Source organism: Podarcis vaucheri (genome assembly GCF_965113315.1).
Source record: "Podarcis vaucheri genome assembly, chromosome: 2".
Lineage (NCBI taxonomy): Eukaryota > Metazoa > Chordata > Lepidosauria > Squamata > Lacertidae > Podarcis > Podarcis vaucheri.
The window spans coordinates 6,703,242-6,846,115 of record NC_138760.1 but is presented as its reverse complement, the minus strand read 5'-3'; the positions used below and the strand labels follow the sequence as shown (position 1 = coordinate 6,846,115).

Genomic DNA, 142,874 nt, shown 5'->3' with positions numbered 1-142,874 from the left:
TTCTGTATTTTGTACTGGTTAAAATTGTGGAGCTGTCTTTAGAAGGCACCAGGAGTGCTGACTTGACCTCGCAACACCAGGCGGCTGTGGTGTGCACGAGTGGAATCTAGGGGCAACAGCCCATTCATTTAAAATTTGTGGGTGCTGGGGTACTCAGGGCCCCACATAGTCAGTGCCCCTGGAAGGCATTATTAGTAGCCCAGTCTAGAAATTACGAAAGCATAGATGACAGAGGCAAGGTGCCAATCATCAAGGAAAGTTTGCAGCTCTGCTATCACTGTACAGTTGTGGAGTGATAACAGAGCTTGTTTTCAAGTAAGAAGGCATCACAATAAAGAATTAGACATCCACAGCCCTCAAGCTTTGACAGTGTTTTTTTTTAAAAAGGTGACACATGAGGACTGCTAAGAAGAAACAGAATTGAAAACAGGCGATGAGGCATTGAACTTAAATATGAGGAAGGGTGGAAGAGAAAAATGTCACAAAAGGATTCCTATTGTAATCATGTATAGGGGGAAAGGGGGTGTGCCCCTACCTGCCAGGAATGGGAGTCAGGAGCAGGGTGGCAATAAATCACATGGCATCAGTGAAGTTAACTCACTCTTTAAGGAAACAAGGTCAACACAGAGGAGGCCAGGCCTAGTGAGCATAGCAACTCACCCGAAGGAGGCAGCTTTGGGGACTGAAGGTCCCCACCTTCCCACTGTTGTCTAAGTTCCCTGCCCTGGGTCCTTCCCAAGTGATCTGAGATTGTGTCGCCATGCCTGTCTTTGCTGCTCCCTCTTCATACCTCTTCTGGGTCTGGGAGACCAGGTTGGAGGGTATTGGATTACTCAGCTGGAGGGGGAGACCCCCTGGCTTCTTCACCAGCCTGATTCATCTCTGCCTCTCGCGCCACCTCCTCTCCAGCCTCTACTTCTGCCTTTGATCCTAGACTGTTCTCTGCCCCAGCCTCTTCCTGCTCACTAAACCCTGTTGCCTCTTCAGCTTCCGACGCCTCCTCCTCCCAGTCTGCTCCCTCTTCTCCCTCACTCCATCGGCTGGGTGAGGACTGCAGGGCCTGCTCCCTTCCAGGGCCTTTTCCAACTGGCCCAGGGGGCGTGGCCCAGGCCCTTTCTCCCGGCTATAAAGGGACTCCTGCTGCAGGGAAGCCTCGGACCATCGGCTGGGTGAGGACTGCAGGGCCTGCTCCCTTCCAGGGCCTTTTCCAACTGGCCCAGGGGGCGTGGCCCAGGCCCTTTCTCCCGGCTATAAAGGGACTCCTGCTGCAGGGAAGCCTCGGACCATCGGCTGGGTGAGGACTGCAGGGCCTGCTCCCTTCCAGGGCCTTTTCCAACTGGCCCAGGGGGCGTGGCCCAGGCCCTTTCTCCCGGCTATAAAGGGACTCCTGCTGCAGGGAAGCCTCGGACCATCGGCTGGGTGAGGACTGCAGGGCCTGCTCCCTTCCAGGGCCTTCTCCAACTGGCCCAGGGGGCGTGGCCCAGGCCCTTTCTCCCGGCTATAAAGGGACTCCTGCTGCAGGGAAGCCTCGGACCATCGGCTGGGTGAGGACTGCAGGGCCTGCTCCCTTCCAGGGCCTTTTCCAACTGGCCCAGGGGGCGTGGCCCAGGCCCTTTCTCCCGGCTATAAAGGGACTCCTGCTGCAGGGAAGCCTCGGACCATCGGCTGGGTGAGGACTGCAGGGCCTGCTCCCTTCCAGGGCCTTTTCCAACTGGCCCAGGGGGCGTGGCCCAGGCCCTTTCTCCCGGCTATAAAGGGACTCCTGCTGCAGGGAAGCCTCGGACCATCGGCTGGGTGAGGACTGCAGGGCCTGCTCCCTTCCAGGGCCTTCTCCAACTGGCCCAGGGGGTGTGGCCCAGGCCCTTTCTCCCGGCTATAAAGGGACTCCTGCTGCAGGGAAGCCTCGGACCATCGGCTGGGTGAGGACTGCACGGCCTGCTCCCTTCCAGGGCCTTCTCCAACTGGCCCAGGGGGCGTGGCCCAGGCCCTTTCTCCCGGCTATAAAGGGACTCCTGCTGCAGGGAAGCCTCGGACCATCGGCTGGGTGAGGACTGCAGGGCCTGTTCCCTTCCAGGGCCTTCTCCAACTGGCCCAGGGGGCGTGGCCCAGGCCCTTTCTCCCGGCTATAAAGGGACTCCTGCTGCAGGGAAGCCTCGGACCATCGGCTGGGTGAGGACTGCACGGCCTGCTCCCTTCCAGGGCCTTCTCCAACTGGCCCAGGGGGCGTGGCCCAGGCCCTTTCTCCCGGCTATAAAGGGACTCCTGCTGCAGGGAAGCCTCGGACCATCGGCTGGGTGAGGACTGCAGGGCCTGTTCCCTTCCAGGGCCTTCTCCAACTGGCCCAGGGGGTGTGGCCCAGGCCCTTATTTGGAACAAACTTTTGGGGAAGCTGGGAAGTGTTCTGCAATTGCTTCCCTGTTCTAATGTGTTTTAAAATGTCCTCAAGCAGTCGGTGGCAATTTAAATTTGTATTTCTTTTTTTCCTTTTTTCTCTTGCTGGGGGTGGGTGGGTGTAATGGATATTTGGTTGGGGATTAATTTTAGTGTAATTGTTCTGTTTTTGTTTTCTGTTGTTTTATTGGTTCTGTATAGTTTGTGTTTTGTTTTTAAGGGGTGGGATCAGGGCTGCCTGGGAGTGAGGCCCCAGCCAACACGATGGCTGGGACAAGTTCCACAGGGGGGGAAGCACTGGGACATCCGATCTCGGTGATCATGGGCAGGAGGCGGAGTTACGCTAAGACCAGACCATGTCATTACCGAGGAGGCAGGTTTAGTCGTTGTTTGAAGACTATCCCTGCCTCCGGGTCTGGCCTTGACCAGATGGATACTGGAATCAACAGGGGAAACCCACATAACCTGAAGGTGTTGCTGTGTAATGCCAGGTCAATGGTGAATAAAACCACTGCCATCCACGACCTGATTGTGGATGGAGGATTTGACCTGGCTTGTGTGACAGAGACCTGGTTGAATGAGACAGATGGGCCCGTCCTTGCTGCCGCCTGCCCGCCAGGTTTCTCTTACGCACAGCAACCCAGGTCATGTGGGCGGGGAGGGGGGGTTGCAGTGATTTTTAGGAAGTCATTAGTCTGCACCAGGCGTCCTACTGGGAAGACCCAGTTTTCTGAGTGCATGTTCTGGAAGTTGGGCAATAGGGGCAGTACAGGATTCCTTTTGGTGTACCGACCTCCCCGCTGCACCAAGGATTCCCTGTCCGAGCTGCTTCAGGTCGTGGCGGATGTTCTCCTGGAGACACCTAGTTTGGTTGTCCTAGGGGATTTTAACATCCACGCCGACACGACCTTACAAGGGGCCGCTCGGGACTTCGTGGAAAGCATGGCCTCCATGGGGCTGTCCCTGAATAAGTTGGGCCCAACTCATAGTCATGGACATGCCTTAGACCTGGTATTCACCTCTAGCGACGTGGGTGATCTGACACTAAGTAAAAATGAAACCAAAGAAGTGCCATGGTCAGATCACTTCCTGGTGCAACTGGACTTCTCCGCGACCCTTCCCCTCTGCAGGGAGGTGGGACCAATTCGGATGGTCCGCCCCCGCCACTTAATGGATCCAAATGGTTTCCAGAGAGTGGTAGGGGATGCTTTATCCCATGTTGATGGCCTTTCAGCTGACTCCCTGGTGGCCCGCTGGAATGCGGAGTTAACCAGGGCTATCGACTGTCTGGCTCCGAAGCGCCCTCTCCGATTGCATGGAGCCAGGACAGCCCCGTGGTTTTCTTCGGAGCTGAGGGCGATGAAACAATCGCTGAGACGGCTAGAGCGTCGGTGGCAGAAAACTCACTCCGAATCTGACCGGACACAGGTTAGAGCTCAACGTCGAGCCTACCAAGTGGCGATAGCGACGGCGAAGAAGACTTTCTTCACCGCCTCTATTGCATCTGCAGAAAATAGTAGCAGGAGACTCTTTCAGGTGGTCCGCAATTTAACGGAACCACCTTTACCATCGGGGCCTTGTAAAGACCCCAAGATCTCCTGCAACGATTTTGCAAAGTTTTTTGCAGATAAAATCACTCATATTCGGAAGGAGCTAGACACCACCGTGGGAGCAGGGCCGGGGCGGGAGAGTGCTAGAGCCCTGTCTGGTCAAGTTGCATGGAATCAATTTCAATCCGTTACCCCCGAGGATGTGGACAGGCTGCTTGGACGAGTGAAACCAACCACCTGTCTCCTTGATCCTTGCCCATCCTGGCTTATAAAAGCTAGCCGGGAAGGGCTGGGCGATGGGCTCTGCGGGGTGGTGAATGCTTCCCTCTGTGAGGGAACATTCCCAGATCCGCTGAAAGAGGCGGTCATTAAACCGCTTCTTAAAAAACCATCTTTAGACCCGGCCAGTATGGCCAACTATCGCCCAGTCTCAAATCTTCCATTCTTGGGCAAGGTGATTGAGCGTGTGGTTGCTGAACAACTCCAGGCACGCCTGGAGGATGCGGACCATTTGGATCCCTTCCAATCAGGGTTCAGGCCTCACCATGGGACTGAAACTGCCTTGGTTGCGCTGGTTGATGATCTCCGGCGGGCTAGGGACAAAGGTGAGAGCTGTTTCCTAGTTCTGCTGGATCTCTCAGCGGCCTTTGATACAATCGACCATAACATCCTTCTGGACCGTCTAGAGGGGTTGGGAGCTGGGGGCACTGTTATACAGTGGTTTCGCTCCTTTCTCCTGGGCCGTGTTCAGAAAGTGGTGGTGGGGGATGAGTGTTCAGACCCTTGGGCCCTCACTTGTGGGGTGCCTCAGGGTTCCGTCCTCTCCCCCATGCTTTTTAACATCTATATGAAGCCGCTGGGAGAGATCATCAGGGGGTTTGGACTGGGTGTCCATCAATATGCAGATGATACCCAGCTCTACCTTTCTTTCAAATCAGAACCAGTGAAGGCGGTGAAGGTCCTGTGTGAGTGCCTGGAGGCGGTTGGAGGATGGATGGCGGCTAATGGATTGAAGTTGAATCCTGACAAGACAGAAGTACTGTTTTTGGGGGACAGGGGGCGGGCTGGTGTGGAGGACTCCCTGGTCCTGAATGGGGTAACTGTGCCCCTGAAGGACCAGGTGCGTAGCCTGGGAGTCATTTTGGACTCACAGCTGTCCATGGAGGCACAGGTCAATTCTGTATCCAGGGCAGCTGTCTACCAACTCCACCTGGTACGCAGGCTGAGACCCTACTTGCCCGCTGACTGTCTGGCCAGAGTGGTGCATGCTCTAGTTATCTCCCGCTTGGACTACTGCAATGCGCTCTACGTGGGGCTACCTTTGAAGGTGACTCGGAAACTACAACTAATCCAGAATGCGGCAGCTAGACTGGTGACTGGGGGCGGCCGCCGAGACCACATAACACCGGTCTTGAAAGACCTACATTGGCTCCCAGTACGTTTCCGAGCACAATTCAAAGTGTTGGTGTTGACCTTTAAAGCCCTAAACGGCTTCGGCCCAGTATACCTGAAGGAGCGTCTCCACCCCCATCGTTCTGCCCGGACACTGAGGTCCAGCGCCGAGGGCCTTCTGGCGGTTCCCTCATTGCGAGAAGCGAAGCTACAGGGAACCAGGCAGAGGGCCTTTTCGGTGGTGGCGCCCGCCCTGTGGAATGCCCTCCCATCGGATGTCAAGGTGATGGAAAACTACCTGACATTCAGAAAACATCTTAAGGCGGCCCTATTCAGGGAAGCTTTTAATGTATGATATTTTAGTGTTTTTTGGTTTCTGTGGAAGCCGCCCAGAGTGGCTGGGGAAACCCAGCCAGATGGGCGGGGTATAAATAATAAATTATTATTATTATTATTATTATTATTGGACCACTCATCGCCGTTCCACCACTAATCCCCGGGCTCTGAGCCTTGTGGGTTCCCCCACCACCCATCGGCAGCCAACCAGCCCATGACACTACCCCCACACACACACACCTGCTGTCAACATGTGGGTTTTTTGGGTGGGAAGACATTTGTTATATGTGCATGCTCTTTCTATGACTGGGAACCATGGCTGCACAGATGGAGACTGAATGCATACAGCAGCCTCCCTTCTAGAGATGCTGCTGCCCTCAACATGCGGATGGCAAAGAGTCGATGTGGAGGCAGGGCCAACAGGGCACAGCCCCACTTTCCACATGATAAAAAACCACGTGGCAGAGAAAGCCTGAATAAGGCTTATTATCTTGTTTCAAAATAATCTGAAAGGAAGGTCTGTACCACCCAGTGATACCTGTTTTATACCAGTTTAAGTGCCACATCTTCCTCCAAAAGAGTCTTGGGAATTGTAGTTTGAGGACAGTGCTGGCTATTCTGTTAGAAATCCCTAGCACCCGTTCACAGTTTTATAGTTCCCAGGGTTCCCTGGGCCATGCTGCACCACTTTAAATCTTCAGGTCTGCATAGGTGAGACAGCACGGCTGTTGGGCAATAAGCAACTGCAAAAAGCAAGAACAGAAAGCCGAAATGTATGATGAAAAAAATAAAAACAGGGAAGAAGTTGTAGGGTGTGTGTGTGTGTGTGGATCAGAAGAATAGATGAAGGAATGTGGTTTGACTGAGAAGGGCAGGGAGGAATTCCACATAACAGTATGACAATTGTTTCATCAGTGCAAGCTCTTCAGTTTGCCAGGCTGAACAATCCCAACCAAGTGATTGCAAAGGACAGAATGGAGAGAGAAAGCAGTGATCTAATTTTGATGCCATCTTCCTTCCCAAAGTATAACAGTAAACCCCACATCTGGGGTGTCAGAACACAGCAGCCTGCTCTCCAGACCCCAGTGGCAAAAGGCCAGTGGAAGCTGACAATATTGGAAGCAAGAGAATGAAAAGGAGATCAAGACACAAGGAGGAGGTGATGAGCAGAAGGGAGAGAAACATTACTGATATATTTCAAATCCAGCCAGCCATTGTGTTCCCCCTCTGTCATTACAGGGAATTGAATCTGGTGGCTGTGAAGTGCCCATAACAAGCTCATAGTACAGTAATGGGGGGGGGGAGAGACTGTATGACCCACAAACAGAAAGGCTAATGAACAGAAAGGCCATTTGCAGGATTCTGTAGGACTCACACAAGACCTTTCCCATCCAGTCCCAGATTTCAGCATAAGGACATAAGAACAGCCCTGCAGGGACAGACCAGACAGACCCTATATTGTTGTTGTTTAGTTGTTTAGTCGTGTCCGCCTCTTTGTGACCCCCTGGACCAGAGCACGCCAGGCACTTCTGTCTTCCACTGCCTCCCGCAGTTTGGTCAAACTCATGCTGGTAGCTTCGAGAACATCCAACCATCTCGTCCTCTGTCGTCCCCTTCTCCTTGTGCCCTCCATCTTTCCCAACATCAGGGTCTTTTCCAGGGAGTCTTCTCTTCTCATGAGGTGGCCAAAGTATTGGAGCCTCAGCTTCACGATCTGTCCTTCCAGGGAGCACTCAGGGCTGATTTCCTTCAGAATGAAGAGGTTGGATCTTCTTGCAGTCCATGGGACTCTCAAGAGTCTCCTCCAGCACCATAATTCAAAAGCATCAATTCTTCGGCGATCAGCCTTCTTTATGGTTCTTCTTTATGGTCTGATGCAGTAGCTTTCTATAATCAAACCAAGGTTAGTAAAACAGCAGCAAACCATGGATACAGATTGTGGCTTGCTGGCAGTAACCAAACTATAGTTAAGCTCCTGGATTGGGTTCGCACATAATGCTAAGTCATGGTTTAATAAACCATATTTTAATAAATTATAATTTAGTATTATGGTTACATGCAAACCCTTTCTTTCTTTCTTTCTTTCTTTCTTTCTTTCTTTCTTTCTTTCTTTCTTTCTTTTTCTATCTCTCTGTGCATTCATTCCAACACTTCTTCACTTCTATTTATTCTTTGTGTTCCAAGTGTGCATGTCTGAGAATCTATTAACAAAAGCCTATTTAGTAAAGATTACTCCCCTCTCAAGGGTGTTCCTTAGAACAGACGAAAGAGAGAAGAAATACAAAACATAAAAACATTACAAATATTCAGGCAGATGAGATGCTTCCCCTCAATTGCTTTTGTTCCAATTATAATCTTGTTCATCAGCACACAGGGCACAAAAAGCACACAGACACATTCAGCTTGCAAGCACAGCACTTCAACAGTGCTCCTTTTCCTACTTCATAAAAACTGACAGAAAAAGAGTTTCTCTTTTATCTAAGGAGTGGGCCAGTTTTGTCCTATTAATATGGAAGATGCCACAAATTCAGTAAATGCTGATTTGTACCAGTAATTCTTAAGGTTTATAGAAAACTGGTAGGCAAATCAAATCAAATATCTTTAATACGGTCAATGACCAATAAGCAATTTATAAAATAAAATTGGCAATATAAGTACTATTGTACTACAGATACAGATAACAGTGGAGATGTGGCCAAATCACAAAATTGGTACTTATGTTTATGACCAGGTTTCGACTTTTAAGGTTTTGAGGATTCAATTCAAATGTCATTACTGTTTATTATCGTTCCTTCGATGTTTGCAATTTGAACTCCGTTGCTGTCATCATTGCTCGTCTTATTCTTGTTGCAATGTAACAGTACTTCGCCACAGGCCTGTTGATTTTGGGGTCTTTGTCAGCTAAGAGGTGTCTGATATAGGTGTCATCTGTACTACGAGGTATTTTCCTCAGAATCGGCTCGATCAGCTCTTTTCTTGAGTCTCGATATAATGGGCAGTATAAGATGACATGCCCGATGGTTTCTATTTCGTTGCTGTTACAGGGACATAATCTTTGTTCGATCGGTATTTTGTTGCATCTTCCCTCTAGAAGAGCTGAAGGGAGAGCGTTAAAGCGGGCCCTGGTAAATGCCCAACGGTGTTTGGCATTGTGTAGAACTTTAAGATAGTTTGCTAGATGGGGGCTTTGGGAATTGAATAGGAGTTTATGAGTTATCAGAAGTTGACTAAAGTCATTTTGGGTTTCAATGTCCCTGAGTCTTTCTTTGATTATATTCTTGGCCCTTCCCCTTTCTAAACTTAATAAATACTCTGGGGAGAGACCATATGTGGCCAATTTTCTGAGAGTGCCCTTCAACCAACTAGATTGGAATTTGTCAAGAAGCATCAGGGAAAGTAGTCCAACCGGCGAGTTGTTAAGTCTTAGCCAAGTGCATAAGGTTCTTATCCATACTTTGGTTTTGATGCTGTATAAGCCCGCTTCCAGTCGTAGGACGGCGTTTGGGACGCATTTAGGTGTTTGTAGGAGTGATCTAAGGAAACCTGATTGTATCTTTTCGTATGGGTCTAGATTGGAGAGGGACTGGTAGGCAATGACAGAAAAGGTTGGCATCCGCCAGTAAAATCTCAAATACAATTAAGTGCCAAGCTGATGTGGTAAATGTCAGGATTTTTTTTTTGTCAGGCAACACAAAGTTCAAATTGAGAAATTGGCCGTGGCTCTGTGCTCCCTGGGGCTTTTGGTTGAAGGAAAGTACTGCAGGCAGTTGTAGCTAAGACATTTGACCAACAGCCCACACTTCTCCTGCCCCAAGGAATCACATGACAGCAGAAGGCCAATATGGTGTCTTAAATATCCATTTCCCAAATCTGCTGTCTTCTCTTAAACCTGTTTCTTGAGGAGGCCACCAGACTCTGTTTTTGTGCAGGTGGAATACCAGTCCTTGGCTGGGCTGCCTGCTTAATGTCCTGTGGGGAATATGTGGGAATCCCAAGAGACTCCACTTTGGTAGGGAAGCCACTCATGTACGAATTTTCTCTGAAGCAAATGAATCTGGATTCCTTATGTACAGTAGGTAGGGCTCCTTCCAGACCAACTACCCAGGCCTTGGTAGGGACCTAGAGAGTACAGTGGTACCTCGGGTTAAGAACGTACAGTCATTCATTCTGGAGGTCTGTTCTTAACCTGAAACTGTTCTTAACCTGAGGTAGCACTTTAGCTAATGGGGCCTCCCACTGCCACCGCGCGATTTCTGTTCTCATCCTGAAGCAAAGTTCTTAATCCGAGTACTATTTCTAGGTTAGCGGAGTCTGTAATCTGAAGCGTCTGTAACCTGAAGCATTTGTAACCCGAGGTACCACTGTACCCCTAATTGTTTTATATGGTACCGTGATAGGAATTTTGAGGTCTTAGATATATGGTAATGTTCATACGCGTACCAACCAAGCACGTACATAGATCAACACAGGAAGACCAACCTGGAACCATTTTGATTCCTAAATTGAGCCAATGTTTTCTCTGCAAGGTCAAAGTGGGAAACCTTCCATTGTCTCTTTCCTCACAAATCTTGTCTTAAGGGCACATTTAAGATATGAATAAGGTGTGAGCCTGTGACATGGCCCAGGAACTAAGTATTTATCATTACAAAAGACTAGCCAGGCTCCCCAGGCAATCCAATCAAGTAACCTGCCAGACAGGAGATAAACAACGACAGGAGAAAAACAACATTAAAATTTCTGTTTTAGACTGCCTTTTTTGTGATGTATGATGTATCTGAGGGGTGGTCTTAGGTTACACCCCTTCTGTGATGTATGTATGATGCTTCTGGGGGTGGTCTTGATCTACAGGGTGGCAATTTCAAAAGTCTTTACAGTATAAGGTCTTGCGTGCCATTGTTCCGGGTTCCTCCTCTCTCCTGCGGGTGAGGGGAGCACCCTGTTGCAACAGATCGATAAAGATCAAGCTTACTAGCTGCTTTGCTTCTCAATATTCTCTGGTTGGCCTCTGTTATCTTCTCCTACCAATAGGGAACCTATGTAAGGACTCTATATGAGCTGTTGGATACCCCATAAGGGAAAAGGGCAATTTTTGTTTACAACAGAACATAAGATCATCCATCTCAACAGTGTTGGCTTCTTTGCTTGTAAATTTCCACCTACAAAAGTGCATGGACTCTGAGAAATGAGGGCTCTGGATTTGCTGCTGCTGTACTGATGTCAAAGGGGTTAAGATAGGCGTCACTGATTTGCCAGGCAGCCAAATAAGCAGGCAACAGGGAGCAAATACACAGTTTTATTTATAGAGTTCACTTTCCTGATCATCACCTGCAATGAAAATAAGCTTATTTTTAAACAGACTCTTCTTGTGCTTGTCAAAACAGCAGCGCATGAACTGGAAATAAACTACATACCACCCCATCTCAAAGGGGGACAGCAATAGGTGAACTGGCTGATGGGGAAATGAGCTCAGCTTGCTGGGCAACTATTGTTCAAGGCATCATAGCAGCAGAGACCCATCTCTTTAAATGTGGGTCTGCTTCCAGATTGTGTTTTAATAATAATAATAAATTTTATTTATATCCCGCCCTCCCCAGCCGAAGCCGGGCTCAGGGCAGCTAACAACAATAAAATAGTGCAACATTCTAAAAACATTTCATTATAAAAATTAATTAAAATCCAATTGATGGTAACCATTAAGCTTAAGTTCTGTAAAGATTGCCAAAGGAGGGAGTCAGGCTGCGCCCTGACCAAAGGCCTGGTAGAACAGCTCTGTCTTGCAGGCCCTGCGGAAAGATGTCAAATCTCGCAGGGCCCTTGTCTCTTGTGACAGAGCGTTCCACCAGGTTGGAGCCGCAGCCGAAAAAGCCCTGGCTCTAGTTGAGGCCTGGGACCTTCAGGATGTTTTTATTTGAAGACCGTAAGTTCCTCTGTGGGACATACCAGGAGAGGCGGTCCCGTAGGTACAAGGGTCCTAAGCCGTATAGGGCTTTAAAGGTTAAAACCAGCACCTTAAACCTGGTCCTATACTCCACCAGGAGCCAGTGCAGCTGGTATAGCACCGGGTGAATGTGATCCCACAGTGAGCACCCCGTAAGGAGTATCGCCGTGGCATTCTGCACCCGCTGGAGTTTCTGGGTCAGTCTCAAGGGCAGCCCCACGTAGAGTGAGTTACAATAATCCATTCTGGAGGTGACGGTTGTGTGGATCACGCTGAAGGGTCAAGAGATGCTGACCCCTCCTCTTTCCTGTAACTTACCTCCCTGCAGTCTCTCCTCTCCAAGCACTTTGCTCCAACTAGAGTTCATTTCTAGTAATGGACTACAGTAGGGAGATGAGGGAAGTATTTGGGGGAAGAGGTTGGAGGGAAGTAAGCTGCAGGCAGGGAGGTACATTCTTTCACCTTTGGTGGACGTGCCCAAAGATTAAGGCTTTCTGGGAAATGATATATAATGAACTGAAAAAGGTATTTAAATATACCTTCCTGAAAAAACCAGAGGCCTTTCTCTTGGGCATTGTTGGCCAATCGGTGTTAAAGAAGGATAGAACTTTCTTTTTGTATGCAACGACAGCAGCAAGAATACTTATATAATAATAATAATAATAATTTATTATTTGTACCCCGCCCATCTGGCTGGGTTTCCCCAGCCACTCTGGGCGGCTTCCACAGAAACCAAAAAAACATTAAAATATCATACATTAAAAGCTTCCCTGAATAGGGCCGCCTTAAGATGTTTTCTGAATGTCAGGTAGTTTTCCATCACCTTGACATCCGATGGGAGGGCATTCCACAGGGCGGGCGCCACCACCGAAAAGGCCCTCTGCCTGGTTCCCTGTAGCTTCGCTTCTCGCAATGAGGGAACCGCCAGAAGGCCCTCGGCGCTGGACCTCAGTGTCCGGGCAGAACGATGGGGGTGGAGACGCTCCTTCAGGTATACTGGGCCGAAGCCGTTTAGGGCTTTAAAGGTCAACACCAACACTTTGAATTGTGCTCGGAAACGTACTGGGAGCCAATGTAGGTCTTTCAAGACCGGTGTTATGTGGTCTCGGCGGCCGCCCCCAGTCACCAGTCTAGCTGCCGCATTCTGGATTAGTTGTAGTTTCCGAGTCACCTTCAGAGGTAGCCCCACGTAGAGCGCATTGCAGTAGTCCAAGCGGGAGATAACTAGAGCATGCACCACTCTGACCAGACAGTCAGCGGGCAGGTAGGGTCTCAGCCTGCGTACCAGGTGGAGTTGGTAGACAGCTGCCCTGGATACAGAATTGACCTGTGCCTCCATGGACAGCTGTGAGTCCAAAATGACTCCCAGGCTACGCACCTGGTCCTTCAGGGGCACAGTTACCCCATTCAGGACCAGGGAGTCCTCCACACCAGCCCGCCCCCTGTCCCCCAAAAACAGTACTTCTGTCTTGTCAGGATTCAACTTCAATCCATTAGCCGCCATCCATCCTCCAACCGCCTCCAGGCACTCACACAGGACCTTCACCGCCTTCACTGGTTCTGATTTGAAAGAAAGGTAGAGCTGGGTATCATCTGCATATTGATGGACACCCAGTCCAAACCCCCTGATGATCTCTCCCAGCGGCTTCATATAGATGTTAAAAAGCATGGGGGAGAGGACGGAACCCTGAGGCACCCCACAAGTGAGGGCCCAAGGGTCTGAACACTCATCCCCCACCACCACTTTCTGAACACGGCCCAGGAGAAAGGAGCGAAACCACTGTATAACAGTGCCCCCAGCTCCCAACCCCTCTAGACGGTCCAGAAGGATGTTATGGTCGATTGTATCAAAGGCCGCTGAGAGATCCAGCAGAACTAGGAAACAACTCTCACCTTTGTCCCTAGCTCGCCGGAGATCATCAACCAGTGCGACCAAGGCAGTTTCAGTCCCATGATGAGGCCTGAACCCTGATTGGAAGGGATCCAAATGGTCCGCATCCTCCAGGCGTGCCTGGAGTTGTTCAGCAACCACACGCTCAATCACCTTGCCCAAGAATGGAAGATTTGAGACTGGGCGATAGTTGGCCATACTGGCCGGGTCTAAAGATGGTTTTTTAAGAAGCGGTTTAATGACCGCCTCTTTCAGCGGATCTGGGAATGTTCCCTCACAGAGGGAAGCATTCACCACCCCGCAGAGCCCATCGCCCAGCCCTTCCCGGCTAGCTTTTATAAGCCAGGATGGGCAAGGATCAAGGAGACAGGTGGTTGGTTTCACTCGTCCAAGCAGCCTGTCCACATCCTCGGGGGTAACGGATTGAAATTGATTCCATGCAACTTGACCAGACAGGGCTCTAGCACTCTCCCGCCCCAGCCCTGCTCCCACGGTGGTGTCTAGCTCCTTCCGAATATGAGTGATTTTATCTGCAAAAAACGTTGCAAAATCGTTGCAGGAGATCTTGGGGTCTTTACAAGGCCCCGATGGTAAAGGTGGTTCCGTTAAGTTGCGGACCACCTGAAAGAGTCTCCTGCTACTATTTTCTGCAGATGCAATAGAGGCGGTGAAGAAAGTCTTCTTCGCCGTCGCTATCGCCACTTGGTAGGCTCGACGTTGAGCTCTAACCTGTGTCCGGTCAGATTCGGAGTGAGTTTTCTGCCACCGACGCTCTAGCCGTCTCAGCGATTGTTTCATCGCCCTCAGCTCCGAAGAAAACCACGGGGCTGTCCGGGCTCCATGCAATCGGAGAGGGCGCTTCGGAGCCAGACAGTCGATAGCCCTGGTTAACTCCGCATTCCAGCGGGCCACCAGGGAGTCAGCTGAAAGGCCATCAACATGGGATAAAGCATCCCCTAACACTCTCTGGAAACCATTTGGATCCATTAAGTGGCGGGGGCGGACCATCCGAATTGGTCCCACCTCCCTGCAGAGGGGAAGGGTCGCGGAGAAGTCCAGTTGCACCAGGAAGTGATCTGACCATGGCACTTCTTTGGTTTCATTTTTACTTAGTGTCAGATCACCCACGTCGCTAGAGGTGAATACCAGGTCTAAGGCATGTCCATGACTATGAGTTGGGCCCAACTTATTCAGGGACAGCCCCATGGAGGCCATGCTTTCCACGAAGTCCCGAGCGGCCCCTTTTAAGGTCGTGTCGGCGTGGATGTTAAAATCCCCCAGGACAACCAAACTAGGTGTCTCCAGGAGAACATCCGCCACGACCTGAAGCAGCTCGGACAGGGAATCCTTGGTGCAGCGGGGAGGTCGGTACACCAAAAGGAATCCTGTACTGCCCCTATTGCCCAAAGTATTGCAAAGTATTGGAAGATGCAAGTTTTGCCCACTTTGGAAGAATGGCAGATGAAGCTGATTGACTGTATGGGACTGGCAGAAATGACTGACAGAATCCGTGACCAGGGAGAAGAGTCGGCAGAAGAAGATTGGAAAAAATTTAAGGACTATCTACAAAAATACTGTAAAATTAAGGAATGTTGAATGATGTTGGATTGAAATTAAGCGGTTTCTAGCTGTAATGGTAAAGGGAATTTGATCTTTGAGATAAGGATTTTCTGTATAATAATTTGAACTGGGTATACAAGAAGGGAAGGTATGAGGAGGTCGGGGAAATATGTTATGAGAAAATAAGTTGTGAAATTTATGTGTTTTTTGTTTTTTATGTTTGCTTTTTTCTTTTTGTTTGTAAAAATTGGAAACTCTAATAATTTTAAAAAAAAAAAAGCTGCAGGCAGGGAGAGGGTTCAGTGCCACTCATCTATGCATTCCTTTTGATCTTAAAATTGGACTGATTAACCCAACCCCGGCCTCCATTTCTCCTGAAGCAAACTCATTACTTAAGGAGAAGGGTTTGCTGCTGTCATGTTTCATTTGGCCTCGTTCTGCCTAAAGAAAAAGTTCGGTCACATTTCCGGATTATGAATTGCCATTAAGTCCAACAATATTGTTACTCTGGGGGATATTAAGGGACTGGGGAAAAGAGGAGCCCATGAGCTTGGGGTTGAAATTGGTAGGAAATGGGAAAGCACTGAACATGTGTCAGATCTGGATTGGATTAGAAAGCTTTGTCACACATTACATAAGTGAAGGAGGAAAGACTATATACACTCCAAGCTTATTCGATGTGAAATTGATTAGGATCTGCACTGGCTTCAGAATTGAGTTTAGTGAGTCTTTAAATCATTCATGGACTTCAGAAAGCTGTCCAACGTTATCAGATGCTCAAAAGGAATCTGAATGTTTCCTAAACTGCCTCGGTCAATCTGGAAGACCTCATGTGACAGATCTGGTGGATTGACCAACTTCTTCTTTGTATAACTTTTTCTAACAACAACAACAATTTAAAAAACAATGGTCTGCAAAAACTAGGTAGGGTGAATCTTTGGCCACAACCTAGTCTGTCCAGCTAATTTGGGAGTTTCTTAGCCCTTACACCTGATCTGGACCTTGTGCATAGTAGAAATGAATTTGCTCTCCACCACAAGAGTTTCAAAGCTTTACTAGAAACAATCTTGAAACAGTTACAGATAAACTTTACAAAATACAAAAAAAACACATTGCTCTTAAACAAGCAAGCAATGTGGCCTAGTCTTTTTTTTAAAAAAAGTCCTTAATGCAATTCAATAAACATTCCTCTCCCTTGTCCCAGAGAAGGAGATCCTAAGCAACTTGCTTGTTAATAATCACCTTTCTGAAAAGAGATATCATCTCGGGTTTCTGTTGATGCGTCATCAATTAACCTGAACACACCAACAGAAAAACTCCAGTCTCTTCTTATTTCTTATTTCTTACTTAATTAATTTATACACCGCCTTATACCCAAAGATCTCTGGGCGGTTCACAAAACTGAGACTTCAGCGGCTTTTGGACTACAACTTCCATCATCCAGAGGTAGCACAGGGATGATGGGAATTATAGTCCAAAAACAGCTGGAGACCCAAGTTTGGGAAACCCTGTGCTAGAGACAATTCTCTCCTGGCTAATGCAAATCTCTCTGCATAGCATTTTAAAAACAGTGCATGCAAACCAAATCATTTTATGCATATTCAAATTATATCTTTAACACTAGGACCCTCCCTTGTCTAGATGACCTGTTCGTTGCACATTAGAAGCATAGAAAACAACCTTTTACTGAGCCAGACTCTTGGTCCCTCTAGTTTTGTATTGTTTACATTGACTGACTTAAAATTGTAGTTATTTTTTTAAAAAAAGAGGTGCCTGTACCTTGTTGCTGTTTTTGAGAAGAGGTAGCATCCAGATTTCAACCAAGGATCCCTTGGTCTACAATCAGATCCCCGAAAAGCTTTCCTTTTCGTCGGTTCATACAAACAGGTTTCCTAACGGCAGCACTTGTTGCATTTCCTGTCACGCACAAACCATAATTACACTTAATTTTACTTAATTAAAATGTTCTGTTTCTTTGCTACTAAATGCTACTACCTATCCCAAGCCTCTGGGGACAGAATAGGCTAGAAGCCCCAATAAAGATAGAAACTGAAAGCCAACTGGTGAGAACCAGAAATAGCAGGAATGTGCCTGGAATCTGATCAGCGGGCTGCATCCCAGCGTTTGGATACTGGCTGGAGCAGAAGGGTTTCTGGAGAGGACAAACTGAATTTTCTGCTCCACTCTCCACGAGACCTTGCACATTAGGAAGCATATTTCACTGACCCCTCCACTGACCCCTGATCTCTCTGATCGCTTGGAGACAAAGCAGTGTGTTACATGACATTTCTTGACTTTGGCACCATTTACCAACTTCTTCTTGATTTCCACTATGCCTCAGGGCCACCACAACTCTTTCCTGAGCGTGAACAGTTCTGTCACCCTGGGCGCCGAGCCTAGGGGGTGTGCAAGGTGTTGCAACTGTGACATAGTAAATTGAGCAGAATGGAAAACAAGCAGTGGGGGGGGGGTTGCCGAATTTTGGCCTCGCACAAGGTGCAGCTGAAATTTGAAAGACCAAAGTCTTCCCAGCTACTACTGATTCTCTCATCTCCTTTCCCTCTTTCTCACATGGTAGCAACAACATCCCTTAGCTTTAATAAACATGTTTAATGGGTCAAAGATGTTTCCTTCCCTTCACTTTGATATGACCCCTCCTCAGGCAAAGGAAGGCTGCCCCTCTCCTTCATTCCTTTTTAATGGCTATTTGACATATTGAAGCAACACAAAATGGCTGCCATTTCTTAAAGAGCAGAAAGAGACAGGTCACAAAATGAAATAAAAAAATTCCTTCCAGTAGCACCTTAGAGACCAACTAAGATTGTTATTGGTATGAGCTTTTGTGTGCATGCACACTTCTTCAGATACTTTCTTGGTGAGGTTGATGGACTTCCATTTCATGCGGCAGACGAACACGGCTACCTACCTGTAACTAGGTCACAAAATGGTTCAGGCAAGAAAAAGGCATCTTTACACTCACTCACAGAAAGCAGTCCTTGTGTCTCTGTTCAGGACAATTTTGGCATGCAATGAATTGTAGACAAGCTTAAGGTGATGTGTTCAGTGTAGGAGAAGCTGAACCAGTGCAAACAGGAGCTGAGTATGTTTGAGGGGATATTTACCGAGACCTTTCGTGAGCACCATAGGATGTACTGGAAAGCATGCTGACATTCATCTGCATCACACTGGTGACCCCTGAGCTAGAGCCGCTATAACCCGGACATTGCCCCCACAGTTCCTCAAAGGTGGATGTCTCTACACAACCTCATTTGGCTATCAGGCTAGTCAGGTAGCTGGAGAGGCAATAAAAGAGAGCACTACTGGAGATTGTGACCATTAGTTGAGAGCCTCTGAAAAGATGAGCAGAGGGAACCCAAAAAATATTAACTTTCAAAGTATGCACCAAAGGTCATGAGTTAAACCTCAAGGAGATACACAGAAAGACAACCATACAGGGAAATTTGCAGTCGAAGTAGCTTTCTGTCGCAAGCAAGGACGTTGATGGATGGCATCTATTTAAAGCATTCTAAAACAAGCATTCAGCATTCAGTATTATAGAAAATGATTCATCCAAACCAGGTAAGCAGCTTTGATCTTCAAGTCTTTAAATAGGTGGTCCCAAGATATATAGAACTGGAGAGGGTGGAGGTGGAGAGAAAAAGGTAACAGGCCAAGGTGAAAAGTAGGAGCATTTTCTTAACTACAGTCTTCCAGACAGGCATAGTGTTATGGGAAGTGCTAACTCAGTTTGGCAAAGTGAACATCTGCATAGATATTTTTGTATAGTTTGGGAGGTTAAAGGTACTTCCAATAGGTCTGGGGTGGAGAACCTTTTCGGCACCCTGCCCTGGTCAACCAAGTTTGATTATAAGATGGCATCCTGGCTCCCACCCAACACACACAGACACACAGAGGCTTTTACAGTGGTGCCTCAAAAGACGAAAAGAACCCGTCTCTTCGTCTTGCGGTTTCTTCGTCTTGTGAAGCAAGCCCATTGACGGATTAGCGGGCTTAGCAGATCAGCTGATAAGCAGTTTAGCGGCTTAGCGGATCAGCTGTTAAGCGGCTTAGCAGATCAGCTGTTAAGCGGCTTAGCGGATCAGCTGATAAGCGGCTTAGCGGATCAGCTGATAAGCGGCTTAGTGGCTTGGGGAAAAGGGGGGGAGGCGAAAAAACCCGCAGGAACTCGCAAGACATTTTCGTCTTGCGAAGCAAGCCCATAGGAAATTCGTTTTGCGAAGCACCTCCAAAACGGAAAACCCTTTCGTCTAGCGGGTTTTCCGTCTTGTGAGGCATTTGTCTTGCGGGGCACCACTGTACTTATAAGAAAGGGAGCAGACCTTATTCACACAAGTAATGTTATAGGCACAGCAACAGAGTGCTCAGAAGTCATGAGCCAGGAATTCGGGAACAGGACAAGTTCAAAATTAGTTGGAAGTGCTGAAGATGTTCCAACAAGTTTTCCTGCCCCTCCCACAAAGCTTTTAAAGACAATGCATTATCATTATCATTATCATCATCATCATCATTATTATTAATTGAATTTATATACCGCCCTATACCCGGAGGTCTCAGGGCAGTTCTCATAAAAAGGCATGGCACAGTCACTTGCAAGACTCTCTCATTGTAAAATTTCTGGGTCCAACAACAGGCACCAATAATGAAGAGCAGTTTTATAAAAGACCTTCTGCTAGGACTGAAACTCAAAGCCTAAGGAACTGCCCAGGTCATGAGGCTCCAAGGCAAGTCCTTAAATTGCCAAGCCTTTAACATTGAGAGTGTGTAAACAAATTATAAGCTCTATCACTGCCTTCCGAGAATATTGAGATTGCACGTGCATGCTCTGTTGGGGCAGTGCAGTCTGCTCCCATCTGCAAAAGTTGACCTGATTTTGGATGACAAGATTGCAGTCCCTGCTGTGCTGATCAAAGCCCTTCCCAGCCTCCACTAAGGCTCTCCACTCTGCAGAAAGGCTGGAGGGGAAAGTGGGGTGGGAAGTGGAAGTCCCCCCCTCCTCCAAACAGGATCTCACAATCTGTCCTCCGTTTCTTCTTCCTCCTCTTCTATCAGAGTCTGCTAGCCCGAGCCCAGTAGCACTCCAGGGTTCATGACAGGTGTTCCCACTCACTTGTCAAGGTAAGAAATGCTGCACAAAGCAGAACTGAACTCCCCACACATCAGCTGATATATACCATATTTTTTGCTCTATAAGACTCACTTTTCCCCTCCTAAAAAGTAAGGGGAAATGTGTGTGCGTCTTATGGAGTGAATGCAGGCTGCGCAGCTATCCCAGAAGCCAGAACAGCAAGAGGGATTGCTGCTTTCACTTCACTGCGCAGCAATCCCTCTTGCTGTTCTGGCTTCTGAGATTCCGAATATTTTTTTTCTTGTTTTCCTCCTCCAAAAACTAGTTGCGTCTTGTGGTCTGGTGCGTCTTATAGAGTGAAAAATACGGTAAGTTCAATCCTGCCTTGTGCATGGCTTGTGCTTGGATGAGCCAGCCACTTCCCAGTGAGAACTCACTGGCATGCCTGAACTGAGCAGGATTCAACTTATGCAGAGGTTCAAACCCTATAGGCATCTGGTTGGCTACTGTGGGAAGCAGCATGCTGACCAGATGGGCTCTTAGTGTGATCCAGCAGGGCTCTTCCAGTCTTGGGTAGGGTTTGGGTGTTTCAGTCAGTTCCCAGCAAGTACACCCAAACTGGGCAGGATTGAATTCTCCATGCATTATGTGAGACACAAGGAGTTCAGGCTTCCTTTCTGCAGTCATACCTACCCCACACCTGAGATCACATATATCACAGCAGAAGTGGGGCAAGTGGGCATGGTTTCAGAAACACTGGTCTTGCAAACCAAATGTGGAAGCCTGGCAGACCAGGTTTAGTCCATGGGCTTCAGGTTCCCCACCCTTGCAATGACCGTTAAACTTCTAATAGGAGACTTCAGGCTGACCTTCATCTAAAAGTCCTGCCTGGAATGCAGGTCATGTTGGCATCCTTCGGGGGTCGAGATGCCAGCTGGCTAGCCCCCAGCTGGATCATGCCCTTCCAGCCATGACAAACCCCCGACCTCTGGTGCGACGTAAATCAGCGACTCAGAATTCAAAGCCTGAGCACACTATATCAGCAGAGCATACTGCGCAAACAGAAGTGACGTGAGGCTTGTGGAAACATACTAACAAGCTACGGATTTATTAAGCATAAATCAGGACAAAGAAAACATGTCGTCTCTCTTTTGTCTGAGAGAGAGAGTCAAAAGCAAATGCTATACACAATGGAAGTTCCCAGCAGTCTGTGCTGGAATGTAAACAGACATGTGACATGTAACAATCTCACACGACTGCAACTTAAGGTGGAATGGAATTTTCCAACAGGTCATACCTACCCAAGACTGGAAGAGCCCAGCTGGATCACACTAAGAGCCCATTCTGGTCCAGTATCCTGCTTCCCACAGTAGCCAATCAGATGCCTATAGGAAGCCCAGAAGCAAGACATGACGTAGAACAGCAATCCTCTCTTGCTCTTTGCCCACAGCATCAGAGATATGGTCTTTCTGAAACTGGAGCTCACAGCCTGCCAGGGCTGGGTCTGCCAGGGCCAAATATTATGTGATGATAAATGCATAGAATCATAGAATTTTAGAGTTGGAAGTGACCATGAGGGACATCTAGTCCAACCGCTGCAATGCAGAAATCTTTTGCCCAACTTGGGTCTTGAACCCAGAACCCTGAGATTAAGAGTCTCCTGCTCTATGGACTGAGCTATCACAGGTCATCTTCACATTTAACAGGCATGTTTGGGGGTGTTTTTTAAAAATGCAGATTGCACCAGCATCTTACCTCCAGGAGAAAGAAGAGGACTGGGAGAGAACTACTAATACTTTTTTAAATTACATTAGAAAAAAGCCTCTGAGGAAAGGGGAGGAAGACAAATTTGGGGCCCTTCTCCATCAAAGTGGAGACAAAATTGCTGCAGCCAGCAGCAATCAGGCAGCAGGAAATGAGAAAAAGATGGGGTCAGTAGGAGAGGTCATGGTCTCACAGCTACAGAGCCACCTTCTCTTCCTGCTTTGTATGTGAAGGGCAGGATGTTCGTCACCATTCATCATGCCAATCAACTTATGCCAGCGACACTTTCCATTGTCACTGTTACCTCCTCCCCCGCACCACGTGTAACAGATTGCTAGTCTCATCAATGACCGTATTAACTGGGAGCTACGTAGGAGAGAGGACCTGCTTTTGCACCCTGGAGAAGAGCAGCAGCTTCCAAATCAACCAGGGCATGAGTGTTTTCTACAAACAAGATGTCAAGTCAGGATGAGGACAGGGTAACATGGGAGATCATGACTCCTCTTCTTCAGCACAGGGCAAGGAGACCTGCAGTAAATAAGAGAGTTTCCTGTGAATTTCCCCAGCGCCTTCTGTGAACTAGACAGGCAAGAGTGGTAGAAGCAGATCTGTCAACTTCCAGAGGACACAACTTCCAAAACAAACAGATAAGGACTAAAATACACACACTTCCCGTACTCAGGATGCACTGCTTTTCAGCATGCCAATATCTCCACCCCCATCGTCTCCACCCCCATTGTTCTGCCCGGACGCTGAGGTCCAGCGCTGAGGGCCTTCTGGCGGTCCCCTCACTGTGAGAAGCAAAGCTACAGGGAACCAGGCAGAGGGCCTTCTCGGTAGTGGCGCCCACCCTGAGGAACGCCCTCCCATCAGATGTCAAGCGATAAACAACTACCTGACATTCAGAAGACATCTTAAGGCAGCCCTGTTCAGGGAAGTTTTTAATGTGTGATATTTTAGTGTATTTTTGGTTTCTGTGGAAGCCACCCAGAGTGGCTGGGGAAACCTAGCCAGATGGGCGGGGTACAAATAAATTATTATTATTATTATTATTATTATTATTATTATTATTATTATCTGCATGCAAACAGATATTGTCCATTTGTAGTCTGAAATGGTACAGGGCTGTGTTCTGAGCATATAGATTGGTTCTTAGTCTGCAGGAGTCATAATCACTCATTGACTAAAACTGAACAAACATCACAAATGTCCCAAGCAAAAACCATTAGATTTTCTTCTGTTGATTTCTAAGCACTGGATTACTCAAGCAACTCATCACATAGTGAGATCATTCTTACGCTTTGTTTCAGGTGGGGATGAAGGCTAAACAGTTAAATCAAAGTTTCACCATAAAGGTGGCATTAAGAAGAGGGTGAAAAGAAGAGGGTGTGTAATATTTATGATTATAATTATAATTACCATTAATTATTATCATCATTGGGACGCGGGTGGCGCTGTGGGTAAAACCTCAGTGCCTAGGACTTGCCGATCGCATGGTTGGCGGTTCGAATCCCCGCGGCGGGGTGAGCTCCCGTCTTTCGGTCCCAGCTCCTGCCCACCTAGCAGTTCGAAAGCACCGCGAAGTGCAAGTAGATAAATAGGTACCGCTTTCTAGCGGGAAGGTAAACGGTGTTTCTGTGTGCTGCACTGGTGCCGGCTCGCCAGAGCAGCTTCGTCACGCTGGCTACGTGACCCGGAAGTGTCTCTGGACAGCGCTGGCCCCCGGCCTCTTAAGCGAGATGGACGCGCAACCCCAGAGTCGGACACGACTAGCCCGTACGGGCTGGGGTACCTTTACCTATTATCATTATTATTTATCACTTTTTAAAAAATGACTTAAATGACTTACAGAATATTTAGAAATAGAGAACAGCTTATCAAACATTTAAAATCTAAAATGCTATGGAATAAACAGGAAATATAACATAAGTTTACTCAAAGTGTTTACCATCAAGAATAGAAAGAACAGATCCTCCCCCATCCAAGTGAAAAATGAATGCCACAAACCAGGCCATATTAAGACTGAAAAACCTGAGTAAACACATATATCTTTGCCACTTAGAGCAAGCTTGAGGGGCTCATCCTGGCCTTAAGGGAGTAGACCATTCTCTAATATTGTCACCCCACGCCCATTTTTAGGCTCTTTTAACTGTGAGTGTTAATAAACAGTGATTTAGTCTGGCATGGTATGCTAATTCTTTTCTCAAAGTTTTAAAAAATTCATATTTGGAGCATAACTTCCATCCCAATCAATAGATATGCAGAATTAAGGTAGTGGGGACATGGGGAGCATGCACACAGGATTGAGGTTTTCTTTCCACCTGCATGGAATCCTCACATCAACAACAGCCGACTCTGAGGAGATGGACATACCAAAGAGATCAGCCTCTAGTTAGGAGAAGATGGTTGAGAGTTGCCATATGTCCTCTTTTTCCAGGGCGCGTCCTCATTTCATGGTTATGCAAATTGAGATTCATCATAATGATCCACAGTTAAAAGCAGAAGTCAGAAAATGTGTCCTCTTTTTCGCTCTTCAAAATATGGCAACCCTACAACTTCTACAACAGCCGAGAACTAATGAGCAGATACCAAAATTACATGTTGTTTTCCTACTGTGTCCCTCCCTATCTTTTGTAAGGTATCAGCCATACGTCTCGAAAATACTAGAGGGGCACTTCAAAGTGAATGTCCTCTTCAATGCACACTTGCGTAGGCAGACACTTCACTCTCTGCCACCCTTTTTGCCAAATCCCCCAGTTGGAACTAGTTCTGGTGTTCAAAGTTCAATCACGCCTTCTCACACCTGTTGAATTTTGTTCTCAACAGACCCAGTTTCTGCTTGAAAACCAGCAAGCCAAATTAGCTCTCAACATCATAATGAGGTTGCCGGGTTTTTCCCTTCTTTGAATAGAAAGGGTAAACAGAAATGGCTAATTATCTGCTGTGTCGTGTCCTACATGAATAAGTTTCTTCATAGGCCAGATAAACCCTACCTCAAGCTCAACTGATTGCCTCAGACCTGTTTTGTAATATTATGGCATCTGAACTGAAACACTTGTGTTCCTTCCCCTTCAACATATCAGGATGATGCCCTACAGGCCATCCACTTGCCAGAGAACATGCATACAGGCGACTGGTTCCATATTTGCATACATTGCCTATTCTGCTTTCTTTAAGAATGGATGTTGATGACCAATGGAGAAAGATGTGTCCTCACCACAAAGTACCTACTGTATTTTTCACTGTATAGGATGCACTTTTTCCCCTCCAAAAATGAAGGGGAAATGTGTGTGCGTCCTATGGAGCGAATGCAGGCTCCTTGGCTTCAGTGATAGCAACGCGAAGTCTCTGAAGCGCAGAGGGAGAGATCCCCTTGTGCTCCGGAGGCTTCGTGTTGCTTTTGTTGAAGCCACCTGAAGCTCCCGGAGCGCAGCGGGAACTCCCGCTGCGCTCCGGGGGCTTCAGGCTTCAGGCAGCTATCCGCAATCCCAACATCCTTTATTTTAATTTCTTTTTAAGGAGACACACAGCTTCAGGAGGGGGTGATTTGGGGGAGGGGTGCTGAACTCTTCCCACCTACTGCTTCTCCCCTTCAGCTACCTTGCCACAAAACTTCCCCCCTAGTTTCAGTTGCATATCAAAACCCTAAAATGCATTTTATATAATTGGCTTTCTATTTCTATTCTTTGTATATCATATTGTTTTTTATTGCTATGGCCAATGGCTGACACAAATAAAGATTCATTCATTCATTCATTCATTCATTCAGTTGAATACTTGCAAGAGAATCACCTCCTCTCTTCTCTTCTCTTCCCTTCTCTTCTCTTCTCTTCTGCACATATTTTTGCATGTGATGTGCAGTTCAACCTTAAGCAGTATAGGCAGAATACAAATTTTGCATCCCTAGGTTCAGTTTCCAGCATTTGCTGAGGCTCCATGCCCAGTGCTGCCAAACTGGTCATGCTCCCCTAAATCTGACTGCACTCCAGATATTGCTGGACTAAAACTGCCATAAAACCCAACTGTTGTCCATATTGATTGGGGCTGGTGGGAAGTGGAGTCCAATGTTTAGAAGGGCTACAACTTCCTCAGCTTTGGGCTAGGGGACCACATTTGTTCGTTTACAACAATCAAGTACCTTTCAAGACCCCGCAAGGTCTTTATTTTAAACTAGATTGCAGAGTCAGGGACACAGTAGAATAGGATCTGTTACATTTCAGCTGTCTTTTCTCATCGTAATCTGCATGTTTAATATATTTGGGCCACAATCCTGCTGCAGTTAAGCACTTCTAGTTCCCCCTGAACTTAGCAGAGTGTACAGCTGCAGTCCTGTGTTCATTTACCTTAGAGTAAGTCCCAAGGAACTCAGCAGGAATTATTTCTCTGGAAACAGGTTTAGGATTGTGCTGTGAGGCTATAGTGCCAACCTTAGATGTACTCAGTGGGACTTAAGTCCAAGTAAACATGCATAAGAGCGTACTGTTTAGCATGAGTTTAACTCTCCCACTGAAATCAGTGGGGTTTAACTATCGCTAGACCATGTTATTGTTCATCTGTAGTTATCACACTTTCAACTCCCAAACCTTAGCAATGGGCGTAGACTATATACTCCATTTTTAAAAAGGGGGGGACCTCAGTTTGCTGGGGGGAGTTAAACAAAACTAGTCAGTATAAATAAATATAATTATTTTTAAGAACTAATATAATGAACCCCTTGCCTTTTCCTGTAAGACCTATTGCAGTCGTTAAGAGTCGTCAACAGGCTCATCTCAGCTATCTGCCAATCTCCCATTCCCACCACCCTTCTGAGTAATACCCCTCCCCACCTTCTCACTATATAGAAGGATCTGGCAACTTCTGTTTCAGTGTATCTGAAGAAGTGTGCATGCACACGAAAGCTCATACCAAGAACTAACTTAGTTGGTCTTTAAGGTGCTACTGGAAGGAATTTTTTTATTTTAATATAATGAAGAAATAAAAAAGGAAAAAGAGGGAAGAATAAAATGAAAGAACCCCCCTCAATCACATTAAAAATACAATAACACCCAAACATTCATCTTAATTTAAACATATAAACTGATATCCAAATGTCCAGATAGGTATTTATCTATGAAATAAAAATGTATAAGAAATGTATTCAAATATAGCAAGGGCAGTGAGGTGTTCAGACCATTATATAATAGATGGTGGATGTTTATCTTTCCAGGATTGAAGTACAAGTCTCTTAGCGACAGTAAGGGCTCACAAAATCCACTCTCATTATCTGCTAAATCTTGATAGCAAGGTGGGGCAGAGCAGCGTGTGGAGATCCTGAGAAAATGCATCCCATAAGCGAAGACAAGAAGCTGGAAAAGTCGTGCTCGAACTGAATGCTTCTCTAAGCACAAGAAGGGTTGATGGGATCAGGCAGGTATTTTGCAAAGCAGGAGAGGAGTTATAATTCTTCTCTAAAAGCAGTCATTTTTGCAATCATTTTTAATGGCACGTAGCAGCCGGAGGGGTTACTAATGTGCCATTAGAGCTATTTGCATATTCAGAGGGATCTGGTGCGCTCTCCCACTCAGGCTCTCAGCACACTATATAAATGCGTCTGCTGTACACCATTTCCTCTTGACCTCAGGGAGGGAGTAGGAGACTCTTGCACCTGGATTGAAAGAACTCTTTAGAAACCACCCTGCCACTGGCACGACAGAGACACCAAACATTGCCTCCCAAGAGGGACCATAGATAGATAGATAGATAGATAGTTTATTATGGCCATAGGCCCATATTCAATACATCATACAGCAACACAGGTATAACAAGATAAAATTAATCAATTAAATTACGTTTAAATCAAGTACATCTCAGACCGTAAGTTTCTAAATTCCATTAAAATAAGAACAATATAGCACTTAAAATATCAAATTATCAGTATAAATCAATATTATTTAGGCAAAATCAATAATCATAGAGTAACCCATTTTTCCTTTTATAGGCTAATACTGTTATCAGAAATCTGGCAACAGAAAGGGACCTACTCGGATCAGAATCTTGCAATAAATGAATTAGCTGTGTTTCCAAGGAGTCACCTGAGATTTCCAATAATAAAGGGGACAAAAATCTGATCCAAGAAACTGAATGTAGTGAACAACAGAATAGTATATGTTGTAAAGATTCTATAGATCTATTATCGCATACACACACCGCTGAGATCCGACCATTGGAAAATCTATTATTCAAGACATTGGAAGGAAAGGCATTAAATCTTGCCTTAATAAAGGCATATCTGTGGGCCGCTACAGACAAAGAGGTCAAATAAGATGGTATCTGCCTTGAGGGCACTATGCCAAGATTTAATGGTGAGCAAGTGCCACTACCCGAAATGGTGTTTTGTTGTAGGTCAATCTCCTCAAGTTTTTGAGTGAGGATTTTTTTTGCTGTGGCTAGGTCCAATTCCCATAATTCTGATGGAGACAATCCATAGGTCACTACTTTAGAATGGATCTCTTTTGCCCCTAGGACAGGAAAATTATCTCTCCAGAGGCATTGGATCAAATACAGATTCGGGAGCCTATGCCTTAAGGACAACCAGTAACAAAAGGACCATAAAACTATAAAATGGTGAGAGCAGCTGCCTCACCCTGCCTCACAGATCGGTGGCCATCTTGGAATCCAAGAGGGACCTTGAGAAATACAGTGGTACCTCGGGTTACAGACGCTTCAGGTTACAGACTCCGCTACCCCAGAAATAGTACCTCGTGTTAAGAACTTTGCTTCAAGATGAGAACAGAAATCGTGCTCTGGCGGTGTAGCATCAGCAGGAGGCCCCATTAGCTAAAGTGCTACCTCAGGTTAAGAACAGTTTCAGGTTAAGAACAGACCTCCAGAACGAATTAAGTTCTTAACCTGAGGTACCACTGCAAAAATAAAAAATCTTGTGCAAGAGAGGTCAGTCTCCATGGCCCTGAGACATGCCAGATCTCTCATCCTCTGTTTTCCAATTGAGAAATAGGAATAATAATCATGTTAAGAAAAGAGTTTTGCATGTGTGGATAATAACAGCTGGTTGCCTGCCAATTTCCCTTAAACTAAGACCAAGATCTGCAGGGGTGACAAAGGCTGGTATCAGTTTCTATTATAATCATGCACAGGATATATATATATATATATATATGCTTTCGTAGATTTTCACGGGTACAGGAATGCAGGTTTTGGTGTCTTCGGGTGTCTTCCCGTGTAAGAGTCGGGGTGTCTGGGCGACGTTTCGACGAGGTCTCACTCGTCATCTTCAGGCTGGTGCTTTCGGCTTCTTGTTACTGGAACAGAGCAGAATCTGGTGTTTGAGTTCCTATAAATACTGTTGAGGGGTGTGGTGTATAGCCTCCAACGTTCTGGGCAGAGAGGAAGTTCCTAGATTAGTGTGCCTTTTCTCCTTTTGTTCCTTAATTACTTGAGGGATATCTTGAGTGATTTCATGAGTGATATTCTGAATACCACTGGGTGGGTCATTAAGTGTAGATTAGTTGCTAAAGCTTTCGTGTCTTGACCTCTTGAGCTTGTGAAGAGTTTTTCTGAGAAGATGGCTGTGCTGCATTTAGTTGTGCTCTGGCTTGGCTTCGTGTATAGGGGCGAGCTGTGGTTTTGTGCCTTGTGCCAGCCAGATCTGTGTAGGGATTGCAGGGGGGTGCAGCATCCGGAGGTGCCACTATAGTTTGGCTACTGGATGGAGTCTGTGATATGTCTGTGGAGAGGGTCTGGGTTTGGGTCTGGTGTGGTTGATTGGTGACGGCGTTCTGTGTGCCTCTGGTTCTGGTGTCGGTTTTTGTGGGGAGGGCTAATTTCCAGATGTCTGGCAGGCGGGACGTGTCGTCACGCTTGTTCATGTTGTGAGGGTGTTTCTCTATCTCGATGGCTTCCATGATTATTCTCTTGTGGTGATGTTCCATGTTAAAGAGCAATTTGGAATCTGCAAAATTAATTTCGTGTCCTGTTTCTTTCATGTGTTGGAAAAGAGAGGAAGTTTTTTCTTCTTTTTTGACGGCATTCTTGTGTTCTGCGATACGTGCATTTATTCGTCTGTTTGTTTGTCCAATGTACGTGGCTGGGCAGACTTTGCAGGGTATTTCATAGACCCCTTGGTTTTCCAGCTGGATTTTGTCTTTTGGGTTTCTGAGGATATTGGCTATTTTTTGGTTGGTGCAGAAGGCTGTTTTGATATTGTGTTTATGGAGGATTTTGCTGATTTTGTCTGTAGTGCCCTTGATATAAGGAAGGAGGGCCATGCCATTGTTTTCTTCTGTGTCTTGGTTTTTGGGGGGTGTTTCTTTTTGGATTAGCTTCGTAAGCTAATCCAAAAAGAAACACCCCCCAAAAACCAAGACACAGAAGAAAACAATGGCATGGCCCTCCTTCCTTATATCAAGGGCACTACAGACAAAATCAGCAAAATCCTCCATAAACACAATATCAAAACAGCCTTCTGCACCAACCAAAAAATAGCCAATATCCTCAGAAACCCAAAAGACAAAATCCAGCTGGAAAACCAAGGGGTCTATGAAATACCCTGCAAAGTCTGCCCAGCCACGTACATTGGACAAACAAACAGACGAATAAATGCACGTATCGCAGAACACAAGAATGCCGTCAAAAAAGAAGAAAAAACTTCCTCTCTTTTCCAACACATGAAAGAAACAGGACACGAAATTAATTTTGCAGATTCCAAATTGCTCTTTAACATGGAACATCACCACAAGAGAATAATCATGGAAGCCATCGAGATAGAGAAACACCCTCACAACATGAACAAGCGTGACGACACGTCCCGCCTGCCAGACATCTGGAAATTAGCCCTCCCCACAAAAACCGACACCAGAACCAGAGGCACACAGAACGGCGTCACCAATCAACCACACCAGACCCAAACCCAGACCCTCTCCACAGACATATCACAGACTCCATCCAGTAGCCAAACTATAGTGGCACCTCCGGATGCTGCACCCCCCTGCAATCCCTACACAGATCTGGCTGGCACAAGGCACAAAACCACAGCTCGCCCCTATACACGAAGCCAAGCCAGAGCACAACTAAATGCAGCACAGCCATCTTCTCAGAAAAACTCTTCACAAGCTCAAGAGGTCAAGACACGAAAGCTTTAGCAACTAATCTACACTTAATGACCCACCCAGTGGTATTCAGAATATCACTCATGAAATCACTCAAGATATCCCTCAAGTAATTAAGGAACAAAAGGAGAAAAGGCACACTAATCTAGGAACTTCCTCTCTGCCCAGAACGTTGGAGGCTATACACCACACCCCTCAACAGTATTTATAGGAACTCAAACACCAGATTCTGCTCTGTTCCAGTAACAAGAAGCCGAAAGCACCAGCCTGAAGATGACGAGTGAGACCTCGTCGAAACGTCGCACAGACACCCCGACTCTTACACGGGAAGACACCCGAAGACACCAAAACCTGCATTCCTGTACCCGTGAAAATCTACGAAAGCATATATATATATATATATATATATATATATATATATATATATGATCCAAGGCAGATAGTTGTTAGGAGGCCCATGTTCCCCTCCAGGAACTACAATTCCCAGAGTTGCCAGAAAAGGTTATTTGTGTATGCCACTACTGCAGCCTGTGTTTCGTTAGCCCCAAAATGGAAATCAAGTGAGGTCCCAACTAAAGAAGAATGGCAACTTAAGTTGACAGAATATGCACAACTCACAGACTTCGCATATAGAATAAGAGAACAAGAAGAACAGGGTGCCACTAGGGGGCGCATCGGAAGATGGCTGACAATAACATCTCTCCGACCCACACGAGGTAATTTGGAGGCTATGATGGGGGTAATTAGCCTCCCTACCCCCCCCCCAGGATGGTGGGGGGGACTGCCCTTGCCTGCTGTGCCCTATACCAGCCCCGAATTTGTGGGGATGGGGGCACTAGGCACAAAGCCTTCCTGTGGGATTCCGGCACTCCTGGACGCCGTCCCTGATCTGCGCCACTAGCTGCAAGAACTTCAAAAGAAACAATTTGGATGAAGGAATGCACATATTTCAAGGAAGGAGGGGGACTAAAGACTGCTAACAGAAGAGATCTCTGATAAAACAAGACAAGAATAAATCATGAGAAGATACGCCAAGATACGGTATGGATAATGACTGATGGGGGAGGGGGGAACTTTCCTTTCTTTCCTTCTGTGATTAAACAAGAATCCCCTCCCCTCACGAGTCAGAAATGTCGTTTTAAGGACTTAAGCTGTGGATTTAAGGCTGTGTGGAGATAAACTTTCGAACCAAAGCATGTTTTAAGAAGAGTGTGGAATGTATAAGAGCTTTGGAATGACGCAGTTAAAAATGCCGTTGCCATATTGGGAAGTTCTGTCGGAGGTCTTGAGTCTGGGAGGAGAAATAGAGAAATAGAGCTGCTTTTATAACTCCTCAGAGGGACTTAAGAGCGACAGTTTTGCAAGATTAATGATGGAAAGAGCGATGTTATCTATGAAGGCGATGATATATGGAAACCATCTCGATTTGAGGATTGGAAGAACGGAAAAATTCACACAGGATTAATATTGGTGTTTATCGGCTTAAGGAGACTATCAGAAGAGATCATAAAGAAAAAAGAGAAAATGAACAAGATGTGATGTGGAAACAGCAAGATACGACTGGATAGAATTATGAACTCTGTTTGGACTGATTTGGTCTGATTTGGACATTAATGCAGTAGCAAGAAGATGACCAGAATCCCCCTTCGGATCTTGAAATATGGGTCCCCCCAACAAAATTTAAAATTTGGCTTTGTAATTCGGAATTTATGTGATGTGATTTAATTTGATTTGATTGGCCGGTTAATAAAAAATATTTTTTTAAAAAAAGAGAACAAGAAGAACATACGTTTAAAGAAGATTGGAAAATGTTTATTGAATATATGGGGGGAAACTGTACGGCTGAAAACACTGGAAGCATTAAAGGCAAATGACTCATCAACCACAAATATTCTCTTTAGTGATGGGTGATGGCCCTTGTTCTCATGAACATTTTGTGCCGAGGTAAGCCATTCCTCTTAGGACCTCTTTTCAGAATCCTTCCCATCTTGAATTGTGCCGCTCAAAACAGAAAGCAGTAGAGCAAAGGATGTTTTTGCCAATTGGCCGGCACGGCTTCTTTCCCAAATCTTTGAAACAATGCTACTGTTGAAAAACTGAAATTAGCAAGAAGTGCAAAAACCGACAGAGGAAAGCAGGTCCCGAGGAATAAACTGTGCTAGTAGTCAACCCATAGTCAGGGCTGGAACCCAACTACCTGACAAATGTGTAGCTTGCTGGGTTGCTTCTCTTCTGACCAAGAAGGAAGGAAGCTCAATATGTTATCACTGGATGCAGAGATCTGGCTACCAAGAGAGTCACAGCTGTTCCCCAGCTTCTAGTTGGCATCACAGGAATGAACACAGCTGGCTGGTAGCACCACACCAGCACTGAGCCTCTTATTGGTTGGGTGACAATGGGCTCCAGCTGTGGAGTAGTAATTGCAGAGGATAATTAGGTTAGGATCCACATGGGGCTTCACTGTGCTGAACAGAGTGTTACGGGAAGCCTAGATCTGGATTGGAGACAGGCAGAGGGCAGATCCCACCTTACGCACACATGTGTAAACCTGAAGAGAAGAGTGTGTTCTACCATCACACAGAACAGATGAAGAGGAGAATCCACAAGTATATCTTCCAGGCCGTGTCTGCACTAGAAAACAGAATTTTGTCCTTAGAGAATCTATAGAGTTGAAAAGGACATCCAATGTCATCTAGTCCAGGGCCTGGGGCCTGGTGTGGCCTTCCAGATGTTCATGGACTCCAGTTCCAGTACCTTTCATACTGGCTTGACAGGCAGAACTTCAACTGGTGAAGACTTGGGCTTCGTTGGGTAAGCAGAACAAACAGGTGAAGTTGAATAAGCCAGATACTGTTGGACTACAACTCCCATTATACCTAACCATTGGCCTTGCTGTTGGGAGATGGAGTCCAACAATATCTGGAAGGGCCTTGTTTCCTCACCTCTGCTCTACTGCCATCCTATATAAAATGGTCAGGAAAGGATGGTACCCTGTTGGCTGCCCCTGATTTATACCATAAAAAGTTGAGCACAGCGTTTGCAGTCACAGGACTGCCTAGTTGGGAAATAAGCTGGCATTATTCCTAGCGTGCATCCCAATCATTTTGCTGCCTTTGTGCAGAAAGAGAACTCGGTTTACCACCTTAATCATCCCTCTCTCCGATCTATGTAAGCTTAATTATCCAGCAATTAAAGCAGTCCAGAGTGTGGAGGATCATTATTGGGAAAACAAACAAAGAAACCGCCTTCCCATTCAGAAAAACAATGGACCTAAAAACAATTGCCCTATCTCATTATATGCCCAATACTCCCCTAGAGCTTTCAAAAGGAGACCATCAGTCAACTGGAAGTCGAGAGGAGAAACTGAATGGTAAAATGTTTATTCCCTTGGGACATGCGCTTCCCACTGCATAAACCAACCTATTAAGAGTGTCAGGCAACCAGGTCGATTTGCATGAGGTCCATCTAATTGGCCCTGTGTGGGTTTGTAGGACGCAAAATTGATGCAGGTGGTTGAGGTGACTGTCAGAATCCAGGCTCCCTGGAAAGAAACTGGCAGAATTCATTCTGTACTGAGCACCCCAAAGGCCTGGGAGCAGGGAGAGTCAGAATGATCTCTTGCTAACAGGGGTCTTGGGAAAAACACTTGAGGCTTTCCTCCTTGGAATTTTTTGGCCAGAAAGTGGGTCTTTCCAGCCACGCAAAACATACCTTAAGGAAAGTTATAGAATCATAGAATAGAATCATAGAATCATAGAGTTGGAAGAGACCACAAGGGCCATCGAGTCCAACCCCCTGCCAAGCAGGAAACACCATCAGAGCACTCCTGACATATGGTTGTCAAGCCTCCGCTTAAAGACCTCCAAAGTAGGAGACTCCACCATACTCCTTGGCAGCAAATTCCACTGTCGAACAGCTCTTACTGTCAGGAAGTTCTTCCTAATGTTTAGGTGGAATCTTCTTTCTTGTAGTTTGGATCCATTGCTCCGTGTCCGCTTCTTTGGAGCAGCAGAAAACAACCTTTCTCCCTCCTCTATGTGACATCCTTAAAGTCATAGAACTATAGAGCTGGAAGGGATGATAGGAGTCATCTAGTCCAACCCCCTGCAATGCAGGAATCTTTTCACCCAACGTGGGACTCAAACCCACAACCCTGAGATTAAGAATCTCATGCTCTACTGGGTGAACAATCCCAGACAGCTGGAAAACCTCTGGAATTTTGTCAGACATGCAGGAATGGCAGGGACAAGGGAGAAGGAATACATTGTTGAGGCAATCTGTCCCAGGCACCAGAATATATTGAACTGTCTTAATGCCGCATAGCTGGACAGAGGCATTAAAATCAACACAGTTGCTAAGATCTTCCTATCATGGTGGCCAAAGCATTGGCCTTAGACCAGAGATGTATGTGGCTGCAAATCCCAGCCCTCAGCTATGAATCTTATCGGGTGACTTTAGACCGGTCATGTCCCCCAGTGGTGCAACGGGTCTGGCTATTAACCAGAAGGTTGGTGGTTCGAGCTCACCCAGGGTTGGCTGTGGGCAGGATTCCTGCACTGCGTGGGGTTGGACTAGATCTGTCGCTTCCAGCCAGTGTGCTGTGGCACCCTGGGGTGCCTTGAATGATGGGCAGGGATGCCGCGGGCAACACTGGCCTCCGTCCCCCTTTCCTTCCCTCCCTCCTCTGATGCCCTCTTGTGTCTCTGCCTGCCAAAGGCTTGCATGGCTGTTTGTTGCAGCAGTCCTGGCTACAAGCTCCCCAGGCGAATAGGGCTGGCCGGGGGGGTGCTGGTTGCCAGGAGCTGAGGTGGCCTCGGAGTAAGCTAGCAAGCGGGTGAGGGAGCCCAGTCAGCCAATCCACCAGCCCTCGCTGTTGGGAATGGACAGACTAGCTGGAGGCCAGGCAGGCAGGCAGGCGCAGTGCTAACCTTTCTTTTGCTTGCTGTGTGCAAGGCCTGCCTGGGAGCTGCTGCCTCCTGAGGTAAGTTGCTGGTCTCCCATTCACCTATGGCCAGTCTCCACTGAGCCACCAAGGCTGGGGGTATCCTCTTCCCAGGCCCCTGTGGGGCAGTGTGAAGAGGCACCTCTTTTTGGAGTGGGGGGCGCAGCTTAAAAACCAGGGGCAGCAGCAGGGCCTGCTCTGAGGACTCCCAAGGAGAGGAGGCTGAGGGAGAACGCCACAAGGGAGGGTATGTGAAAAAGGACGAGAAGCAGCCAGCTCCTGAGCCCCACAGGTGAGCCTTAGAAAGAATGTAGTTGGTCAAGGAAGCCCTTCCAACTTTACAATTCTATGATTCTAAAATGGGAGGTAAAGGTAAAGGGACCCCTGACCATTAGGTCTAGTCGCGGACAACTCTGGGATTGTGGTGCTCATCTCACTTTACTGGCCGAGGAAGCCAGCGTACAGCTTCCGGGTCATGTGGCCAGCATGACTAAGCTGCTTCTGGCAAACCAGAGCAGCGCACAGAAACACTGTTTACCTTCCCGCTGGAGCGGTACCTATTTATCTACTTGCACTTTGTGCTTTTGAACTGCTAGGTTGGCGGGAGCTGGGACCGAGCAACGGGAGATCACCCCATTGCGGGGATTCGAACCACCGACCTTCTGATCGGCAAGCCCTAGGCTAGGGGTCTGCAACCCGCGGCTCCGGAGCCACATGTGGCTCTTTTACATCTTTGCTGTGGCTCCGGGGCGGATACTAGCGAGGGGAGGAGGCGCATTGTGCGCCCCAACACTCATCACTGTGGCGGGCGCTGTACTGGCTGTGACGTCGCATGGGGGCGGTGCATGCGTTAGTCACGCACCGTCCCGACGTCACCTTCCCGCCCGCTGTCAGATCGTGGCTCCGGAGATATATTTGTTTTAAATGTCGCAATGGTTTTGCGGCTCCCAGTTGTTGTTTTTTCTTCGGAAACGGGTCCAAGTGGCTCTTTTTGTCTTAAAGGTTGCAGACCCATGCACTAGGCTCTGTGGTTTTTTAAACCCTCACACTGGGATACAATGAAGAGTGGGATACAATGAAATGAACATATGGAAACATTGAAACAAGATAAAAAAAATTCCTTCCAGTAGCACCTTAGAGACCAACTAAGTTTGTTATTGGTATGAGCTTTCGTGTGCATGCACACTTCTTCAGAGCACTGATATGGAAATGTTGCCAATCCTAGCCATGGAAAGCAATGAGGTTTAACCTGCAACCTTCTGCAAGCTACTTCCCAGGGAGTTGGCACCACTGGACATACCTCCGAGTAAATATGCAACCAATTCATGGTTTGTCACGTACAACAAACCTTTGCTGGATCAGGGCTCAAGGTTTTCTAGGCAGCCTTTAGGCTTCATCCTCCTTTCTTGAGAGAGAGAGAGTTTAAAAAAGAGGCAGAACATTTGCCTCTCAGTTACATCTTCCTGAGCACTTTGGTACAGATGAAATTGAAAGTGGTCATTTAATTTTTTTTTATCATCACCGCTGACGGTTTCATTGGCCTGGTGGAAAAAGCAAGAGGCTGATTGAAACCCAAATTACCACATTCATCCCACAGGAGAACATCAACCATCTATTTAAGCTAACCTGAGTCATGCTCAGCTTGAGGACTCCATTGCTATGCTTTCGCCTGCAGGTATGTATAATTCTTGTGAGCAAGAGGCCGAGCATTATGCCTGCCAGAGAGATGATGAAAGAGCTCATATGGGGCTGGGCAAGTGTGGGGTAGAGTGTGTCTCTAGGCCTTCATGTTTGAGTCCCTCTGTTCATGCTTGGAGAATGATCTGGGCAAGGAATCGTCATACTTCCTACCAGAGCCAGTGTGGTGTAGTGGTTAAGAGCGGTAGTCTCGTAATCTGGGGAACCGGGTTCGCGTCTCCGCTCCTCCACCTGCAGCTGCTGGGTGACCTTGGGCCAGTCACACTTCTCTGAAGTCTCTCAGCCCCACTCACCTCACAGAGTGTTTGTTGTGGGGGAGGAAGGGAAAGGAGAATGTTAGCCGCTTTGAGACTCCTTAAAGGGAGTGAAAGGCGGGCTATCAAATCCAAACTCTTCTTCTTCTTCTTCTTCTTCTTCTTCTTCTTCTTCTTCTTCTTCTTCTTCTTCTTCTTCTGGTCCTTCCAGACCAGAAGATACAGATTTACTAGACTACTCAAAGACCCAAGCACAGGACAGCCAACGTCAACCACACACTGCAAAGGTCAGAGGGAGCTTCGGCCACCAGCGTGGATTGCTTTAAGAGAGGGTGAGATAAAATCATGAGGGAGAAGGCTATCAAGGGCTGCTGGCCAGAATGGCTGGGTTCTGCTGCCATGGGTGATCCTGGGAATCACAGCTGGGGGCTGCTGTGTGTAGGTCCTCCTTGGGGGCTTCCTATGGGCATCTGGTGGGCCACTGTGAGAACCGGAGGCTGAAATAGATGGGCCTGATCCAGATGGGCTCGTCTTATGCTCTTAAGGGCACCTGCAAGCTCATCAGAGTGGATGCAGCCAACAGCTGGGCTTGGCAATGCTAAGAGTCGGCACACACACCACATGCTCCATTCTACAGCATTGCAGTGTGGCACCCAGGGTGACTGCATTGGTCGCACTACCCTAAAATCGCCTCTGCACACCATACATATGCCTTCCATAGAAATGATCACATTCTCTTTCCTGGTGCTTTCCTTTGCCTGTTGAAGCTTGTCAACAATGTCTGCCAGTTATATAGGTAAAGGGACCCCTGACCATTAGGTCCAGTCGTGGCCGACTCTGGGGGTGCGGTGCTCATCTCGCTTTATTGGCCGAGGGAGCCGCGGTACAGCTTCCGGGTCATGTGGCCAGCATGACTAAGCCACTTCTGGCGAACCAGAGCAGCGCATGGAAACGCTGTTTACCTTCCCGCCGGAGCGGTACCTATTTATCTACTTGCACTTTGACGTGCTTTCAAACTGCTAGGTTGGCAGGAGCAGGGACCAAGCAATGGGAGCTCACCCCATCGCGGGGATTTGAACCGCCGACCTTCTGATCGGGAAGTCCTAGGCTCTGTGGTTTAACCCACAGCGCCACCTGCGTCCCATGCACAGAGTAATTAAGCTGAAATCAGAGATTTCCTTTTAAAAATCTGTTCCTTGCCTGCCACACCGGGGCATTTTTAACCTGGATTTCTCCCTCAGGCCAGCGGATGTAAGCCCAGATATCAATTTAGCTTGGAAATACATAACTGCTGTTAAGAGTGCATAATAACAAATTGTGGAAGAGTCGCCGATTCATTAGCACAGAGTACTTGTGAATTAGGACTTACAAACGAGAACCTGCACATGCATGAGCTGCTGCTGCCCCCTAGTGGGGAAGAGTTAAAACAACTGGCTTCTCTCTGAGTATTCCTTCCCTGACTGAGGAAGCTTTCCAGATAGCTCAGTCTTTAACAACAAAACAACAACAACATGTGTTTATAAATAGTACAAATAGATTGTTCTTATCAATACTGGCAGGACTGACCATGGCAACCTTAACTGATAAGGAACAGGAATTTATGGACAGTCCTATCACCCCAGAGTGATACGGTCCTCAAAAACCTAAAACCACACAAAGCCCCAGGCCCAGACGGCTTTACAGCAAAATTCTATAAGAAATTCAAAGAACCCCTGATGCCCTCAATGACCTGCCTATTCAATGACATCATAAAAAGGGACCCCATTCTTAAAACCTGGACCTCCTCCAAGATAGTCTCTGTCCCAAAATCACTCAAAGGCAGGGTCAAAGAAGAATCATACCGCCCAATCTCATTAATAAACCAAGACTACAAGATATTCAAGCCTTTGGCTTTCCCAGCAGACTTCTACAAATATAACAAACCCACGTTGACATAAGAAATACAAGACAAACTAGGGGACACCCAAATGCCCTGGCTAACACACCACCAATTACATGCCTCCTTAAACAATCCAGTAGTAAAATCAGCAGCAACTAGGCCCTTGACAACCTTTGAAAACCTCCTCCTAACAACAAAGGGACATGGCAAGGGGATGGTATCCACAAAATACTGCTCCAAAATCCCACGAACCCCCTCAATGTAATCCAAAAACAATGGGAGGACAACATAGGCTATGAGATTAACCCCACCCAGTGGACTATAAAGTGGTCTAAACCCCCCTTTAAATCCATCTCAGCTATATGTAAAAAAGAACTCACCCTGAAACTCACTTACAGATGGTACCTAACACCACGGAAACTAGCGCTGATATGCCCAGGAGCCTCACCAAAATGCTGGAGAGGATGCACCTCCAAAGGCACGTACCTCCACATGTGGTGGAAATGTCCCAAATTACAACTCTTCTGGACATTTTGCATAAAAGAAATATGCAAACTAACTAAGCAAGTATTAGAAATCTTCCCAGAACAGGTCCTACTCAACATCTTCCAAGACAATAATGCCCACACAATATAAAGAACTCATAACCCACCTGCTCTCAGCAGCCAGAAGCATCATAGCCAGACACTGGAGAGACCTGTCAGGAATAAGCATGGACCAATGGTATCAAATTGTATGGGAAACAGCCTTACTAGAAAAGCTAACCAATAAACTGAAACTGACATGGGGACAAATAGAAGAAGATGCCTTCACCCCAGTATGGTTTCCCTTTATCACTTACCGTATTTTTTGCACCATAACACTTACTTTTTTCCTCCTAGAAAGTAAGGAGAAATGTCTGTGCATGTTATGGAGGAAATGCTATGGGTGGCATGCCTACAGATTTTCCTCCTCTAAAAACTACGTGCGTGTTATGGTCGGGTGCGTGTTATAGAACGAAAAATACGGTACTTAGCCCAACAAGACAACAACAAGAATCCACCAACAGCATATGAATCAATCTGGCTAACCTGATCCAAAACACCCACCCCCACACACTCACACACATAAACAAATCTCACAACAGCCAACCAAAGACAACCAACCCCACTCTAGGCCACCTCTCTCACCACCAAGGAAATATAACAAGTGAATAGTAAGAGAACCCACACAAGTGACGCTGACACAAAACCCGACACACACACTAAGTAGAATGGAAGCATAACCACCCCACCCCACTCCACTCACCACCACCCTCCCCCTTTCCCCCTTTCCTTCCCAACCTGCATGCAACACTAATGCCTCACAACAAATGAAACTGATCTGTGGAAAACACCACTTGAAAAAAGAGACAATGCACGTCTTTTTGTAAACTAAGAAATCTTTAATAAAAATATATTGATTTAAAACAACAGTAATCATGCATATTCAATAGGTTCTTAATGTGGACATTTTACCCATTTAAAATATTTTAGGCTGTTTACTGACTAACGCAGCATACCCCAAAAAGTGTGTGTTTTCTGTTTAGCTTTTAGGAAAACGTATCATCCATTCCTGTGCTCATTCATCTGGTGTGCTGAAGGAAAGGCACTCTGAACATGTTCAGTGATACTTCACATAGAATCACAGAATTATAGGAGTCTCAACTAGATCATATAAGGCAGATGGCCATTGCACCTCTGCTTAAAAACCTCCAAGGAAGGAGAGTCCATCACCTCCCAAGGGAGACCATTCCACTGTCAAACAGCTCTTATTGTCAGAAAAGTTCTTCCTGATGACTGAAGTATTGGTTCAGGTCCAAGCCTCCAGAGCAGGAGATAGCAAGCTTGTTCCACCTTCCATGTGACAGCCTTTTAGATATTTGAATACAGTGGTACCTCTGGTTATGAACTTAATTCGTTCCGGAGGTCCGTTCTTAACCTGAAACCATTCTTGACCTGAGGTACCACTTTAGCTAATCACCCAGCGATTTCTGTTCCCATCCTGAGGTAAAGTTCTTAACCCGAGGTACTACTTCCGGAGTCTGTAACCCGAAGTGTTTGTAACCCGAGGTACCACTGTATGGCTATCATATCTCCTCTCAGTCTCCTCTTACCCAGTTTAAACATACCCAATTCCCTCAACCATTCCTCATAAGACTTGGCTTCCAGACCCTTTATCACCTTGGTTGCCCTCCTCTACACACATTTCTGCTTGTCAATGTCCTTCTTAAATAGTGGTGCCCAGGACTCCAGGTGTGGTCTGACCAAAGCAGACTAGATCAGGAGTCCTACTTCTCTTGATCAGGACACCAGACTTCTGTTGATGCAGGATCAAATAATATGAGCTTTTTTTGCTGCTGCATACTACTGTTGACTCATATTAAGCTTGTGGTCTACTAAGAACCCTAAATCCTTTTGGCATGTCCTTCTAGCAACCTAGGCATCCCCCATCTTATTATGTTGGTGCATCAAATTTGCAGAGGACACCAAACTGGGAGGGGTAGCACAGGGCCAAAACTAACATGTGTCCCTACTGAAATTCATTTTGTTAGTCTTGGCCCTGTGCTCCAATCTCTTAAGGTCGTCTTGAATTCTGTCTTCTGCGGTATTAGCTACCCATCCCAGTTTAGCGTCATCTGCAAATTTGATTAGCATCACCTCAATCCCGTCTTCCAAGTCATTTATAAAGACACTGAACAATGGGCCCAGGACAGAACCCTGTGGCATGTTTTTCCATGAAGATGAGGAACCATTAATGAGTACTCTTTGGGTTTGGTCAGTCAACCAGATACAAATCCACCTAACAGTTATCTCATCCAGCCCACATTTTACCAGTGTCTTTGCAAGAATATATACAGTATGAGATTACTTCTGTTTATTTAAAGAAAAGGTGTGGCATGGCCAAAAATGGGAGTAAAGTAGTGCTAAACCAGTGTGGTTGAAGAAAAAGGGGTAGAGGCTGGGGCTACAGGTTCCCCCCCCCCCATTATCATTAAGGTAAAGGTAAAGGTGCTTTTTCCAACTATTTAAAGGTTAAATGCACCCCTGACTATTAGGTCCAGTCATGGCCGACTCTGGAGTTGTGGCACTCATCTTGCTTTATTGGCCAAGGGAGCTGGTGTACAGCTTCCAGGACATGTAGCCAACATGACTAAGCCGCTTCTGGCAAACCAGAGCAGCACACGGAAATGCTGTTTTCCTTCCCGCCGGAGCAGTACCTATTTATCTACTTGCACTTTGACGTGCTTTCGAACTGCTAGGTTGGCAGGAGCAGGGACTGAGCAACAGCAGCTCACCCCACCACGGGGATTCGAACCGCCAACCTTCTGATCGGCAAGTCCTAGGCTCAGTGGTTTACCCACAGTGCCACCCACGTCCCTATTATCATTGCTAGATCCTAAAGCAATGGCCCATTTATGTGACACAGTGCATACCATATCATTCTTTCTTATAGATTCAATTCATGCATCTGCAGCCAAAACCACAACACCAATACCAGAGTGGGGTGAAGGTTATTGTGGTAACTCGGAGCTTTCCAAGGTACCAAAAAAAAAATAAATAGAATAGCATCCTAAGAGGGAATATCATGGAATGGATTTATCATCCATTATCTATGAGTTAGGAACAGGTGCAAGTTCACCCCTGAACACTTCATAGCTAAGTATTTGTGATACTGTGTTTCATTAACTTACTGTTATTTATGGTTTGTAAACCTCTTTGAGATTCATTTGAATGAAAGGAGGCACAGAAGTACAACAAAGCAAGGCAAATCAGGTGGAGGAGCCAAGGCCAGGTCTTTCCACCTCAGATCCATCCACTATTCCAGCTACTCAAAATACAAAAATTCCTTCCAGTAGCACCTTAAAGACCAACTAAGTTAGTTCTTGGTATGAGCTTTCGTGTGCATGCACACTTCTTCAGATACACTGAAACAGAAGTTTTGTGATTCTTGATGTCAGATTTATGTCCATTTATTCTTTGGCGTAAGGTTTGGCCTGTTTGTCCAATATAGAGAGCTGAAGGACACTTGGCGTAAGGTTTGGCCTGTTTGTCCAATATAGAGAGCTGAAGTGTCCTTCAGCTCTCTATATTGGACAAACAGGCCAAACCTTACGCCAAAGAATAAACGGACATAAATCTGACATCAAGAATCACAAAACAGAGAAACCAGTAGAACACTTCAATCTCCCAGGACATTCTATACAAGATCTCAAAGTGGCTGTTTTACTACAAAGGAATTTCAGAAATAGACTGGAAAGAGAAGCTGCTGAATTGCAACTCATTACCAAACTTAAAACCATGGAGAGACCTGGTCTGAACAGAGACATTGGATTCTTCTCTCATTATACATGACTAAGCCATTTCTCACCTTCTCACCCCTTGCCTTTTCCTGTAAGACCTATTACAGTCGTTAAGAGTCGTCAACAGGCTCATCTCAGCTATCTGCCAATCTCCCATTCCCACCACCCTTCTGAGTAATACCCCTTCCCACCTTCTCACTATATAGAAGGATCTGGCAACTTCTGTCTCAGTGTATCTGTAGAAGTGTGCATGCACACGAAAGCTCATACCAAGAACTAACTTAGTTGGTCTTTAAGGTGCTACTGGAAGGAATTTTTTTATTTTGACTATGGCAGACTAACACGGCTACCTATCTGTAACTATTCCAGCTACTGTACCAGAAGAGCTCCCAAGCCGACAATATGTGGTAACTCCAGAAATATATTATTATTGTGTTTTGTGTCAAGTAACAAAAGGCAGACAGCACACAAGCTAGTCTACAATCCTCCTGCGCCTGCAAAAATGTAATGAGCATTCTGTTTCGGATGAGGCAAAAGTAGCTAGAAAGTGGTTTCATCTATTTATGTGTCTGGTTTCCCTATTTTCTTTCCCTGCAATTTTATATATTTGTGCATGCTTCCATTTTCTTATGCAATGTTTTACAGTGATTGCAGATGGAAATAATAGATATGAATGCTCCCCCTCTTGCTAGATCTGGAAAGATTCATTAGAAACATAATGCGCTTCTTAAAACCTGAATGCCCGTCTACGGCAGTTCAAAATTGTGTCCCCGTTTTTTTTACGACTTTCATTCTGCTTCCAATCAGCTGATCCAGTAAGTTACATAAAGCACTTCCATTTATTTAGGTTAGCTTGGCTGTCATTACAGCCCAAAGCTGTAATTCTCCCAAAAGTTGTAATTGCACATATTAATCCTATCAGCCACTCTTTCTAAGACTTCTTCCTGGACTGAATGGCCCAACACTAAATGAGTCATTTACTGGCAGTAAGCTGAAAGAACTGGTGTGCTGCCGGGGTCTTGTGCAAAATGATAAATAGAATCTGCTGGGGTCTCAGCAGAGCAAGCATTTCTAAAGGCCATTGTGGGGATGGGAAATTTTGGTGCCCTAGGCCTCAGGCCTCCGAGTAAAGGTAAGGCGACCGGAGGCAAAGGAAAGCCAGGCATCCATACCTGTACCAGAATGTTGGTTCTACCTCAGGGGACAAGAAGCAAATGGGCCATCATGATGAAGTCTAACGAACAAAACAATTGTTCTAACGAACAAAACACTACGTCTAACAAACAAAACACTACGTTACAGCCCCATCTGTTCCAATTCTACAGACAGAGACTCTCACCTAAGAGATCTACAGCAAACCTTTTCAGAACTAAAATACCCAGCAGATGAAGTTAGACAACAGATCAACAGAGCCAGACTGATACCCAGAGAGAACTTGCTGCAAGACAGACCCAAAAAAGAAAATAACAGAACACCTCTAGTCATCACATACAGCTCCCAAGTTAAAACAGTACAACGCATCATCAGAGATCTACAACCTCTCCTGGACAATGACAGTTCTCTTTCTCAAGCTCTGGGAGGAAGACCTTTCGTTGCCTACAGACAGCCACCCAATCTTAAACAACTCCTAACCCACAATAATACTACAACCAGACTTAACACGGACACTGGCACCAAAGCCTGCAATAAACCCAGATGCCAACTTTGCTGCCACATACACCCGGACAACACCATTACTGGCCCCAACAACATCACACATACCATCTCGGGACTATTTAATTGCTCATCGTCTAACATTGTGTATGCCATCAAATGCCAACAGTGTCCTTCAGCTCTCTATATTGGACAAACAGGCCAAACCTTACGCCAAAGAATAAACGGACATAAATCTGACATCAGGAATCACAAAACAGAGAAACCAGTAGGAGAACACTTCAATCTCCCAGGACATTCTATATAAGATCTCAAAGTAGCTGTTTTACTACAAAGGAATTTCAGAAATAGACTGGAAAGAGAAGCTGCTGAATTGCAACTCATTACCAAACTTAAAACCATGGAGAGACCTGGTCTGAACAGAGACATTGGATTCTTATCTCATTATACATGACTAAGCCATTTTTCACCCTTGCCTTTTCCTGTAAGACCTATTGCAGTCATTAAGAGTCGTCAACAGGCTCACCTCAGCTATCTGCCAATCTCCCATTCCCATCACCCTTCTGAGTAATACCCCTCCCCACCTTCTCACTATATAGAAGGGTCTGGCAACTTCTGTTTCAGTGTATCTGAAGAAGTGTGAATGCACACGAAAGCTCATACCAAGAACTAACTTAGTTGGTCTTTAAGGTGCTACTGGAAGGAATTTTTTTATTTTGAACAAAACAATTATTCTTTATCCTATAACAGCAATAATAATATTATAAGCCCATTAACATACATTACACCCACAGAATACATTTAGGGCCCTCTAAATAGCCATGGCTTCTGGGGTTTGCTAAGAGAGCTGGCTTCACAGAACCACCATTTCCAGCACCCTTAAACTACACTTCCCAGGCTGCCTTTCAAACACACAGTGTGGGTGTCAATTAATGGACAGTGGAATTGCTGCCCAATGGAGTGCTGAAACCATTCAGAACTGAAAGGAGTGGTGAAGATCACTGTTCTTCCTGCTTAGTACAGATCTAGGTACGTTTCAAGGATGGAGGAAGGATAACCAGAAGATTCATGTTGAGGGGGGAACAGCGGGGGGTGAAGGGATGTATAGGCCCCATGGAAAGACCACCAGGTTGATAAACGGATGACACCAGTGCCTATGCAACACCCATCCTTCAATTTTTATAAGCTCACATTGTGCTGCTTAGCCCTGTAGCTTTGGGTCTAAGGTTGCCTGAGTTTGTGTACTGAAGACATGTCCCGGCAATTGCTGAAACAGAGGAATGTTGGGACTGCCTGTTGGCCTACAGATGACCTACTTTTCCTGCACAGATCTTACACGTAGTTTAGATTATAACCAGCTTTACATAATAATAATAATAATAATAATAATAATAATAATAATAATAATAATAATAATTTATTATTTATACCCCATCCATCTGGCTGAGTTTCCCCAGCCACTCTGGGCGGCTTCCAAAAGAATATTAAAATACTATGATACATCAAACATTAAAAGCTTCCCTAAACAGGGCTGCCTTCAGATGTCTTCTAAAAGTCTGGTAGTTGTTGTTCTCTTTGACATCTGGTGGGAGGGCGTTCCACAGGGAGGGCGCCACTACCGAGAAGGCCCTCTGCCTGGTTTCCTGTAACTTGGCTTCTCGCAGTGAGGGAACCGCCAGATGGCCCTCGGAGCTGGACCTCAGTGTCCGGGTAGAACGATGGGGGTGGAGATGCTCTTTCAGGTATACTGGACCAAGGCCGTTTAGGGCTTTAAAGGTCAGCACCAACACTTTGAATTGTGCTCGGAAACGTACTGGGAGCCAATGTAGGTCTTTTAAGACCGGTGTTATATGGTCTCGGCGGCCGCTCCCAGTCACCAGTCTAGCTGCTGCATTCTGGATTACTTGGGCATTCATTCCAGTAGGTTTGTGGGGAGCACATCTTTCCCTCACTCCAAGGAACTACAGTGGTACCTCGGGTTACATACACTTCAGGTTACATGCGCTTCAGGTTACAGACTCCGCTAACCCAGAAATAGTACCTCAGGCTAAGAACTTTGCTTCAGGATGAGAACAGAAATCATGCTCCGGCGGCGCAGCGGCAGCGGGAGGCCCCATTAGCTAAAGTGGTGCTTCAGGTTAAGAACAGTTTCAGGTTAAGAACGGACCTCAGGAACGAATTAAGTACTTAACCTGAGGTACCACTGTATAAGGATACAATGCATGTCCACTCAGACTTACAGTAAGTTGCACTGCGTTCAATGGGGCTTATTCCTAGATCAGCCAATAGTAGAGAATCAAAGAAAAATAAAACCACTTCTCTTTACAGCTCCTGATTACTATGCCTGCATCTCAATAAGATCCTAAAAGATTCAATGTTCCATCCATAGATTGTTTGGCCACCTGCAATGTTGTTCTTCACAATCATCTACACAGCTTGTGCTGGTTTGGGCCCAGAGCGGGTCAACACATAGTCTGCAATGGTGGTTGGCAAGTAAGAGAGAGGAAGGTAGAAGAGCTTTGCATCCCATCCTGGAGAGTAGCGAGTGCGAGGGGAGCAGGATGTCAGGGCATGTTCTATGCAGTCGGTGACCAGGTGAAGCTTGTCGCTGCAACCATCAAGGAGTTCTTGGAACACTTTGCAACCTGTGTGAGAGAAACAAACAAATGAACAATTGGATCTGCAGCAGCACAGGAGGCAAATTTAATCTTCTGAGCATTCTCCCTATGATAGCTAAATCAAAGGAGGAACATCTGGAACTATTTTGGATGCCAAAGAAAAGAACCTTCAGGTGCTTCCAGACTGCATTGCGAAATTTTGGCGAGTGCAAATTCAAAAGGAAAGCTGTGTGTCAGTTCGCTTATTGTTTCTTGAAGTGTAAATGAGATACATCTGCATTAAAATGCAAATCGAACTGATTTTCTCCCCCATCTCTACTCACATTGCTCAAAGTACTGCTGCCCATAAGTGTCTCTGATGTCAGAAGGTACCCGGCTCCATACAGTCTGAAAATAGTCTACTAGTTTTGTGCAAATAGGTGTTTTGAAACCACCAGGTTCAATTATGCTGACTCGGACTCCAAAAGGATGGAGCTCTCTCCTGAATTGGGGAAGAAAAGTAAAGAGTTATCATTTGTTACTGAGCCACAGTAATATTGCAGGTCATGTTTTTGGATCCGTGGAAAGTGTCAGTATCTCTCAGCACGCAGTCAGAGGTAACTGGCCTCACACTCCAGGCAATCGGCTGAGATACTTGTTGACCTTCCCGTCTGCGTCTCCCGGCAGGGCACAGGCAAGGCCATAAATCGGCGATCCTCCTCAAACGTGAGAAGAACACACCCTCCTCCTTCTCTCCCTCCCTGCATTCTCCAGGGAGGGGAAAAGAGACGGACAGGAGTCCTATTTACATGTCTTTTATTCCTGTCATTCAGCAGTACAGAGAAACGTGTCTGTACCCTCCAGACTCTGGCAGTAGAGTCACAACTCCGCCCCTGTACTTCCAGTACAGGTCAGATGACACTCTGAGCTAACATCCGGTGCTCAGTACAGAGAATAGCCTGCCCCTTTTTCCCAAAAGTACAGTTCCAGACAACAACATCCTGTTTTGCATTCCAGCCACCTGCAGCTGGCTTTTGCATTGCTGCTTTTTCCTGACACCTTTCTTTTTGAAAAGAAGGGGGGAAAGGAGAGAGAAAAGAAGAGAAATGTAGTCCCCTATCTTTTGCCCTCTTGCGTGAGCCTAGCCTTGCTCTGCCCATGCAGACTTTTGATCTTAATGCCATCAATTCAGCAAGTCGACACTTTGATAATTAAGTGGTATATAAATAGTTGAAATACGCACATTTTAAACACCATAATCAACTTTTCTACAAATCACGTTGGGCTCTTCTATTCTCAAAGGCCTTTGCTGAGAATTCTCCGGAAAAACAATCTCCCTGTTGATGGCACTTTATCATTGTACTGTGGAGAGTGTATTAACTTATGGTCCGTGTGTGTGGTTTGGGAGCTGCACGGCCAGGGGAAAAACAATGCTGTCCAGGGTTGTAAAGACTGCAGAGAGAATACTTGGGTACACTCTTCCCACCTTAGACCAAATCTATGCTGTCAGGTACCATAAGAAAGCTGCAGAGATAGCGCAGGATAGTACGAACCCCGGAAATGATCTCTTTCAGCTTCTGCCTTCTGGAAGAAGGTATTGGGTTATAAAGACCAGACTAACCACCTGAGAAACAGTTTCTACCCAAATGCAATTCTGGTTTTAAACGCAGTATAAGGAGTCTTTATAGGAGTATATTGTATTTTAAAATGGGGTTTCAGAGTTTTTGGGGGGTTTTGAATGTAGATTTTCAATTGCATTGTTCTGTATGGGGCAATGACAATAAAGGTATTGTATCGTATTCTCCTAAGTGACACCAGCAACGCGGCCAAGCAGGTTGGTCTAGGACCTAGACAAAACCATCTAGAGCAAGCGGCCCACAGGGGTCGTTTAACCAGCCCACGAGCCACCCACGAACTGAGCCACGAACTGAGCCACCCACTCCCGCGGCACCAGAAATCACGTCTGCGCAGATGCTGGAAATCACTGGCACGCAATCACACACTCGTGACCCAGCCCACGGAGGGATCTCTGCTTGAGTGATCCGACCAAGGTGGGGTAAACCTTGCCGACCCCTGATCTAGAGCATGGACAGCAAAAGTGGACTGGGAGCCACACATCCTATCTCAGGCTTGCAAATTCAAAAACCCTATTTTTTTTCATAATTTTGTTTGATATGTATTTTGTTGTAATGTTCATGAAATGAAGTACTAACAAGGATTCTTTCAAAGCATTAATTCTATCATGCAATAGCAAGCTATCACTCAGCTTTGTAACACACGTTTTTTTAAAAAAAGCCTAGTTAGCTTTTCAGACACCTTTTAATTGAATGACTTTCTAAAGAAATGCCTGAAGTAAGTGATAAGTAATATAGTTTGACATTTTGTTTATTCTGTTATATTTTCCAGAATATAACAGAAGACCCATCTATCCTAATTAGAACCCTGTCAGGGAACTGCCATCGGAGCCAGAGGGAGAGGGAGGGCTCCAGAGGGATTCCGGAGAGCGCCCCGGGAGGGAGAGAAGCAGCACATCTTCTGGGGAAGGAAATCAGCGTAACACCAGTGGAGAAGGGGGGCAGATGGGGGAATCGGCAAGGTGGCTCCAAGACTCTTCGCCGGGAACCAGTGGGCAGAGCATGGGTCCTCCGATGCCCACACCCTCCCTGCGCAGAAGGCTTCCGCGCAGGGAGAGTAGGCGGAGACTAGGCGTCAAAGAGCTTCTTTGCTGGAAGAAGTTCAAGAAACGCCCACTAACGGATTCTGCCAGCGATTGAGACAGCCACGGGCGCATGGCTTTCCAGACAGAAAGGGTTCATTCAGGCAACCAGCCAAGAGTGGCGTTGATTTACACACAAGCAACCCCTAGAACCATTACAAACCCAATAATATTTTAAATATTTTAAAATCGTTTTTTAAAAAAGAATAAATTTTATAACTTAAATTTTAATGTTAAACTAAATTCATCATATATCATATTAAATCCCAAGCAGTTCTGAAGAGATTGATGTTTTCACTTTTTACGTATCTCAATTCTGGTCTGAGCTTTTAAGGTTTTTGTGTAGTCTGGCAAGGCCAAAATTGTCAATTTTTTCAAATTTCAAACCCTCATAACTCAAAAATGGGATGAGATAAAAAATTAAAAATTCAGATATAAACTTAGTTTTGTTCAATCAACAAATGCACAAAATATGAAGATAACTGGGTGCCATGGGGTGAAAATGTTGGATCACTTGATATGGAATGACCCATCTGGGGGTTGCATGTTGCAAAAGAAGAAACTACAGAGCTTGTTTTTACCTCAGGGTGTCAGAGAAGGCTTCCGCACCAAACTTGGATGGGCAGTAACCACCTCCAAAGCAGGCCAGGCGTCCCATCGTACTGCACACGTTGACCACCCTCCCTCTGGCTCTCCTCACCAGGGGCACCATGTGTAGCGTCACATCAATCATCCCCAAAAGGTTGACATTGATCACCTTTGCAAAGTCATCTTTGGTCAGCCACTCATTGGGAGCTGTTGGGATCCCTATGCCCGCATTGTTCACCAAGCCCCAGAGCCCTGTGTGAAGAAAGAAGGCATGTTCATCCTCTTAGGCAACCTTAGCAGAGCTCAATAAAGTTGGAAATAAGCTAATCATGCATAGATTGTTTGTGTTTACTTATGGAATTCTTCCTTTTATTATTTTTTCTGAATTGTTATGCTTATTCTTCATTTCACATGTTGTGAGCCACTTTGGGCACAATTTTGTGGGAACGTGGCCTACAAATGAAGAGAGAGAGGCAATTCTAATCCCCCGTCCCACCCAGGGCTGGATTTAGGTTTGATGAGGCCCTAAGCTACTGAAGGTAATGGGGCCCTTTATATGTCCAGCCGTCCTTTGTCAACAACAAATAGTAGCTGTTTTTTTTGTGCTGAATATATGCTATATGGTAATTTATGGACCTAATAGGTATCTAAAGCCATTTGCACATAACAAAATATGCATTTTATCAAAGTTATTGATATAGATATGAGCAAACCAGTGATATTTTAGAGAACAGGCTAGCAGGCGGGGCCCATTACTTACATCATAGGAGCCTACACAACCCAAAACACTGTTGCTGTGTGTAGGTTTTATTTTATTTGTTTTTTATCTTATATTTTGGAAATGTACATCCAGTTGTTGTTTTCCTTTATATTTTTTGTGGCCCCCAAGAGAGTGGGGCCCTAAGCTATAGCTTGTTTAGCCTATACGTAAATCCCGCGCTGGTCCCACCAATAGCACAGAGGCAGCAGAAGGAAGGTAGAGATTCACCTTTGTTCCCAATGCACCCTTTCACCCACTCCGTTGCTGCCGCCACACTCTCTGTGCTGGTGACATCCAGAATGGTGGTTTTCAAGCGCTCTGAGGTGGCCTTGCCCAGCTGCTCTGCCCCCTTCTGCGTGAGACAGGCTGCCAACACCCGCAGACCCCGGGCATCCAGCTGCCTGGCAAGTAGGTTTCCAAAGCCAGAGTCACACCCCGTGATGAAGACATATTTCTCCGTCAGGTTCTCCACCGTCTGCCTCTCCTTGTACCATCGGCAAAGGAAGTAAAGCCCCAGCAGGGCAGCCAGGTAGACCCACATGGCTGAAACCTGCAAGGAAAAAGAATTCAAGCATTAGGATGCATACACACTCCTGGCAGGTCTTGGAGGAGGATATTTCTAATTCCTGCTCCACCAAGAAGTTCACTGGAAGACCTTTTATGTTGCCACCACTCAATTTTGCCTTCCTCGCAGTGTCGTGGAGGGGAAGGAGAATTTTTGCATGAAGCAAAGAGCTGCTTGGAGCAGAGGCAAGCTAAAAGAAGTATAAATAATAGCTCTAGCTAGCTGCTTATTATCTGAACAACTAAATAAAGTGGAAGAGGACAATCCTATACACATCTATATACATAAGAAGTGGGTGGCGCTGTGGTTTAAACCACTGAGCCTCTTGGGCCTGCTAATCAAAATGTTGGAGGTTCAAATACGTGCAATGGGGTGAGCTCCCGTTGCTCTGTCCCAGTTCCTGCCAACCTGGTGGTTCGAAAGCATGTCAGCGCAAGTAGATAAATAGGTACTGCTGCGGCGAGAAGGTAAGCGGCCTTTCTGTGTGCTCTGGCACTCATCACTGGCCAGTAGTGGTTCAGTCTTGCTGGCCACATGACCCACAAAACTGTCTGTGACAAACGCCGGCTCCCTCGGTCTGAAAACAAGATGAGCGCCGCAACCCCACAGTCGCCTTTGACTGGACTTAACCGTCCAGGGGTCCTTTACCTTTACCTTTCACCTCTCTATACATAAGCAACACTGAGTTCAAATATTGTGCATTAGCTCAAATATTAGCATTAGCAGGCAACAGGTCATATGCCTTATTTTGTCATTAATGCGCCACATATTGTACTTGTTCAAGGTCCGATCCCCAATTTGTTTTGTGTGATCAAACTCTCCCAACTGAGATTCACTAAGTATTTTGCAGATGATGGACACCAATGTTTTTGACGCTGGGTTTTTATTAAGTTTTCAAAGGAGATCAGCGATTTATGGTTAGGATGGGAACAAGGACCCAGAGATGAACAGAGACTCTACAGAGGGTGGTGAATACAGCACATGATTACATGGGCTGTCCCTTGAGTCCACTAGATGACATCACAAGGGATCGTTCCCTTAGGAGAGCGAGAAAAATTCTCAGGGATGACTCACACCCCGGCCATCACCTCTGATTATAGAAGCATAATCAGTTGTACCAACAGGCTAAAACAGGGATAAGCAACCTAAGGTATGTGGGCTGGATGCGGCCCAATCGCCTTCTCAATCCAGCCCGCGGACGGTCCGGGACTCAGAATGAGTAGAATGTGTCCTTTTATTTAAAATGCATCTCTGGGTTATTTATGGGGGCTGCCTGGTGTTTTTACATGAGTAGAATGTATGCTTTTATTTAAAATGCATCTCTGGGTTATTTTGGGGGCATAGGAATTTGTTCATTATTTTTTTTCAAAATATAGTCCGGCCCCCCACAAGGTCTGAGGGGCAGTGGACCGGCCCCTTGCTGAAAAAGTTTGCTGACCCCTGGTCTAAAAACTAGCTTTTATCCATGGGCTGTTAGGCTGTTGAACGGAAAATAACATAACGAAAATGACTTGCAAGGTGGTGTGTTGTTCAATAAGCACACAGAGTGCAACAAGACTGAGTGTTTGGGGGGGGAGGCTTGTTTAATTTCATTGTACACAGGTTGTACAATGACAATAAAGGTATTTTTATTATATAGAGTATCGAGTGCAAATGTTGCCAACACACCCTAACAAGCTGATCAGAGCTTACATCCCTAATGATTTGCATGTAGGGATGTAAGAAGGCATAACTTTATTTCCTGTTCTGTACTTTTCACATTCAGTACTGTTTCTGTTCAGGTGCAAGGTCATCTTCCATCAAATATTATGTTATTTGTCTAACTTTCTGCTGTTGCAAAATGACGTAATTAGCTAACTATTATTGTTGGCATCCATTTGTGTGGAATAGGTCTCCAGGGATCGAGTCAAACTGCTGTGTTAGCAGCACTGTGACCTCTCCATGTCACTAGCCCAGGCAGTGTGACTTTGCAACACAAGACAAAGCATATTTCAGAATACCAGATGCTGGAAACAAATGGGAGGGACTCCTTGCTCTGTTGACTGGCAGTGACTTATTAACTATAATAATAACAATAATAATTTATTATTTATACCCCGCACATCTGGCTGAGTTTCCCCAGCCACTCTGGGCGGCTCCCAATCAGTGTTAAAAACAGTACAGCGTTACATATTAAAAACTTCCCTGAACAGGGCTGCCTTCAGATGTCTTCTGAATGTCAGGTAATTATTTATCTCTTTGATATCTGATGGGAGGGCGTTCCACTGTGGTTCTTTTCTTTGGCGCCACTGTGTAGTGGCAGTAGTCCAAGCGTGAGATAACTAGAGCATGCACCACTCTGGCGAGACAGTTTGCGGGCAGGTAGGGTCTTAGCCTGCGTACCAGGTGGAGTTGGTAGACAGCTGCCCTGGACACAGAGTTAACCTGTGCCTCCATGGACAGCTGTGAGTCCAAAATGACTCCCAGGCTGCGCACCTGGTCCTTCAGGGGCACAGTTACCCCATTCAAGACCAGGGAATCCCCCACACCAACCCGCTCCCTGTCCCCCAAAAACAGTACTTCTGTCTTGTCAGGATTCAACCGCAATCTGTTAGCCGCCATCCATCCTCCAACCGCCTCCAGGCACCATCCTCCAACCGCCTCCAGGCAACTAGTGAACCCTGCAATCACTGGATCAACTCAGAAATAAAGAGAGCTCAGCGTTAGCACCTCGCAGGTCATAACTGATTTCCTCTTCAAAAATAATAAGGAAGTTTTACTGAGTTTCAGAAAATACATCTTACAAAACCCCCTCATCAATAACAAATTACCCCGTTCGCTCAAGTAGGACACAATGGTCCATATTCTCTGTTGCAACTGATCCAATTTCTTCCAAATCCATGTTAAAAGCTGCAAGGCCAGCACAAGACGGAATGTGGTTAGTTTCTTAGGTTGCAAGTTCTTTCAATGTTCATGAGAAACAGCCAGTTGCACAACACATGAAACTGCTATGTCAAGTAATGAGACTAATTTATTGATGCAGAAACGCCTTATTTTCTCACAGGGGCACCACAGATGGAACAGGGGCCAACAACACTAAAACCCCTCCAAGAAAGTGCAGATGAAGACAAATTCATGTGATTACATGTTTGTGATGTTAGATGCCGTCGGTGTAAGAGCTTAAAAGTGTTTTCTCCACTCTTAATTAAAACAGAACATAGAGGCATTTTGGCCTAACTGTTCCAAGGTCTAATTCCCAGGCTTGTTTTGTAGGAACAAACTGTTCCCATCAAATGTCACTAGATATTTTGTAGCTGAAGCACACCAATCTTTTTGAAGCTGTGATTTTACTAAGTGCTAAATTCTTATCTCCTTCTGAGTAATGAATGGGAAGAGATATGAGACTGGGGTCGATCTTGTACCTTTTAAAGTTCTGAACTTTTTCTGGAAATGTTTCTTGGCCTTTCAGGGGTGCAAAGGAAGAAGAAATTCAGGAAGTGAAGTTTCCCCCCTCCCCCAGCCTGAAGGTTGAGAAAAGTGTCACCTACTGAATATTCGCATGAAATAAAGTTGTTATGAGCACATGTCAGTGGTGACTGGAAGTTACTAACTATCATGTATAATTGAAAAGGGAAGAGACAGACCTGCGGCTGGTTAGAGGAAAGGCTCTCAGCTTCGGTTGTGCAGCAGGAAAAGCAATGCTTTCTTCTCCCGTTTACAGTTGCTCCTTTTCTGCCTGCTGCTTTGTTTCATACTCCACTGGCTGCAAACGGAGCTCCTCCCTTCTGGCAAGGACTGGTTTAACCCAATTAGGTGGTGAAATTTAACTGCCTTCTTTAAACTAACTGGGGAATCTGTTGGTGAAAGAAACACCCCAAATCCCTCCCATTGCAGAGCTCCGTGGCACACATTCAGCCCCTTTCCCCTGTGTTCTGTTCATGTATGGATAGAGCAAATAAATCATTTGTCTAGAGCAGGAAGAAAGCCTGGGGTTGAGAGTATCTTTCTTGCGGAAGCACATCCCTCCTGCTGATAGAAAGATGGGCAGAGTGCTTGCAAAATTACATTTCACCCAGTGGCGTAGCGTGGGATGTCAGCACCCGGGGCAAGGCAAGTAATTTGCGCCCCCTAACCCGTGGATTTGCACCCCCTAACGTGTGGATTTGAGCCCCCTAACCCCCAGATGTTGCGCCCAGTGCGGCCGGCCCCCCCTGCACCCCCAACGCTACGCCACTGATTTCACCTAGAGGCTGGACCCAGCCAGCTTGCTTTGGTGCATGAATTCTAATACAGTGGTACCTCGCTTCGCAAACGAAATATCTTCCGGAAACCCGTTTGGCTTCCGAAATGTTCAAAACCCGAGGCGTAGCTGAAGGAAACACAGCCGTGGGCAGCCTGAGGAACTGCCCTCCACCTTGGCCCTGTCGATAAAAAGCAAGTCCAGAATGATAGACTAGAATTATGTCCACTGAGCTACAATTCCCAGCACCCTTAAACTACACTTCCCAAGCTGTTAAAATGATATAATAGCTCAGGACTGCAATACCTAAAGGACTGCCTCTTTCCACATTGTAATAAGGTCTTAGATATATAATAAATGTTGATAAATGTACCAAGCAAACACATACATAAATATATAAACCACATTGTCTGAAGCAGCACAGGAAGACAGTCCTGAAATCATTTTGACTCCCAAGTCGACCAAATGTTTCTCTGCAAGGAGGGAGGAGGTGAAAAAAAAAACCTTCCTTGTTACAGGAATTTAGTAATTACCATCTCAAAGGAGGGGATGACAGACTACCAGGAAAGGCAATCAGATAAGGCATTATCAGATAACCTGGCAGGCAGGAAAAACAAGAACATTCAAATTTCTTTTGTAGAACACATTTTCTGTGATGTATGTATGATGTATGGAGGTGTGGTCTTGAGCTCCAGGGCAGGGAATTTAAAATGTCTATATAAGGCCTTGTGCACCATTGTTCTGGGTTCCTCCTCCTTTCCTGCGGGTGAGGGGAGCACCCTGTTGCAACAGATCAATAAAGATCAGGCTTACTATCTGCTTTGCTTCTCAATATTCTCTGGTTGGCCTCTGTTATTTTCTCCTACCAATAGGGAACCCACGTAAGGACTCTATAAGGGCTCTTGCATACCCCATAAGGAGGAAAGGGCAGATTTATTTTGTTTACAACAACATGAACCTACCCGGACCCTGAGATCATCTTCCGAGGCCCTGCTTTGTGTGACCCTCCTCAAGAGGTTCAGAGGGTGGCAACATGAGAGCAGGGCCTTCTCTGCTGTGGCTCCCCGTCTGCCGAATGCTCTCCCCAGGGAAGTTCATTCCTTCATTATACATCTTTAGGCGCCAGGCAAAAACATTCCTTTTCAACCAGGCCTTTGGCTGATCTGATTTACATCCTATGCCCTTTTAAAATGAGCTGGGGGGGGGAGGGCGCTATTGGTCGGTTGTTTTATTGTCATTGGGTCTCTTGTGGTTTTATATTATTTTATTCTGTGAACCACTCTGAGACCCCTAAGTATAGGGTGGCATAGAAATAATAATAAAATAAGAATAATATAAGAGTATATTGACATAGTGTGGATGTCAATAAATTGGAGTGCTGAAACCATTCTGAACTGAAAGGAGTGGTGAAGATCACTGTTCTTTCTTGCTTAGCACAGATCTAGGTATGCTTCAAGAAAGGGGGAAGGATAACCAGAAGAATTTCAGAAATAGACTGGAAAGAGAAGCTGCTGAATTGCAACTCATTACCAAACTCAAAACCATGGAGAGACCTGGTCTGAACAAAGACATTGGATTCTTATCTCATTATACACGACTAAGCCATTTTTCACCTTCTCACCCCTTGCCTTTTCCCGTAAGACCTATTGCAGTCGTTAAGAGTCGTCAACAGGCTCATCTCAGCTATCTGCCAATCTCCCATTCCCACCACCCTTCTGAGTAATACCCCTCCCCACCTTCTCACTATATAGAAGGGTCTGGCAACTTCTGTTTCAGTGTATCTGAAGAAGTGTGCATGCACACGAAAGCTCATACCAAGAACTAACTTACTTGGTCTTTAAGGTGCTACTGGAAGGAATTTTTTTATTCAGAAGATTCATGGTGAAGGGGAAAGTGAGGGGGGGGATGTATAGGCCCCACGAAAAGACCACCAGGTTGATAAACTGATGACACCAGTGCTTGTGCAACACCCATGCGCTGCTCCTTCAAGTTTTATAAACTCACATTTTGCTGCTTAGCCCTGCGGCTTTGGGTCTAAAGTTGCTTGAGTTTGTGTACTGCAGACATGTCCCGGCAATTGCTGAAACAGAGGAATGTTGGGACTGCCTGTTGGCCTCCTGGTGACCTCCTTTACCTGCACAAAGCTTACACGTAGTTTAGATTATAACCAGCTTTAATTGAATATGCATTCCAGTTGGTTTGTGGGGAGAACATCTTTCCTCTGCTCCAAGGAACTACAGGTTACCCCTAGCATCCTTAAACTACAGTTCCCAGGATTTTTGTGGGGAAAGGAGACTAAAGTGAAGAGTTCCTGTTTGGTTCTTTACAGCTGGTTCTAAGTCAATTCCAAACTTTGCAAGAATGATTCCAAATAAACCTCCTTAGAAACAGATACTTATAACTCCTTCAAGACCACTTGGCTGGAGAGTAAGGTAAAGGTGTGGCAGAAAGTGTCTGGCCACTCAGTCTTACAGTAGGTGGCACTGAGTTCAATAAGGTTTATTCCTAGATAAATGGGTAGTAAAGTTTTGAGTCTAAGCTGCATCAGACAATCATCAATAATAAAAGAAAACTATCTGTAGCCTCTGGTACCTCTGTGTGGGATGTAATCCACTGAGAGCAGTCAAGTACAACATTCCTTGTTTTGCTAGAGTGGACATGCAGAGAATGTTTGGTCCAGCCAGTCAAAACTTCTTGTTCCTCCTGGCTGGCCCGGAACAACCTTCCTTGCATGTGACTAGTGGGTAGGCATGACCTTTCAAGACCTTGTAAAGGGCCAATGCATGCTGCCACTCTCTCTTTTTTCCATCTTCTTTTCATGCGAACTTTCTGGAATGAACTGGCTGCCAGCCAAGCAGTCGCCCAAATCATCTCTCTTATAGTGCTCTGCCTGATCTTGAGTAAAGTTTCTTTTTATTGCTTTATGAATAAGACTGTGGTGTCTTTATTCTTTTAGGAGGGATTTAAAATGGGGTCTTTCCAGGAACATACAATTCAATCTCACAGAGACTGAATTGCAACTAGATTTCTGCTTGCGTGTGAAGGGGAATGTAAACTCTGGTAAGTAAAGGAACTTGCTAGCACAAGTTAAAAGGTAAAGGACCCTTGACAGTTAAGTCCAGTCGCGAACGACTCTGGGGTTGCGGCGCTCCTCTTGCTTTACTGGCTGAGGGAGCCGACATTTGTCTGCAGTTTTTCCTGGTCATGTGGCCAGCATGACTAAGCCGCTTCTGGTGAAACCAGAGCAGCGCACGGAAACACCGTTTACCTTCCTGCCGGAGCGGTACCTATTTATCTACCTGCACTTTGACGTGCTTTCGAACTGCTAGGTTGGCAGGAGCAGGGACCGAGCAACAGGAGCTCACCCCGTCACAGGGATTCGAACCGCCGACCTTCCAATCGGCAAGTCCTAGGCTCTGTGGTTTAGACCACAGCTCCACCTGCGTTCCAATAGTGCAAGTTAGGAAGGATATTAATAAACAATATATCGTCTCCTGCCACCCTGAACATTCCCACACTCGGCCCATTCCACTTGTTGTGGGGAAAAGGCAGGTCATTTTTAGGAAAGGAAAGGAACCATTTTGCTGGGCTCCAGACCCTTATTTTATATAGCAGCAGCCAAGGGTTTCTCCTTTACTAAAGTGAAATCTGAGCCCCCTCTTACATTGAAGAAAGCCTCGCTGATTTCAATAGCCTTGCTGCTCCAGTCTAGATTCCCATCCCTCCAGGAAACTGAAATCCAAGCCCAATTTGAATTGAAGTGTTGTACAAAGAAATTACAATATCAAGTTTCAGAATGCAGTCGGAAAAGCCGGGAATTGGCAACCAAAGAGACAAAGCGAGGTAGTTGCAACTGGGTTCCTGCAACTGAAGAGAAAGGAAGAACCCCGCCTACAGGTGGTGACTGCCACTTGGTTGGGTTACATACAGGTTACATGGCAAAGGGGTCCAAAAGGAAGAGACACGGGTGCAAAGAAGTTTCCCTGCTCCAGTTCCTCCAGCAAGCGCGCTCCCGGGGCGCTTGGAGCCGCAGCAGGAGGGGAACTTCAGGTGCCTAGGCCGCTTTCCTCGCAAACTTTATTCCCTTGGGGAAAACACCCCAAGTCCCCCTGCCCCCAGCAGCTCGATTCCATCAGGTCAAAGGGAGCATCAGCGACGGCCTCTGGAGACCCGGCCCAGGAACTTAGCTAGGGGGGTGCTGGGCGCCTGGGCTTCGGCATCACCTGGGGCCCAGGTGTGCTGCCCGTAAAGGTATATGCCGCCTGGGCTGGGCACCCCCTCCCCCCAGCTATGCTACTGGATCCCAAGGTGGTTCACAACATAAAAATGCAAGATAAAAACACAATAAGCGTAATAAAAACAAAAACTGTCCTAGGGCTTGGCTTTGACAGCCTGACTCTCCACCAAGGTGGGTCCTCTATGTCTGTTATCAGTCAGTGGAAAATGAGTGGAGTCAGGAACCAGTGGAAGGAAAGCAAGGAAGATCTTGACTTTCCTGTTGTGCCAGAGACTCCCCACCCCGGCCAAGGAGGCGAGGACTCACTACAAGGGTTCTTCTTTTTTGGTGGTCACTCGTAGCCAAGGAAGATTGTCTTTCATAAACATGGTTTTAACAATGAGTCCGTAAATGACTGTGGAGGCCAATTCTGGACTCACACATCCTTCCACAGTGGGGACATTGGTTTCCGAGCAGGAGTTGGATTTGCCAAGTGTGCCTTCCTTCCTTGGAGATTGTTAAGCAGAGGTTGGATGGACATCTGTCATGGATGCTTTAGCTGAGATTTCTGAATTGCAGGGGTTGGACTATATGGCCCTTGGGGTACCAGCCAACTCTACAATTCTATGATTCTATATTTTTTTCTTGTTGCACCATTTATGACCATTTCTAGGCCATGTGACTCAAAAGCTTGCCTGACACGGCATGTCCATTTAGACTGAAGTCCCACAGTTTGTTCCTAGGTAAATGAGTGGTAAAGCATTGCAGTTTCAGCTGCATCAGATAATAATTCAGAATAATAATAATAAATCACTTCTCCTTAAGGTACTGATGACCAAATCTGCCTCTTATTAGGATCCTAAAATATGCAATTAGACTTGTTTTCCATCCACAGCTTGTTGGCTCATTTGGACAACTGTGTAATGCCCAATGGTTATGCCTCCCCAACAACCACCCAGCCCTGGTAATCCTGAGGCAGGGAGCGGGTTCTTTGGATCTCAAACTTTTAGGCAGTAGAAGCAAACTTTATTAACTACTATCATAATAAGCAAAGAAACAGCAACAGGTGCTAATATACAATTTAAGTACAATCGTACCTTGGTTGCCAAACGCTTTGGAACTTGTACATTTGGCTCCTGAACAATCAAAAACTGTAATGATTTTAAAATGTCCTGTGCGGCTTCTGATTGGCTTCAGGAGCTTCATTTGGGGGAGCACTGGCAGGGGAGGAGGAACTGGTGGGGTTCACCAGACACGATGAGTTCACTCAGACTAAAATCAGGGAACTCAGAGATGGAAAGGGGGGGAAATGGGGGTTTCAAGGAAAAAGGAGGGCTCTTGTACTACAAAGGGGCACTGTATGTGCCGGGAGAGCCATTGAGGGCCAAAATCCTCAGACAGCTCCATGACAACCCCACAGACGGGCATTTTGGGCAGCATAAGACCATGCTACTAGTCACTAGACAGTTCTGGTGGCCCAAGGTAAGGGAGGATGTACGCGAATATGTCCGAGGGTGCGGCAGGTGTCAGAGGGCCAAAGGGGAAAGAGCAGCACCAGCGGGTTACTGGAACCCTTACCGACACCGGGGAGGCCCTGGGAGGTGGTGTCCATTGATTTTATGACAGATCTGCCCAAGTCAAGGGGAAAGACAGCGGTGATGGTGTGGTCGATCTACAGACCAAAATTTGTCACTTCATAGCCTGCTCCCATGCGGTGTCAGCCGAGGAGACAGCCAGGCTGTTTGGGGATCACATTTTTAGGCTGCATGGGACTCCACTGAGGGTTGTATCTGATCGTGGAAGACAGTTTACCTCATGATTCTGGCGTAAACTCATGAGCCTGCTGCAGGTAGAGGTGAGCTTCTCAACGGCTAGGCACCCAGAAACCAACGGGCAGGCCGAGAGAGCAAACAGCATATTGCAGCAGTACCTATGCTGCTATGTCAGTGAGAGGCAGAATGATTGGGTGGAGAAATTGGCACTAGCTGAGTTTGCGTATAACAACGCTGAACATGTGTCCACGGGGATGAGCCCTTTTATGGCCAACTACGAGTGTCATTCCAGGGCTTCCCCAGGGCACGGAGAGGAGGAATGGAGTGTCCCAGCTGCAGAGCAATTTGCAGAAGAGATGGAGGCTTTGCACCAACAACTACAGCTAAATTTGAAGAGGGCGAAGGAAGTCTATAAAAGGCAGGCAGACAGGCACCACAGGCCAGGGGAGGTCATACAGGTGGGGGACAGGGTGTGGTTGTCATCCCAGGGGTTGCCCTTAAAAGGGGCGTGCAGCCTAGATGGCTGGGGCCCTTTGAAGTAATCCAGCAGGTCAACCCAGTGACTTTCAGGCTGAAATTGCCGGACAGCATGAGGATATATCCGGTGTTCCATAGGTCCCTGCTTTCGCATTACAGGGAGGGGCAGGGCTTCCCAGGGAGGGAGGGAGGGGTGTCCACCCATTCACATGCAGAGGAGAGGGAACATTGTAATGAAGCAACGAAAATACTCGATTCCAGGTGGAGAGGGCACCAGGTAGAGTACTTGGTGGCCTGGGAGGTAGAACCCAGCTCAGAAAACACGTGGGTTCCCGCAGGATCCATCACAGAGGAATATCTGGTGGAGGAGTTCCATGCTTTGTTCCCACATAAGCCTAAACCCCAAGCGAGGTTCTTGAAGGAGGTGTTCGGACCCACGGACGACGAAGGGGACTTCGTAGGTTTCCCATCTTCAGGGGAGGAGGAAGGCCACAGGGACGAGGTCGGGGAATTGTCTGAGGGAGAAGAATCTGACTGGGATGGCCAACCAGCTGGAAGGGACCCGAGAGGATGGGAAACAGTTTTTGAATCCACAGAGGATGATGACTGTTCTTTCCAGGGTTTTCGTCCATTGCCTGACAACACTCGAGAGGAGGAGACGATTAGAGACCTTACCAATGGGGAGGGGGGTGTTTAGGAGGGGGTGGATGTCAGGGAACTGCCATCAGCTCAGAGGCAGGCAGGGGAAAGGCAGATGGATTACAGAGAGCCTCCAAAAATCATGGGAAGCAGTACTTCCTCAGCGGAGGAAGGAAGCCACGCCTCTAGTGGGGAGGAGCTGCAGGGCTCGGAGGAGGCAAGGCAGTGCCAGGACACCTTGCCTGAGCAAAGCGGGGAGGAGGGAGGTCCCCCTTTACCCAAGCCGTCCTTGTGCAGTAGGCTTTCGCGCAGAGAGGGGAGGCGTCGGCTGGGGGTCAAGAAACTACTCTGCTGGGAAAGTTTAAGGACCGCCCACTCTCAGATTCTGCTAGTGAGTGAGCAAGACATGGAATAGAGGCATTCTGCACTAATAATAAAGCTTTTGAAAAGACGAGTGAGGCATCTTGCCTGATGGCTCTCGAGCAACCACCCGATAGCCATAACATACAGTATAAGCTAAACTGAAAACAGGAACACCATCTACTGGCTTTCCCTTTGGCAATATAACTAATTTTTTTTTCTTCGAAGCAATGTATACTGCTTGCAAAAGTTTGTTTGTTTGTTGCATTTTCTATTTTGCCTAAACGAGCAAAATAAAAACTTAAACATCAAGATGCAATTAGGCTTGTGTTCCATCCACAGATTGCTGGCTCATTTGGACAACTGTAAAGGTTTTTCTTCAAAGCAATCTATACTGCTTGAGCAGGTTTGGGCTGAATGCAGCTCGCCACGAAGTCAACGATGGATGTTGGAAAGTAAGAGGCAGGAATGTACAAGAACTTTGCATCCCATCCTGCAGAGTAGCGGGTGCGAGGGGAGCAGGATGTCAGGGCATGTTCCATACAGTCAGTGACCAGGTGAAGCTTGCTGCTGGCAATGTTAAAGCTATCTTGGCCAATTTTGAAATCTGTGTGTGAGAAATATGAAGCAAAACAGAAGTTAGTGCTGTAAATGTAGGGGGTAACCTAAATCTTTTGCATCTGGAACTATTTTGGAGGCTTCAAAACAGAACACATTCTCAAAAGATTTAAATCTACAATGGATGAACCTGTCCATTTTGGTTTCTCTCCGTTTCAATATGCCCAAAATCTTTCAGTTCGGTTCTCCTCATTTCAGATTATGTTTTTTGAAAGTCATCAGCATTTCAGTTTTCACAATATACACATTTTCGCAAACATTATTTCCTTGCATAGTGCATTTTTGTATATTGTGGTCAATTTGCTTAGTGCATTTTTGTGTATACTTTTGATGCCAAATTCTCTCTAATATGCACATTTTTGTACACATTGTTGGTTTATAGAACTAGTTGCTAAATCTAGAGGAGTTTGAATTCCTAAGCAGAGCTATGTATTGGTTAATATATTGCTTCATGAAGTGTGAATTGGGTAAGTTTGCAGGAAAATGCAAACCATGCTGAAATCCCCTCCGCGTCTACTCACAGTTCTCCAAGTACTGTTTCCCATAGACTTCTTTTATGTCAGACGGCACTCGGTTCCATACTTTCTTTAAATTCTCTACTGCTTGTGTGAAAATGGTTGTTTGGAAACCACCAGGTTCAAGAATGCTGACGTGGATTCCAAAAGGATGGAGCTCCTGCCTGAAATGCAGAGGAATACAAGAAGAAACATCATTGCCTACTGAGTCATAGGAATGCAGGAATGCAGGTCAGGAACTTGGGTCCATGGATAGGAGCATCTTTCTTTAAAAAAAGAAGAAGAAGAAGAAATTAAAATTGAGGAGAAAGAAAAGATGGGAACTGCAGCTCCCCTGCCTTCTGCCCTCTTGCAGGAGCCAGGATACGCCCTACCCAGGAGAGGAGTGTGTATGACACAGCACCAGTTGTATTAAGAGACAGTCATGAGGGCATGATTCAAAGTCTCGCTGATACATCAAATGCCTTCCCGAAGGGAGACCTTAACCTAGCGGGGGAAAGTTGCTGCAGAGCAAGGAGCCTTTTCTGCCAGGGCTGCTTCCCACCCTCCTCTCTGCAGCCTCTGCCATCTCTGCCCAGTCTTCTTGTTAAGAGGGAGAAGGCAGGTCACCTGTAGCAAAGGAACAAGACCCTTCTCTTTGGGTTCTGGGACCCAGTGTTCTAAAAAAGGAGCATTTAAGGGTTTTGCCAAACCTCCTTTGTGCAGAAAAAGATTACAGTGCAAACAACCATGAGAAGATGTCACACAGAATTTCTCTACAAAAGCTACCCATTCACAGCTTAGCTGTTGACATCAAGAGAGAATGAAGTCAAACCGCAGTGTTAGCAGCCCTGCTCTTGCCAACCTAGCAGTTTGAAAGCACGTCAAAGTGCAAGTAGATAAATAGGTAAACCCGCTCCAGCGGGAAGGTAAACAGCGTTTCCGTGTGCTGCTCTGGTTCTCCAGAAGCGGCTTAGTCATGCTCGCCACATGACCCGGAAGCTGTACGCCGACTCCCTCAGCCAATGAAGCGAGATGAGCACCACAACCCCAGAGTCGTCCGCGACTGGACCTAATAGTCAGGGGTCCCTTTACCTTTAAATAGTTGGAAAAAGCACACACTTTTCAACATGGTAATCAACATTTCTATAAAGCATATTGGGCCCAAACTATTCTAAGGAAAACAGGGGGACATCCATAACATGTTCACCATTAATGAGAAGGTCCTGGACTGAGAGCCACACATCCAATTGCGGGATTGTGATTTGAAAAGTTTGGTTCAAGGCCAGATGTGGGCATGGCCTGTGCCTGGATACATTCATCTCAAGTTGTGTGAGTCTTGGGCAAAGCCCTGGGCAGCTGCCATATTTCCCAGCTCTTTCTTCCCTGCAGCCCACTTTCCCCAGACTTGGCAACTAAACCAGGAGGACTCGCATCAGCCACTTCCAGCCTGGCAAGTGGTTAGGGAGTATGGCAGATGTTGCACTAAAGCAAGCAGAAGAGGACATTAAAGAGCTGCTCTGTTTACCTCAGGCTGTCAGAGAAGGCTTCCGCACCAAACTTGGATGGGCAGTAACCACCTCCAAAGACTGCCAGTCGTCCCATCGTACTGCACACGTTGACCACCCTCCCTCTGGCTCTCCTCACCAGGGGCACCATGTGTAGCGTCACATCAATCATCCCAAGAAGGTTGACATTGATCACCTTTGCAAAGTCATCTTTGGTCAGCCATTCGTTGGGACCTGATGGTAGAGCTGTGCCTGCGTTGTTCACCAAGCCCCAAAGCCCTGTGAGAAAGAACAGATGTTTTTCCTATTAGCAACCCTAACAAATAAGGCCGTCACATGAATAGATTGTTTGTGCTTAGGAGGGCTGGTCCTTGCATGAGGCCTGGTAAGGTGGTTGCTCACAGCAGCAAGCTGCAGGGCACAGGGGCCAACTCCCACAAATTTTGGTGTCAGGACCCTGCACGCTGTGTGGTATCCATGGCCCCTGGCTCCCATGGTTGCGGGGCCAAGTTGTCACTGCTGCTGGTGATGCAAGCTGAGCACAGCACAACTGAAGTGACATTTTTAAACAGCTGAAGCAATCCCCACACACTAGGGTAACAATTTCAGCAAAAATCTGACGTTCTGCAATTCACTCAAAAATGGTGCCAAACTGTTGCAAACGATCCCCTGAAAGGGTTTTCGGTGGAAACGGATGGGTTTTTATCATCGAAACAGAATTAGCCCTCGACGTCTGAACAACTTTTTTTAAAAAAAAAATCCCTAAGCCGCGCGGTCACAATTTCAGCAAAAATCTGACGTTCTGCAATTCACTCAAAAATGGTGCCAAACTGTTGCAAATGATCCCCTGAAAGGTTTTTCGGTGGAAACAGATGGGTTTTTATCATCGAAACAGAATTAGCCCTCGACGTCTGAACAACTTTTTTTAAAAAAAATCCCTAGCCCTCGAGGTCTGAACAACTTTTTTTTTAAAAAAAAATCGACCTTTGGTCGAACAAAATAAGGGCCAGGTCAGGCAAAATATGGGACATTGGGAGGGAATTGGGAGGCTAAAAATTACCTGGTGCAGAAATGACTTCAAAGCTATCCATTACAATGGGTTGTTTCCAGTGCTGGCCATACCCATAGAGTAGATAGGCCCAATGAAATTTATGGATCTCAGTTAGCAATGCACATTAATTTTTATGACTCGTATCCTCCCCACCTGCTGGATTTCTGCTTGTCAGAAGAATTGTAAATATAGAAACCGAGCCCCAAAATGAAAGAGGGGTGAAGATAGCAACAAATTCTGTTTCTCTTCCTCACAGAGCTTTGCCTCCAACGTCCCTTTCCATGTAGCTGCATCACACACACGCATCAGAGACCGACAACTTCATCTAACCACTAGGATGACATGTGTGCTTCATTTTTCAACCTGTTCTTAACAGTATATAGTAAAGGTAAAGGTAAAGGTACCCCTGCCCGAACGGGCCAGTCTTGACAGACCATCTGGGGTTTGTGCGCCCATCTCACATCTATAGGCCGGGGGCCAGCGCTGTCCGGAGACACTTCCGGGTCATATGGCCAGCGTGACAAAGCTGCATCTGGCGAGCCAGCGCAGCACACGGAACGCCGTTTACCTTCCCACTGGTAAGCGGTACCTATTTATCTACTTGCACTCGGGGGTGCTTTCGAACTGCTAGGTTGGCAGGCGCTGGGACCGAGCAGCGGGAGGGCACCCCGCTGCGGGGATTCGAACCGCCGACCTTTCGATCGGCAAGCCCTAGGCGCTGAGGCTTTTACCCACAGCGCCACCCGCGTCCCGACTAACAGTATATAGTATTGGGCATCAATTTATTGAAATAACTAAAACCACAACCATTTTAAGGTTTCAATCCACTGCGTACTTATTTGAAAGTAAATTAAACGGAACTAATTGGGACTTATTTCTATTTTCAAAGGATCAGGCTGAAAGTGAATTTAGGATTGTGACAGTTTCTTGAATTTTCATGGGTTTTCTGGGGTGGGGGGTCTTTGGTACCTAAAGAATAGGTTTGAAATATCCATCCTACCCCTCTGTAAAGGAACAGGGTCAGGGAAGCATGTAAAAGGAATGAGGACCCACATTCCATTCCATCCCCAAACACTCGCCATCCTCTGCTGCCTTCCTTTGGGCCGCAGCTGCGTCTCTGACTGGATTTAGTGTAACAGGAGAGGGTAAGGTAGGGAAAAGGGGAGACGAGGAGAGAAAAATGGAAAGTAGACAGGCAGGAGAGAGGCAGCAGCTCTGGTAGAGATGGGAGGGAGCAGCTGACCTCAGCAGAGGAGGTGGGGGTACGGGGAGAAAGCAAGGCAGACATAAGGGACAAACTACATCCCTTAACAAGCTAAAAAACAGTTTCTGTCTGTGGACTGCTGAACGGAAAATGTAAAATAGTACAATTGACTTTCGGGGTTGGTGTGTTGTGCGACAAGCACAGAGTGCAATGAGATTGAGTGTGGGGGGGAGGGGAAGCTCAGTTAATTTCATTGTACACAGGTTGTAGATTGACAATAAAGGGATGGTGATGATGATGATGATGATGATGATGATGATGATGATGCATTTTCCCTTGAAATAAGGGGCAATCCCCTATTACAAGGGACAAGTGGAAACCCCACCAAGACACACAGGTCACCTGGCCAAGCTGCTGCTGAGAACCCTCCTTGTGGGTGGGCAGAGGTGAGGGCAGAGAAGAAGTGAGAGGCAGTTTCTCCAGCCAAGCCAGCAATGCCTTCCTTGTAACAGCGGAGCAGACATTTGTGTATGCTTGGCAGCGGTGAAAGCAAGACTTGCAAAGGATGAGATCCGGGGAAAGGACTTTGCTAATTTGCCCAGCAGCTACAGTGGTGGCAGGCTGCTGATTTGCATACAAGCCCCCCCCCCCCATTCATTGTCAATCACAATGAAAAAGCTTGCTTGCTTTTCTCTCCCTTTCTTTCCTGCCCAGCAGTAGCATGGAGGGGGGTCTGCCCTTGTAGGGGGGGCATAGGGCGGCATGGGGGTCTATAGTGTGGCTCAGTGGCTGCTGTGTGCTGTGGGTTGGGATTCTGGGGTTGCCACGCTGCTGCTGCTGCCCAGAGCTTTGCTGCATTCAGAAACTCCTCACGCAGCAAAACCCTAAAAGTGATACAGTATTTAAAAAGTAACCAAAAGAACAACAAAAATGCCCGTGCCCTTCTCTGTTAAATTTGCCTTCTATTTTCACATCATTCTTCTTCTTTCCCCTTTGCAGTTAAAACAATCAATTCTCTTTCCCCACACCAAGAGTTTGACTTAGCTTGGGAACCCCAAAGACTAGAGAAAATATCTGTCACGCTGGAATGTTGTTTCCCTTTTCAACTCAGCTTCCTTGACAAACAACAATTCCTGGGATTCCCAGAGGGGGTGTCCCATGCTCCCAGGCACCCAAATGTCTGGAGCTGGTTCCGATATTTATTATTGAATGCTCATAATGATTATTTCTAAGCTATTTTCTGAATTGTTATGCTTATTCTTCCTTTTACACGTTGTGAGCCACTTTGGACAAAATTATGTGGGGAAAGTGGCGTACAAATGAATACAGAGAGGCAATTCTAATCCCCCGTCCCACCAATAGCACAGAGGCAGCACAAGGAAGGTAGAGATTCACCTTTGTTCCCAATGCACCCTTTCACCCACTCCGTGGCTGCCGCCACACTCTCTGTGCTGGTCACATCCAGAATGGTGGTTTTCAAGCGCTCTGAGCTGGCCTTGCCCAGCTGCTCTGCCCCCTTCTGCGTGAGACAGGCTGCCAGCACCCGCAGACCCCGGGCATCCAGCTGCCTGGCAAGTAGGTTTCCAAAGCCAGAGTCACACCCCGTGATGAAGACATATTTCTCCGTCAGGTTCTCCACCGTCTGTCTCTCCTGGTACCATCGGCGAAGGAAGTAAAGCCCCAGCAGGGCAGCCAGGTAGAGCCACATGGCTGAAACCTGCAGGGAAAAAGAATTCAAGCATTAGGAAGCATACACACCCCTGGCAGGACTTGGAGGAGGATATTTCTGATTCCTGCTCCACCAAGAAGTTCACTGGAAGACCTTTTATGTTGCCACCACTCAATTTAGCCTTCCTCGCAGTGTTGTGGAGGGGAAGGAGAATTTTTGCATGAAGCAAAGAGCTGCTTGGAGCAGAGGCAAGCTAAAAGAAGAACAAATAATAGCTCCAGCTAGCTGCTTATTAACTAAACAACTAAATAAAGAGACACAGTAGGAGCCTATCTACATCTATAGACATAAGCAGCACTGAGGTCAAATATTGTGCAAGCTCAGAATTAGCATCCAACAGGTCAAATTTTGCCATTATTGCACCACATACTGTACTTGCTCAAGGTCTGATCCCTGATTTCTTTTATGTGATCAAACTCTCCCAACTGAGTTTTACTAAGTATTTTGCAGATGATAGACTCCAGTCTTTTTGACCTCAAATTGACCTCAAATGTTTCTCTTCAAGGAGGGAGGAAAGGGGGAAAACCTCCCCATTGTCTCTTTGCTCACAAATCCTGCCTTAAGGGCACATTTAAGATATGAATAGGGTGAGCCTGTGACCTGCACTCCGGAATTAAGCATTTATCATCACAAAAGAATGGCCAGGTACTCCAGGTAAACAGCCAGTTAAACCCATCAACAGGTTTCCTGCCAGACAGGATTCTGCTGTAGACCGCCCCTTCTGTGATGTATGTATGATGTGGTAATGGGCTGCAGGGTGGCAATTTTTAAAAGTCTATATAAGGCCTTGCACACCATTGTTCTGGGTGCCTCCTACCTGCAGCATGGGGCGGGGTGGGGTGGGGGGGTGAGCACCTTGTTGCAACAGTTAATAAAGATCATGCTTACTAGCTGCTTTGCTTCTCAATATTCTCTGGCTGGCCTCTTATTTTCTCCTACCGATAGAGAACCTAAAAAAGGACTCTATATGGGCTCTTGGGTACCCCATAAGGGAAAAGGGGCATTTTTCTTTTCTTCTTATAATAACATCTTACAAAATTTAAAAACCCCTCATCAATAACAAATAACCCCGTTCACTCAAGTAGGACACAATGGTCCATATTTTCTATTGCAACTGATCCAATTTCTTCCAAATCCATGTTAAAAGCTGCAAGGCCAGCACAAGATGGAATGAGGTTAGTTTCTTAGGCTGCAAGTTCTTTCAATGTTCATGAGAAACAGAGCCAGTTGCACAACACATGAAACTGCTTTGTCAAGTAATGAGACTAATTTGTTGAAGCAGAAAAGCCTTATTTTCTCACAGGTGCACCACAGATGGAACAGGGGCCAACAACACTAAAACCCCTCCAAGAAAGTGCAGATGAAGACAAATTCATGTGATTACATGTTTGTGGTGTTAGATGCCATCGGTGTAAGAGCTTAAAAGTGTTTTCTCCACTCTTAATTAAAACAGAAGATAGAGGCATTTTGGCACCAGCCTAACTGTTCCAAGGTCTAATTCACAGGTTTGTTTTCTGGGAACAAACTGTTCCCATCAAATGTCACTAGATATTTTGTAGTTGATGGACACCAATCTTTTTGATGCTGTGTTTTTACTAAGTGCTAAATTCTTATCTCCTTCTGAGTAATAAATGGGAAGAGATATGAGACTGGGGTCGATCTTGTACCTTTTAAGGTTCTGAACTTTTTCTGGAAATGTTTCTGGGCCTTTCAGGGGTGCAAAGGAAGAAGAAATTCAGGCAGTGAAGCTTCCCCCCCCTCCCACAGCCTGAAGGTTGAGAAAAGTGTCACCTACTGAATATTCGCTTGAAATAAAGTTGTTATGAGCACATGGACTAGAGGAGGAAGAGGAGTGCGGGAGCAGCGCACCGCCCCTGGCAGCGCGATCCTGGTGAGGTCCCATCGCAGCTGCCCCGCCCCCGCTGGACACCAAGCTCCCTCAGGTGGCATGCCACGCCCCCAGGACACACGCCAGCCCCACCCCGCCTGCTCTCCGCCCCCACAGCGCCAGAGCATGAAGCTCCTCCCCTGAGCACATGTCAGTGGTGACTGGAAGTTACTAACTATCATGTATAATTGAAAAGGGAAGAGACAGACCTGCGGCTGGTTAGAGGAAAAGCTCTCAGCTTCAGTTGTGCGGCAGGTAAAGCAATGCTTCTTTCTCCCATTTGCAGTTGCTCCTTATCTGCCTGCTGCTGTTTTTCATACTCCACTGGTTGCAACAGGAGCTCCTCCCTTCTGGCTAGGATTGGTTTAACCCAATTAGGTGGTGAAATTTAACTACCGTCTTTAAACTAACTGGGGAATCTATTGGTGAGGGAAACACATGGAATCCCTCCCACTGCAGAGCTCTGTGTCACAGATTCAGCCCCTTTCCCCTGTGTTCTGTTCATGTATGGATAGTGCAAATAAATCATTTGTCTAGAGCAGGAAGAATGCCTGGGGTTGAGAGTATCTTTCTTGCGGAAGCACATCCCTCCTGCTGATAGAAAGATGGGCAGAGTGCTTGCAAAATCACATTTCACCTAGAGTAGGAAGGATGAGGCTGATTAATATAAATGGCAGAATCACAGACAAGTTGAAGGAAATAAGAGAAGGATTTGTTAAATACTTTTCTGAGCTGTACAGACAAGGGAAAGAAAAAACATTTAAGATAGAAGAGTATATTAGAAGTAGCAGTATGCCACAGTTAAAAGAGGAACAAAGAAACATTCTTAACTCCCAGATAACAATGCAAGAATTACTTGAGGCAATAAAAAGCTCTAAAAATGGCAAGTCTCCAGGTCCGGATGGCTTTACGGCAAAATATTACAAGAAACTAAATGAACAATCAGTGAACCCATTGAAAGATGTTATGAATGAAATATGGAACACAGGCGAAATCCCAGAAACATGGAAACAGGCCTATATAACAGTAATCCTGAAACAAGATGCAGATCTGCTGCAAATCAAAAACTATAGGCCTATCTCCTTGTTAAATAATGATTACAAATTGTTTGCAAATATTTTAGCCAACAGATTAAAAAAATATTAAATGAGTACATACTTCAAGATCAACCCGGGTTTTTACCAGGAAGACAAATGAAAGAGAATATAAGGAATATTTTTAATATAATAGAATAAGGTAAAGAGACCCCTGACCATTAGCTCCAGCCGTGGCCGACTCTGGGGTTGCGGCGCTCATCTCGCTTTATTGGCTGAGGGAGCTGGCGTACAGCTTCCAGGTCATGTGGCCAGCATGACTAAGCCGCTTCTGGCGAACCAGAGCAGCACACAGAAACGCCGTTTACCTTCCCGCCGGAGCGGCACCTATTTATCTACCTGCACTTTGACATGCTTTCGAACTGCTAGGTTGGCAGGAGCAGGGACCAAGCAACGGGAGCTCACCCTGTCACAGGGATTCGAACCACCAACCTTCTGATCTGCAAGTCATAGGCACTGTGGTTTAACCCACAGCGCCACCCGCGTCCTCGTCCATAATAGAATACCTGGAGGCTAAAAATGAAAAGAAAGCAGCTATGATGTTTATAGACGCTGAAAAAGCCTTTGATAATGTTTCTTGGAAGTTTATGATAAAGCTTCTAGAACAAATTAGAAGCGGCTCAAAATTTTTAAAAGGAATAGCAGCAATTTATTCAGAACAAAAGGCAAAATTAATTATAATGATTGTAAGATCCAAAAAGGAATGAGAAAAGAATGCCCATTATCACCATTATTTTTTATCCTGGTCCTGGAAGTACTTGCCAAAAATATAAGAGCAGACAAAGAGATTACAGGTGTAAAAACTGGGAAAAGCGAATTCAAGTTAAAAGCATATGCAGATGATCTAGTGATAACAGTGGAAGAACCTAAAACTTCACTCCCTAAAGTAATAGAAAAAATTCAGAAATTTGGGGAAGTGGCAGGATTTAAGTTAAAAAGGAATAAAACTAAACTATTAATTAAAAATTAAGAAGAGGGGGGGAAGAATTAGAGCAAAGTACTGAGATTGAAGTCCATAAAAAAGTCAAATATTTAGGGATTTGGTTAACATCAAGAAATATAAACCTATTTAAAAATAATTATGAAAAAAATTGGCTTGAGGTAAAAAGAAATTTAGAAATATGGAGCAGAATGAATCTCTCATTGTTAGGAAAAATATTGGCGATCAAAATGAATGTGTTGCCAAAAAATCTATTTCTTTTTCAATCAATACCAGCCATCCTGAAAGATGAATGCTTTTAAAAAATGAGAGAGAGATTTCAAAATTTATCTGAGCGGGGGGGAGGCCAAGGATAAAACATAAATACTTACAGATATAAAAGATAGAGGCGGGTTTGCCCTCCCAGACCTTAAATTGTATTATGAATCTGCTTGTTTGGTATGCATCAGGGACTGGATGAGATTGGATAAGCAAGAGGCATTAGAATTAGAAGGACATGACAACAGATTTGGCTGGCACGCATATCTATGGTACGGGAAAGGAAAGGTTCATAGATGTTTTTATAACCATATAATTAGAAAATCATTAATGAGAGTATGGGAGAGATACAAAGATTTATTGGAACAAAAGACCCCATGGTGGCTTTCACCACATGAAGCATTACTGCTCAAACCACTAGGAAAGAAAGGAAAATGGCTCACGTATGTTGATTTATTAAAGGACCATGATGGAAAATGGAAATTAAGAGATTACGATGAGATCAAACATCACTTTCAGAGTTGGTTGCACTATCGACAATTATATGAAACATATAAAGAAGACAGTAAGAAAGGATTTAGGTACACAAGATCTAGGTTTCAAATGGAAGTGACTGAAGGGAAAGTGAAATTACTGAAGGCCGTATACAACATACTATTAGAATGGGAGACAAAAGATGAAGAGGTAAAATCAGTCATGATCAAATGAGTACAAGATGTAGGTCACAACATTATGATGGAAGATTGGGAAAAATTATGGAAAACTGATTTAAAATTTACAGGCTGTTCCCTGTTGAAGGAGAACTGTATGAAGATGATGTACAGATAGTATGTGACGCCAGTGCAGTTAGGGAAAATGTACAAAACTAGTTCAAATATATGCTGGAAGTGTAAGGAAAAGGAGGGGACATTTTATCATATGTGGTGGGATTGTAATGTAATTTAAAAAATTTGGGAAATGATCTGTAACAAATTGAAGAAAATGTTCCATCTAACATTTGTCAAAAAACCTGAAGCATTTTTGTTAGGGATGGTAGGGAAAGACCTGCCAAAAAAGCTGAAAAACAACTTCATGTATGTGACAATGCCCGCGAGAGTCCTAACGGCCCAAGGATGGAAGACTGAAGAAATTCCAACTAAAGAATCATGGCAAGAAAAACTGGTAGACTATGCAGAACTGGCAAAATTAACACATAAGCTACGGGACAAGGATAACTGTGACTTTAAAGATGAATGGGAACCCTTTACAAAGTATTTGAAGAGGCAACAAAGGGAATTGGACTCCTTGGCAGGTTTTGAATAAACAAACTTTTTATTGGCAATAATCAGTTGAACAATTTAAGGATCTACACAACTTTGTAGCATGCAGAGAACAGCATTCACAGAGAAACCAAAGACTGGAACAGAGGGAAGTCGGGGGTGGGTGGGGGTTGTGTGGGAGGGGGGGAGGGAGGAAAAATGGGGGGGGAATTAAGGATGATATGTTTTTGGATAATATGTTTTGTTTAAATTTTATGTGGGGGGGGGGGGCTGGACCTGGCCAACTTGCTTTGGTGCATGAATTCTAGTGCGTAAATAGAGAGACTCCACACATGACTTGTTGGAACGATTTGCAACCTGTGTGAGTGAAACAAACAAATGAAAAGGTGAATCTGCAGCAACTCGGGAGACAAATTTAATCTTCTGGGCATTTCTCTCTATGATAGCTAAATCAAAGGAGGAACATCTGGAACTATTTTGGATGCCAAAGAAAAGAACTTTCTGGTGCTTCCAGACTGCATTGCGTAATTTTGGCGAGTGCAAATTCAGAGGGATAGCTGTGTGTCAGTTTGCTTATGGTTTACATAGTGTGGATGTCAATAACTTGGAGTGCTGAAAGCATTCTGAACTGAAAGGAGTGGAGAAGATCACTGTTCTTTCTTGCTTAGCACAGATCTAGGTATGTTTCAAGGAAGGGGGAAGGATAACCAGAAGATTCATATTGAAGGGAGAAGTGAGGGTGGGTGATGTATAGGCCCCGCGAAAAGACCACCAGGTTGATAAACTGATGACACCAGTGCTTGTGCAACACCCATGTGCTGCTGCTTCAACTTTTATAAGCTCACATTTTGCTGCTTAGCCCTGCGGCTTTGGGTCTAAGGTTGCCTGAGTTTGTGTACTGCAGACATGTCCCGGCAATTGCTGAAACAGAGGAATGTTGGGACTGCCTGTTGGCCTCCTGGTGACCTCCTTTACCTGCACAGAGCTTACACATAGTTTAGATTATAACGAGCTTTACCTGAGCAATCATTCCAGTTGGTTTGTGGGAAGCACATCTTTCCCCCACTCTAAGGAACTATAGATTATTCCTAGAACGCGGGTGGCGCTGTGGGTTAAACCACAGAGCCTAGGACTTACCGAACAGAAGATCGGCAGTTCGAATCCCCGCGACGGGGTGAGCTCCCATTGCTCAATCCCTGCTCCTGCCAACCTAGCAGTTCAAAAGCACGTCAAAGTGCAAGTAGATAAATAGGTACCACTCCGGCGGGAAGGTAAACGGCGTTTCCGTGCGCTGCTCTGGTTTGCCAGAAGTGGCTTAGTCATGCTGGCCACATGACCCGGAAGCTGTACGCCGGCTCCCTCGGCCAATAAAGCGAGATGAGTGCTGCAACCCCAGAGTCGGTCACGACTGGACCTAGTGGTCAGGGGTCCCCTTTACCTTTACCTAGAATCCTTATACTACAGTTCCCAGGATTTTTGTGGGGAGAGGGGACTAAATTGTTCCTGTTCTTTACAGCTGGTTCTAAGTCAATTCCAAACTTTGCAAGAATGATTCCAAATAAACCTCCTTAGAAACAGATAAGTGGGGAATGAAAGAAGATGTTTTATCTTTTTACACCACTTATAACTCCTTCAAGACCACTTGGCTGGAGAGTAAGGTAAAGGTGTGGCAGAAAGTGTCTGGCCACTCAGTCTTACAGTAGGTGGCATTGAGTTCAATGGGGCTTATTCCTAGATAAATGAGTAGCAAAGTATTGAGCCTAAGCTGCATCAGCCAATCATCAGTAAAAAAATAAAACTACGGTATTTCTTTTTACAGCTCCTGATTACTAAGCCTGCATCTCAATAAGATCCTAAAAGATTCAATGTTCCATCCATAGATTGTTTGGCCACCTGCAATGTTGTTCTTCACAATCATCTACACAGCTTGTGCTGGTTTGGGCCCAGAGCGGGTCAACACATAGTCTGCAATGGTGGTTGGCAAGTAAGAGAGAGGAAGGTAGAAGAGCTTTGCATCCCAGCCTGCAGAGTAGCGAGTGCGAGGGGAGCAGGATGTCAGGGCATGTTCTATGCAGTCGGTGACCAGGTGAAACTTGTTGCTGCAACCATCAATGAGTTCTTGGAGCCCTTTGCAACCTGTGTGAGAGAAACAAACAAATGAGCAGTTGGATCTGCAGCAACACAGGAGGCAAATTTAATCTTCTTGGGAAAGATTGCTGTCTGGGCATTTCTCCCTATGACAGCTAAATCAAAGGAGGAACATCTGGAACTATTTTGGATGCCACAAAAAAGAACCTTCAGGTGCTTCCAGACTGCATCGCCAAATTTGGTGAGTGCAAATTCAGAGGGAAAGCTGTATGTCAGTTTTCTTATGTTTCTTTCTTCTTCTTCTTTTTTATTGGTTTTTTTCTATATTATATCACAATGCAAATATACCAAATCCATCCCCACATCTTCCCCATCCCCACATATATTTATCATTTAAATCATCAATCAAGCATAATATTCTCTTGCCCCTCCCCCTGCTTCCCTCTTCCCCCACTCGATTTCCTCTACATTCTGAGATTACATTTATCTTTGCGTTCTACAATCTGCTCAAATCTTCTATGTATTCTTATTATCCTTCTTTACTAATTTACCTCCCCTCAGATACTTTACATTTTAATCAAGGAATATTAGCATATCTTTTTTTGAGCAATATTTTCCCATATATTCATCAAAACATTTCCACTCCTTTTTAAATTTTTGATTCGATTGATTTCTTATAATAGCTGTTAGTTTTGCCAAAGCTAAATATTCATTTAATTTACAAATCCATTCCTCCCTTGAGGGTAGAGTTTGTGACTTCCATTTAGCAGCAATCACTACTCTAGCAGCTGTACTTGCATATAAGAAGATTCTCTCCCCCCCCCCTTGATATCTCTTCCCCTATCAATTCCAGGAGATACATCTCTGGTTGTTGTTTTTTTATTGAGATTTTCAACATCTTCTTTAATTCTTCATGTATTACTGTCCAGAATTTCTTCATTTCCTCTCACCTCTACCACATATGTATTGTTGTTCCTATTTCTTTACCACATCTCCAACAAATGTTGGATTTCAATTTATATATCTTTGCCAACTTAGCTGGTGTTAAACACCACCTGTAGAACATCTTAACAAAATTTTCTTTGATTGTGTATGAGGCAGTAAATCGTATATCTTCTCGCCAGAGTTTCTCTCATTGCTCTAGATAAATAATATGTCCAACATCCCGGGCCCATTAAATCACAGTTTCTTTCACTTCTTCATCCATCAATTCCCAGTCCAATAAAAGATTATATGTTTTAGATAACAATTTCTTATTGTTCTGAATTATTGTAGTATTAAATTTTGAATCCTCTTTTGCAAAGCCTTTTTTTGGATCAGAATTAAATATACTTCTTGTTGTATATAATGCCATCTCTCAATTTCATATTGCCGTATCTCTTCAAAGGGTTTTAATCTGAATTTCCCTTGTTCCTCTTCCAATAGTTGTCTAAATGTTGGCCAATTTGTTCTCATATTCAGTTTTTTTACAGCATATGCCTCCAGCAGCAATATCCACCAAGGTGTCTTTGGTTCCAACTGTAGTCTATATTTGTTCCAAACCTTATACAGTGCACTTCTAAGTATATGATTTTACCTTCTCGTAATTGAGATACACATGCCGTCTATATCTATTCTTGAAGCTTTCAAGGTCTAATATATAATTTTTTTCTAATCTAATCCAATCTCTTACCCATATTTAACATTCTGCTTCATAATATAATTTTAAATTTGGCAATGCCAATCCTCCCCTTTCTTTTCTTTCCGTCAATAATTTATATTTTATCCGTGGTTTCCCTTGCCATACGAATCTCATTATATTTTTCCTCCATTCTTCGAAGCAATTTTCTTTGTTTATAATTGCTATCGTTTGGAACAAATATAACATTTTTGGGAAACCATTCATCTTTATTATGGAGATTCTTCCCCATAGTGATAACTTTAGTCTGCTCTAGGTTTCAAAATCTTTTCTTATTCCTTTCCAAACTTTTTCATAGTTATTTTTAAACAGATTAATATTCTTCATAGTTAGATCTATATCCAAATATTTTGCTTTCTTGACAATCTGTAGTCTGCATTAAAATGCAAATTGAACTGATTTTCTCCCCCATCTCTACTCACATTGCTCAAAGTACTGCTGCCCATAACAGTGTCTGATGTCAGAAGGTACCCGGCTCCATACAGTCTGAAAATGTTCTAGTGTATTTGAGACAATAGGTGTTTTGAAACCACCAGGTTCAATTATGCTGACTTGGACTCCAAAAGGATGGAGCTCTCTCCTGAATTGGAGAAGAAAAGTAAAGAATTTGTTACTGAGCCACAGTAATATTGCAGGTCATGCATGGAAAGGAACATCTTTCTTTTTGAAAAGAAGAGAGAGAGAGAGAGAGAAGGGAAATACAACTCCCTATCTTGTGCCCTCTTGCATGAGCCTGGCCCTGCAATGGGTTCTATAGAACACAACATCAGTTTTATTAAGAAGCAGCCATCAGAATGCTGGTGCTTCAAACTCCTGCTGGTTCTCTAAAGTTGACACTTTGATAATTAAGTGGTATATAAATAGCTGAAATACGCACATTTTTAAACACCATAATCAACTTTTCTACACATCACATTGAGGTATTCTATTCTCAAAGGCCTTTGCTATTCTCCTAAGTGACACCAGCAACATGGCCAGGCAGGCTGGCCTAAGAGCTAGACAAAACCATCTAGAGCATGGACAGCAAAAGTGGCCTGAGAGCCACACATCCTATCTCAGGCTTGCAAATACAAAAATGTATATTTTTCATGATTCTGTTTGATATGTATTTTGTTGTAATGTTCATGAGATGAAGTACTAAGAAGAATTCTTTCAATGCATTAATTCACTTGATATGGAATGACCCATTTGGAGGTTGCATGTTGCAAAGAAGAAACTACAGAGCTGATGTTTTTACCTCAGGGTGTCAGAGAAGGCTTCCGCACCAAACTTGGATGGGCAGTAACCACCTCCATAGCAGGCCAGGCGTCCCATCGTACTGCACAAGTTGACCACCCTCCCTCTGGCTCTCCTCACCAGGGGCACCATGTGTAGCGTCACATCAATCATCCCAAGAAGGTTGACATTGATCACCTTTGCAAAGTCATCTTTGGTCAGCCACTCATTGGGAGCTGTTGGGATCCCTATGCCCGCATTGTTCACCAACCCCCAGAGTCCTGCGTGAAGAAAGAAGGCATGTTCATCCTCTTAGGCAACCTTAGCAGAGCTCAATAAAGTTGGAAATAAGCTAATCACATGCATAGATTGTTTGTGCTTACTTATGGAACCCTTATCACAATTCTTCCACTATTTTTTTCTGAATTGTTATCCCTATTCTTCATTTCACACATTGTGAGCCTTTTTGGGCACAATTACCATATTTTTCGCTCTATAAGGCGCACCAGACCATAAGACGCACCTAGTTTTTGGAGGAGGAAAACAAGGAAAAAAATATTCTGAATCTCAGAAGCCAGAACAACAAGAGGGATCGCTGCACAGTGAAAGCAGCAATCCCTCTTGCTGTTCTGGCTTCTGGGATAGCTGCGCAGCCTGCATTAGCTCCATAAGACCCACACACATTTCCCCTTACTTTTTAGGAGGGAAAAAGTGAGTCTTACAGAGCAAAAAATACGGTATGTGGGGAAAGTAGCCTACAAATGAATACAGAGAGGCAATTCTAATCCCCCGTCCCACCAATAGCACAGAGGCAGCACAAGGAAGGTAGAGATTCACCTTTGTTCCCAATGCACCCTTTCACCCACTCCGTTGCTGCCGCCACACTCTCTGTGCTGGTCACATCCAGAATGGTGGTTTTCAAGCGCTCTGAGGTGGCCTTGCCCAGCTGCTCTGCCCCCTTCTGCGTGAGACAGGCTGCCAGCACCCGCAGGCCCCGGGCATCCAGCTGCCTGGCAAGTAGGTTTCCAAAGCCAGAGTCACACCCCGTGATGAAGACATATTTCTCCGTCAGGTTCTCCACCGTCTGTCTCTCCTTGTACCATCGGCGAAAGAAGTAAAGCCCCAGCAGGGCAGCCAGGTAGAGCCACATAGCTGAAACCTGCAAGGAAAAAGAATTCAAGCACTAGGATGCATACACAACACACTCCTGGCATGACTTGGAGGAGGAGATTTCTAATTCCTGCTCCACCAAGAAGTTCACTGGAAGACCTTTTATGTTTCCACCGCTTTATTTAGCCTTCCTCGCAGTGTCGTGGAGGGGAAGGAGAATTTTTGCATGAAGCAAAGAGCTGCTTGGAGCAGAGGCAGGCTAAAAGAAGTATAAATAATAGCTCTAGCTAGCTGCTTATTAACTAAACAACTAAATAAAGTGGAACAGTATGATCCTATTTACATCTATAGATATTAGCAGCTGCTCAAATATTGTGCAAGCTCAGCATTAGCAGCCAACAGGTCATTATTTTGCCAATATTGCACCACATATTGCACTTGCTCAAAGTCCGATCCCCAATTTGTTTTGTGTGATCAAACTCTCCCCAGGGGTGCAGGAAGGGGGGTGGGGTGGTTCGCTCCAGGTGTCACCACTGGGGGGATGTCAGAAAATGGCATGTGCTTCGTGCTGACCATTAAAGTGTTGGTGCTGACCTTTAAAGCCCTAAAAGGCCTCAGCTCAGTATACCTGAAGGAGCGTCTCCACCCCCATCTTTCAGCCCAAACACTGAGGTCCAGCTCCAAGGGCTTTCTGGCAGTTCCCTCCCTGTGAGAAGTGAGGGAACCAGGCAGAGGGCCTTCTTGGAAGTGGCACCTGCCATGTGGAACGCCCTCCCCTCAGATGTCAAAGAAATAAACAACTATCTGACGTTTAGAAGACATCTGAAGGCAGCTCTGTTTAGGGATCTTTTTAATGACTGATGTTCTAATGTATTTTTAATCTTTTATTGGAAGCCACCCAGAGTGGCTGGGGAAATCCAACCAGATGGGTGGGGTATAAATAAATTATTATTATTATTAATTATTATTATTATTATTATTATTATTATTATTATTATTATTAATTATTATTATTATTATTTGTTGTTGTTGTTGTTGTTGTTGTTGTTGTTGTTGTTGTTAGAGACTGGGGTAGATCTTGTACCTATTAAAGTTCTGAACTTTTTCTGGAAATGTTTCTTGGCCTTTAAAGGGTGCCCAGGAAGAAGAAATTCAGGAAGTGAAGCTTTCCCCCTCCTACAGCCTGAAGCTTGAGAAAAGTGTCACCTACTGAATATTAGCTTAAAATAAAGTTGTTATAAGCACATGTTAGTGGGGACAGGAAGTTACTGGCTATCATGTATAATTGAAAAGGGAAGATTCAGGTAGGTAGCCGTGTGGGTCTGACGCAGTCAAAATAAAAAAATTGTTCAGTAGCTTCTTATAGACCAACTAGGTTTGTTCTGGTATAAACTTCCGTGTGTATGCACACTTCTTCAGATACACATACATATGAAAGCTTATACCAAAACAAACTTAGTTGGTCTATAAGGTGCTACTGGACAATTTTGATTTGATTTGATTTGATTTGATTTTGAAAAGGGAAGAGACAGACCTGCGGCTGGTTAGAGGAAAGGCTCTCAGCTTCAGTTGTGCGGCAGGAAAAGCAATGCTTCCTTCTCCGATTTACAGTTGCTCCTTATCTGCCTGCTGCTGTTTTTCATACTCCACTGGCTGCAAACGGAGCTCCTCCCTTCTGGCAAACATTAACCCAGTTAGGTGCTGAGATTCTTTGAACTAACTGTGGAATCTGTTGGTGAAGGAAACACACCAAATCCCTCCCACTGCAGAGCTCCGTGCTGCACATTCAGCCACTTTCCCCTGTGTTCTGTTCATGTATAGATAGAGCAAATAACTCAAGCCATTTGTCTACAGCAGGAAGAAAGCCTGGGGTTGAGCGTATCTTTCTTACGGAAGCACATCCCTCCTGCTGATAGAAAGATGGGCAGAGGGCTTGCAAAATTATATTTCACCTAGAGTAGGAAGGGTGAGGCTCAATCCGGCCAGCTTGCTTTGGTGCATGAATTCTAGTACAGTGGTACCTCGGTTCGTGAACAAAATCCGTTCTACTAATAAATCTGTTCTACTAATAAAGAAGGCTGATCGCTGAAGAATTGATGCTTTTGAATTATGGTGCTGGAGGAGACTCTTGAGAGTCCCATGGACTGCAAGAAGATCAAACGCATCCATTCTTAAGGACATTAGTCCTGGGTGCTCACTGGAAGGACAGATCGTGAAGCTGAGGCTCCAAGACTTTGGCCACCTCATGAGAAGAGAAGACTCCCTGGAAAAGACCCTGATGTTGGGAAAGATTGAGGGCACAAGGAGAAGGGGACGACAGAGGATGAGATGGTTGGACAGTGTTCTTGAAGCTACCAGCATGGGTTTGACCAAATTGCGGGAGGCAGTGGAAGACAGGGGTGCCTGGCGTGCTCTGGTCCATGAGGTCACGAATAGTCGGACACGACTAAACAACTAAACAACAACAACAATAACCTGCCACGGAGTCCAAATCCTTTTGTTGTCTTTTTAAATAGTTTTTAAATAATTCCCATTCTTCCTTGAAGTCGCGGTTGTCCTTCTCAAGCAATTTATGTGTTAACTTTGCCAACTCGCATAGCTCATCAGCTTTTCTTGCCATTGTTCTTTCGTTGGGATTTCCTCATTCTTCCATCCTTGTACTAAGAAGACTCTTGCCGCTGCTGTAGCATACATGAATAAGTTCTTTGTTTTTCTTGGCAGGTCTTGTCCTAAAATCCCTAACAAAAATGCTTCCGTTTCTTTTACAAGTGTCATTTTGAACTTTTTTTTCAATTCGTTGTGTATCATCTCCCAAAATTTTTAAATTTCTCTACATTCCCACCACATATGATACAAAGTACCTTCTTTTTATTTACATTTCCAACATGTATTTAACCCAGTTTTATACATTTTCCCATTTTTACTGGTGTAATATACAATCTATACATCATTTTCATATAGTTTTCTTTCAAAAGAGAACAGTCTGTAAATTTCAAATCTACGTTCCACAGCTTTTCCCAATCCTCAAATTGTATATTATGTCCTATATCTTGTGCCCATTTAATCATGACTGATTTGACCTCCTCATCTTTTGTTTTCCATTCTATCAGAATACTATATGCTTTCTTCAACAACTTCACTTCTTCTATAACCTCATTTGGGAATCTAGAGATTGTGCAGTGGTACCTCGAGTTAAGTTCTTAATTCGTTCCAGAGGTCCATACTTAACCTGAAACTGTTCTTAACCTGAAGCACCACTTTAGCCAATGGGGCCTCCAGCTACTGCCGTGCCGCCGGAGCACGATTTCTGTTCTCATCCTGAAGCAAAGTTCTTAATCTGAAGCACTATTTCTGGGTTAGCGGAGTCTGTAACCTGAAGCGTATGTAACCTGAAGTGTATTTAACCCGAGGTACCACTGTATAGCTAAACCCTTTTTTGTTATCTTCCTTATACATTTCGTATAATTGTCTATAATGCAACCAACTCTGGACATGATCCTTGATTTCCTTATAATCTTTTAATTTCCATTTTCCTTCTTGATCTCTCAGTAAGTCTCTATATGTAGGCCACTTTCCCTTTTTGCCAAGCAGTTTGAGTAATGAAACTTCAATTGGTGATAACCACCAAGGTGTTTTTTGTTCTATTAAATCTTTGTACCTCTCCCATACTCTCATTAATGATCTTGGATTGGATTTGATATCCCGCCTTTCACTCCCTTTAAGGAGTCTCAAAGCGGCTAACATTCTCCTTTCCCTTCCTCCCCCACAACAAACACTCTGTGAGGTGAGTGGGGCTGAGAGACTTCAGAGAAGTGTGACTGGCCCAAGGTCACCCAGCAGCTGCATGTGGAGGAGCGGGGAAGCGAACCCGGTTCACCAGATTACGTGACTACCACTCTTAACCACTACACCACACTGGCTCTCTTCTGATTATATGATTGTAAAATCCTTTATGTATTTTCCCTTTCCCATACCATATGTATGCACGCCATCCGTATCTGTTATCGTACCTTCCAAATCTAATGCTTCTTCCTTTTCCAATTTTATCCAGTCCATACCAAACATGCAGCCTCATAATACAGTTTAAGATCTGAGAGGGCGAAGCCCCATCTTTCTGTTGTATCTGTAAGTCTCTTATGTTTTATCCTTGGCCTTTTGCCCCACCCTCACCCCGATAAACTTAGAAATATCTTTTTGCCATCTTTTGAGTCAATCATCCTCATTACTGGGGATTGTCCCATTACTGGGACTGTCTGGAAGAGAAAGAGCATTTTCGGCAACACATTCATTTTTACCGCTGCAATTCTTCCTAGTAGGGAAAGATTCATTCTACTCCATATTTCTAAATTCCTTTTTATCTCAGACCATACTTTTTCCTAATTGTCTTTATACACATTTATATTTCTTGTTGTTGTTGTTTTTTTAATAATATTTATTAAGATTTGAAAGGTTACAAAAAGGAAAAAGGAAAAATAGAAAACAGCATATTAAGCAAAAACAGGACATCACATCACAATACAGAAAAGAAGAAAGAAAGAAAAAGAAAAATAAAAAACAAAAAATAACAAAAAAAATGCAATGAATCTTCCCATAACTTATCTTTCATTTACTTATTTCCTTGACCTCCTCACACCTCCCTTTTTTGTATTCTATTTCCGTTAGCTATTTCAGCAAATCTTTTCCACCTTTTCCAGTTTTTGTCCTATATTTTATCTTAATATAATGTAACTTTACTTTCCCTCCTTTCACCATTTAAGAATCTGTTTTTTCTTAATCCTTTATAGCATTTCTGCTAAAACCACATTACTTCATTCCAACATCCATCTAACATTCCTTAATTTTACAATGTTTCTGTAAATAAACTTTAAATTTCTTCCAATCTTCTTCCACCGACTCTTCTCCCTGGTCTCGGATTCTGCCGGTCATTTCCGCCAATTCCATATAGTCCATCACCTTCACCTGCCATTCTTCCCGGGTGGGTAGATCTTGTGTCTTCCAATACTTCGCGATGAGTATTCTTGCTGCTGTTGTGGCATACATAAAGAAAGTTCTATCCTTTTTTGGCACCAATTGGCCAACCATGCCCAGGAGAAAGGCCTCTGGTTTCTTCAGGAAGGTATATTTAAATACCTGTCAGGGAACTGCCATTGGAGGAACAGGTGGTGGAAGGGCTCACGGAGGCTGGGAGAGACTCAGCAGCTGAAGCAGGAACCAGCAGGGGGAGAGGTGGATCTCTGAGGGAAAGCGAGCAAGAGGGAGGGCTCAGGGACACGTCCAGCGAGAACAGTGGGGAGGTTTCTGGACCTCCCACAGGGAGACCCACTCCTCGCCGGAAACTGTCACACCGTGAGTCCAGAAGACGTGTTTCCGTTAAGGAGCTTTTATGCTGGAAGTGATTCCGAAAGCAACCACTGTCGGAATCTGCAAGTGACTAGAGCAGCCATGTCTGAGGGGCTCCGTCACAGACAGAGGTTTGTGAACTTGCACAGACTCTGAGGGACTACGATTTTACGCACAAGCAGCTCATCATCCCATCACAGCATTCCAACAGTCCCTGTAAGCTGTTTGTGCAGGAGAAGGCATCATGAGTGACCCAGCCGGAACCGGAGAAGCAGGAGTTGGAGCTGGTCCAAGCTTGGAAGAAAGGTACCGGGCGTTGGAGATCCAACTGGCGCTGCAGACGGCGAGGCTTGAGGAGAGAAGGGCTCAGGATGTAGACAAAAAGGGGAAAGCCACCCAGTTCACCAGAAAGGTACCAGGATTGGTGCAGAAGTTTGGGGGGGGGGCAAGGACTACCATGCCTTTAGAACAGAGATGCAATATGCCCTCAATGTGCAGTTTGATGAATTTCCTGACGAGGAATCGCGAGTGGCTTTCGTGATTGGGCATCTTGAAAGGGGGGCGAGGGACTGGGTTAGACCCCTGATGGCAACGAATAATGACGTCCTAAAGGACACCATGAAGTTCTTTTGTGCAATGGATCTCATGTTTTCCAGCGATATTGAGCAGGGAGTGGTGCGCAGACAGCTAATGGCTTGCAAGCAGGGGAGCCGATCTGTCCGTGAGTACTGGACTGAGTTCACCATGCTGTTTCACAGATTGGGGTGGGACTTATCGGCAGAACCCATTCAAATGCTATTTGAAGAAGGGCTTGCTTCGGCTGTGAAAGACGAACTTTCCCGGAGTCCCAGGGCGGTTTCTATGGATCAGCTGACCAAATCGGCGCTGACCATAGGAGCGCGCCAGGAGGCGAGAGCCTTGGAGAGGCGGGAAGGGAAGGGGGAACGTTGGAAGGAGTTCCACATTCCAGACATTCCAGAGCCAACTTTCCCGCCGGCAGAGCCGATGGAAATCGGAACAGCGCGTGTGCGCGCAGTTTCAAAGCCCAGTGAGGGGGGAAAGAAGGAGGGAAAAGGCGCCCGGAAATGCTATCTCTGCCAACAGCCAGGTCACTTTGCCAGAGTCTGCCCCCAGAGGAAGGAATGGCAAGGGATGGTGGGAGCTGTTGAGGGAGGAGTGGAGGAAATACCGGAGCAAATAAAAGCCAACGCCTGGCTGCCACCGTTGGGGCACAGCAGCCAGGCCAAAAAGCAGTGAAAGTGCCCACGCCAGAACCTCCTAAACCTGCCCTAGTGATAGAAGTGTCACTAGAGCTGCAAAACGGATACCCTCTAAAGATAAAGGCGCTGTTGGACTCAGGCAGCTCCTGCAATTTCATGAGCAAAGAGTTTGCAGCTGAACACCAGATACAGACGATCCCTTTAAGCAACCCCCTGCAGGTGACCACGATCGATGGCAGGGAGCTGTTGGGAGGAGAAGTCAGCTTGCAGACCGTCCCAATGATAATGAAGGTGGCAAGGCACACAGAACTGATAGCGTTTAATGTGGCCACCTTGGGAGGCGCTCCCATTATTTTGGGGATGAGCTGGCTGGTGTTACATGATCCGCTGGTGGGCTGGCATCAGAGAGTGGTTTCCTTTGGTTCCGCACATTGCTTAGAACACTGCAAGGAGGGAAAGGGTTCAGCAGGAGCCCAAGCTACCCTAGCAGGGACGGAAGTAACAGAGAAAGTGAAGGTACCACGACAATACGCAGATCTCAGCGACGTGTTCAGCGAAAGGGAAGCTGACCAACTACCCCCGCATAGAGCCTTTGACTGTCAAATCAATTTACTCCCTGGGGCACAGCTCCCTGTAGGCAAGCTGTACGCCATGTCAGACAAAGAGATGCAGGAGTTAAGAGAGTTTATTGACAAGAACCTGAAGCGAGGTTTCATCAGAGAGTCCAGAGCGGTGGGAGGCAGCCCAGTGTTTTTTGTGGATAAGAAAAACACGGACAAGCCGAGACTTGTGTGTGACTTCAGGGCTTTAAACGCAGTGTCAGAACCAGCGGCCTTCCCTATGCCCAGGATCGACGACATTTTGGACAGGGTGCGGAAGGGAAAGATTTTTACAAAGCTGGACCTCAGGGGGGCGTACAACCTGATACGTATAAGGAAAGGGGATGAATGGAAAACCACCATGTTCACCCCTTTGGGGGCATTTGAATATTTAGTAATGCCCTTCGGTCTACAAGCAGGCTCGGCGTGCTTCCAATCGTTTATGAACCACGTACTGGGGTCTTTGCTTTACAAGAATTGCGTGGCCTTCCTAGATGACGTGTTGGTGTATTCTGAGAATGAGGAGCAGCATGTGAGAGACGTCAGAGAAGTGTTGAGCAGGCTGCAAGCCAACAGGCTGTGGGTGAAACTGGAGAAGTGTCAGTTTCATACCAAGGAGGTGGAATTCCTGGGGTACCGCCTGTCAGACAAGGGATTGGCCATGGATCCCAGAAAGGTCCAGGCAGTGCTGGAATGGAAAACACCCAAAACAAAGAAGGATGTGCAGAGGTTCCTAGGGTTTGGGAACTTTTATCGTAAGTTCATCCGAAACTTTGCTCACCTGACGGCGCCCATTACGGACTGTCTCAGCAGTAAGAAGAAATTTGTTTGGACTGAGGAGGCGGAGCGAGCATTTGAGGAACTAAAAAGGGCCTTCGCCTCTGAAGAACAACTTCTGCATGTGGATTTACAAAAAAAGATGAGAGTCAAAACAGACGCATCAGACAGAGCCATAGGGGCAGTGCTTCTTCTGCAGCCAGGAAAGGAGGAGTCAGAGTGGAGACCGTGTGCCTTTTTTTCGCGAAAGCTGAACAAATCCGAGAGGAACTACACGGTGTATGACCGAGAACTACTTGCCATTCATGAGGCTTTCCAGAGATGGAGGCACCTGCTAATTGGCGCACAACATAAGGTGCAAGTGTGCACTGACCACAAGAACCTAGAGTATTGGAGAACGGCACGAGTGCTCAACCAACGGCAGTTGAGATGGGCTCAGGAGTTCTCCAAATTTAACTTTGAGATTTGTTACGTGCCAGGCCCAGAGAACATTAGGGCGGACGCTCTCTCACGCAAACCTGAATATTTGGAGGGGGAGGGAGCACCCGAAGAAAGACATGTCATTCCAGAGGACCGCTGGGTGTGTGGGGCGGCATTGGTGGGGCAAAGAGAACTGGTAGAGGGAACGGAGAATGATGAATACGCCCAGGACAAACTCAGGGGTCTCAGGAGGGAGGGAGATAAACCCGGAGGTTTTGAGGAGAGAAACGGGGCGTTGTATTACAAGGGAGCGTTATATATACCTGAAGGAGAGTTGAGGGGGAAGGTACTCAAGCAGCTGCACGATAGCCCCACAGCAGGGCATTTTGGGCAACACAAAACCATGTGGCTGGTTACCAGGGAATTTTGGTGGCCCAAGGTCAGGGAAGATGTGCGGGAGTATGTGAGAGGTTGTGACCAATGCCAGCGAGCCAAAGGGGAGAGGCGGGCACCGGCAGGGTTATTAGAACCGCTACCCACACCTGAAAGACCATGGGAAGCAGTGGCAATAGATTTCATGACTGATCTGCCAAAGGCCAGAGGGAAAACAGCCATCATGGTTGTGGTAGACCTGTTAACCAAAATGGCCCACTTTATAGCCTGCTCACATGCTGTCACGGCAGAAGAAACAGCTAAATTGTTTGTAGAAAATGTGTTTAGGTTGCATGGCGCCCCCTTGAGGGTGGTTTCAGACCGAGGGAAACAATTTACTTCCAGGTTCTGGAGGAAGCTCATGAGCTTGCTGCATGTAGAGGTCAATTTTTCGACTGCCCGGCATCCTGAAACCAACGGGCAGGCGGAAAGAGCCAATGGCATCCTCCAGCAATATTTGAGGTGTTATGTCAATGACAGAGAGAATGATTGGGTGGAGAAGCTGGCGTTGGCGGAATTTGCCTACAACAATGCGGAGAACGTGTCCACAGGGATGAGCCCCTTTTTGGCTAATTACGGGTGCCATCCCAGGGGGGGGAGGGGAGAGATGGAGCGTTCCAGCTGCCGAACAGTTCGTGGAAGAAATGGAAGCGATCCATCGTCAGCTCCAACTTAACTTAGACAGGGCCAAGGAGGAATATAAGAAGCAGGCAGACAAAAACAGAAGGGAAGGTGAAACCATTAGGGTGGGGGACCAGGTGTGGCTGCCAACCCAAGGGTTACCATTCAAAGGGGGTTGTAAGAAGTTAAGACCCAAAAGACTGGGCCCATTTGAAGTCACGCAACAGGTCAACCCAGTGGCTTTCAGACTCCGGTTACCAAACCACATGAAGCTGCACCCAGTTTTCCACAGGTCGTTGCTGTCACCGTATAAAGGGGACAGAGAAGGGAGGGTTACTCGGGGACCAGCAATGGAGGACAGGGAACACAGCAACCATGTGGCGGAGATCCTCGATTCCAGGTGGAAGGGAGATCAAGTAGAGTATTTGGTAATGTGGGAAGGGGAACCGGAGTCGGAAAACACCTGGGTCATGGCAGAGGACGTCAATGACGAGGTTTTAATAGAAACTTTCCATCAGAGGTTCCCACGTAAACCTCAGCCTGTAGCGAGGTTCCGGAGGGAATACTTTGCTACCACCGATGAGGAAGAGGAGTTGGAGGGATTCACAGATTCCGAGGAAGAGGAGGATTCAGCGAGCCGGAACGGCGACCAATGGAGGGAAATGTTCGAGACGTCTGAAGATGAAGAGGATTCTTTTCAGGGTTTTACCTCCTCCTCACCGCCTAGAGGAGAGGGAACGGGAGGGGGTGAAGGGGGTCCTGGAGGGGAGGTGGATATCAGGGAACTGCCATCGGAGGAACAGGTGGTGGAAGGGCTCACGGAGGCTGGGAGAGACTCAGCAGCTGAAGCAGGAACCAGCAGGGGGAGAGGTGGATCTCTGAGGGAAAGCGAGCAAGAGGGAGGGCTCAGGGACACATCCAGCGAGAACAGTGGGGAGGTTTCTGGACTTCCCATAGGGAGACCCACTCCTCGCCGGAAACTGTCACGCCGCGAGTCCAGAAGACGTGTTTCCGTTAAGGAGCTTTTATGCTGGAAGTGATTCCGAAAGCAACCACTGTCGGAATCTGCAAGTGACTAGAGCAGCCATGTCTGAGGGGCTCCGTCACAGTCAGAGGTTTGTGAACTTGCACAGACTCTGAGGGACTATGATTTTACACACAAGCAGCTCATCATCCCATCACAGCACCTTTTTCATTTCATTATAAATCATCTCCCAGAATGTCTTAATCCTTGGGCACGTCCACCAAAGGTGAAAAAATGTACCTTCAGTCTCTTTATATTTCCAACATTTATTATCGGACAAGTGATATATTTTTGCAAGCTTGACTGGGGTCATGTACCAGCTGTAGATCATTTTCATTATATTCTCTCTTAAGGGATTACATGCCGTAAACTTCATACCTGTGGTCCATAACTGTTCCCAGTCAGCCATCATAATATTATGTCCTACATCTTGTGCCCATTTAATCATAGTTGATTTTGTCAGTATCTCAGCTCACAGTCAGAGGTAACTGGCCTCCCCCGGGGCAAACCGAGTGAGATACTTGTTGACCTTCCGTCTGCGTCTCCCGGCAGGCAAGGTCGTAAATTGGCGATTCTCCTCGTCAGACGTGAGAAGAACACACCCTCTGCTTCTCTCTCCCTGCTTTCCCCCCCAGGGAGGGGAAATGAGACAGACAGGAGACTATTTACATGTCTTTTATTCCTGTCATTCAGCAGTACATAGAAACGTGACTGCACCTTCCAGACTCCATCAGAAGAGTCACAACTCCTCCCCTGTACTTCCAGTACAGGTCAGATGACACTCTGAGCTAACATCCGGTGCTCAGTACAGAAAATAGACTCCCCCCTTTTCCCAACAGTACAGTTCGAGACAACAACATCCTGTTTTGCTTTCCAGCCACCTGCAGCTGGCTTTTGCATTGCTGCTTTTATCCAACAGATTTCACTGTTTCATCCTGGGTATTCCATTCCAACAGCAAGTTATACATTCTTGACAAGTTCTTAGTTTTGGGATCTAACAGTTCTGTTTCCAGTTTTGATCTTGTTGTTAACCACATCCCTAAATATTTTACTTTTTTATGGATTTCTATCTCAATGCTTTGGGCCAAATCTTTTTTCTCTTCCTCTTTTAAATTTTTAACTAATAATTTAGTTTTATTTCTATTTAATTTAAATCCTGCCACTTCCCCAAACTATTGAATTTTCTCTACTACTCTAAGGAAAGATGTTTTTGAATCTTCTACTGTAGTTAATAGATCATCAGCTATGGCTTTCAGCTTAAATTCATTTTTTCCAGTTTTTATCCCTTTAATGTCTTTATCAGCTCTTATATTTCTTGCAAGTACTTCCAGGACCAGAATGAACAATATCGGTGCTAACGGACATCCTTACCTAGTTCCTTTTTGTATTTTACATTCATTCATTATCACCTGATTTACAATTAATTTCGCAATTTGTTCCCAGTATATTGCTTGTATTCCTTTTAAAAATTTATATACACAATTAATTTCTTCAAGTAATTTTTTCATGAAATCCCAGGAAACATTATCAAAAGCTTTTTCGGCTTTTTCTACCTGTAAGAAACCCTGCCTGATCTTGATGTATATATTCACCTTGATGTATATATTTACCTAAGATTTTTTCATCCTATTTGCTAAAATGTTTGCAAATTAGTTCTTTGGATCTCAAACTTTTAGGCAGTAGAGGCAAGCTTTATTAACTACTATCATAATAAGCAAAGAAACAGCAACAGGTGCTAATATACAAATAAAGTACAGTCGTACCTTGGTTGCCAAACGCTTTGGAACTTGTACATTTCAGCTCCTGAACAATCAAAAACTGGAATGATTTTCAATCGTCCGGTGCAGCTTCTGATTGGTTTCTGAACGTTTTGGAAGTCGAACGGACTTCCGGAATGGATTCCATTCGACTTCCAAGGTACAACTGTATATGAAAGAATACTCAAAGATAAAGTTGTGAAGCTGGCTCAGCTATCCATCATTTTTGCCGGGGACATTCCAGAAACTGGTGACGGCACCCCTCTTTCTCAGGCCAAAATATGCTTGGCAATTTATCCGTTCAGTCCTAACTGGAATCCCAATTGATTGCTGCAGTTGGGGCCTTTTATGGCGTCCTGGAGCAGCTTTCCACCGTTTCTGTAGCAAGTGCTTTGTGCTCTCGTCCTTTTTCCCATCCACTTCTAAGGGCACCTCCTTCGATTTCACACTTTGAAGTCAGAGCATGAGTTCAAGGTAGCCTTCCACTCATATTCCTCCTTATCTCTACAGCTGGTTCAGAGCAAGGACACTTCCTTCTTTCCCATGCCGGCAGCTGCATCCCTTACCTCATCCACCATATATAGAAATACAGTATAAGCTAAACTGAAAACAGGAACACCATCTACTGGCTTTCCCTTTGGCAATATAATTAATTTTTTTCTTCAAAGCAATGTATACTGCTTGCAAAAGTTTGTTTGTTGCATTTTCTATTTTGCATAAACAAGCAAAATAAAAACGTAAACATCAAGATGCAATTAGGCTTGTGTTCCATCCACAGATTGTTGATTCATTTGGACAACTGTAAACGTTTTTCTTCAAAGCAGTCTATACAGCTTGAGCAGGTTTGGGCTGAATGCAGCTCACCACGAAGTCAACGATGGATGTTGGAAAGTAAGAGGCAGGAATGTACAAGAACTTTGCATCCCATCCTGCAGAGTAGCGGGTGCGAGGGGAGCAGGATGTCAGGGCATGTTCCATACAGTCAGTGACCAGGTGAAGCTTGCTGCTGGCAATGTTAACGGAATATTGGGCAATTTTGCAATCTGTGTGTGAGAAATATGAAGCAAAACAGAAGTTAGTGCTGTAAATGTAGGGGGTAACCTAAATCTTTTGGGAGCTGAATGGACTGGTTAGCTTCTAGATACCTCTCCCTAGAAGAACTTTTTCGCTCTATAAGACGCACCAGACCACAAGACACACCTAGTTTTTGGAGGAGGAAAACAAGAAGAAAAAAATTCTGAATCCCAGAAGCCAGAACAGCAAGAGGGATCGCTGTGCAGCGATCTCTCGATCTGTTCTGGCTTCTGGGATAGCTGTGCAGCCTGCATTCGCTCCATAAGACGCACACACATTTCCCCTTACTTTTTAGGAGGGAAAAAGTGAGTCTTGTAGAGCAAAAAATACGGTAAATCATAGCAGATGCATCTGGAACTATTTTGGAGGCTTCAAAACAGAACACATTCTCAAAAGATTTAAATCTACAATGGATGAACCTGTCCACTTTGGTTTCTCTCAGTTTCAATATCTCCAAAAGCTTTGTATTTGGTTCATCTCATTTCAGTTTATGGTTTTTGAAAGTCATCAGCATTTCAGTTTTCACAATACAGTGGTAAGGTAAAGGTAAAGGTACCCCTGCCCGTACGGGCCAGTCTCGACAGACTCTGGGGTTTGTGCGCCCATCTCACATCTATTGGCTGGGGGCCAGCGCTGTCCGGAGACACTTCCGGGTCACGTGGCCAGCGTGACAACGCTGCTCTGGCGAGCCAGAGCCGCACACGGAACGCCGTTTACCTTCCCGCTGGTAAGCGGTACCTATTTATCTACTTGCCCCCGGGGGTGCTTTCGAACTGCTAGGTGGGCAGGCGCTGGGACCGAGCAGCGGGAGCGCACCCCGCCGCGGGGATTCGAACCGCTGACCTTTCGATCGGCAAGCCCTAGGCGCTGAGGCTTTAGCCCACAGCGCCACCCGCTGTGGTACCTCGGTTTAAAAACTTAATCTGTTCCGGAAGCCTGTTCTTAAACCCAAACCGTTCTTAAACCGAGGCGTGCTTTCCCTAATGAGGCTTCCCACCGCCGGTGCCCTTCCACCATTCAGATTCCATTCTTAGACCGAGGTAAAGTTCTCAAACCAAGACACTATTTCCGGTTTTGTGGAATTTGTAAACCAAATCATTCTTAAACCAGGCTGTTCTTAAACTGAGGTACCACTGTATACACATTTTGGCAAACATTATTTCCTTGCATAGTGATTTTTTTTATCGTGATCAATTTGCTAAGTGCATTTTTGTATATTATGTTCACTTTGTACACATAGTTAGTCTGGAGAACTTGTTGCTAAATCTAGAGGAGTTTGAATTCCTAAGCAGAGCTATGTATTGGTTAATATATTGCTTCATGAAGTGTGAATTGGGTATGTTTGCAGGAAAATGCAAACCATGCTGAAATCCCCTCCACGTCTACTCACAGTTCTCCAAGTACTGTTTCCCATAGACTTCTTTTATGTCAGACGGCACTCGGTTCCATACTTTCTTTAAATTCTCTACTGCTTGTGTGAAAATGGTTGTTTGGAAACCACCAGGTTCAATAATGCTGACGTGGATTCCAAAAGGATGGAGCTCTTGCCTGAAATGCAGAGGAATACAAGAAGAAACATCATTGCCTACTGAGTCATAGGTCAGGAATGCAGGTCAGGAACTTGGGTCCATGGATAGGTACATCTTTCTTTTAAAAAAAAGAAATCCAAAATTGAGGAGAAAGAAAAGATGGGAACTGCAGCTCCCCTGCCTTCTGCCCTCTTGCAGGAGCCAGGATACGCCCTACCCAGGAGAGGAGTGTGTATGACACAGCACCAGTTGTATTAAGAGACAGTCATGAGGACAGGATTCAAAGTCTCGCTGATACATCAAATGCCTTCCCGAAGGGAGACCTTAACCTAGTGGGGGAAATTTGCTGCAGAGAGCAAGGAGCCTTTTCTGCCAGGGCTGCTTCCCACCCTCCTCCCTGCAGCCTCTGCCATCTCTGCCCAGTCTCCTTGTTAAGAGGAAGAAGGCAGGTCACCTGTAGCAAAGGAACAAGACCCTGTTCTTTGGGTTCTAGGACCCCGTGTTCTAAAAAAGCAGCAATGAAGGGTTTTACCAAACCTTTGTGCAGAAGAAGATTACAGTGCAAACAACCCTGAGAAGATGCCACACAGAATTTCTCTCCAAATGCTACACATTCATGGCTTAGTTGTCAGCATCCATGTATCCCTCCCTCCCTCCCTCTCTCTCTCTCGTTTATTAATTTTATGATAACAAAAAAACAACAACACTCATCACAATCAAAAAATGTAAACCATAAAACTTGATTGACTTCCCTCCACTCCCCCTCCTGGTTCCATTATTTTATACAGATTCATGCATGTCCATAAAATCTTATATTCTTAATCCCATTTTAAAACCTTATTCATCTTATTACAAGTGACTTTTAGAAGTTCAACTAATGTAGAAACCTATACACAAAGCTTACAAAGTATGGATTAAACATTACCCCTTAAAAAAAATAAATCCATGTCCTTTCTTTCTTGGGTTTCAAATTATCTAATATGTCCTGCATAGTTCATTAATTTATTTTGCCAATATTCTTTATTTTCTTTGGTGGTGACTTCTTCCTCCTACAGTGGTACCTCGACTTACAAACGCCTCAGGTTACAAACTCCGCTAATCTGGAAGAGTTAGAGAACTTTGCCCCAGGATTAGAACAGAAATCGTGTGCTGGCGGCACAGCAGCAGCAAGAGGCCCCATTAGCGAAAGCACGCCTCTAGTTAAGAACAGTTTCAGGTTAAGAACGGACCTCTGGAACAAATTAAGTTCGTAACTAGAGGAACCACGTTATAGGGATGGGTTGGTCTTGACCTGGCATCCACTCTCCAATGCAGGAACAGAGTCTTTTGCTCAATAAATCCATTAAGTCCTGTCCTTCCAAAATTATAGTGTCTGGTTTTTTTAACGAAAAACATTTTCCACATTCTCTTCAAATCTTTATATGTCACTTCCCAGGTCTTCTTAATAACTTTACATTGCCACCACATATAGTAGCCTCCCATACCTTTTGCCCTCCCTTCCTGCTTTGTCTCCATCACAGTCAAATCCTCCCAAATCAATTCACACAAGGTGCCATTTTTGTCGTGGACCACCCTTTCCCTTGCATTTTCCTCCAACCTCCCACCTCAGCCTTTCCCACCTTGGTGGTTTATACATTCACCACTTTAAATTGTCTCACAGCCTCTGAGAGTAAATTAGTATTTTCCCAAATTTGACAAGCTGCCTTATCAACACTTTCCACTCTCCGTCTGCCATATCACGGAAACCTGGACGTTGGCATCCATGTATCTCAAAAGAGAATGGAGTGTGTTGGCTATTTGCAGTTTAGTAGCGCTGCAGAGAGCTTGCTGGGGAGACCATGCATAACAAGGAACTCCAAAATAACAAAACAAAAACTCCTTTTACACTAAAGATAACAACAACAAACATGACCCAACCCATCCTCCAGGGTAATGGGAGAGCTAGGTGCTGCTACTTATATACTATACCCAATTGCTGACACAGCTTAATTAACACGACTTAGCAGCACCTGCTATGTTTCACAGCTGTAAAGCTGGGTCTCGTTATTTTGCTGTGGCCCTTGCTCTGGCCCCTTAAAGACATACACATCGGGTGGAACAATGATGAACCTGCACATTTAAAGAAACCATTCAACAGAGTGTGCCTCTGGGACGCGGGTGGCGCTGTGGGTAAAAGCCTCAGCGCCTAGGACTTGCTGATTGAAAGGTCCGCGGGTCGAATCCCTGCAGCGGGGTGTGCTCCCGTCGCTCGGTCCCAGCGCCTGCCAACCTAGCAGTTCGAAAGCACCCCCGGGTTCAAGTAGATAAATAGGAACCGCTTACTAGCGGGAAGGTAAACGGCGTTCCGTGTGCTGCGCTGGCTCACCAGATGCAGCTTGCCACGCTGGCCACGTGACCCGGAAGTGTCTGCGGACAGCGCTGGCTCCCAGCCTCTAGAGTGAGATGAGCGCACAACCCTAGAGTCTGTCAAGACTGGCCCGTACCGGCAGGGGTACCTTTACCTTTACCTTTATTCAACAGAGTGTGCCTCTGCGAGTGAAGTCAAACCGCAGTGTTAGCAGTGACCTCCCTGCTACGTGAGCCTGGGCAGTGCATATGTGCAGATAACTGCTCAGTCCCACATCTTGATAATTAAGTGGTACGTAAATAGTTGGAAAAAGCACACACTTTTCAACATGGTAATCAACATTTCTATAAAGCATGTTGGGCCCAAACTATTCTAAGGAAAACAGGGGGACATCCATAGCATGTTCACCATTAATGAGAAGGTCCTGGACTGAGAGCCACACATCCAATTGCAGGATTGTGATTTGAAAAGTTTGGTTCAAGGCCAGATGTGGACATGGCCTGTGCCTGGATACCTTCTTTTTTCTTTTTCTTTTTTTTTTGAAAAGTTTTTATTATTAAAATAATTCAGCATTAATACACACATATTGCGAATATACAAGCATACAAACATACATTTCATACAATCCTTAAAAATGTTCAAACCTACCTACACTCAATCCCACAGATAATTCCTTTTCCCATCACCATCCACCACGGCTCACCCCACTTTTGTGTTAGACTTCCAATCTACTCAATTGCAATTTCTATCCACTTCTATTACTTTCTTTCACACACCTTTAACCTAATTTCATGCTTCTTTTTCTATTACACATTGTTATCCATCTTATTTAGTATTTCAGTATTTAAAATGGAACTTGTTTATTCTAATAGGAGTTCTGATTTTACAAGTATCCTTTAAACAACTTCCAGTCCCTGTCTATCTTCTCTTTTGAGATCCTTCCTGGATACATTCATCTCAAGTTGTGCGAGTTTTGGGCAAAGCCCTGGGCAGCTGCCATATTTCCCAGCTCTTTCTTCCCTGCAGCCCACTTTCCCCAGACTTGGCAACTAAACCAGGAGGACTCGCATCAGCCACTTCCAGCCTGGCAAGTGGTTAGGGAGTGTGGCAGATGTTGCACTAAAGCAAGCAAAAGAAGACATTAAAGAGCTGCTGTTTTTACCTCAGGCTGTCAGAGAAGGCTTCCACACCAAACTTGGATGGGCAGTAACCACCTCCAAAGACTGCCAGGCGTCCATTCGTACTGGAGATGTTGACCACCCTCCCTCTGGTTCTCCTCACCAGGGGCACCATGTGTAGCGTCACATCAATCATCCCAAGAAGGTTGACATTGATCACCTTTGCAAAGTCATCTTTGGTCAGCCATTCATTGGGACCTGATGGTAGAGCTGTGCCTGCGTTGTTCACCAAGCCCCAAAGCCCTGTGAGAAAGAACAGATGTTTGTAATTCGAGGACCTGATACCCGCACAGAGGCAGCACAAGGAAGGTAGAGATTCACCTTTGTTCCCAATGCACCCTTTCACCCACTCCGTCGCTGCCGTCACACTCTCTGTGCTGGTCACATCCAGAATGGTGGTTTTCAAGCGCTCTGAGCTGGCCTTGTCCAGCTGCTCTGCCCCCTTCTGCGTGAGACAGGCTGCCAGCACCCGCAGACCCCGGGCATCCAGCTGCCTGGCAAGTAGGTTTCCAAAGCCAGAGTCACACCCCGTGATGAAGACATATTTCTCCGTCAGGTTCTCCACCGTCTGCCTCTCCTTGTACCATCGCCGAAGGAAGTAAAGCCCCAGCAGGGCAGCCAGGTAGAGCCACATGGCTGAAACCTGCAGGGAAAAAGAATTCAAGCATTAGGAAGCATGCACGCCCCTGGCAGGATTTGGAGGCGCAAAAGTCGAATCCCTACTCCACCACATAGCTCAGCGGGAGACCTTTTATGTTGCCACTGCTGAATTTCGCCTCCTTTGCAGTGTTGTTGAGGGAAAGGAGAATTTTTGCATGGTGCAATGAGCTGCTTGGAACAGAGGCAGGCTGAAATAATAACAGGTCTAGCAAACTGATCGGAAGTTAACCTAATGACTTGCATGTACCTTTTAAAGTTCTGAACTTTTTCTGGAAATATTTCTGGGCCTTTCAGGGGTGCCCAGGAAGAAGAAATTCAGGAAGTGAAGCTTCCTCTCTCCCCCAGCCTGAAGCTTGAGAAAAGTGTCACCTACTGAATATTAGCCTGAAAGAAAGTTGTCATAAGCACATATTAGTGGAGACAGGAAGTTACTATTATGTATAATTGAAAAGGGAAGATTCAGGTAGGTAGCCGTCAAAATAAAAAATAAAAAATTGTTCAGTAGCTCCTTATAGACCAACTAGGTTTGTTCTGGTATAAACTTCCATGTGTCTGCACACTTCTTCAGATACATATACACACAAAAGCTTATACCAAAACAAACTTAGTTGGTGTATAAGGTGCTGCTGGACAATTTTTATTTTACTTTATTTTGAAAAGGGAAGAGACAAACCTGCGACTGGTTAGAGGAAAGGCTCTCAGCTTCAGTTGTGCGGCAGGTAAAGCAATGCTTCTTTCTCCCATTTGCAGTTGCTCCTTTTCCGCCTGCTGCTGTTTTTCATAGTCCACTGGTTGCAAAGGGAGTTCCTCCCTTCTGGCAAGGATGGCGAAACTTAACTGCCTTCTTTAAACTAATTGGGAAATCTGTTGGTGAGGGAAACATACCAAATTCCTCCCACTGCAGAGCTTTGTGCCACAGATTCAGCCCCTTTCCCCTGTGTTCTGTTCATGTATGGATAGAGCAAATAAATCATTTGTCTAGAGTAGGAAGAAAGCCTGGGGTTGAGAGTATCTTTCTTGCGGAAGCACATCCCTCCTGCTGAAAGAAAGATGCGTAGATTGCTTGCAAAATTACATTTCAACTAGAGTAGGAAGGGTGAGGCTCGACCCGGCCAGCTTTCTTTGGTGCATGAATTCTAGTATATAGAGAAAGACTCCACACATGACTGTTAAAGCATTCTTTTTTAAAAAAATTATTTATACCCCACCCTCCATGGCCAAGACTGGGCTCAGGGCGGCTAACATCAGCTATAAAAACAACTGGTTAAAATACAACTTAAAAACAAGATTAAAGTACAACTTAAAATGCAGACTTAAAATGCAGACTGGTCCTACATGGGCCAGAAAAAAGTCAGGGAAATCCCCAAATAGGAGTTCCATCACAGAAGGAGAAGGAAAGAGGGGGAGGGGTCAGGCTGATTCCAAGCCAAACGCCAGGCAGAACAACTCTGTGTTACAGGCCCTGCGGAAAGAAATCAGATCCTGCAGGGCCCTGGTCTCATGAGACACAGCGTTCCACCAGGCCGGAGCCAGTGTTGAAAAGGCCCTGGCCATGGCTGAGGCTAATCTGACTTCCTTAGGGCCCGGGACGTCTAGGATGTTGCTATTTATGGACCTTAAGGTCCTCCGCGGGGCATACCAGGAGAGGTGGTCCCGTAGGTTTCCTTTCTGCTGCTGGTGTGCAGAAAGAGCGGTTAGAATGATTTGCAACCTGCATATTAGAAATAAGATAATGAAATATTTTTGTCAGTTCGTTTATTGTTTACATAGTGTGGATGTCAATAACTTGGAGTGCTGAAACCATTCAGAACTGAAAGGACTGATAAAGATCACTGCTCTTTCTTGCTTAGTTCAGATCTAGGTACGTTTCAAGGATGGGGGAAGGATAACCAGAAGATTCATGTTGAAGGGAGCAGCAGGTGTGTGGGTGTGAAAAGAAAAGACCACCAGGTTGATAAACTGCTCGTTCTCTAAATGCCTCGCTGAAGAGAGGGACAAAAGGCTGGAGAGAGCCCCACTTCATTTTTATCTGTAACCTCTGGTACCTCTGCCCATTCCACTTGTTAGCAGGGACAAGGCAGGTCATTTTTAGGAAAGGAAAAGAACCATTTTGCTGGGCTCCAGACCCTTATTTTATATAGCAGCAGCCAAGGGGTTCTCCTTTACTAATGCTGAAATCTGAGCCCCTGCTTACATTGAAGAAAGCCCCGCGGATTTCAATAGCACTGCTGCTCCAATCCAGCTTTCTATCCCTCCTGAAAACTGAAATCCAAGCCCAGCTTGAATGGAAGTGTTGTAAAAAGAAATTACGATACAGTATCGAGGTTCAGAAAGCGGTCCGAGGAGGACTTCCGGGTTAGCGCGATCGACTAATGGCGGATTCCCTCTGAGCTCCGGAGGGAATCGGCTCCGCAGGATCGGGTCTTGCCGCTGCGGCGACGCAGGGACCCTCAAAAATCACAGGCGGTGAAGCCTGTGAGCGTGGTGACTCGGCGGGCACCATTTGCACACCCCCCGAGCTGCGAAGGAGCCTTTTTAAAGGCTTTGGAACGGGGACAGGGTGAGCGGCGCGGTGCTGAGAGTCGACTGCTTCTCCTGCGGAGTGAAGCCGCACTGCCGTTGTCCGAGAGCGCTGACTTCTTCTTGTGAGCAATTGGACTTTAAAGTAACAACCCGTGAGTAGTACGGAAATTGGAATTGTAAAGAAAATTTTTATGAATTAGGCATGATCGGGGAAGGTGTAAGCAGGAAGTCCGCCTCTCCTCCTTGTAAATAATTTAAAGCCAGGACCTGCTAACTAAGGTCGAGTGAACCCTTCCCCCCCTTTTTTTGGTAAAAGATTTTAATTTCACGGTTTGGCAGTTTAAGAAATTTTACTGGAGGATAAAGAGCTAATTTTGGGAGCTGATGTGCCGCCCCGCCCCCCCCCCCGGACCCGGGAGTGCTCCGTGAGAAAGCCTGTGGATGAGGTACTGAAGAGTTTGACAGCTGTCAAATTGGCTCCCAAGACGGAAAAAGAGAACTTTGTTTCTGTTGCTCCTGCTGGTTATAATTGTTACAATTTTCTTACAATTTGTTGAAAACAAGGAAGAGCTGATACAAACTAACTTGATTTTTGGATTCGAACTGGAAGGATCATCAAGGAACCAAAATCCCTCTAGAGGGGGTTTTGGGACATTACAAGAATGGCTGGAGGACAGAAAATTCAGGCTGAACTGGACAGAGTTTTTGTTCTCTTGGGAAAGTTACAAGGCCAAATTAATGTTTTGGCTACAAATGTTACAACTCTGGACTTAACAGTAAATAACATTATTGAATTTGATAAGGATTTGAATCAGGAAGTCTATTCAACAGGACAAAAAGAGAAACTTGAGAGCTTTGAGAATTTGGAGAAGGAGATATATGTTGTCCCTGAAGAAAAGGATGGAGGAGCTGTAATTTTGCAGATAACAAAGGAGAGCTTGAGGCCAGACATGACAGTAACAAAGGAAAATAAAAACTTGATGTGGAAAATCTGGCCTGAACTGGAGATTGAAAAATGGAGAGATCTCCTTATGTGGAGATCCGAAGACCTAAGGATTACAAACTTGCTTAAGGTGGAGGTTGGAGCTTTGGGGACATTTGGACTTGAAAGGAGTAAGAAACAAGATTTGGGCTCCACTTTTAAGTATGGAGATCTGGCTGGAAGAAACATGGATCCCGTTGGGCCAGAGCTTCTCCGAGATTTGGTGTTTAATATTAAGGACTATCAAAAAAATGGGCAGAGAGGAATTGAGAGAGAATTAAGAGCCTCGGATGTGAGATCTCCAGGCTGATAGTAGATTAAGACTGATAGACATTTATTGGGGACTGAAACCGGGAAAGGGGGGTGGAGTTTGGGAATCCAAAGGGTACATAATTATAATTTGTTTTGTTTTTATTTTGTTTTCTTATTTGTATGAAAATTGGGAAATTTGTGGAAGGGAATTTGGATCGACTTTAGAAAAAATGTTTTAAGAATGAGTATTTATGTATAAGTATTGATGTTTAAGTTTGGATAAGGTAATATTGGTTTTTTAAAATGAACTAAATTAAATGAAAATAAGGTTAGCAAAAATAAATTGAGGAAATGGATGAAAGAGAAAAAGTAAAACAATAACATGTTAAATTAAATTATTAAGTTAAAGTTGAGAAATAAGTAATAAGGATTTGCTGAGCTAATAATTTGAATTGGAATACAAGAAGGGAAGGTGTGAGGAGGTCTGAGAAATAAGTTAAAAGAAATAGGCAATTGAAACTTTATGTGTTTTTAATTGTTTTTAAGTTTTATATTTTTGTATGTTTGTTATATTTGTTCTTTTTTTGTGTGTGTGGTTGTTTATTTTTGTTGTTGTTTCATTATAGAAAATGCTAATAAATATATATATATATTAAAAAAAAAAAACAGAAAGCGGTCCGAGAAGCCGGGCAGCCAAAGACAAAAAAGCGAGATAGTTGCAACCAGGTTCCTCCAACCAAAGAGAAAGGAAGAAGCCTGCCTACAGGTGGCTGCCACTTGGTTGGGTTAGATACAGGTACATGGGTAAGGGGTGCAAATGGAAGAGACACGGGTGCAAACGACGTGACACTTGACAGGCAAGGTTGGTGTAAAGGAGTCCTATTGTGAGCTGGGCAAAAAAAACCAGGAGACCGCAGCCAAAGCACAGGGGGCAAAGGTGGGAAATTTTGCACACCTTGGGAGCACTTCGACCCGCGTTTTTTACTCCCCCGCCTCAAGAAGGGACCCTCCTGGTGAAGCAGGATCACCTGGGTGAATTTTACCCTTATGCTTTCCATATATCCATATACAGTGGTGCCTCGCAAGACGAAATTAATACGTTCCGCGAGTCTCTTCGTCTTGCGGGTTTTTTTGTCTTGTGAAGCACGGCTATTAGCAGCTTAGCGGCTATTAGCGGCTTAGCGGCTTAGCAGCTATTAACAGCTTAGCGGCTTAGCAGCTATTAACGGCTTAGCGGCTTTAAGAAAAAGGAAACAAACTCGCAAGAACTCGCAAGACGTTTCGTCTTGCAAAGCAAGCCCATAGGGAAATTCGTCTTGCGGAACGACTCAAAAAACGGAAAACTCTTTCATCTTGCACGTTTTTCGTCTTGCGAGGCATTCATCTTGCGAGGTACCACTGTATAACCATATATTTTTATGATGTTTTTAATATAATCCATGCTTGAATCATGAAAGCTTTTGCAGAGCTTAAAGCAAATTGCTTAGATGTGAAAAATCCAAAATGACCTCTGCCCCAGTTCTCTTCCCTTGTTCTTATTATGCCCTCAATGTCTCACTAACATAAGGGGGAAGCAATAAATCTGATGTGCTAGCACTTTCCTCCTGTCCAGGCAGGGTCCTTAGCAGCTAAAAACAGGAAAATGCTAACCACAAATGTCCCCGTTATAGCAGATGTTGCGTAGGAGGGCTATCAACAGCGTAACGGCCGAATAAAGATCCTTTCTCCTTAGGTTTCCTTTCTCCTTCTTACCATAAATCAGGGGAAAGGTCAGACTGATGTAATAATAAATAATAATAATAAATTTTATTTATATCCCGCCCTCCCCAGCCGAAGCCGGGCTCAGGGCGGCCAACAACAATAAAACAGTACAAAAGTACAACATAAACAACATTCTAAAATCATTCATTATAAAAATTAATTAATTCAAGCCACTAGCAACCATTGGGCCAGAGCTCTGCGAAGATTGCCGAGGGAGGGAGTCAGGCTGTGCCCTGGCCAAAGGCCTGGTGGAACAGCTCTGTCTTGCAGGCCCTGCGGAAGGATGTCAAGTCCCGCAGGGCCCTGGTCTCTTGTGACAGAGTGTTCCACCAGATCGGAGCCACAGCCGAAAAAGCCCTGGCTCTAGTTGAGGCCAGCCTAACTTCTCTGTGGCCTGGGACCTTCAAGATGTTTTTATTTGAAGACCGTAGGTTTCTCTGTGGGGCATACCAGGAGAGGCGGTCCCGTAGGTACGAGGGTCCTAGGCCATATAGGGCTTTAAAGGTTAAAACCAGCACCTTAAACCTGATCCTGTACTCCACCGGGAGCCAGTGCAGCTGGTATAGCACCGGGTGAATGTGATCTCGCAGCGAAGACCTCGTAAGGAGTCTCGCTGCAGCATTCTGCACCCGCTGGAGTTTCTGGGTCAGTCTCAAGGGCAGCCCCATGTAGAGCGAGTTACAATAATCCAGTCTGGAGGTGACCGTCGCGTGGATCACAGTGGCTAGGTCAGGGCGAGAGAGGTAAGGAGCCAACTGCTTAGCTTGGCGGAGATGGAAAAATGCCGCCTTTGTTATAGCTGCAATCTGCGCCTTCATGGAAAGGGAGGTGTCGAAGATTACACCCAAACTCTTAACGGACGGTGCTGGCACTAATTGCGCCCCCGCAAGAGATGGGAGTTGCCCCCCCAATCCCATATCGCCCCGTCCCAGCCACAGGACCTCTGTCTTCGAAGGATTTAGCTTCAACCGGCTCCCACGTAACCATCCAGCCACAGCTTCCAAACATCTGGTCAGTGTGTCTGGGGCTGAGTCAGGATGGCCATCCATCAACAGATAGAGTTGGGTGTCATCGGCATACTGATGACAACCCAGCCCAAAACTCCGAACAAGCTGGGCGAGGGGGCGCATAAAGATGTTAAAAAGCATCGGGGAGAGTATCGCGCCCTGAGGTACTCCACACACCAAGGAGTGGCGCGATGACAATTCCCCCCCAAGCGCCACCCTCTGTCCCCGACCAGAGAGAAACGAGCGCAGCCATTGAAGGACTGTGCCCTGGATCCCCACGTCGGTAAGGCGGTGGTCCAAAAGTTCGTGATCGACCATGTTGAAAGCTGCTGATAGATCTAGAAGAATCAGCAGCCCCGACCCGCCTCGATCCAGCTGTCTACGAAGGTCATCTGTTAGGGCGACCAGAGCCGTCTCGGTCCCATGACCAGCGCGGAAGCCGGACTGGAATGGATCCAGAGCCAATGTTTCATCCAGAAACCCACCAAGCTGTTCAGCAACCGCTCTCTCAATCACCTTACCCAGGAACGGAAGATTCGAAACCGGGCGGTAATTGGATAGATCTAAAGGATCTAATGATGTTTTCTTTAAGAGCAGGCGCACCACTGCCTCCTTCAGTTCCCCTGGGAATGTCCCCGTGCCAAGGGACAAATTGATGATATCCCCCAGGAGGGCCCGCACCTCGTCTGGACACGCTCTAACCAGCCAAGACGGGCACGGGTCGAGAGGACAAGTGGTGGGCTTTCCAGCTCGGAGGAGTCTGAAGAAAGCAGAAGTTGGGAGGGAACTCTTTACATGATCAGGGGGCAAGGCTTGAATGAGCTCATTGGTTTATTGGTTTTATTTTTGCTGCCGTATGCAATTGTATTCGATTATGTCATGATCTATGATGTTTGTACTCAGGTATAAAGCCTCAGGGTGCAAGAGCTGGGGTGCTCAGTCTTTGGAAATAATTCCACTGGGTCAATTATTGCTCAGCAATAAATATCTTTTTCTCCACTGTTGCGCCTGTCAATTCTTGGACACAATTTGAGGGGGTCACAGGTACCTTAAAAATCCTTCCAACACTGGGACTCTCTCTCTCTTTTTTAACTTGGTGGTCCTTCTGCTCTTTGATGAAGGAGGAGCCGGGAGTTGGAAGACAATGATCGTCACACCACCACCACCACTTTCGGAGCAAGTGCCCGCTTTGCCGGAGGAACCCCTTGATCTGCTTAGTTCGCCTTCCTAGAGTCCTCCAAGGCTCAGTTTGGCACCGCCACACGTTGGGTCAGAAAGAAGCACTTCTCCTCACGGAAAGAAGTTACCCTGCTCCGGTTCCTCCAGCGAGCACGCTCCTGGGGCGCTTGGAGCCGCAGCAGGAGGGGAACTTCGGGCGCCTCGGCCACTTTCCTTGCAAACTTTATTCCCTTGGGGAAAACACCCTGAGCCCCCCTGCCCCCAGCAGCTCGACTCCAGCAAGTCAAAGGGAGCACCAGCGACGGCCTCTGGAGACGCGGCCCAAGAACGTAGCTAGGGGGGGTGCGGCGCACCTGGGCTTTGGCATTAGCTGGGGCTCAGGCATGCTGCCCGTAAAAGTAAGCGCCGCCTGGGCTGGGCACCCATTCCCCCCAGCTATGCTACTGGAGCCCAAGGTGGTTCACAAAAATGCAAGATAAAAACACAATATTCGTCATAAAAACAAAAACTGTTCTAGGGCCTGGCTTTGACAGCTTGACTCCACCAAGGTGGATCCTCTCTTATCAGTCAGCGGAAAATGAGTGGAGGCATTCTTCTTAGCGTGTTTCTCCAGCAGCAGCAAAAAAAAGGGGGGGTGCCATTTTAGGCTGCATCAACAGAAGTCTAGTGTCCCAATAAAGGGAAGTAATATTACTGCTCTGTTCTGTCTTGGTCATACCACACCTGGCGTACGGTATTGACAAGCTGGAACTGTAAACATTCTGTGATGATTCATGTTTTTGAGATGGAGGTTTCTTGAGTTGTCTTCCCCACTTTACTTGGAAAGTGTATATAGCTCAGGTTTGCGCGATTTTGGCACCCACCCCCAAGTTCACAGTGAAACAGTCTCCCTTGGGAGGTTATGGACTCTCCTTCCTTGGAGATTGTTAAGCAGAGGTTGGATGGACATCTGTCATGGATGCTTGAGCTGAGATTCCTGCATTGCAGGGGAATGGACTAGATGGCCCCTGGGGTTCCAGCCAACTCTACAATTCTATGATTCTATATTTTTTTCTTGTTGCACCATTTATAACCCCTTCTAGGCCATGTGACTCTACAGCAGGGCAAAAGCTTGCCTTACATGGCAATAAATAAATAAATAAATAAATAAATAAATAAATAAATAAATAATTTTTTATTTGTACACCGCCCTCCCCGGCCAGAGCTGGGCTCAGGGCAGCTAACATCATGAAACTAAGACAGTATACAAAGAACATAAGAACATAAAAACAGGCAATCAGTTAGTTAAAATACATCTTAAAATGAGTTCAGAGCAAATTAAAATCTGGACAGATGGCAGTCCACGGGTAAAATTGAGAGTGTCCATTTAGGCTGATCGCCGAAGAATTGATGCTTTTGAATTATGGTGCTGGAGGAGACTCTTGAGAGTCCCGTGGACTGCAAGAAGATCAAACCTCTCCATTCTGAAGGAAATCAGCCCTGAGTGCTCACTGGAAGGACAGATCGTGAAGCTCAGACTCCAATACTTTGGCCACCTCATGAGAAGAGAAGACTCCCTGGAAAAGTCCCTGATGTTGGGAAAGATGGAGGGCACAAGAAGAAGGGGACGACAGAGGACGAGATGGTTGGACAGTGTCTTCGAAACTACCAGCATGAGATTGACCAAACTGTGGGAGGCAGTGGAAGACAGGAGTGCCTGGCATGCTCTGGTCTATGGGGTCACGAAGAGTCAGACACGGCTAAACGACTAAAAAACAACAATTTAGTCTGAAGTCCCACAGTTTAATGTATTTTTTTCCTAGGTAAATGAGTGGTAAAGCATTGTAGTTTCAGCTGCATCAGACAATAGTTCATAATAATAATAATAAATAACTTCTCCTTAAGGTACTGATGACCCAATCTGCCTCTCATTGGGATCCTAAAAGATGCAATTAGGCTTGTGTTCCATCCACAGATTGTTGGCTCATTTGGACAACTGTAAAGGTTTTTCTTCAAAGAAGTCTATACAGCTTGAGCAGGTTTGGGCAGAAAGCAGCTCACCACGAAGTCAATGATGGACGTTGGAAAGTAAGAGACAGGAATGTACAAGAGCTTTGCATCCCATCCTGCAGAGTAGCGAGTGCGAGGGGAGCAGGATGTCAGGGCATGTTCCATGCAGTCAGTGACCAGGTGAAGCTTGCTGCTGGCAATGTTAACGGAATATTGGGCAATTTTGCAATCTGTGTGTGAGAAATATGAAGCAAAACAGAAGTTAGTGCTGTAAATGTAGGGGGTAACCTAAATCTTTTGGGAGCTGAATGGACTGGTTAGCTTCTAGATACCTCTCCCCAGAAGAACTAAATCAAAGCAGATGCATCTGGAACTATTTTGGAGGCTTCAAAACAGAACACATTCTCAAAAGATTTAAATCTACAATGGATGAACCTGTCCATTTTGGTTTCTCTCACTTTCAATATCTCCAAAATCTTTGTGTTTGGTTTGCCTCATTTCAGTTTATGGTTTTTGAAAGTCATCAGCATTTCAGTTTTCACAATACCTCAGTACCTCAGTTTAAAAACTTAATCCGTTCTGGAAGCCTGTTCTTAAACCAAACCATTCTTAAACTGAGGCGTGCTTTCCCTAATGAGGCTTCTCACCGCCGGTGCCCTTCCACCATTCGGATTCCGTTCTTAGACAGAGGTAAAGTTCTCAAACCAAGACACAGTTTCCAGTTTTGTGGAATTTGTAAACCAAATCATTCTTAAACCAGACTGTACTTAAACTGAGGTACCACTGTATACACATTTTGGCAAACATTATTTCCTTGCATAGTGAATTTTATTGTGATCAATTTGCTTAGTGCATTTTGGTATATTATGAACACATAGTTGTGTGGTACACATAGTTGTTCATACTTGTCTTTGTACACATAGTTGGTCTGGAGAACTTGTTGCTAAATTTAGAGGAGTTTGAATTCCTAAGCAGAGCTATGTATTGGTTAATATATTGCTTCATGAAGTGTGAATTGGGTATGTTTGCAGGAAAATGCAAACCATGCTGAAATTCCCTCCACATCTACTCACAGTTCTCCAAGTACTGTTTCCCATAGACTTCTTTTATGTCAGACGGCACTCGGTTCCATACTTTCTTTAAATTCTCTACTGCTTGTGTGAAAATGGTTGTTTGGAAACCACCAGGTTCAATAATGCTGACGTGGATTCCAAAAGGATGGAGCTCTTGCCTGAAATGCAGAGGAATACAAGAAGAAACATCATTGCCTACTGAGTCATAGGTCAGGAATGCAGGTCAGGAACTTGGGTCCATGGATAGGTACATCTTTCTTTTAAAAAAAAGAAATCCAAAATTGAGGACCTTCAGCGGCGTCTATGCCTTCAGGAACACGCATAAAAATTTGTTATTTTAAATCGGCAAACAAATATGGATTTTTTATATCTAAATGATAAACAGAATGTCCACGTTGTGATGCATCTTTTAAGAAAAGCTTGACTGTTTCATTTTTTACACTTGAATAACACAAATCATAATCTTCGCCTGGAATTTGTTGGAAACCCCTAGCAACTAATCTAGCCTTGTACCTTACAATTTCATTTTTGTCATTCATTTTAACTCTATAAACCCATTTTGAATCAATAAGTCTCATATCTGGGGTTATGCTCTTTTAAAGAAGCTATTTCAGAGTTCATAGCTTCATACCAATTTGCAGCTTGGTGCTTAGCTAAATATTGAATGTCATTGTAGCTTTTTGGCTCAAAAACCGCCTTATTGGCATACACAGTATTAAAATGTTCATCTGCAAAACGTTGTGGCTTCTCTTTCTATCTGAACGTCTTAGTCCGAAAGGAGAGTCAGACTCCTCAGACTTAATGGGACCAAGGAAACTACTAGTTTCAGGTTGTAAATCATCATTGTCAGACTGAAGAGATGCCTGTTGGCTAGGCTCACGATCAGAAAAGTCAAGAGTATTTAACCTCCCCTTGGGTGCCTGTAACTTTAAATCATCAACAGGCTTTTCATCTTCTTCCATTAATTCAGAATCACTATCATTCCCTGCTTCTTCCTCTTCTTCTTCCTCAGTATTATCTATACCATTAGTATCTTGGAAAACAGCAACTCCGTTCCAATTTTCATGCTTCTGTTAATATGAAATTAGCCAGTTGCTGGTACGTAAATTCTGTACGCCCCCTGCTGGTAGCCCATTAATTTTCCCTGAACACTACGCTCTCCCAATTTTTGCTTAGCGGGATAATGCATTATTACATCTGAACCCCAAATGCGTAGGGTAGGTATTTCAGATTAGGGCGTTTTTTTAAACAACGTCTCATAGGGGCTGACATCTAAACCAGAATGATAACTGAGATTTCTAACATAACAAAAGGCATTGAGCACTTCATCCCAAAAGACTTTGGGCAGATTAGCATTGTGCAGATAAGTTTTAACACCTGCCTGCAGGTCACGCTGCACAACTTCAACAAGCCCATTTTGCCAGGGACTTCGGGGGCAAGATAGCTAATGAGTAGTCCCCTGCACTTCCAGGAAATTCTCAAAATCCTCAGAAACAAATTCCCCGCCCCAGTCAGAAAACAGGTTCTTAATAGGTTTGTTAAAGTGTGTTTTTACCCAGGTGCAAAAAAACTTTGTATTTCTCGAATGCTTGTGACTTTTCAGCTATTGCATAAGTCCAACAATATCTACTATACTGGTCTATGAGAGTAAGCCAGTACTTAGAACCTCCTAATGTTGATGGGAGTGGCCCAACTAAATCACAATGTACACGCTCAAATGGCTCAGTTACATTCCTATCTGAGCACCTACCCTTGCGTGCAACCTTAATCTTATTCTTGCAACAGGATAGACATTGAAAAAAGAATTTACATGGTTTTAAGTTGAGGCCATCAACAATATTTTTGTCTTAATTACATCAGCAAAATTCAGATGTCCTAGAAGACGGTGCGCCTCATGGACACACCCAGAATGTGGCCTAACATTCCTCAACCCCTGGCTATACCCAATTGCTGAAACAGCTTAATAAACACGACTTAGCAGCACCTGCTATGTTTCACAGCTGTAAAGCTGGGTCTCGTTATTTTGCTCTGGCCCTTGATCTGGCCCCTTAAAGACATAGACATCGGGTGGAACAATGATGAACCTGCACATTTAAAGAAACTATTCAACAGAGTGTGCCTCTGCGGGTGAAGTCAAACCGCAGTGTTAGCAGTGACCTCCCTGCTACGTGAGCCTGGGCAGTGCATATGTGCAGATAACTGCTCATTTCCACATCTTGATAATTAAGTGGTACGTAAATAGTTGGAAAAAGCACACACTTTTCAACATGGTAATCAACATTTCTATAAAGCATGTTGGGCCCAAACTATTCTAAGGAAAACAGGGACACATCCATAACATGTTCACCATTAATGAGAAGGTCTTGGACTGAGAGCCACACATCCAATTGCGGGATTGTGATTTGAAAAGTTTGCTTCAAGGCCAGATGTGGGCATGACCTGTGCCTGGATACACTTTTTTTTGGAAAGGTTTTTATTATTAAAATAATTCAGCATTAATACACACATATTGCAAATATACAAGCATACAAACATACATTTCATACAATCCTTAAAAATGTTCAAACCTACCTACACTCAATCCCACAGATAATTCCTTTTCCCATCACCATCCACCACCCCTCACCCCACCTTTGTGTTAGACTTCCAATCTACTCAATTGCAATTTCTATCCACTTCTATTACTTTCTTTCACACACCTTTCATGCTTCTTTTTCTATTACGCATTGTTATCCATCTTTGTATTTCAGTATTTAAAACGAAACTTGTTTATTCTAATTGGAGTTCTGATTTTGCAAGTATCCTTTAGACACCTTCCAGTCCCTGTCTATCATCTCTTTTGAGATCCTTCCTGGATACATTCATCTCAAGTTGTGAGAGTCTTGGGCAAAGCCCTGGGCAGCTGCCATATTTCCCAGCTCTTTATTCCCTGCAGCCCACTTTCCCCAGACTTGGCAACTAAACCAGGAGGACTCGCATCAGCCACTTCCAGCCTGGCAAGTGGTTAGGGAGTGTGGCAGATGTTGCACTAAAGTAAGCAAAAGAAGACATTAAAGAGCTGCTCTGTTTACCTCAGGCTGTCAGAGAAGGCTTCCACACCAAACTTGGATGGGCAGTAACCACCTCCAAAGACTGCCAGGCGTCCATTCACACTGGAGATGTTGACCACCCTCCCTGTGGCTCTCCTCACCAGGGGCACCATGTGTAGCGTCACATCAATCGTCCCAAGAAGGTTGACATTGATCACCTTTGCAAAGTCATCTTTGGTCAGCCATTCATTGGAACCTGATGGTACAGCTGTGCCTGCGTTGTTCACCAAGCCCCAAAGCCCTGTGAGAAAGAACAGATGTTTGTGATTCGAGGACCCAATCCCCGCACAGAGGCAGCACAAGGAAGGTAGAGATTCACCTTTGTTCCCAATGCACCCTTTCACCCACTCCGTCGCTGCCGCCACACTCTCTGTGCTGGTCACATCCAGAATGGTGGTTTTCAAGCGCTCAGAGGTGACCTTGTCCAGCTGCTCTGCCCCCTTCTGCGTGAGACAGGCTGCCAGCACCCGCAGGCTCCGGGCATCCAGCTGCCTGGCAAGTAGGTTTCCAAAGCCAGAGTGACACCCCGTGATGAAGACATATTTTTCCGTCAGGTTCTCCACCGTCTGCCTCTCCTGGTACCATCGGCGAAGGAAGTAAAGCCCCAGCAGGGCAGCCAGGTAGAGCCACATGGCTGAAACCTGCAGGGAAAAAGAATTCAAGCATTAGGATGCATACACACCCCTGGCAGGACTTGGAGGCGCAAAAGTCGAATCCCTACTCCACCACAAAGCTCAGCCGGAGACCTTTTATGTTGCCACTGCTGAATTTCGCCTCCTTTGCAGTGTTGTTGAGGGAAAGGAGAATTTTTGCATGGTGCAATGAGCTGCTTGGAGCAGAGGCAGGCTGAAATAATAACAGGTCTAGCAAACTGATCAGAAGTTAACCTAATGACTTGCATGTACCTTTTAAAGTTCTGAACTTTTTCTGGAAATATTTCTGGGCCTTTCAGGGGTGCCCAGGAAGAAGAAATTCAGGAAGTGAAGCTTCCTCTCTCCCACAGCCTGAAGCTTGAGAAAAGTGTCACCTACTGAATATTAGCCTGAAATAAAGTTGTTATAAGGACATATTAGTGGAGACAGGAAGTTACTATCATGTATAATTGAAAAGGGAAGATTCAGGTAGGTAGCCGTGTGGGTCTCACACAGTCAAAATAAAAAATAAACAATTGTTCAGTAGCTCCTTATAGACCAACTAGGTTTGTTCTGGTATAAACTTCTGTGTGTCTGCACACTTCTTCAGATACATATACACACAAAAGCTTATACCAAAACAAACTTAGCTGGTCTATAAGGTGCTGCTGGAGAATTTTTATTTTATTTTATTTTGAAAAGGGAAGAGACAGACCTGCGACTGGTTAGAGGAAAGGCTCTCAGCTTCAGTTGTGCGGCAGGTAAAGCAATGCTTCTTTCTCCCGTTTGCAGTTGCTCCTTTTCCGCCTGCTGCTGTTTTTCATAGTCCACTGGTTGCAAAGGGAGTTCCTCCCTTCTGGCAAGGATGGCGAAACTTAACTGCCTTCTTTAAACTAATTGGGAAATCTGTTGGTGAGGGAAACATACCAAATTCCTCCCAATGCAGAGCTTTGTGCCACAGATTCAGCCCCTTTCCCCGTGTTCTGTTCATGTATGGATAGAGCAAATAAATCATTTGTCTAGAGTAGGAAGAAAGCCTGGGGTTGAGAGTATCTTTCTTGTGGAAGCACATCCCTCCTGCTGAAAGAAAGATGCGTAGATTGCTTGCAAAATTACATTTCAACTAGAGTAGGAAGGGTGAGGCTGGACCCGGCCAGCTTGCTTTGGTGCTTAAATTTTAGTATATAGAGAAAGACTCCACACATGACTGTTAAAGCATTCTTTTTAAAAAAATTATTTATACCCCACCCTCCATGGCCAAGACTGGGCTCAGGGCGGCTAACATCAGCTATAAAAACAACTGGTTAAAATACAACTTAAAAACAAGATTAAAGTACAACTTAAAATGCAGACTTAAAATGCAGACTGGTCCTACATGGGCCAGAAAAAAGTCAGGGAAATCCCCAAATAGGAGTTCCATCACAGAAGGAGAAGGAAAGAGGGGGAGGGGTCAGGCTGATTCCAAGCCAAACGCCAGGCAGAACAACTCTGTGTTACAGGCCCTGCGGAAAGAAATCAGATCCTGCAGGGCCCTGGTCTCATGAGACACAGCGTTCCACCAGGCCGGAGCCAGTGTTGAAAAGGCCCTGGCCATGGCTGAGGCTAATCTGACTTCCTTAGGGTCCGGGACGTCTAGGATGTTGCTATTTATGGACCTTAAGGTCCTTCACGGGGCATACCAGGAGAGGTGGTCCCGTAGGTTTCCTTTCTGCTGCTGGTGTGCAGAAAGAGCGGTTAGAATGATTTGAAACCTGTATATTAGAAATAAGATAATGAAATATTTTTGTCAGTTCGTTTATTGTTTACATAGTGTGGATGTCAATAACTTGGAGTGCTGAAACCATTCAGAACTGAAAGGCGTGATAAAGATCACTGCTCTTTCTTGCTTAGTTCAGATCTAGGTACGTTTCAAGGATGGGGGAAGGATAACCAGAAGATTCATGTTGAAGGGAGCAGCAGGTGTGTGGGTGTGAAAAGGAAAGACCACCAGGTTGATAAACTGCTCGTTCTCTAAATGCCTCGCTGAAGAGAGGGACAAAAGGCTGGAGAGAGCCCCACTTCATTTTTATCTGTAACCTCTGGTACCTCTGCCCATTCCACTTGTTAGCAGGGACAAGGCAGGTCATTTTTAGGAAAGGAAAGGAACCATTTTGCTGGGCTCCAGACCCTTATTTTATATAGCAGCAGCCAAGGGGTTCTCCTTTACTAATGCTGAAATCTGAGCCCCTGCTTACATTGAAGAAAGCCCCGCGGATTTCAATAGCACTGCTGCTCCAATCCAGCTTTCTATCCCTCCTGAAAACTGAAATCCAAGCCCAGATTGAATGGAAGTGTTGTAAAAAGAAATTACGATACAGTATCGAGGTTCAGAAAGCGGTCCGAGGAGGACTTCCGGGTTAGCGCGATCGACTAATGGCGGATTCCCTCTGAGCTCCGGAGGGAATCGGCTCCGCAGGATCGGGTCTTGCCGCTGCGGCGACGCGGGGACCCTCAAAAATCACAGGCGGTGAATCCTGTGAGCGTGGTAACTCGGCGGGCACCATTTGCACACACCCCGAGCTGCGAAGGAGCCTTTTTAAAGGCTTTGGAACGGGGACAGGGTGAGCGGCGCGGTGCTGAGAGTCGACTGCTTCTCCTGCGGAGTGAAGCCGCACTGCCGTTGTCCGAGAGCGCTGACTTCTTCTTGTGAGCAATTGGACTTTAAAGTAACAACCCGTGAGTAGTACGGAAATTGGAATTGTAAAGAAAATTTTTATGAATTAGGCACGATCGGGGAAGGTGTAAACAGGAAGTCCGCCTCCCCTCCTTGTAAATAATTTAAAGCAAGGACCTGCTAACTAAGGTCGAGTGAACCCTTTCCCCCCCCCTTTTTTTGGTAAAAGATTTTAATTTCCAGGACCTCTTCTGAAGGCTGGCGGGGGGCAAAAGTTTTTGTCCCCCCTGCCTGCCTTCCCAGGGGCTTTTAAATCGCCCCGGACAGCGGAGAAGTCCTCCGCTGTCCGGGGCGATTTTAAAATGCCGCCCGCCAGCATTTTAAGATCGCCCGGACAGCGGAGAAGTCCTCCGCTGTCCTGGGGTTTTTTAAAATGCTGGGGGTGGGAAGAAAAGCCCTTGTCCCCACCCCCACCCCAGCCTTCAGAAGAGGTCCAGGGACAGACTGTCCCCGGACCTGGTCTGAAGGCGGTTTCGAATTAATTTCGTCTTGCGAGGCACCACTGTATAAGTATTGATGTTTAAGTTTGGACAAGGTAATATTGGTTTTTTAAAATGAACTAAATTAAATGAAAATAAGGTTAGCAAAAATAAATTGAGGAAATGGATGAAAGAGAAAAAGTAAAACAATAACATGTTAAATTAAATTATTAAGTTAAAGTTGAGAAATAAGTAATAAGGATTTGCTGAGCTAATAATTTGAATTGGAATACAAGAAGGGAAGGTGTGAGGAGGTCTGAGAAATAAGTTAAAAGAAATAGGCAATTGAAACTTTATGTGTTTTTAATTGTTTTTAAGTTTTATATTTTTGTATGTTTGTTATATTTGTTCTTTTTGTGTGTGTGTGGTTGTTTATTTTTGTTGTTGTTTCATTATAGAAAATGCTAATATATATATATATATATATATGCAGGTTTTGGTGTCTTCGGGTGTCTTCCCGTGTAAGAGTCGGGGTGTCTGTGCGACGTTTCGACGAGGTCTCACTCGTCATCTTCAGGCTGGTGCTTTCGGCTTCTTGTTACTGGAACAGAGCAGAATCTGGTGTTTGAGTTCCTATAAATACTGTTGAGGGGTGTGGTGTATAGCCTCCAACGTTCTGGGCAGAGAGGAAGTTCCTAGATTAGTGTGCCTCTTCTTCTTTTGTTCCTTAATTACTTGAGGGATATCTTGAGTGATTTCATGAGTGATATTCTGAATACCACTGGGTGGGTCATTAAGTGTAGATTAGTTGCTAAAGCTTTTGTGTCTTGACCTCTTGAGCTTGTGAAGAGTTTTTCTGAGAAGATGGCTGTGCTGCATTTAGTTGTGCTCTGGCTTGACTTCGTGTATAGGGGCGAGCTGTGGTTTTGTGCCTTGTGCCAGCCAGATCTGTGTAGGGATTGCAGGGGGGTGCAGCATCCGGAGGTGCCACTATAGTTTGGCTACTGGATGGAGTCTGTAATATGTCTGTGGAGAGGGTCTGGGTTTGGGTCTGGTGTGGTTGATTGGTGACGGCGTTCTGTGTGCCTCTGGTTCTGGTGTCGGTTTTTGTGGGGAGGGCTAATTTCCAGATGTCTGGCAGGCGGGACGTGTCGTCACGCTTGTTCATGTTGTGAGGGTGTTTCTCTATCTCGATGGCTTCCATGATTATTCTCTTGTGGTGATGTTCCATGTTAAAGAGCAATTTGGAATCTGCAAAATTAATTTCGTGTCCTGTTTCTTTCATGTGTTGGAAAAGAGAGGAAGTTTTTTCTTCTTTTTTGACGGCATTCTTGTGTTCTGCGATACGTGCATTTATTCGTCTGTTTGTTTGTCCAATGTACGTGGCTGGGCAGACTTTGCAGGGTATTTCATAGACCCCTTGGTTTTCCAGCTGGATTTTGTCTTTTGGGTTTCTGAGGATATTGGCTATTTTTTGGTTGGTGCAGAAGGCTGTTTTGATATTGTGTTTATGGAGGATTTTGCTGATTTTGTCTGTAGTGCCCTTGATATAAGGAAGGAGGGCCATGCCATTGTTTTCTTCTGTGTCTTGGTTTTTGGGGGGTGTTTCTTTTTGGATTAGCTTCGTAACCCTGTTTTTCTGGTATCCATTGGCGATTAACACATTTGAGAGATTCTGTAACTCAGTTGTCAAGTGGTCTTTGTCAGCCAGGCGTTTGGTTCTGGAGATGAGAGTCTTGGCTACGGAGTTTATTTGTGCAGGGTGGTGGTGTGATTGTGCATGTAAGTAGTGGTTGGTGTGTGTTTTTTTCTGGTAGATAGTGTGTCCTAGGGAGCCATCAGGTTTTTTGTAGATTAGGACGTCAAGAAAGGGGAGTTGGTTGTTGTCTTCTATTTCCATAGTGAATTGTATTTTGGGGTGTAGGCTGTTGAGATGTGTGAGGAAGCTATCTAGTTTTTCTTTCCCGTGTGGCCAAATTACAAAGGTGTCGTCAACATATCTGAGCCAAAGTTTGGGTTTGTGTTCTGACTTGTCTAAAGCATTGGTTTCAAAGTGTTCCATGTACAAATTTGCGATGACCGGTGAGAGGGGTGATCCCATAGGTGCTCCTTCTATCTGTTTGTATCTTTGTCCATTGTGGATGAAGTACGTCCGGATGCTGCACCCCCCTGCAATCCCTACACAGATCTGGCTGGCACAAGGCACAAAACCACAGCTCGCCCCTATACACGAAGCCAAGCCAGAGCACAACTAAATGCAGCACAGCCATCTTCTCAGAAAAACTCTTCACAAGCTCAAGAGGTCAAGACACGAAAGCTTTAGCAACTAATCTACACTTAATGACCCACCCAGTGGTATTCAGAATATCACTCATGAAATCACTCAAGATATCCCTCAAGTAATTAAGAAACAAAAGAAGAAAAGGCACACTAATCTAGGAACTTCCTCTCTGCCCAGAACGTTGGAGGCTATACACCACACCCCTCAACAGTATTTATAGGAACTCAAACACCAGATTCTGCTCTGTTCCAGTAACAAGAAGCCGAAAGCACCAGCCTGAAGATGACGAGTGAGACCTCGTCGAAACGTCGCCCAGACACCCCGACTCTTACACGGGAAGACACCCGAAGACACCAAAACCTGCATATATATATATATATATACATACAGAAAGCGGTCCGAGAAGCCAGGCAGCCAAAGACAAAAAAGCGAGATAGTTGCAACCAGGTTCCTCCAACCAAAGAGAAAGGAAGAAGCCCGCCTACAGGTGGCTGCCACTTGGTTGGGTTAGATACAGGTACAAGGGTAAGGGGTGCAAATGGAAGAGACACGGGTGCAAACGACGTGACACTTGACAGGCAAGGTTGGTGTAAAGGAGTCCTATTGTGAGCTGGGCAAAAAAAAACCAGGAGACCGCAGCCAAAGCACAGGGGGCAAAGGTGGGAAATTTTGCACACCTTGGGAGCACTTCGACCCGCGTTTTTTACTCCCCCGCCTCAAGAAGGGACCCTCCTGGTGAAGCAGGATCACCTGGGTGAATTTTACCCTTATGCTTTCCATATAATCAGTTATCCATACATCCATATACAGTGGTGCCTCGCAAGACGAAATTAATCCATTCCGCGAGTCTCTTCGTCTTGCGGGTTTTTTTGTTTTGCGAAGCACGGCTATTAGCGGCTTAGCGGCTATTAGCAGCTTAGCGGCTTAGCAGCTTAGCGGCTATTAACGGCTTAGCGGCTTAGCGGCTATTAACGGCTTAGCGGCTTTAAGAAAAAGGAAACAAACTCGCAAGAACTCGCAAGACATTTCGTCTTGCGAAGCAAGCCCATAGGGAAATTCGTCTTGCAGAACGACTCAAAAAACGGAAAACTCTTTCGTCTTGCGAGGCATTCGTCTTGCGAGGTACCACTGTATAACCATATATCTTTATGATGATTTTAATATAATCCATGCTTGAATCATGAAGGCTTTTGCAGAGCTTAAAGCAAATTGCTTAGATTTGAAAAATCCAAAATGACCTCTGCCCCAGTTCTCTTCCCTTGTTCTTCTTATGCCCTCAATGTCTCACTAGCATAAGGGGGAAGCAATAAATCTGATGTGCTAGCACTTTCCTCCTGTCCAGGCAGGGTCCTTAGCAGCTAAAAACAGAAAAATGCTAACCACAAATGTCCCCGTTATAGCAGATGTTGCTTAGGAGAGCTATCAACAGCGTAACGGCCGAATAAAGATCCTTTCTCCTTAGGTTTCCTTTCTCCTTCTTACCATAAATCAGGGGAAAGGTCAGACTGATGTACAGACTGAAGAAAGCAGAAGTTGGGAGGGAACTCTTTACATGATCAGGGGGCAAGGCTTGAATGAGCTCATTGGTTTTATTCTTGCTGCCATATGCAATTGTATTCGATTATGTCATGATCTATGATGATTGTACTCAGGTATAAAGCCTCAGGGTGCAAGAGCTGGGTTGCCCAGTCTTTGGAAATAATTCCACTGGGTCAATTATTGCTCAGCAATAAATATCTTTTTCTCCACTGTTGCGTCTGTCAATTCTTGGACACAATTTGAGGGGGTCACAGGTACCTTAAAAATCCTTCCAACACTGGGACTCTCTCTCTTTTTTTAACTTGGTGGTCCTTCTGCTCTTTGATGAAGGAGGAGCCGGGAGTTGGAAGACAATGATCGTCTCACCACCACCACCACTTTCGGAGCAAGTGCCCGCTTTGCCAGAGGAACCCCTTGATCTGCTTAGTTCGCCTTCCTAGAGCAACAAGCCTCATTCCGCTTCTCTCTCCCTTTTGATCCAGCTCCTCTCACCCCGCCCTCCAAGGCTCAGTTTGGCACCGCCACACGTTGGGTCAGAAAGAAGCACTTCTCCTCACGGAAAGCAGTTACCCTGCTCCGGTTCCTCCAGCGAGCACGCTCCTGGGGCGCTTGGAGCCGCAGCAGGAGGGGAACTTCGGGCGCCTCGGCCACTTCCCTTGCAAACTTTATTCCCTTGGGGAAAACACCCTGAGCCCCCCTGCCCCCAGCAGCTCGACTCCAGCAAGTCAAAGGGAGCACCAGCGACGGCCCCTGGAGATGCGGCCCAAGAACGTAGCTAGGACCTGGGTTTGACAGCTTGACTCCACCAAGGTGGGTCCTCTCTTATCAGTCAGCGGAAAATGAGTGGAGGCATTCTTCTTAGCGTGTTTCTCCAGCAGCAGCAAAAAAAAGGGGGGGTGCCATTTTAGGCTGCGTCAACAGAAGTCTAGTGTCCCAATAAAGGGAAGTAATATTACTGCTCTGTTCTGTCTTGGTCATACCACACCTGGCGTACGGTATTGACAAGCTGGAACTGTAAACATTCTGTGATGATTCATGTTTTTGAGATGGAGGTTTCTTGAGTTGTCTTCCCAACTTTACTTGGAAAGTGTATATAGCTCAGATTTGCGCGATTTTGGCACCCACCCCCAAGTTCACAGTGAAACAGTCTCCCTTGGGAGGTTATGGACTCTCCTTCCTTGGAGATTGTTAAGCAGAGGTTGGATGGACATCTGTCATGGATGCTTGAGCTGAGATTCCTGCATTGCAGGGGAATGGACTAGATGGCCCCTGGGGTTCCAGCCAACTCTACAATTCTATGATTCTATATTTTTTTCTTGTTGCACCATTTATAACCCCTTCTAGGCCGTGTGACTCTACAGCAGGGCAAAAGCTTGCCTTACATGGCAATAAATAAATAAATAAATAAATAAATAAATAAATAAATAATTTTTTATTTGTACACCGCCCTCCCCGGCCAGAGCTGGGCTCAGGGCAGCTAACATCATGAAACTAAGACAGTATACAAAGAACATAAGAACATAAAAACAGGCAATCAGTTAGTTAAAATACATCTTAAAATGAGTTCAGAGCAAATTAAAATCTGGACAGATGGCAGTCCACGGGTAAAATTGAGAGTGTCCATTTAGGCTGATCGCCGAAGAATTGATGCTTTTGAATTATGGTGCTGGAGGAGACTCTTGAGAGTCCCGTGGACTGCAAGAAGATCAAACCTATCCATTCTTAAGGAAATCAGCCCTGAGTGCTCACTGGAAGGACAGATCGTGAAGCTCAGACTCCAATACTTTGGCCACCTCATGAGAAGAGAAGACTCCCTGGAAAAGTCCCTGATGTTGGGAAAGATGGAGGGCACAAGGAGAAGGAGATGACAGAGGACGAGATGGTTGGACAGTGTTGTCGAAGCTACCAGCATGAGATTGACCAAATTGCGGGAGGCAGTGGAAGACAGGAGTGCCTGGCATGCTCTGGTCTATGGGGTCACGAAGAGTCAGACACGACTAAACGACTAAAAAACAACAATTTAGTCTGAAGTCCCACAGTTTAATGTATTTTTTTCCTAGGTAAATGAGTGGTAAAGCATTGCAGTTTCAGCTGCATCAGACAATAGTTCAGAATAATAATAATGAATAACTTCTCCTTAAGGTACTGATGACCCAATCTGCCTCTCATTGGGATCCTAAAAGATGCAATTAGACTTGTATTCCATCCACAGATTGTTGCCTCATTTGGACAACTATAAAGGTTTTTCTTCAAAGCAGTCTATACAGCTTGAGCAGGTTTGGGCAGAAAGCAGCTCACCACGAAGTCAATGATGGACGTTGGAAAGTAAGAGAGAGGAATGTAAAGGAGCTTTGCATCCCATCCTGCAGAATAGCGAGTGCGAGGGGAGCAGGATGTCAGGGCATGTTCTATGCAGTCGGTGACCAGGTGAAGGTTGTTGCTGCCAGCCTTTCGGAAATATTCGCTTATTTTGCAATCTGTGTGTGAGAAATATGAAGCAAAACAGAAGTTAGTGCTGTTAATGTAGGAGGTAACCTAAATCTTTTGGGAGCTGAATGGACTGGTTAGCTTCTAGATACCTCTCCCCAGAAGAACTAAATCAAAGCAGATGCATCTGGAACTATTTTGGGGTTTTTTAATAAAATATTTATTAAGAGTTTTAAACAATTTAAACAACCAACAAACTTCCCATTCACAATCCAGAAAAAGAAAAACACCAAAAGGCAAGAAAAACATACAAAATATACAGAAATAACAAACAAAAAAACATAAGAAAGGAAATAATTCAATTTCTTAAGTACTGTTTCCATAACCCTCTTTCATGACTCCCTCACATCTCCCTTTTCTGTGTTCCTGTTTATAAAATCATATTCAGCAATACTTCACCTTCTTTCAAATCTTATTTTATGTTATACAATTCAACTATTACTTCTCCAATTTTTCCCATTTCTTATCAGTTATTTAAGCTTAACATAATATTGTTCGAGTTTCACCTTTGTTCTTATAAACCAATTTTTACATACTCCTTTCAAGTTTGTCACTAACGCCACGTTACCTTTATATCCTGCATCATTCTAACATTCATACAATTTACAATACTTTTGCAAGTAGATCTTAAATTTCTTCCAGTCCTCTTCCACTATCTCTTCTCCCAGGTCTCGGATTCTGCCAGTCATTTCTGCCATCTCCATGTAGTCTATCAGTTGCATCTGCCATTCTTCCAGAGTGGGCAAATCTTGAGTCTTCCAATACTTTGCGATAAGTATTCTTGCTGCTGTTGTCGCATACATAAAAAAGGTTCGGTCCTTCTTTGACACCATTTGGTCGACAATCCCCAAAAGGAAGGCCTCTGGTTTCTTAAGGAAGGTATATTTAAATACCTTTTTTAACTCATTATAGATCATTTCCCAGAAAGCCTTAACCCTTGGGCACGTCCACCAAAGGTGAAAGAATGTTCCTTCAGTTTCTTTACATTTCCAACACTTATTGTCTGGCAAATGGTATATTTTTGCAAGCTTGACTGGGGTCATGTACCACCTACATATCATTTTCATAATATTTTCTTTCAAGGCATTACATGCCGTGAATTGCACACCGGTGGTCCATAACCGTTCCCAGTCAGCAAACATAATATTGTAGCCAATGTCTTGCGCCCATTTTATCATAGCTGATTTAACCGTTTCATCCTGAGTGTTTCATTTTAACAGCAAGTTATACATTTTTGAAAGTACCTTAGTTTTTGGTTCTAACAGTTCTGTTTCTAGTTTCGATTTTTCCACCTGGAAGCCTGTTTTTTTGTTCATATTTGCCTCTCTGATCTGAGCATAATGTAACCAATCTCGCACTTTATCCTTTAATTTCTCAAAACTCTGCGATCTCCATGTATTTCCATCTTTTTCTACTATTTCCCAATACTTGGGCCAGTTGGCCTCCATATTGAGTCTTTTCTGAGCCTTAGCTTCCATTGGTGACAACCACCTTGGGGTCTTACTTTCTAATAAATCTTTATATCTTGTCCAGACATTGAACACTGCCTTCCTGACAATATGGTTCTTGAAAGCTTTATGAGCTTTAACCTTGTCGTACCACAAGTATGCATGCCATCCAAATACATTGTTAAACCCTTCCAAATCCAAAACGTCAGTGTTCTCCAGAAGTAGCCAATCCTTCAACCAGCAGAGAGCTGCTGATTCGTAGTACAATTTCATGTCTGGCAGGGCAAACCCCCCTCTTTCTTTAGCATCAGTTAATATTTTAAATTTTATTCTGGGCTTTTTGCCCTGCCAGACAAACCTGGAGATATCTCTCTGCCACCTCTTGAAACACTCCATCTTGTCCACAATGTAAGGTCTGAAACAAAAACAACATTTTTGGCAATACATTCATCTTTATAGCAGCAATTCGGCCCAACAAGGAAAGCTTCAATTTTGACCAAATTTCTAGGTCCTTTTTAATTTCTGACCAGCATTTTTCATAATTATCTTCGAATAAATTTAGATTTTTAGCTGTCATATTAACCCCTAGATATTTCACCTTTTTCACCACATTTAGGTCTGTCTCCTTCTGAAACCTTTCCCTTTCTGAAGTTGTCAAGTTTTTTTTTCCAAAACCTTAGTTTTCTGCTTATTTAATTTAAATCCCGCCACCCGACCAAATTATTGAATCAGTTCTAACACCCTTTTCGTACTAGATTCTGGCTCCTGTAATGTCAAAACCAAGTCATCTGCAAAAGCTTTAAGTTTATACTGTTTAGCTCTGACCTGGATTCCTTCAACCAACCGGTCCCCTCTGATCATGTTCAAGAGCACCTCCAGGACTGAAATAAATAGCAGTGGGGAGATAAGGCAACCCTGTCGTGTTCCTTTCTCAATCTTAAACTCTTCTGTCACCACATTATTAACTATCAATTTGGCCTTTTGTTCTGAATAAATTGCTTCTATACCGTTTTCAACCCCCCGTCCCATTCCCATCCCTTTAATATTCTCCTTCATAAATTTCCATGAAATGTTGTCAAAGGCCTTCTCCGCATCAATAAAAATCAATACTGCTTTTGTGTTGGTGTTCATTTGCAAAAGTTCCAATATATCAATAATGTTCCTTGTATTGTCAGACAAATGTCTACCTGGAAGAAAGCCTGCCTGGTCCTTGTGAATCACTTCATTTAACACTCTTTTTAGTCTATTTGCCAAAATATCTGCAAAAATTTTGTAATCCACATTTAACAGGGAAATGGGACGGTAGTCCTTAAGTTGTGTCTTTTCAGTTTCAGATTTAGGTATCAATGTGATGAAAGCTTCTTTCCACGACTCCGGTGCCTTCTCCCCCCCCCCCCATAATCTCATTGCAAACCTCTTTTAATGGTTGAATCAGATGGTCTTTCAAAGACTTATAATACTTAGAGGTAAGCCCATCCGGCCATGGAGATTTGCCTAGTTGCATATTCTGAATGGCACCTTCAATCTCTTGTTCTGTTATTTTATAGTTCAACATTGTCTTATTTTCTTGAGAGAGTTTTGGTAATCCATTGTTTCTTAAAAATTGGTCTATCTCAGTCTCTTTTTGCGGCCCTTGGGTATAAAGTTGTTTAAAATATCTCTGGAAGCATTTTCTAATCTCCACAGGGTTCTGAATGTTTCTCCCTTCAGCTTCTAAGTTGGTAACCGTGTTCAATTTTTGTCTCTTTTTCAACTGCCAAGCTAGCAGTTTTCCACATTTGTTTGCAGATTCAAAAGTCCTTTGTTTCATTTGTTTAATTTTCCATTCTACTTCCTGATTTATCAGTTTTGAATATTGTGCTTGATGAAGTTTAATTTCTCTCAGAATCTCCTGTGACTTTGGTTTCAGTCTTAATTTTTTCTCACCTTCTTTTATTTTGTCCAAAATCTTATCTTTTTTCTCATTCTGGGCTCTTTTCTTTATTGTATTTTGTTGTATCAGAAACCCCCTCATAACCGCCTTACTTGCATCCCAGATTACTCTTTTTTCCACTGTAGTTTTCAAATTTATTTCAAAATAATCACTCAGAGTCTTTGGGGCCTTTTTAACAATCTCCTGGTCTATAAATAAGGTGTCATTCATCTTCCATCTAAAGGAGCCGGTTGTAGTAAGTCTCATTTCCATCTTTACTGCGTTATGGTCGGAGCAAGTTTTTGGGCAGATTTCCACCTTTCTAGTCTTGGGTGCCAGTCCTCTAGTTATCCAAATTTGGTCGATTCTTGTCCATGTCATTTTGGCTTCAGAGAAGAATGTCCCCTCTCTTCCCAGGGGGTTCTTTGTCCTCCAGATGTCAACCAAGTCCATATTGTCAGTTCAAAAAAAGGTTTTGGTAGTCTGCCCTCTTTTGTCATACTTTGGTTTTGCGCTTTGTCCATGTTCGTAGATACCACCCCATTCATATCACCCATCATAATGATGTTGTTATAGTCCATATGGTCCAGCATTGTCTCATGCAGCTTCTTGTAAAATTCCGATTTCCCCTCATTCGGTGCATAGATTCCCAAAATTAAAAATTTCTCCCCTTGTATTTGCACTTCAATTGCCAAAATTCTTCCTTGCTCGTCCTTAAAAAGGAATTTTGGTGACAGGCTCTCCTTTGCGTATATCACAACTCCTCTTTTCTTCACTCGATCCGATGAAATAAATTCTTGGCCTAGTCTCTTGTTGATTAACACTTTTCTGTGGAGCCTGGTCACATGTGTTTCCTGCAAACAGATGATATCTAACTGTTCCTTTTTTAATAAATGAAAAATCCTCTTCCTTTTTTCCGGGGAATTAAAGCCGTTAATATTCCAACTTAAAAGCTGCAGAGACATCCTGAATGTTTCTATTCTCCCTTTTGTAGTGGTGTCTCTTTCTCCTGGTCTTCGGGCCCCAAGGATGCAGGTAACAATCCTGGTAGTCCAGAACCCAAGGCTCCCGGTTCCACAGTCCCTTTCTGAAGGTCTTCTCCGTGATCACTCAAAAAATTTTCCTTATCTTCAGCTGTTTTAATTTTCACTTTCTTCCCTCTAAAGTTAAAGGATAATCCCTGGGGAAATTCCCACCTGAAGGCAATTGAATTACTTCTGAACAGTTTGACAAGATCTGCGTAACAAGATCTGAGCTCCAATAAATGTTTCGGGATGTCTTTATAGATTTCCACTCTCAAATCTTGAATTTCGAGTGATTTTAAAAAGTGTGCACTCAGTATCTTATCTCTTTCCTCCTTCGTTCTCAAAGAGATCAAACAGTCTCTAGGCTTGCCCTTTTTCAAGACTTTTCCCAATCTGAATGCACTTAGAATTCTGAAATCTTTGTCTTCTTCCAAAGGCCAAAATTTTGTAAATTCTTTTGTCAAATAGTCAATTAAATCTCCTTTTTCAAGCTCAGGGACTGACCTAAATCTCAAATTGTTCTCCTTACTTCGTAATTCAATCATAGACAGATAGGCCTGCTGTTCACCAATCTGCTTGCGCATAGGTTTGACTTCCTCTTGTACAGCCTCTGCTTTCTGTTTAGCCTCCTCAGCTATTTTGTGATATTCTGTAGTAGCTTCAAACAGCTTCCCAATTGATTGTGCATTTAAAGCCACTTGTTTAGTCAAATTGTCAACACTAGCTGTATTTTGATCAATTTTAGATGATTGTTCAGATACTTGCCTGCTCAGGCTTTCCAATTTTTCAAAAATTTTATCAAGTACTGAAGGGGAGTCCCCTCCTGCAGCCATTCCTTCTGGCCTGGCCTGCTCTGATTCTTCCTCTTGTGCCAATACAATAGGAACCGATGATCTGCGCAGATGTGAAATTACAGTAGTTTGTTGTGTCTTAGTTTTAGCTGATCTTGTTCTCCCAGTTCCACTCATCCCAGTTCTGTCTACGTGTCAAGGTCAGTCAGTGAACTATTCCCATGGGAATCCACAAGCCAGGAGATAAATAAAAAAAGAATAACAGTTCCCCAGCAGTTATAATCCACAATTCCTCTAGAGGGAGTTTAGATAAATCTTAGGGTGTAAAACATGTAAAGTTTCTTACACTCTCCAAAATCCCTTAAGCTTTTATAACAGTGTCCAACAGCTTCTAAGTCCCAAAAGTCCTTCAGAGCTTTAAAGCTTAGCAGAGTTACTCTTTAGGTTACTTACAATGTCTCAAAAAGTGCCAGGTTCCATGAAACAGTATATCAGTTCAGCAGAACAAATAACAGTCCAATGCAGCAATCCAAGTAGCCAAATCCACAAACTGACAGTTTGACAGTCTGGCAGCCCAACTGCCTGGGTTTCTTGAAAGATTTGTAAATCCACCAAGAAAGAGGTATGATAACGTCCAAAAATAAGAAGATAAACTCAAATAATGCCAAAACCAAGTCCAGTTTAATTGATACTCGAATTAATTCCTTTTAAAGCGCGACTTCAAAGGCGTTAGAAAGTTTAAAATCTTTGCTTTGAATCTTTTAAACAGTACCGGGAGACGGACTTCCTGGTTGTGTCTCCCGTTTTGGCCGAAATCTTTAAAGTTAGTCTCCAAATCAATCTTTCCCCTTACTCACGGGTTGTTGCGTTCTTTAGCCGAATCGTTCCAGGAAAAGGGTCAGCGCTCACCGACAGCAGCTTCGCGGCTTCACTCCACAAAAAGAGCGATTGACTCACAGCACCGCGCCAGCCCCTTCACGCTCCGGATCCCCTTACGGGGTTCCTTCAATGTTTTGGGGGGGCGCTGATGGTGCCCACCAAGTCCCACGGCCACAGGCTAACTCTGCCTGTGGTTTTCCAGTGTGGGTCTCCGCTTCGCCGTAGCGGACGACCCGTTTTTGCAGAGCTTCCCCTTCACAGCGGGAAGGAGACTGCCATTGTCGTTCGCGCTGCCCCCGGAAGTCGCATCTGGAACTATTTTGGAGGCTTCAAAACAGAACACATTCTCAAAAGATTTAAATCTACAATGGATGAACCTGTCCATTTTGGTTTCTCTCAGTTTCAATATCTCCAAAATCTTTGAGTTTGGTTCTCCTCATTTCAGTTTATGATTTTTGAAAGTCATCAGCATTTCAGTTTTCGCAATACAGTGGTACCTCGGTTTAAAAACTTAATCCGTTCCAGAAGCCTGTTCTTAAACCCAAACCGTTCTTAAACCGAGGCATGCTTTCCCTAATGAGGCTTCCCACCGCCGGTGCCCTTCCACCATTCGGATTCCATTCTTAGACCGAGGTAAAGTTCTCAAACCAAGACACTATTTCCAGTTTTGTGGAATTTGTAAACCAAATCATTCTTAAACCGGACTGTACTTAAACTGAGGTACCACTTATACACATTTTGGCAAACATTATTAACTTGCATAGTGAATTTTTTTTATTGTGATCAATTTGCTTAGTGCATTTTGGTATATTATGTACACATAGTTGTTCTGTACACATAGTTGTTCATAGTTGTCTTTGTACACATAGTTGGTCTGGAGAACTTGTTGCTAAATTTAGAGGAGTTTGAATTCCTAAGCAGAGCTATGTATTGGTTAATATATTGCTTCATGAAGTGTGAATTGGGTATGTTTGCAGGAAAATGCAAACCATGCTGAAATTCCCTCCACATCTACTCACAGTTCTCCAAGTACTGTTTCCCATAGACTTCTTTTATGTCAGACGGCACTCGGTTCCATACTTTCTTTAAATTCTCTACTGCTTGTGTGAAAATGGTTGTTTGGAAACCACCAGGTTCAATAATGCTGACGTGGATTCCAAAAGGATGGAGCTCTTGCCTGAAATGCAGAGGAATACAAGAAGAAACATCATTGCCTACTGAGTCATAGGTCAGGAATGCAGGTCAGGAACTTGGGTCCATGGATAGGTACATCTTTCTTTTAAAAAAAAGAAATCCAAAATTGAGGACCTTCAGCGGCGTCTATGCCTTCAGGAACACACATAAAAATTTGTTCTTTTAAATCTGCAAACAAATATGCAGTTTTTATATCTAAATGATAAACAGAATGTCCACGTTGTGATGCATCTTTTAAGAAAAGCTTGACTGTTTCATTTTTTACACTTGAATAACACAAATCATAATCTTCGCCTGGAATTTGTTGGAAACCCCTAGCAACTAATCTAGCCTTGTACCTTACAATTTCATTTTTGTCATTCATTTTAACTCTATAAACCCATTTTGAATCAATAAGTCTCATATCTGGGGTTTGTGGTACAAGAGACCAAGTGTTATGCTCTTTTAAAGAAGCTATTTCAGAGTTCATAGCTTCATACCAATTTGCAGCTTGGTGCTTAGCTAAATATTGAACGTCATTGTAGCTTTTTGGCTCAAAAACTGCCTTATTGGCATACACAGTATTAAAATGTTCATCTACAAAACGTTGTGGCTTCTCTTTCTATCTGAACGTCTTAGTCCGGAAGGAGAGTCAGACTCCTCAGACTTAATGGGACCAAGGAAACTACTAGTTTCAGGTAGTAAATCATCATTGTCAGACTGAAGAGATGCCTGTTGGCTAGGCTCACGATCAGAAAACTCAAGAGTATCTAACCTCCCCTTGGGTGCCTGTAACTTTAAATCATCAAACAAATGATCAGATTCAACAGGCTTTTCATCTTCTTCCATTAATTCAGAATCACTATCATTCCCTGCTTCTTCCTCTTCTTCTTCCTCAGTATTATCTATACCATTAGTATCTTGGAAAACAGCAACTCCGTTCCAATTTACAGTTTGTATCATGCTTCTGTTAATATGAAATTTGCCAGTTGCTGGTACGTAAATTCTGTACGCCCCCTGCTGGTAGCCCATTAATTTTCCCTGAACACTACACTCTCCCAATTTTTGCTTAGCGGGATAATGCATTATTACATCTGAACCCCAAATGCATAGGTATTTCAGATTAGGGCGTTTTTTTAAACAACGTCTCATAGGGGCTGACATCTAAACCAGAATGATAACTGAGATTTCTAACATAACAAAAGGCATTGAGCACTTCATCCCAAAAGACTTTGGGCAGATTAGCATTGTGCAGATAAGTTTTAACACCTGCCTGCAGGTCACGCTGCACAACTTCAACAAGTCCATTTTGCCAGGGACTTCGGGGGCAAGATAGCTAATGAGTAGTCCCCTGCGCTTCCAGGAAATTCTCAAAATCCTCAGAAACAAATTCCCCGCCCCGGTCAGAAAACAGGTTCTTAATAGGTTTGTTAAAGTGTGTTTTTACCCAGTTGCAAAAAAAACTTTGTATTTCTCGAATGCTTGTGACTTTTCAGCTATTGCATAAGTCCAACAATATCTACTATACTGGTCTATGAGAGTAAGCCAGTACTTAGAACCTCCTAATGATGATGGGAGTGGCCCAACTAAATCACAATGTACACGCTCAAATGGCTCAGTTACATTCCTATCTGAGCACCTACCCTTGCGTGCAACCTTAATCTTATTCTTGCAACAGGATAGACATTGAAAAAAGAATTTACATGGTTTTAAGTTGAGGCCATCAACAATATTCTTTGTCTTAATTACATCAGCATAATTCAGATGTCCTAGAAGACGGTGCGCCTCATGGACACACCCAGAATGTGGCCTAACATTCCTCAACCCCTGGCTATACCCAATTGCTGAAACAGCTTAATTAACACGACTTAGCAGCACCTGCTATGTTTCACAGCTGTAAAGCTGGGTCTCGTTGTTTTGCTCTGGCCCTTGATCTGGCCCCTTAAAGACATACACATCGGGTGGAACAATGATGAACCTGAACATTTAAAGAAACCATTCAACTGAGTGTGCCTCTGCGGGTGAAGTCAAACTGAAGTGTTAGCAGTGACCTCCCTGCTACGAGAGCCTGGGCAGTGCATATGTGCAGATAACTGCTCAGTCCCACATCTTGATAATTAAGTGGTATGTAAATAGTTGGAAAAAGCACACACTTTTCAACATGGTAATCAACATTTCTATAAAGCATGTTGGGCCCAAACTATTCTAAGGAAAACAGGGGGACATCCCTAGCATGTTCACCATTAATGAGAAGGTCCTGGACTGAGAGCCACACATCCAATTGTGGGCTTGTGATTTGAAAAGTTTGGTTCAAGGCCAAATGTGGGCATGACCTGTGCCTGGATACCTTCTTTTTTCTTTTTCTTTTTTTTTGAAAAGTTTTTATTATTAATTCAGCATTAATTGTGGGCTTGTGATTTGAAAAGTTTGCTTCAAGGCCAGATGTGGGCATGACCTGTGCCTGGATACACTTTTTTTTGGAAAAGTTTTTATTATTAAAATAATTCAGCATTAATACACACATATTGCAAATATACAAGCATACAAACATACATTTCATACAATCCTTAAAAATGTTCAAACCTACCTACACTCAATCCCACAGATAATTCCTTTTCCCATCACCATCCACCACCCCTCACCCCACCTTTGTGTTAGACTTCCAATCTACTCAATTGCAATTTCTATACACTTCTATTACTTTCTTTCACACACCTTTAACCTAATTTCATGCTTCTTTTTCTATTACACATTGTTATCCATCTTATTTAGTATTTAAAATGGAACTTGTTTATTCTAATAGGAGTTCTGATTTTGCAAGTATCCTTTAGACACCTTCCAGTCCCTGTCTATCTTCTCTTTTGAGATCCTTCCTGGATACATTCATCTCAAGTTGTGCGAGTTTTGGGCAAAGCCCTGGGCAGCTGCCATATTTCCCAGCTCTTTCTTCCCTGCAGCCCACTTTCCCCAGACTTGGCAACTAAACCAGGAGGACTCGCATCAGCCACTTCCAGCCTGGCAAATGGTTAGGGAGTGTGGCAGATGTTGCACTAAAGTAAGCAAAAGAAGACATTAAAGAGCTGCTGTTTTTACCTCAGGGTGTCAGAGAAGGCTTCCACACCAAACTTGGATGGGCAGTAACCACCTCCAAAGACTGCCAGGCGTCCATTCGTACTGGAGATGTTGACTACCCTCCCTCTGGCTCTCCTCACCAGGGGCACCATGTGTAGCGTCACATCAATCGTACCAAGAAGGTTGACATTGATCACCTTTGCAAAGTCATCTTTGGTCAGCCATTCGTTGGGACCTGATGGTATTGCTGTGCCTGCGTTGTTCACCAAGCCCCAAAGCCCTGTGAGAAAGAACGTAATTTTTCCTATTAGCAACCGTAACCTACATGAATTTAGCTGCATCTCTCACTGGATTTAGTGTAACTGGTGGGAGGGAGTTAGGGAAAGGAGGAGAGAAAGAGAGAGAAATGGAAAGCGGACAGGCAGGAGAGAGGCAGCACCTCTGGTAGAAATGGGAGGGAGGAGCTGAGCTCAGCAGAAGAGAAGGAGTGGGAAAGAAAGCAAGGCAGACATAAGGGACAACTGACTTTCGGGGTTGGTGTGTTGTGCGACAAGCACACAGAGTGCAATGAGATTGAGTGTGGGTGGGAGGGGAAGCCCAGTTAATTTCATTGTACACAGGTTGTAGATTGACAATAAAGGGATGATGATGATGATGCATTTTCCCTTGAAATAAGGGGCAATCCCCTATTACAAGGGACAAGTGGAAACCCCACCAAGACACACAGGTCACCTGGCCAAGCTGCTGCTGAGAACCCTCCTTGTGGGTGGGCAGAGGTGAGGGCAGAGAAGAAGTGAGAGGCAGTTTCTCCAGCCAAGCCAGCAATGCCTTCCTTGTAACAGCGGAGCAGACATTTGTGTATGCTTGGCAGCGATGAAAGCAAGACTTGCAAAGGATGAGATCCGGGAAAGGACTTTGCTAATTTGCCCAGCAGCTACAGTGGTGGCAGGCTGCTGATTTGCATACAAGCCCCCCCCCCCATTCATTGTCAATCACAATGAAAAAGCTTGCTTGCTTTTCTCTCCCTTTCTTTCCTGCCCAGCAGTAGCATGGGGGGGTATGCCCTTGTGGGGGGGGCATAGGGCAGCATGGGGGTCTATAGTGTGGCACAGTGGCTGCTGTGTGCTGTGGGTTGGGATTCTGGGGTTGCCACGCTGCTGCTGCCCAGAGTTTTGCTGCATTCAGAAACTCCTCACGCAGCAAAACCCCAAAAATGATACAGTACAGTGGTACCTCGGGTTCAGGTTACAGACTCCACTAACCCAGAAATAGTACCTTGGGTTAAAAACTTTGCTTCAGGATTAGAACAAAAATCGCGCAGCGGCGCGGCAGCAGTGGGAGGCCCCAATAGCTAAAGTGGTGCTTCAGGTTAAGAACAGATGTCTGGAACAAATTAAGCACGTAACTAGAGGTATTTCTGTATTTAAAAAGTAACCAAAAGAACAAAAAAAATGCTTATGCCCATCTCTGTTAAATTTACCTTCTATTTTCATATCATTCTTCTTCTTTTCCCTTTGCAGTTAAAACAATCAATTCTCTTTCCCCACACCAAGAGTTTGACTTAGCTTGGGAACCCCAAAGACTAGAGAAAATATCTGTCACGCTGGAATGTTGTTTCCCTTTTCAACTCAGCTTCCTTGACAAACAACAATTCCTGGGATTCCCAGAGGGGGTGTCCCATGCTCCCAGGCACCCAAATGTCTGGAGCTGGCTCTGATATTTATTATTGAATGCTCATAATGATTATTTCTAAGCTATTTCCTGAATTGTTATGCTTATTCTTCCTTTCGAACATTGTGAGCCACTTTGGGCACAATTATGGGGGGAACGTGGCCTACAAATGAATACAGAGAGGCAATTCTAATCCCCCGTCCCAACAATAGCACAGAGGCAGCACAAGGAAGGTAGAGATTCACCTTTGTTCCCAATGCACCCTTTCACCCACTCCGTCGCTGCCGCCACACTCTCTGTGCTGGTCACATCCAGAATGGTGGTTTTCAAGCGCTCTGAGGTGGCCTTGCCCAGCTGCTCTGCCCCCTTCTGCGTGAGACAGGTTGCCAGCACCCACAGACCCCGGGCATCCAGCTGCCTGGCAAGTAGGTTTCCAAAGCCAGAGTCACACCCCGTGATGAAGACATATTTCTCCATCAGGTTCTCCACCGTCTGTCTCTCCTTGTACCATCGGCGAAGGAAGTAAAGCCCCAGCAGAGCAGCCAGGTAGACCCACATGGCTGAAACCTGCAGGGAAAAAGAATTCAAGCATTAGGAAGCATACACACCCCTGGCAGGACTTGGAGGCGCAAAAGTCGAATCCCTACTCCACCACAAAGCTCAGCCGGAGACCTTTTATGTTGCCACTGCTGAATTTCGCCTCCTTTGCAGTGTTGTTGAGGGAAAGGAGAATTTTTGCATGGTGCAATGAGCTGCTTGGAGCAGAGGCAGGCTGAAATAATAACAGGTCTAGCAAACTGATCAGAAGTTAACCTAATGACTTGCATGTACCTTTTAAAGTTCTGAACTTTTTCTGGAAATGTTTCTCAGCCTTTAAAGGGTGCCCAGGAAGAAGAAATTCAGGAAGTGAAGCTTTTCCCCTCCCACAGCCTGAAGCTTGAGAAAAGTGTCACCTACTGAATATTAGCCTGAAAGAAAGTTGTCATAAGCACATGTTAGTGGAGACAGGAAGTTACTATCATGTATAACTGAAAAGGGAAGATTCAGGTAGGTAGCCGTATGGGTCTCACACAGTCAAAATAAAAAATAAAAAAATTGTTCAGTAGCTCCTTCTAGACCAACTAGGTTTGTTCTGGTATAAACTTCCATATGTCTGCACACTTCTTCAGATACACAAAAGCTTATACCAAAACAAACTTAGTTGGTCTATAAGGTGGTGCTGGACAATTTTTATTTTACTTTATTTTGAAAAGGGAAGAGACAGACCTGCGGCTGGTTAGAGGAAAGGCTCTCAGCTTCAGTTGTGCGGCAGGTAAAGCAATGCTTCCTTCTCCGGTTTACAGTTGCTCCTTTTCTGCCTGCTGCTGCTTTTCATACTCCACTGGCTGCAACAGGAGCTCCTCCCTTCTGGCAAGGATTGGCGAAACTTAACTGCCTTCTTTAAACTAATTGTGAAATCTGTTGGTGAGGGAATGTATGGATAGAGCAGATAAATCATTTGTCTAGAGTAGGAAGAAAGCCTGGGGTTGAGCGTATCTTTCTTATGGAAGCACATCCCTCCTGCTGATAGAAAGATGGGCATGTTATGATATAGAAGCAATGCAGCCGCGAGCTGGTAGCTTGAAAGCAAAACATAATGGCAATGTTGGGACTGTTCCGTGGGAAACAGAGGGACAGTCTATTCACAGTGTGAAGCACCGGAATTAGCTCAGAGTGTAATATGAGCTGTACAGGAAGTACAGGAGGAGTTTGTCTCTTGGCTGCTGGAGTTTGAAGAGAGCAGTCATGTTTTCTGTAACGCTGCAAAGACAGAAATAAAGGCATATAAATACGTTTCTGTCTATCTCTTTCCCCTGCCCACGGGGGGGGGGGGCAGGAAAGAGTGGTGTGTTCTTCTCATGCTGAGGAGGATCGCCGATCGCGACCTAGCCTGTATCCTGCCTGGAAATGCAGACAGGGAGGTCAACCGGAGATCAAGCCGGGTGCCTGGAGAATGGCCAGTTTCTCCTGATATAGGCTTGATTGCCAACAGGGCAGAGTGCTTGCAAAATTACATTTCACCTAGAGTAGGAAGGGTGAGACTGGACCCGGCCAGCTTGCTTTGGTGCTTGAATTCTAGTACATATATAGAGAAAGACTCCACAAATTACTTTTAAAGATTTATATATATATTTATACTCCACCCTCCCCGGCCAAGACCAGGCTCAAGGCGGCTAACATCAGGTATAAAAACAATTGATTAAAATACAACTTGAACAGGATTCAAGTACAATTTAAATGCAGCCCCATTTCAGTGGAAGCCCAGATCAAAAACTGTTTGGGGGGAGAAAACATCAAATCTTCACCAAGGCCAACTATCCAGACTGGTCCTACATAGGCCAGAAAAAAGCCAGGGAAGTCCCCAAATAGGAGTTCCATCACAGAAGGAAAAGGAAAGAGGGGGAGGGGTCAGGCTGATTCCAAGCCAAACGCCAGGCAGAACAACCCTGTCTTACAGGCCCTGCGGAAAGAAATCAGATCCCGCAGGGCCCTGGTCTCATGAGACACAGCGTTCCACCAGGCTGGGGCCAGTGTTGAAAAGGCCCTGGCCCTGGTTGAGGCCAATCTGACTTCCTTAGGGCCCGGGACCTCTAGAGTGTTGCTATTTATGGACCTTAAGGTCCTCCGCAGGGCATACCAGGAGAGGTGGTCCCATAGGTTTCCTTTCTGCTGCTGGTGTGCAGAAAGAGCGGTTAGAATGATTTGCAACCTGCATATTAGAAATAAACTAATGAAATATTAGACCTGTAACAACACAGGAGACAAATTTAATCTTCTGGGGAAAGATTGCCTTCTGGGCATCTCTTCCTATCAGTTGCAGAGCTTCATGCTCCGGCACCGGGGGGCAAAGAGTAGACGGGGTCCTGGGGGCGTGGTGCCCAGCTGGGGCAGGGGGGCAGCCACGATGGCACCGCACCAGGATTGCGCTGCCAGGGGCGGCGCACTCCCCCCGCACTCCTCTTCCTCCGCCAGTGCTCCCTATGATAGCTAAATCAAATGAGGAACATCTGGAACTATTTTGGATGCCAAAGAAAAGAACTTTCCACATGGCTAAATTTTTGTCAGTTTGCTTATTGTTTACATAGTGCGGATGTCAATAACTTGGAGTGCTGAAACCATTCAGAACTGAAAGGAGTGATAAAGGGGGAAAGCTTGCCTGACATGGCATGATAGATGATAGATAGATGATAGATGATAGATAGATAGATAGATAGATAGATAGATAGATAGATAGATGATAGATAGATAGATAGATAGATAGATAGATAGATAGATGATAGATAGATGATAGATAGATAATGATAGATAGATAGATAGATAGATAGATGATAGATAGATTAGATAGATAGATGATAGATAGATTAGATAGATAGATAGATGATAGATAGATAGATAGATAGATAGATAGATGATAGATAGATAGATAATGATAGATAGATAGATAGATAGATAGATATAGATAGATAGATAGATAGATAGATGATAGATAGATAGATAGATAGATAGATAGATAGAGATAGATAGATAGATAGATAGATAGATAGATAGATAGATAGATAGATAGATAGATAATAATGATGATGATGATGATGATAGATAGATAGATAGATAGATAGATAGATAGATAGATAGATAGATAGATAGATGATAGATAGATAGATAGATAGATATAGATAGATAGATAGATAGATGATAGATAGATAGATAGATAGATAGATAGATAGATAGATAGATAGATAGATAGATAGATGATAGATAGATAGATAGATAGATAGATAGATAGAGATATAGATAGAAAGATATAGATGATAGATAAATTTTTATTTGTGTCCCACCCTCCCTGGCCGGAGCTGGGCTAAGGGCAGCTAACATCATGAAACTAAGATGGTATACAAAGAACATAAGAACATAAAACAGGCAATCAATTAGTTAAAATACATCTTAAAATTAGTTCAGAAGCAAATTAAAATCTGGACAGATAGCATCCACGGGTAAAATTGAGAGTGTCCATTTGGTCTGAAGTCCCACAGTTTAATGTATTTTTTCCTAAGTAAATGAGTGGTAAAGCATTGCAGTTTCAGTTGCATCAGACAATAGTTCAGAATAATAATAATAAATTACTTCTCCTTAAGGTACTGATGACCAAATCTGCCTCTTAGGATCCTAAAATACGCAATTAGACTTGTTTTCCATCCACAGCTTGTTGCCTCATTTGGACAACTGTGTAATGCCCAATGGTTATGCCTCCCCAACAATCACCCAGCCCTGGTAATCCTGAGGCAGCAGCGAGTTCTTTGGATCTCAAACTTTTAGGCAGTAGAAGCAAGCTTTATTAACTACTATCATAATAAGCAAAGAAACAGCAACAGGTGCTAATATACAATTAAAGTACAGTCGTACCTTGGTTGCCAAACGCTTTGGAAATTGTACATTTCGGCTCCTGAACAATCGAAAACTGGAATGATTTTCAAACATCTGGTGCAGCTTCTGATTGGCTTCTGATTGGCTTCAGGAGCTTCCTGCAGCCAATCAGAAGCCACACTTTGTTTTCCGAACGTTTTGGAAGTTGAACGGACTTCCGGAACGGAAGGCACAAACACCCCTGGCAGGACTTGGAGGAGGATATTTCTAATTCCTGCTCCACCAAGAAGTTCACTAGAAGACTTTTTATGTTACCACTGCTCTATTTAGCCTCCCACACAGTGTTATTGTGGGAAAGGAGAAATTTTGCATTATGCAATGAGCTGCTTGGAGCAGAGGCAGGCTAAAAGAAGTATAAACAATAGCTCTAGCTAGCTGCTTATTAACTGAACAGCTTAATATAGAGGAACAGTATGATCCTATTTAATTCTATAGACATAAGCAACACTGAGCTCAAATATTGTGCAAGCTCAGCATTGGCATCCAACAGCTTATACCTTATTTCACCATCACTGCACCACATATTGCACTTGCTCAAGGTCCGATCCCCAATTTGTCCGAACTGAAGCTTGACACAAAGTCCAAGCATTGGTTGTATAACACAAAGGACACCAAGTTCAGGAACAACACCCCATCAACCACCAGCAGTTGAAAGTTCTACAGAGCAGGTAAGAAACTCATAAAAATAATTGTTCAGTCTTTGATTTTTCATTGCTATGTTTAATCTTAGTATTGC

The 142,874-nt window shown here is 45.0% G+C and overlaps 4 protein-coding genes and 1 long non-coding RNA gene across 9 annotated transcripts; all 5 read right to left on the bottom strand.

The window, feature by feature from the left end:
* Positions 1-47,665: 47,665 nt before the first annotated feature.
* LOC309522747 (retinol dehydrogenase 7-like) lies at positions 47,666-57,034 on the bottom strand. 2 transcript variants are annotated; one of them, XM_082206273.1, is made up of 5 exons: positions 56,609-57,034; positions 52,649-52,970; positions 51,654-51,912; positions 48,701-48,858; positions 47,666-48,404 (listed from the first exon to the last, which is right to left on the bottom strand). In XM_082206273.1, the coding sequence occupies exons 2-5, from the start codon at positions 52,959-52,961 to the stop codon at positions 48,187-48,189; spliced, it is 948 nt and encodes a 315-aa protein (XP_082062399.1). In that variant the 5' UTR covers positions 52,962-52,970; positions 56,609-57,034; the 3' UTR covers positions 47,666-48,186. The 2 variants fall into 2 exon arrangements, with proteins under 2 accessions (XP_082062399.1, XP_082062400.1); XM_082206274.1 differs by lacking the exon at positions 56,609-57,034 and adding an exon at positions 53,076-53,161.
* Positions 57,035-65,022: 7,988 nt separating this feature from the next.
* LOC309522637 (retinol dehydrogenase 7-like) lies at positions 65,023-142,249 on the bottom strand. Its single transcript, XM_082206075.1, has 6 exons — positions 142,118-142,249; positions 103,420-103,491; positions 70,939-71,260; positions 67,309-67,567; positions 65,808-65,965; positions 65,023-65,275 (listed from the first exon to the last, which is right to left on the bottom strand). Exons 1-6 carry the CDS (start codon positions 142,190-142,192, stop codon positions 65,058-65,060), a joined length of 1,104 nt encoding a protein of 367 aa, XP_082062201.1. The 5' UTR covers positions 142,193-142,249; the 3' UTR covers positions 65,023-65,057.
* LOC309522716 (retinol dehydrogenase 7-like) lies at positions 78,295-117,033 on the bottom strand. 4 transcript variants are annotated; one of them, XM_082206187.1, is made up of 6 exons: positions 116,983-117,033; positions 103,420-103,491; positions 101,442-101,763; positions 101,105-101,363; positions 80,900-81,057; positions 78,295-78,847 (listed from the first exon to the last, which is right to left on the bottom strand). In XM_082206187.1, the coding sequence occupies exons 3-6, from the start codon at positions 101,752-101,754 to the stop codon at positions 78,630-78,632; spliced, it is 948 nt and encodes a 315-aa protein (XP_082062313.1). In that variant the 5' UTR covers positions 101,755-101,763; positions 103,420-103,491; positions 116,983-117,033; the 3' UTR covers positions 78,295-78,629. The 4 variants fall into 4 exon arrangements, with proteins under 4 accessions (XP_082062313.1, XP_082062310.1, XP_082062311.1 ...); XM_082206184.1 differs by lacking the exons at positions 101,105-101,363; positions 101,442-101,763; positions 103,420-103,491; positions 116,983-117,033 and adding exons at positions 81,715-81,973; positions 82,530-82,851; positions 97,457-97,614; XM_082206185.1 differs by lacking the exons at positions 101,105-101,363; positions 101,442-101,763; positions 103,420-103,491; positions 116,983-117,033 and adding exons at positions 81,715-81,973; positions 82,530-82,851; positions 84,337-84,480.
* LOC309522941 lies at positions 85,649-87,209 on the bottom strand. The gene is made up of 2 exons (XR_014215179.1): positions 86,714-87,209; positions 85,649-86,472 (listed from the first exon to the last, which is right to left on the bottom strand). It is a non-coding gene; the product is annotated as an uncharacterized lncRNA (long non-coding RNA).
* On the bottom strand, positions 94,906-139,252 carry LOC309527479 (uncharacterized protein). The gene is made up of 11 exons (XM_082214312.1): positions 138,944-139,252; positions 137,923-138,244; positions 136,028-136,286; positions 132,781-132,938; positions 125,485-125,696; positions 117,947-118,018; positions 115,955-116,276; positions 115,618-115,876; positions 112,547-112,704; positions 111,432-111,703; positions 94,906-95,719 (listed from the first exon to the last, which is right to left on the bottom strand). Exons 2-10 carry the CDS (start codon positions 138,233-138,235, stop codon positions 111,486-111,488), a joined length of 1,971 nt encoding a protein of 656 aa, XP_082070438.1. The 5' UTR covers positions 138,236-138,244; positions 138,944-139,252; the 3' UTR covers positions 94,906-95,719; positions 111,432-111,485.
* Positions 142,250-142,874: the final 625 nt, after the last annotated feature.

Excerpts from the sequence above, each read along its gene's own strand:
- LOC309522637 (XM_082206075.1), bottom strand. The coding sequence starts at position 142,192 with ATGTTTGAAAATCATTCCAGTTTTCGATTGTTCAGGAGCCGAAATGTA. Across the intron at positions 71,261-103,419 it reads CTACGGGACCACCTCTCCTG|GTTTCAGCCATGTGGCTCTA; the intron begins GTATGCCCCGCG and ends TTTTCCCTGCAG. Across the intron at positions 67,568-70,938 it reads AGGGTGCATTGGGAACAAAG|GGCTTTGGGGCTTGGTGAAC; the intron begins GTGAATCTCTAC and ends TCTTTCTCACAG.
- LOC309527479 (XM_082214312.1), bottom strand. The coding sequence starts at position 138,235 with ATGTGGGTCTACCTGGCTGCTCTGCTGGGGCTTTACTTCCTTCGCCGA. Across the intron at positions 136,287-137,922 it reads AGGGTGCATTGGGAACAAAG|GGCTTTGGGGCTTGGTGAAC; the intron begins GTGAATCTCTAC and ends TCTTTCTCACAG. Across the intron at positions 112,705-115,617 it reads GCCTTCTCTGACAGCCTGAG|GCAAGAGCTCCATCCTTTTG; the intron begins GTAAACAGAGCA and ends TCTGCATTTCAG.
- LOC309522747 (XM_082206273.1), bottom strand. The coding sequence starts at position 52,961 with ATGTGGGTCTACCTGGCTGCCCTGCTGGGGCTTTACTTCCTTTGCCGA. Across the intron at positions 51,913-52,648 it reads AGGGTGCATTGGGAACAAAG|GGCTCTGGGGCTTGGTGAAC; the intron begins GTGAATCTCTAC and ends TTCTTCACACAG. Across the intron at positions 48,859-51,653 it reads GCCTTCTCTGACACCCTGAG|GAGAGAGCTCCATCCTTTTG; the intron begins GTAAAAACAAGC and ends TCCCCAATTCAG.
- LOC309522716 (XM_082206184.1), bottom strand. The coding sequence starts at position 97,480 with ATGGGAAACAGTACTTGGAGAACT. Across the intron at positions 82,852-97,456 it reads GAAACAGTACTTGGAGAACT|GTTTCAGCTATGTGGCTCTA; the intron begins GTGAGTAGACGT and ends TTTTCCTTGCAG. Across the intron at positions 81,058-81,714 it reads GCCTTCTCTGACACCCTGAG|GAGAGAGCTCCATCCTTTTG; the intron begins GTAAAAACATCA and ends TCTCCAATTCAG.